The sequence below is a fragment of the Callospermophilus lateralis genome, chromosome 6, assembly GCF_048772815.1.
Source record: "Callospermophilus lateralis isolate mCalLat2 chromosome 6, mCalLat2.hap1, whole genome shotgun sequence".
NCBI classification, from domain to species: Eukaryota; Metazoa; Chordata; class Mammalia; order Rodentia; family Sciuridae; genus Callospermophilus; species Callospermophilus lateralis.
Window position 1 is genome coordinate 143977403 of NC_135310.1, and position 144179 is coordinate 144121581.

The window sequence follows — 144179 nt, forward strand, 5'->3', positions numbered from 1 at the left end:
ATTTCACAAAGTGACAACAGTAGTGACCTCCAGGTACTGAGATTACTAGTGATGATTTTTTCCCCTTTCTTCCAACTTCCTGGTCCCACAGGGGAGTTGGCCTGCATGTCTCAATGGTTCTTCATGTGGATGTGTAACCGATGTGATTCTGCAACTTGTATTTGGGGTAAAAATGGGAGTTCATAACCCACTTGAATCAAATATATGGAAGATGATATGTCATGAGCTTTGTAATGTTTTGAACAACCAATTAAAAAAAACAATTAAAATATATTACTTTAACAATGAGAAGCAAAAAGAAAAATGAGAAACTGGGCTTTGCTTTTGAAAAAGATGACAACACTTTGTTAATTTCTTGAGAATGTTGAGGGAAAGCCCTTGCTTTACCTTACTTGTGATAGCCCCTGAGTCTAGGAGTCCCGCAGTCCAAGATGAGCTTGTTGGGACCCACTATCCTCTGGATTTCATTCTTTCAATCTAAAATATCTTACTGAGTCCTTAGCATGTGCTAGGCACTGGGCATAGAAGAAAAAGCAGAAAAGAAAAACAAGGAAGAGAAAGACTCCCTGCTATACTATGGAGAAGTCTGACTTAGTTTGTTGTTACTGTAATAATGCATGAGACTGGGCAATTTGTTAAAAAAAAAAAAAAAAAAAAAAAAAAAAAGTTGGTTTATTTCTTACAGTTCTGGAAGCTAGGAAGGCTAAGAACATGGTGCCAATCGGGGGGTGGGGAGGGCTTTCTTCTTAGCATGGCACAGCATAACGTGGCAGAGGGCATCACATAGTGACACAGTGCAAGGCTGCTTTATAACAAAGCCACCACCTTATATTATATGAATCCATAAATGGACCATTTGATTCACGAGAGGCTTCAGGACCCAATCACCTTCCAGTGGTCCCTACTCCAAATACCATTATCCTATTTCTTGGGGGATTAAGTTTCTAATACACGAATCCTTAGGGACAAACATTCAAAACATAGCAGTGACCCCCAACTGAATGATCGATCAGGAGCAATGCTGTGAGGAGGTAGGGTCCCAAGCTGAAATTAGGGGGTGGTTCCCAGACACAGCAGAGCAGCTGTCTCTGGGAAGCAAGAATGAAACCCGGCCCTTGTGGAAGTGTCAGCATTATGACCCAGGAGTGGCTCTGAGCATCCCCCGTCTGGGACAGGAGAAAACAGGCCGGCAAGACTGGAGTGCTGAGTCAGAAGCTGGAGAGGGAGGGCCAGATCTCCAATGGCCTGACAGGCACATTCAGGGGATCCCACTGGTGGGCATTGGTAGGACATCCCTCAGCAGATTCACAGTCCAACAGGATAACGCTGAGTGTGGGCTGGAGAATGGAATTCAGAGGGGCCATATCGGAGGCCAGGAGACCGTGAGGACCCCTGTTTGGGGAGCCAGCAGCGGGCTGCCCACACACACAGGTGGAAAGAGAGATCCTCACTCAATCAACTTCCCTTTAATTGTAATTTGGGAGACACAAATTATTTTCAGTGACTTCATCTTTGACTCCCCTAATGAGAAGTCTCCAATGTTGCACTTCAACTGCTGAAACAGGGGCAAGAAGTGACAACTTGGAGCTGGGGACTTTAAAAAAAAAAAAACAATGAAGTTCCAGGGGAGTGGAGAGGTCACAGCCATGAAAAGCACCAGTGTTTTGTCCTCGTTATTCTCCGATAACCTTACAGCTGGGACGGACACATTCATGATGCAAAGGAAGAGCTCAATAGCTAAATATTAAGCAGTTTACCATGAACTATCCGACCCTCTGCTTCACCAGTGCCCAGTGGAGATTGGAAAAAGGTGCCATTTATTGGCTTCTTCATGGGCTGGTCATGTCGTCCTACCCTCCAAGGATTCTCTCTTCTCTTTCAGAGCCCAGTTTTCCATCGCCATTTTGCAATTCTCATGAGAAGATACTTAGGCATCGTCTAGAGGCCCATTCACTTAGCCACAATGTCCACAACCCAGCATTAGCTGATGACCACAGTCTGCAAACTAGAGGACTGAGACACTTCAGGCCTCAAGGCAGCTACCACTATCTGGTTCCATCTAAAAATAAAAATATTAATACAGTTTTCATTTATTGATTACTATGGACCTTTCCATAGATAAGTGAATTTATATTCAGGGAGATCATGAGACCAGCCAATTACACAGAGTCGAGCCAAGATTTAGCCCAGACCTATCTGACCACCAAGCCCATTTCCTGAGCAACACTACAATTTGTCCACTCCATCTGATGGACTGAAGCCTAGGTCAAGCCTGCTCCTTGCAGCTACATGGGCCAAGTCCCAATAGTGACCAAGAAGGGGCATAATTTGCTTTGATATCACCAGGGGGGAAGATAAGCAAGCCACAATAAGCAAATTGTAAAGAGGACACTTCTCCGAGGTCAAGAACTTGGGCTCTGGAATCTATATGTCCAACCAATGATCCCACCACATGTATGATCTTGGATAATTTACTAGCTACCTCAGTTTCCTCAACCAGAGAATGACGATTACCACACAAAAGGTCCAGAATCCCTAAAATGTTATCTTTGGGTTTCAGAAATTAGGATTTCTTAATTTCTTGATTTTAGAGAGGTAATAGAGTCTGCATTTCATCCCACCACCATCGTGTCTGGTACAGGTCCCAATACATACTAATCAACCCCGTGAATATTTTTGCAGTGAAACAAATTAAGGTTCACCTAGGTGGGATATCTTAAAACTAGAAAAATTATCATCCGTCTAGATGGCATTTTCTTCATCAAAAGAATTAACTTAAAAGAAAACCTTTTCTCTTTCAGGGCTTTGGGATTTCAGAGTTGCAGAAAAAGTAGTGTGGGAGGAGTGATTTATGGAGCTGTATCCACCTTATGAGGTTGCTGTTGTGGGGATTAATTGTGTAAGGGAGTGTGTGTGTGTGTGTGTGTGTGTGTGTACACATTTAAAGAATGGCTGGCACATAAATGGGCTTGGTACATTTTGGCTATTCTTATACATGACCAAAGAGAAAAAAAAATACAGGCTACTTTGAAGATTATTATTTATTGTGTCAAAATTACTGTGGGTTAGGTTTACTACTCCAGGGACTAGAAAGCTCTCCACGAGACCTTTTCAGAAGAATTCTAGGGGGATTCAGCAGCCACCACCAGAAGAGGTCAAGAAAATCCGCAGAGGTTATGGGGTGCAGCTCTCTGGCAGAGCACCTGCTTACCACGTTCAAACTCCTGGCCACCATCTACAGCTCAAAGAGAGGGGCAGGGAGAGGGAGGTAGGAGGGAAGGAGGAAGAAAGGAAAGAAGGAAGGACAGAATCCCAAGCATCTGATCCAAAGGATAAGTTCTTTGATTCCAACCTTCCAACCTGTCTGTCCAGCAGAACGTGCTCTCCAATAATCTGGCTCAAATGTGGCTGGTGCTGACTTCACAGTGACAATTGGAAATTCTAGAGCACCTGGAGTTGGAGATGCACACCAAAGCCAGGGCCTGGGGTCTAGCTCTAAGGATCAAGCTCCTTCTTCATACCACATGAAAAATGAAGTAATTCTTCCCATTGGGGGCTACATGTCTGGTTTCACCCCTAATGCTTTTCTTCAGTGTATTGAAATCACTTCCACTTCATCCAAATGGAATCTTGAACACAATCTCAATTGGAGCCGCAGGATTTTCGCTGTAAGTAGTCAATGTGTCCCATGCTGTAGAGGATTTTTATACAGTGAGCATCAGCCCTTTCAGATTATGCCTGGGTCATGGTTTAGATACGCGGTGTCACCCCAAAACTCATGTATTAAACAATGAAAGAATGTTCAAAGGTGAAGTGATTGAGTGACAAGAGCCTTGATCTAATCAGTGGATGAATCCACTGATGCGGATTAACTGTAGACAAGTAGGATGTGCTGGAGGAGATCATGTCACTGGGATATGACTTTGGGGTTCATATTTTGCCTCTGGAGGGCAAAGCGCTCTCTCTCTCTCTCTGTCTCTCTCTATCTCTCTCTCTCTCCTTGCTTCCTTATTGCCGTGTCCTGAGCTGTTTTCCTCCACGATGCCTTACCACCTCAGGCCCAGAGCGATAAAGTTGGCCATCTATGGACTGAGACCTCTGAAACCATGAGCCCCAGATAAATTTTTTCTCCTCAATATTGTTCTTGTCATTTCTTTTGGTCACAGCGAAGAAAGAGCTGACTAAAACAACCTCTCTTCCCTGAACTCAGAGCAATTTCTTCTACTTTGATCAGCTATTGCAATTTTTTTGCCCTTTAAGTCATTGGAAAATTGACCAGACTGATCTATAGTGGGCCCACCTCTTCCTGGCCTGGCAAACGTGCTCCTCGAACAGCAATCATTTCTGTTTGTTGTTTATCATAGAATTTATAGACCCACTGAGGAGCCAAATGCTCTGTATATAATGTCCCTGAAATAATTAAACATGAATAATGATAACAAATGGACTAACAACAAGAAAATGGGGAGAGAGTAGCGTATCAGATAAGCCTGCCACAGTTTGTTGATGGGAGAAAACAACGTTGGAAAATTCTGATGAGCTACTGGTCTGGGGTTAAAAAAAAAAAAAAATTTAAGTTTATTGCCTGTAAGCAAGAGTCTGTTGAAAATATTTCAGTAAACTCAGTCCAATTTTCTGTGTGGAATACAAACAATTTTTCAGCCAGCAAAGTCTCTTTTCTTTTATTAAACAATTGTGCTAAACAAATTTGTTTATTGATGTTGCCTCCCGTAGAAGGAAAGCTCTGTAAAAATGAGGACTTGGTTTTGGTGAGTTCCTGGGGCTTGGGATTGTAGCTGCTTAATATTTGTCAAATAAATAATTGAATGGATTTGAGGCAAGTCAGCAAACAGATGACTTTTTCCCCCACTTGTAGAGAAAGCAGGTGGCTGTTCTCTGCACATTTCTCAGACACACACATGGGATAGGTGACGTCAATTGCCCAGGGGACTTCGCGGGCATCTTGCACTTTCCATGGGTGAATTCCCAGGGGTCTGAGAGGCTGTGGGAGAGACTCTGAGGAAAGGTTCAGGAGGACAAGATCTTAACAGTTCTACAAGATCTTACCAGAGCCCACATAATAGAAGGCGTGGAGACAACTGTCACATCAGCAGGCACCCGAGAGGGCTGCTAAACTGTGTGTGTCACGGGAGGTAGCCTCCTTTCCTCAGAGACAGTCACAGGGCAAAGGAGCCAAGGAGAAACTGTTGCCTACCACAGAGTCCCCTACGTTGGGGACATGATGAGAAACTTGTCGTGAGTGACTTAGTCGTGGTGTGAATACCACAGAGCGCACTTACACAGACCTAGACGGCATTGAAGGTTCGCTCTGGCAAGTAAACCTCTTCCACCCTCGGCTAACCTGGAATTCTTAGTCCAAAATTCTTCAGCAGCCTCCACATGAGCACTCCCAGACCCACAGCTCATTCAGTGAGGATCCCTGAATCATCGAAACCAGCAGTAGATTCAAAACTCATCCCCGAGTTCAGCCTTCTATTTAGACATTGAAAACAACCTTTTTGCTTTGGCCATGATTGTAGTGGTGCCAACAGGGATGCGCTCCTGTGTCTGGTCATCAATCCATGGTAGTGCTAGAAGCTTCTCTGCCTCTGGTACAGGGCCCTCTTGCAGTTTTGTTGGCCGACGGCCTGCAGGGAAGCACAACCTTCCACAGTTCCTGACACTTTGTTCTAGTTTTTCAAGATCTTAGCTATGTGGGGATGGGGAGCCCCTGACTGGTGAGCAAGAACGTGACATCCGTGACTCTCCCCCTCAGGGTCCTTTACCAGTTTTAATTTCATTTCCAGGTCGGTCGCTCAAGATGGCCTCTTACTGGTGCATTAGCCACGGATTTCGTCTGCTTAGGGGCCATGATGGACAGAAGGGCCTGGGGAGAAACCAAGCACAAGACAAAATGATGCCATCAGGAGACGTGTTGAGAGGCGTGAGGCTGCTGCTGCCCACCATCCCGTGAGCAGTCTGTGTGGACGGAAACACTATTGTGCAGCGCCCGACGGCACACACACCCGAGGGGGATGAGCGGAGGACGGCCACAGCGGAACACAGATAACAGTGAAGGCACAATTGCCCGTGGAGGCAAAGAGCTCTATGATCAATGCTTGGTGTTGAAGGCAGCCGGCTACCTGCCCTCTGCTGGCCTGAACCTCCTTCCACGTCCTGGGGAAGTCTGACGCCCCCTGAGGTCAATCACTTTCCCGAGGGGGCTGTATTTTCAGAACCCTGTGTCGCACATCACACTAATGCAAACCTGAACATCTTCCCTTTACACACACATGCACACACACACACACACACACACAGAATCCCCAGGGGCGTAATTCTCAGACAGCTGTCACGCTGCGTATTACACAGCAAACAATTTAGAATCTGTTCTTCAAACACCTTTGCTTCGTCCTACCTGCAGACAACCTTTGACAACTCCCTTCCCCCTTCTTCCCTCCACTCCTTACTTTTCTCTCTCTCCCTCTGTAACACTCTACTTCTTCATGTGGGGAAGGCTCATCCTTAGGCACCTTCATGGTGGGACTCCTGCTGTGAGTCACACCTTTCACCCTCCAAGTCTCTCCAACACGAGAGTCTCTTCTGAAGGACGCTTTCAGCAACAGCCTTTCTGTTAACGCTCTTATTCTGCAAGAAAAGAAAGACACCATCACCAACCTGACTTCCATGGGAAAAGCCCAGCCTGAGATGCAGGAAGGGGATGGTCCACGTAGAAGATGGATCGGGTGAGACCAGGGACACAGCTTCTTTAGCCACAACTTGCGAAGGCATCAGCAGTCGACGTCAGAGCCTGATGATTTATTTGGTTTCCATTTACATAGACATGTCCATATTTTACATAACTATCATAAATGGATTCTAATTTTACTCATAGTTAGGGAACAAGACATTCTCAAAGAATTTTTTGTTGTGTTTGTAAAGCTTCTGGTTGAAGAACTTGAGATATCATTAGGAATTGATTCCTGAAAATGGGCCATACCTAGGGATTTCAGTCAAACCCTGGTTCTCGGAAAACAGAACCAATAAATCGAATTCCTTAGAAAAAAAAATGGCTTACTCTTTTTTTTTTCCTGTGAATGTGCTACATGCTATCTAAACTTACAGCTATAATATAACAAAATGATCTTTTATTAAGAAGATTTTTTTAAATCATACATTTTCAATGGAATCTTACTCAGCCATTAAAAAAAGAACGGGATTCCACCATTTGCAGCAGCCTGGAAGGACCTGGAGGACATTGTGTTAAGTGAAATAAGCCAGGTGCAGAATAATAAGTACCACATGTTCTAACTCATATGCAGAAGCTAAAAAGCTGATCTTACATAAATAGAGAGTAGATGAATAGTTACCAGAACATGGGAGGGGTTGGGGGACAGAGAGAGGATGGCTCACATGTCCAGGGCACGGTGGATAGGAGGAACAACTCCCATGCTCTACAGCACAGTAGGATAATGGATGGTTGACATCAATTAGTTGTATTTTTCTGTAAAATAGCTAGTAGGGAGGATTCTGAACATTCCCAGCACAAAGTGATAAATGTCTGAGGTGATGGACGTGCAAATTACCCTGATCTCATCATTACATAGTGTATACATGTGCTGACATGGCACACGGTACCCCCAAAGCTATATATATAATTATTGCATCAATTAAAAATAACATATTTAAAAATAGAATAAAGTATATATACATGGATGGATGGATGGATGGATAGATATATAGATAGATAGAACATTCTATAACAGATCAAGTCCTATAACCCAAAGCGAAGTGTTCTCCGGGTGCAGCCCCAGACCAGCAACACCAGATCAGCACCAGGGAACATTTTTAGGAACACATGTGCTTAGGCCCGTCCTCAGACCTGCTGCATCAGAAGCTCTGGAGCAGGGAAAGCGGTTGGTATGTTAATAGGCCCTGCGGCTGACATTGATGCTTGCTTATGTCTGAGAACACGGTTCCACTGGGTCTCTGAATGGCCATATTGAACATTTCTGAATTCCAGTCCCTGGGATTAGATTCTTTTCAGTGTGGAGTCTGCTGGTTAATAAAAATCTATGGCCCTGTCCTCAGATTACATGCTTTCTACAGTGTTGGCTAGAATTCTACCCCAAGGTGATGGGATTGTGTGAGGAGATGGGCCTGTGGGGAGGTGGTTAGGTCCTGAGGGTAGAGACCTCATGATGGGGTCAACACCATTATAAAAGAGACCCTAGAGAGACCCCTGACTGCTCTACTCTGAGAGGAGAAGGCGCTATCTAAATTAGGAAGTGGGTCCTCACCAGACACCATGGCTGGTGCCCCCAGAACTGTGAGAAGTGAATGTTCCTGTTTAAGCCATCTAGTCTATGGTCCTTCATTGTGGTGTCAGGATAGACTAAGGCAGCATCCCTGCCCCTGCTGCCCACAGCTTTCAATCAGGATGTTACTCCCCACCCTACACTCCAGGGCCCTTCCACTGGGATTGGTCATGCCATAATCTACCAGAAAGGAAGATCTTATCCTTAATTGCTCTCCTAATTTACATGCTCAGAGCTAACTCAACAATTCCTAGAACCTTCAGTTATCCCTTCTGGACCTACTGTGGATACAACACTTCCACAAAGGCCCATGGCTAGATGCTCACTTCCTGAGATCTTGCTCAGAGCACTGCTGACCGCCCCTCACTGGGACTATGTGGAGTGTATTAGACCTTTTTCCATAATTGTAACAAAATAACTGAGGCCCTTGGTAAGTTATAAGTAAAAAGGTTTATTTAACTTATAGTTTTGGAGGCCACAAATCCAAAAAACACAGTACTGGCTCTGGTAAGGGCCCCCTAGGCGACATAATAGCATGGTGAGTGGCATCATGGCAGGAGCACATGCAAGAAGGAGCGATCATATGGTGAAGTAAAAGCTAGAGGGAAAGACCAGGGAAGGTTCTGCTTCCTCTTTTAGGAGAACCCTCTCTGGAGAGTGAACCAGGGTCCCATGAAAACTAATTGATTCCTTTGGAGGGCAGTGGCCTCCTTGACCTAATTACTTCCCACTAAGCCCCACCTCTTAGTGGCCCCATACCACCTCCCCACATCACCACACTGAAGACCAAGCTCCCAAGGGTTAATCATGAAGATTTGGGGGAAACACTAAATCACAGCGTGGGGCTAGCCTGTTTCCTTCTAGAACAACTGACCACCTCTCCTTGGGACTCAGCTTTCTCCTTGGGTTCTGTCAAAGCCAGGTTTTACCTAAACTTGAACCTGCATCAGACCTTCCCGGAGCACTGGGCCCTCCCAGAATGCTGGGCCCAGCCCACAGTTTCCCACTCAGCGTGTCTTACGTGGAGTCCGGGACGTGCTCTTCTAACAAGCGCCCAAGGAAGCCAATGCTGTTGTCTCCCCAGACCACTTTGAGGACCACTGTTGAAAACCACCATCACTGAACTTATTTGCACACAGGTACCTCTTTTAAAATATCAGTCCAGGCTTGTCCCTTCCCCAAATAACTACTCTTTAATATCTCCCTAAAAATCCAAGTAATCACCAATAAGTTCAATATGTTTGTTTTTCTTCATTGGTGATTAAATCTCCACATACTACCAAAAGCAGTTGTGGGGGAGGATTTTGTTGTTGTTTGTTTTGTTTTGTTTTGGTACCATGACTGAACTCAGGGGCACCCAACCCCTGAGCCACATCTCCAGCCCTTATTTATTTAGAGGGTCTTTACTGAGTTGCTAAATGTCTCCTTTTTGCTGAGGCTGGCTTTGAACTCACGATCCTCCTGCCTCAGCCTCCCAAGCCACTGGGATTACAGGTGTGTGCCACCGTGCCTGACCAAAAGCAGTTTTAAGGTGACTTTAGTTCTTATTTTGCCACTGGAAGAAACAGTCGACTTTCCTAGCGCACTAGAAGAAATGCCTGCCCTCCCTGGGGAAAGAGTGTCCTCTGTTGCTCCGGACTTCTTCGGGCCTTGCCCCTTGCCCCCTGTCTCTCTTAAACGAAGGTGGAGCTGGGCATGGTGGCATCAAGGTTGAAGAACTTTGCTATACGGGCAGGGTAACAGAGGTATATGGAGGAAGGATAAGATGATCTTGGCTTTGAAAAGAGAGCAGGATGTCTATCACATTAATGATCCCAACAAGGACCAGCCAATTAAGCCAGACTTAGAAGGAACACCCAGCATCCCCACCCTGCAGGTTCCCCCCACCAGGCCAAACTCATAAACAGCACAGCACTGACTTTCCCCCCACTGCTGCTCCCAAAGCAAGGTCCTATTTTCTTCAACTGGACAATGGAGTGCTGAGATCCTAACCCCCAACAATGGAGCCAAAAGCAAAATGCCAGTTAGGCAAAGCCTCATTCCAAATTCCAGATATCAGTCTGCAGCCCTCAAAATGCCAAGTGCTCCCTGCTGGTCCCAGCCAGATCCCGGGCCCGATCCTCCAGAGGCTGGGAGCTCCTGATGGGAAACACGTGGAGGCCGGTGTTTATCTTTCCTGGGTTTACAACTCCACCTGGGGCTGGGGACGCTAAGGAGGGCTGTTTTGAAGGGCCCCAGGCACAATGTCAGGCATCCCTTGCTGGTCTGCTCCCTGAGAAAGCAGAAAGTCAACATCCACTGGATGCCAGACCCAGACCAGCCTCATCCTGACCACCCAAGTGCCCGTGGCCCCCGGGGAACGGACTTCACCTCCTGCTCTCACAGTGCAGTCTCAGGAGCCTGAGATTTGAGAAGTGAAACCCAACAGGCCTCTCCCTTGGTCAGAGGAGAGGAAGAGCCTCTGGGGCCCTTTTATTGGGCCTGTTGGTTTTCTGTTGGTCCCACACACAGGCCCTCGCCATGAACGGTCTCACGGCTGCCCTCCTGGTCTGGACTCTGATTTCTCCCAGCGGCGGAGGCCACCGGGGCGGAGGGGAAATTTGGCCCACACACGTGGCCTGCAGGAACGAGGGCTTGGAGGTGTTCTACCAGAGCTGCGGTGAGTTCTTTCAAATGTCCACCTGTGTTTACGGGGAGATCAAGCCTCCAGCTGTGGGCTGTTTAAGGGCTCAGTGGCTGTGGGGTGAAGGGAGAGGGGACCAGCCACTTTCTCCAGCTGCAGTGAGTCTGCAGGGGCGACTGGGAGCCCATGGGAGAGGGAGGGGTGGAGGGAAGAGAGCCTGGTGAGAGTAACCCAGAGTGACGAGGAGAAACCAAGCATCGAGATGCAGCAGTTCACCAGCAAGACCCAGGAGCCCCCAAAGAACAAAATGACCAATGGGTCTTCCAAATCGTGGAACCTCACCCCCCGAAAATTAGGAAAAGATGCCTCCAAGAGGCTGTCCCCCGCCAGGTTGTGCACCTGGGCTCATCTTTCAGTATGTTTAGTTTGCAAGTTACCCCAAGATCCCCATCTGCCTTCTAGAACTTCCAGAGCTGCCCCCTGGGCAGTACCATCCATCATCAATCTTAATCAGCAAGCCCTGTGAGAGAAGCTGTGGACGCAGGGTTTTCTCTAGTGCCAAGGATCACGACAGGGAGCGCCATGGCTTGAAGGGGCCTTGCAGACGTCGTGTGTTGGAAACTTCTTCCCCGGGGCAGCTGTGTAGGGAGACAGGACACAATGAGAGATGACGCTGCCAGGTTCTGACCCACTGAATCACAGAAGTGGATCAGCGTCATTATCCAGGAACCCAGAAGTAGGGGAGTGACAGAAGAATAGATCTGGTCTGCCCCACCCCTTTGTCCCTCTGCTCCGTTATGACACAGCAAGAAGCCCCCTAGACCCTGGACCTTGGGCTTCCCAGACTCCAGAACAATAAGCCAAGAATCTCTTGTCTTACAAATGGCCCAGTGTGTGCTGTTCTGTTACGGCAGCACAGACAGGAGAGGGAGACTGGGCGTTCCCCCAATGGCCAAACCAGCCCGCCCACAGGAAGGTCACGGTCCAATGAGTAAAATGTCTGAACCACCCCACTGGGGTGTGTCTCAGTCCCCAAGGCTGCAAAGTATCACACACTTAGTGATTTTAGCATCAGGACACCATTGCCTCAGAGTTCTGCGGGCTGCAGGTATGAGGTGAAGGTGTGGGCAGGGTTGGTTTCTCCTGAGGCCTCTCCCCTGCCTTGCAGACAGCTGTCCACTCCCTGTGTCTGTCTACATGTGGGCTTCCCTCCACGTGCACTTGTGTCCTGATCCTCTCCTCTTATAGGGACACCAGTCAGATTGGACTCGCTTTATTTAAACTGAACCACCTCTTTAAAGACCCCTCAGTCACATTCTGAGGACGGGGAGTTAGGACCCCAGCACATGAATCAGAGCAGACACAATTCATGGTGCAGGTGCATGGTCCAGTCACTCTTGTTTCCACTGCCCTTGGTATCCTGTCCGTGTAAGATGTAGAATAATAGCAAGACTGGAGATGCCCGGAGCGGTCAGAATGTGTCTTCTGAATGTGTCATCATCATATAAAAAGCTGCCGGGGCTGGTCTGTCTCCATACTTACCTTTCAGACTATAGCCACTACTGCCAAATCACTGTCACCAGAGGCATGAGGACTGGGGACATCAGGGAAAGAACTAGGCCTTATAGTCTGAAGATCTGGGGTGTGATTCCCCCTGGGGAGGGGACCTACTCCGGAGCCATTAAACCTCAGGTACAAGCCCTGCTCTTGGCTCTGGGAATAAAGGAATGGAGGTGTCAGGAGTGTGCTGTGTCATTAACATAGATGAAACACCTTGTGTCTTTTCACAATGTCGGAATCTATTGAATAATAAATTCACAGGCTACACCACTTTCATCTCTGACAGACGAATACTTGTGGGTCACCTGGTTGTCACAAGCCAGGCAAACACAAGGTTTTCTTTTTATTATTCCCATCTTAATTTCTAATGTCTAAACACTCAAGTCACATACACTTTCATGATGATATATAATAGGTCACAGAAAGACTAAGAAAGGGTTAAAGTGGCTGCTGGCTTACAGGATGCAATGGAGTCAAAAGCCCACTCTAGGTGGTCAGATAGGGATTTTAACCAATTCCTCAGAATTGTCCAAGCAGAGGGTCCAGATGGACGGCAGTTTCCGTTGAGTGACAAGTGTCCCTGAGGTGTCAGCTTGGAGCCGGCTCTGTGTGGTCTTTGCAAGCAGGAGAAACCACACTTAGCTGAAGCCCAGTAGGGACAGGAAATTGGAGGTCCCTCATGGTGGCAATCTTTTTGGACAAGGCTTATGATGAGTGACCAGGTGACAGGGTCAAGGAGCTACCATGCTCAGTCTCGGGGTGGAGGACTCCTCCTTTTATGTCTTGAGTGAAGGGTGCTCATCTGGTGGGTTTGATAAATTCCCATGTCCGATGTGACTGCTGTGATTTGGATGCCCACATGTCTGGGTACTCCTTGGTTCAGTGTGGTCAGTTGGCACGTATACATTATCTATCAATTTGTGCCTCAGGGTGGTGCAGGGCAGATGGTGGTTGTTGACTTGCACAAACAAGGTGTGGAATCATTCGACCTTGGCACTTGTACTCCAAATGGAGTAGCTCATGGCAAATTACTGCTTTAGAAAATGAGGTGACTCAGGTTTAGGCACAGCCTGAAAACAGATGTTCTATGCGTCAAAGAGTCATTCAGAGCAGGACACAACCTGATCTCACAGGGGGACATGCAGTCCTCATCCAGGAGCCATGGGACCATCAGACAATGAATCCTTGGTATGAAGGGCTGCCGCAGAGGCAGGCGTGGTGTACCAGGGGACAGGGTGTTCAGAAGAGTGTAAGGTTGGTGCTGTCCAGGAAGAAATCATTAAACTTAAGTTGAAATTTAGCAAATGAAAAAATATAACAGTGGCAACATCTCCTTTTCATTGGAGGTTTGCTTATATGCATCAGGGACCCTGGTAAGTGCTTTGTAGGCATCCTTCTCATAGACACGGAAACTGAGGTTCCGAGATGTCAGCCAGCTTTTCTGAGGCCACACAGCTAAGAGTGGTGGAATCACACCCCTAGGGGAACAGAGAAGACAAGAAATTGAACAAATATTTGTGGAATTAAAACAAATGCATCCCCCAGCCTCTCTGACTCCAGAGCCTGTTCTCTGAATGCCCCTGCTGGTTAGAGCTTGTCCAGTGGACAAGACGGAACAGAGAGGGGACGGGGAGGAGAACTTGGTCTCACAGAACAGCACGTAGGAAGGCAGGGAGACAAGGACTTGAACTTGTTTAACATTCAGAACGCTGAGGAGGGGCTGTAGGCACAGGCAGGGGTGAGAAATGAGGCAGGAAATGTGGGCAGAGCCCCTGACCAGGGTGGGTGTGGGTTCCCTCCCGTGGGCAATGAGGAGGTTGAATTTTGGAAAGATCCTTTGGGGACTGAATAGGAGCATCGATATTGAAACAGAAGCTATTTGTGGCGAGAAATAGGGTGTGTGGCCAGGAAGAATGATAATTCTGGAAAGACAGCATGAGAGTGTGAGTTAACATCATTTCCACAGCCTGAATATCAGGGGAGCTCTTTGGTACACTTTTGGATCAGTCGAAGGGCAAGCTATGTTCTGGAACCTTCTGTGGGGTCGGGTATACCTGACAGCCATTTTGGTTCAGGCCTGAGTGGTTACATCTCCCTGCCCAGAAGGAGATGGTCTGTCGCTCTGTTGCTGCCCTCAAGGAGGCAGTACCCCGAGCCCTGTGCATGGATGTCCCGGGGCAAAGGCCACACGTCTGTGAAGTCTACTGGAGACTTCTAGATCTCACGGTGCACCCAGAAGTGGGGGGGCTCTCTGACAAAACAAAGGAGCCATTGTTTCCTAGGATTCGGGCTGCTCTTTTCATCCTGTGACTTCCGTGTGCCAGGAGCCGGGAGGAGACCTGAAGACAGGGGCTGTTCTGAACACTACAAAAATCCTTGAGAAAGAAGGAGCCTTGTGGGCAGTTTCCGGGCTCTCGATACCAATCAGGAAGTGAGCAAAATTTTTCTGAAAAAGCAGAAGGAAGTCAAAAAGTCACTGTCTCCATCAGAAAACAAAAGCATTTTCTTTGTTTAATTGTCAAATAATACAACAAGCCCAGGGACAAATGCCCACCAGTATATCTACTTCTCCACGGCCTCTGGGCCACCAAGATGTGAATGGCTGAAATACATAAGATTAGAAGAGGAAATTGGCAGCCCTGGGAGACGCAGGGTGTGGGGAAGAGTAAGGGAAGGTGCTAGGGACGGAATGCTTGTGTCTCCCCACAATTCCTGTTAAACCCTAACCCCCCAGGTGATAGCATTAGGAGTCAAGATCTGGGGGAGATGATTAGGTCACAAAGCTGCAGGAATGGGATTAGTGCCCTTTTAATAGGCACCATAAGTACAAGAAAACTGTCGGATTCCTTTCAGAGAATCATTGCCATAATAATCTCTCTCTTCCAAACGTCAGTTTAAAATTTAACAAACTCCCTCCCTTTGTAAGCCTCAGTTTAACCCTTATGAACAGCCCTTTGAGGTAAGCAGGATGTTTATCTCCATGTTCTGGCTGTAGAAACTGAGGCATATGCCTAGTGAGTATGGAAATAAAGAGGCCGAACCGAGCCCTAACATTAAACCTACGAGTTCTGACTCCGTGCCCAGCGATTCAGGGCTGGGCGGGTTGGCTCCTCCTTCTCCAGCATCCCCTGGGAGCCTGCAGCAGCTGCAGGGCAGGAACCGCCCCCCCCCCCAGCTCTTTTTAGCCACATGGACCAAGTTCTCTTCTGCTGTCAGGTGGTATCTGGAAATGCCATCTCCCAATTCAAAGAGTCAAACGAAGGGCCATTCTCTAATTATTGAAAACAGTGTTTACCGCAGTCAGAGCGCTCTGCGCGGTTGGCATGTTTATTTTGTATGGAAGCCCATTTCCCACAACCAGCAATGGCTTCCTCTGTGCAGTAGTTGGTGAGCGGGGAGCAGAGGGGAACCTGTTGTGGGTGAACCCTATGGGACCTGGCCAGCCCCTGGGAGTTTCCAGAGTCAGGTTACCATGGCTTCTGGTGGTCATCATGCTTCAAATAGCCATTGACACCTGCTCTCCTGTCTTTGAAAGTAATCAACTTGGTCCACCCTGCCTGCCTAGGCTTTCTGTGTCACTGAAGGTTGCTACAGGGGTCTACCTGACCTTCAAAAAGTCCCTTAATTACAAAGTCTATATGAGGTCACTTGGACCTGAGTAATCGATCCATCCAGGTTGGCAATCAGGACAACTGATCAGACTTGAAGAATGCAAAACAATGCTGGCAACATTTCCTCCAAAATAGAGAGTCATCTGCAAAGGACCTGACCAAAAAAAAAAAAAAAAAAAAAAAAACAATGAACAAGGCATATTGATAAAATGCTCATAGAAAAAAATCTTAAACCATTTTTCCTAAGAACCTAATAATTCTGAAGTAAATGGAGCAAAGAAACAACATTAAAAAAAAATCACAGGCTATGTAGTCATGCCTTCAAATACTGCACGCGGAAAGCAATTTCTCTCTTATTTTCCCAGATTAATGGGGCTATAAAACTGTACAATTAAGGAAAAATAGACACATAGCCACAGAGACAGAGATGCAGTTGCAAAGCGATAGCTTTGGGTATGCAGGACTAAACGGTAGGCTGCTTCGAGCGGGACAAGATTTTGGGTTCAAATTTAAAGACAGGAAGTTGATAAAGAAATACAAGGTGTCAACATTGATATCCAGATATTTTAAATGCTAGTTGAAAGTGAATTGCTGTAGGTGTGTGTTGGTGGGGCCCAGTCACCTGGATGGATACTCCTGGTCTCCATTTGGTGGTGACCATTTTGCAGCCAAACCACTAAAGCAGTGTTAACTCTCCTAAGCACTTTTTAAAGGAGAGGCTGAGTAATCTGGAGAACAGAGACCTAAAGAGAAGAAAAAGACCAAAAGTCGGTGGTTCTAGAGAGACCTCTTGGCCAGGCAGGAACTATCTTCTGAAATGCTGTTCGTACCCTTTCCAGTCTCCAGCTGAAACCCCTGTGGGCTCTGTTCATTGGTTAGGAGGAGACTCTTTGGAGAGGGAAGGAAGAGGGAGGGCTGTCCTCCAGACCGGCAGCTCTTTTTGTAAAAGCTACAACACAGACAGCACAATCCCAAGCAGCAGCCAGTGTTGGTAATCCTGGGCACTGCTCAGACCCAAGCCTGCAGGAGGAGGATGCAAGAGGGCCATCGAGGACCAGGTGAGCAAAGGTGAAAGAGTCCACACTGTCCAGATGGGGCTTGTGCAACTTGAGCACCTGGCAGAGTCCAGCAGGCACTGGGAGCCCAGTGACCAAGGAGCACGCAGTTGGCAGAGGTCATCTGTACTGTAGACAACAGCCGGAAGACACAGCAGAGGGGCCGTGCCCTGCTCCTTCCAACACCAAGCAACAGGAGGGAGTTTACATTGAAAGAAAAGGGAGACGGGCTCAGAAACAACACACCATGTAGGCTGGGGTTGTTCTTTTTCTGGGACACCCTGTGAGTGACTATTCCAGGTCCCTGACCAATAGCTTTGTTCTGGGGTGCTGGGGAAAGCAAGTGGGCAGCGGAAGAAGTACACCAGGGTCCACCAGGAAGCATTAGCCCGTGTGAGGCTAACGGGTGATTTATGGGCAGCAGGCAGCATGCATGTCAGCCCTTGGCAGCGCCTGTGTGGTATCCAGGAAAGCGTCATTATGTGGCCCTCCTTGAAATTCCTAGCCAGTGAGCCCTCCAGGGCCTCTCTGTCTTTAGAACAGTGAGTGGTAACCAACCCAACTGCGAGGAGGGCCAAGGAAAGGATTGCCAGCCCAGAAATCCCTGGTCTTCTTTCCAAGCACAATTCGTAGTTCTAAGATTCACACTGGCTGCCTGGTCACCCAGGGAGCTATCAAAGGGCTCCCTTATTTGAAACCTGACATCTATCTCCCTTCTCACAGGGGGCTACCAACAGCCCAAGCCTCGGTAAGAAATCCAAAATCAAGCCATCAGGACTCCCTTTGCCTCTTAACCATTAGAATCCTTTCCCACGGCAGGGCTCTTTCTTATTCGAAGGGTTTCTGTCTGTTTCAGTACTCAATTTATTCTTCTGATACTGTATTTTAAATTCATCCCTTTAAACAATTAAATGCCACCTACTACAACCAAACTTTTTTTAATTCAACAAAGTATGTACTTTTTGCAGATGGGTAACTTGACCACGGATTCGGTAACTGAATTATCTTAAGCATTAACCTAATGCAGCATATTTTTCTTAAATGCTTTCAAATCTTCAATAGTAAAGTATACAAAGCTATCACACAATCATTCCACTTATATTTTTCTCAACTTTGCTTCAAAAAATATTGATTCCAGTCATTCACATTAATTTGCTTGGCATATTTATGTTGATATTTATACTTACCTATAACTTTTATACCTTCTTAAAGATGTGGTAACATTTATTTCAGCATTTTACTGAATGGCTAAAGATAAAGATTAATCGCCTCAGATCAAGCTAGGATGAGGGTTTTGAGTGACCCTCAGTTAATTCTGGGCTTGGTGATCAGTCAGCAAATTGAGATCTCTTTCCTTAAATGCTGCCTACTATATTCTTAAGACCCTTCCTTCTACAAAGCTCCCCCACTGCGGTGCTTTTCCCTCAAAACCTATATTCTATGTTTTTCCAACACGTTCATGCCTAAGATATAAGGTTCTCTCTGTTGTGCTGGGTCACTGTCTTGTAGCTCATTGCCCCCCTGTTATTTCTCCTTGGTCTGCAAACATGCTTGGATTTATGCCTGTCATGATCCCCATCAACATATAATCAGAAGCATCACTTAGAGAGGATGGATCTCATCTGCATGATCAAGGCTCATCTTTACAATTTTTCACTAACTCCACCTTAGGACGCAGTACTGACCTGTCTTTCCACTTGGACGTTCTATGTGATTTCTGGTCTCGATCTGACTGTGGTCCGGCTCTCTACTGAGGTTTTTCTGTGGGACCACCTGTGCTGATGGGTCCTTCAGTTCTGTCCTTCCCAAGACTGTTGGGTTCCTTCACAACTCTTTGTCCTTACTCCTACTTACTGACAAAGAGAAAAACCACAGAGTTCTCTCTGGTCTATCCACATGGATGAAAACATCCTGAATGTCCAAGTAACTAAGAAGGAGGCTTCATCCTAAGGATCTCGTACTTAAGACGTGACCCAGTTCCCTTCCGTCAGCACCTGGACACACCTGCTAAGTAATTCTTAGAGACAGAGTCACAGGGGATGAGGTCTTTGAGAACTCAGAAAATCAGACACTGTCTTTCTTCCCGTTCCCAGCAACTGTCTTGTATGGCTAGTGCCGTCACCCCGTCAGCGGAGGATGGGGTGATAGAGTGCATCCTACCAGTCCACCCTCCTGTCACAGATGGAGGGTACAGGTCACACAGGACTGCCTGTTGGCCACACCATGGCCACTGTAGACTGGAGAACTGTGGTTGGTTCTGTTACAGTTCTCAGCGGCTCTGGAGGAGAAGGAAGCCTGCACCAGCATGGGGTGAGGGGCCCAGGGCAGCTGCTGGGTCTTGGCTTGATGTCCCATGAGACAGACTGAGTGTGTCTGTGTCCTCTGGTGAAACACTCAGGTATGAGGAGAAGCTGCTGTCTGGTGACTCATCTCCCCACAAGCCTGGCGTTCTGCAGGAGGGGTCAGCACTCCGCCAGGCCCTTCCCTCGGGCAGCCTAGGGGTTCTCTTAGAGAAGTGAAGAATGTTCAGGCCAGAGGGAGCCTCAGGGCTTCAACCCAAGTGCCCCCCTTGTTCAGAAGAGAAAACTCTGAGCTAAAGAGGCTGTGTGTCCTAACCGTGGTTGCAAAGCCAGCCAATGGCAGGGCCCCAGAGGACCTTCCCAGGCAAGCTCTGCTTCCTCTTCAAGCATAAAAACCACCGTGAGAACTCATCCAGTTTTCGGTCAAGGATACCACTTAAACTAAAACCAGGCCCCCTTCTTTATACCCACATCTCCAAAGTGCAAAGGATCTTTTTAGGCAGTCCTTCTTTTGAGGTGTTTTACTCACATCCCCCTCTTGCCCAGGACCCTATAAGATGTTTTTGTGTGTGTGTGTGTGTGTGTGTGTGTATACAAAAGATCCATGGGGCTCGATTATAATTTTGAGGTCCAACAATTCCATAAGATTGCTATTAATACAGATTTCAAGTGGAATTGACATGTAGCAGTTCCCCTCTTATCCAAATTCCAAGACTCTCAGGGGATGCCTAAAATGGTAGGCTGTATCAAAACCTATATTCTACGTTTTTCCAACATATTCATGCCTAAGATAAGGTTTAATTTATAAATCAGGCACAGTAAGAGATTAGCAACAATACTCTAACAATACTAATAAGGTAGAATAAAAAAAATGTGCTGCCACATAAAATTACCAGCATTGCTACTTTTGTGGTTTGGACCCTTTAATAAGTCAAATAAGAGTAATTTGAACAAAAGCACTGGAGTACTGCCTCAGTTGATCTGATAACTAAGACAACTTCTGAGTGACTAATAGGTGGGTAGTATATACAGCATGGATACTCTGGACAAACTGATGATTCGTGTCTCAGGTGGGGTAGAGGAGGATGGCATGAGATTTGCTCATGCTACTCAGAATGGCTGAAAATGTAGAAATTACAAATTGTTTATTTCTGAAATTTTTCATTTAATAATTTTGGACTGTGGTGGTAACTAAAACTGTAGAAAGTGAAACCACAGATAAAGACTACTGCATTTTCATGAAGCATTGAAAGTTCAAACACTTGTTTAGAGTAAAGGCTGCCGCATTCTGTGATATGAGCTTCATTAAGGATGCTAACAGCCTTTAGGAAACAGAAGAACATGGCAGGGGACAGTTGATGAAAGTATTACAGGTGACCTAAAGCTTGAAAGCTTGATACGGACCTGATTCTTCTGGTCTTTTCTGCATATGTGAAAAAGCTTGCTACATCCAACTTCCACCATCAGAGAAATGTCAGAATCCTCCCTCCCTCTCCACTAGGATCATCTGCCTCAGGTCTGCATCACTGGACGGACGGGATTCCCAAGGGGAAGTGCTGGGAGCTTCAAGGCTTCAGAGACTGACTTCTAGCCCTGACCTCCACTGAACTGCTTGGAGCCCAAATAGATTCCTGAGTGGACAGAAAGGTCATTTTTCTAGAGTTTTCCCCACCTCACCCTTGGCTTCAGTTTTGACTAAGTTAAAAGACAACTTGTATGTAAATGAGTGTTCAGATTTTCAAAATACACCCAAGGAGAAAACGGCCAGTCACTCTTGGTTTGCTCGAACCAGAGCTTAAACCAAGCACGGGCTTGCATCCACTGTCCCAACAGAAACCCATCTGAGGCTTTAGAGTCAGTCACCACGTGGTGAACAGGAGGTGCCTGTGCATGCTGCCTGATCTCAGCCTCCTGGGAATTCGACCTTCAGAATTCTAGAAAACAACAGCAGAAGAATGAGCAAGAGAGAGAAGCCACAGATACTTTTCTGCAAAACAACATCCACCACGTTTCAAAGGCACCAATGCCATTTATAAGGGTGCAAAATGAATGCACATTCAGTAAAAACTGCACTTTGAATTTTGAGTCTGGATCTTTTCTCGGGCTGGCAAGCTGAGATGTGTAACTCCCTCGTGAGGCTGGCGGTGGCAGTGAGCCATGGCTCCCGTCAGATGCCCTGCTGTTTGCTAAGCTGTGACTTCGATAGGTGAGGGACATTATATAGATTTTCAGCTTACGATACTTTCAACTTACAATGTGTTTATTGGGACATAGCCCCATCACGAATCAAGGAGCATTTGTAACGAATGAAGAGGATCGGTTTCAACTTAACAAAATAAAATGTTGGGGACAACAACATTCACCTCCTCTTTAGAGGAAGTCTGTTGTTCAACTCCATGGAATTTCCACGTGTGATAGGGGGTCAGCCATGCCCCATGTCCTAATTGTTTAAAAGAAGCCTAGAGTTCCTAATCTACCAGCGCAGCTTCCCGATTTACATGTGTGGCAACTAGTCTAAGTGTTTTTAAACATTGTTCAGACCAACAAAGTAGATCTGAAAGCCAGGCTCAACACTCGGGTCACCAACTGGCAGTCTCTCCTACAGAGGAGGGGGCAGTGCCATTGGCTAACACCTTTCTGTGCTACCCCCACTCTACCCCTTCTCACCTTGATACAAATCTCCAAGAAACATCTCACTGTCAGTTTTACCATCAACGTCCTTAGTATCAAAGTATCACCACAAGAATCTCCAAGAGTGCTAAGTACCTAAGCTATGTATCCACTTGTGCTATTTTGGAATACTATATAGTATACTATATACTATTTGGAATGTTCGCACCAAATCCAAAGTCAGGTACTCAGGTATGTCTAGATCATGCCAACCTCAAGACCCTCTGGATGCCTGGAGTTCTGACCCAAATCTGTTCAAATGGTTCTTGACACCACAAAAGCAAAAAAACTTTGTCTATATTATGGTGGAGGCGAAGCCATAGCTGCATACTGTGCTAACAGTATGCAGAATTCATATTCCGTATAAATTAGAGGAACTGATTTAAATATTAAGTTCAAGGTTTCCTTAGAAAGGAGAGTGAAGAAGAGACACGGGGAAGAAAAGTGAGCGAATCCAGGTAATCACCCAGGGAACCAAGGCTCAGTCCTTCTGGGGACCTTGGCTAACCACTGTGGAATAGGCCTCAAAGACGTCCCATTGGAAGGAGAGAGAAACCAGAGTATTATTTGGTGAGAGCTGTTCTTAGGAGGCCCTGACTCAGCAACTCTGGTTCAACTGCATTAATGGGGCAAACTGACTCCTACATCTGGAGAGAGCCCTCAAGCAGAAATTCATAGTATTCACCGGAGAAATCTCTGGTGAGAATAAATGCCATGTGTCCCAATCCATTCAGGCTACTGTGACAGAATACCTTAGATCAGGAAACTTATAAACAACAGAAGGTTGTTGCTCACAGTTCTAGAGGCTGGGAAGTTCCAAGATCAAGGCACTAGAGGATTCCGCATCCTGATGAAGGCTCACTCTCTGCTTCCAGGATGGTACCTTCTAGATGTGTCCTTACATGGTGGAAAGGACAGAAAAGCTCCCTCAGACTATTATAAAGTCACCAACACCATTTATAAGGGTGTCACCTTTGTGGTCTAATCACCTCCTCAAGTCCTCACCTCTCCTTTCTTGTTGTTGCTGTTGGTTGTTATGGTTACCAGGGATTGACCCCAGGAACACTTAACCACTGAGCCACATCCCCAGCCCTTTTTATTTATTTATTTATTTTTATTTTGAGACGGTCTCGCTAAGTTACTCAGGGCCTTACTAAATTGCTGAGGTTGACTTTGAACTTGCAATCCTCCTGCCTCAGCCTCTCCAGCCTCTGGGATTATAGGGCAGTGCCCCAGAGCCCAGCTCAAGCCATGACCTTCTGAGAGTTATAGCCATGCAGTTTTTTTTTATCCCCAGATAGATAAGAAAAAAAATACACTCTTAGGCAAACTCTGCCTGGTCTCTAGGGAAAATAAATTTTTTTTTAAGAATTAGTCTCCAGATATGATATCATATAAGTTTGTTATAATATATAGTATGTGTAAATGTGCAAATACTATCTTCATGATTTAAGAAATACAAAGCCTACCAATTAAAGTGAGGGTTTTTTTAATTAGAACATCTGGGGCATATTTGCATAAAGTTCCTCCTCTGGAGGAACTCACACCTTTAATTCATATTTCACAGGATTTCTAAAGATTCAACCATGAACTCACAATCCAAAATTTAAAACAATGCAATGAGGGAGAATTAGCAGAAAATCCAAACAGTAGAACTATGCCCCTAAAAATATCAGACTTTGACAATATAGATACAGAATATAAAATAAGAATGTATAACTTTTTTAAAGAAATAAAAGTGGAAATTCACCGGGCACAGTGGTGCACGCCTGTAATCCCAGTGGCTCGGGAGGCTGAGGCAGGAGGATCCTGAGTTCAAAGCCAGCCTCAGCAATGGAGAGGTACTAAACAACTCACTGAGACCCTGTCTTTCAACAAAATACAAAATAGGGTTGAGAACATGTCTCAGTAGTCAAGTGCCCCTGAGTTCAATCCCTGGTACCAAAAAAAAAAAAAAAATGTGGAAATTCAAAACATGAGAGAAGAAAAATATAATATAAAAAAATCAGGAATAAAATAAAATCTCTTAAAATAAAATGTTTCATTGTTGAAATTAAAAAAAAAAAAAAACAGCTAAAACCCAGATTTCAAAATAACTAAAAAGGGTGAACTGGGTGAACAGTCTGGGCCTATTATTCAAACTGTATCACAGAGAAATGATGCAATGGAAAATTTTAGCTACAACTACAGGAGAAAACTAGATAGGGGCAATTTCTGAAGAAAAATGTTGGAAATTTTCCAAAACTGTGTAAGATATGAATCTTCAGGTTCAGTAAACAGAGCAACTCCCATGCAGATTTATAAAAGGAATTCTACACCAGATCAATCAAAATAATACCACAAATCACCAGAGGGGGAAAAATATAGTTTAGGAGCAAGAGAAATTATATAACAAAAATTTTATTTAGACTGAGAGTGGTTTGATAGAGAGCAAGAACAATATCCTCAGAGAAAAATAACAATCAACCTAGAATTGTATATATGGCTAAATGTCATCCAATAATGAGAGTAAATTAAAGACCTTGGCCAAACAAAATATATAGAGTGTTTACCACCAAAAGACACTCACTAAAGGAACTTCAAGGATATTTCAGAAAGAAATGAAATGATCCCAGAGGTGGGTTCTGAGATCCAAGCCAGAATGGCAAATCGAACAAGAATGGACACAAAGAGGGTAATATCTAGTTTGGAATGGGAAAGTATCCGTTTTCTATTGCTGCATAACAAATCACCCTTAATACAGGAGCTTAAAACAACAAATATTATCATCTCAGTTTTTTAACTGGGGGCAGGCAGGAATGTGGGCGTGGTTTAGTTGGATATCTCTGACACCTGGTGACCCAGGTGGGCTACCGTCATCTGCTAGCTTGACTGATGGGCAGGGAGGATGCTTCAGAACTCAGTGAGTGCACGGCCCCAGGCAGGCCTCAGAAGATCCCCTCCCAAGCTCACTGATGAGGCTGTCAGCCAGGTTCGGGTTTTCTGCAGCTGATGGCCAGAAATATCAGCCCTGGCCATGTGAACCTGTCCACCCGGCTACTCACATGGCAGCGTGCTTCCTGAGAGAGGGTAGGAGAGAGAAAGAAAGACGGATGTCACTGCGTTTTTGTAGCCTAATCTCATAAGCATCTTCTCAATACTTTTGTCATGCTCCACCACTTAGAAGTCACTGAGCCACTCGAGAGAAAGGGACTGCAAGGGTGCAAAGATCCCGAGCAGGGATCCGAGGGGGACCTTATCCAAGGCTGCCCAACACAAGGGAATAATGCAGTACAAAACCGAAGGATAACAATGGCAATTGGAACCGGTGATTGAACATGAAGGCTTGAACATAACTGCCCTGTCCTTGTCCTTACGTCTGTCAGGGAAGAGAGTGAAGGTGAATGTGCGGTTATGCAGGATGAAAAAGTTCTAGGGGTCTTTTGCACAACAAGGTGAACAGACTAATCTCTAAAGCACTGAAAAGAGGTATGATGGTCAATTTAAGGCCATGTGCTTTTACTGCACTATAAATAAACCAATGTATATATATACATACCCAGGGGAAACTGGTTTAAGATAAATATGAGCTTTAAGCTTCATTATGTAAAACATTCATGCTAAAATTAGAAGGGGAACTACTACAAGACTAGAAATTTATAACTTACAAACTAGTTTAAAAAATATTAAATACAAAAGCATGTTGAAAAGGAGCATAGAAAGATCATGAAAGAAAAACCCAAACTAAGCCAGGTGTGGTGGTACAAGCCTATAATCCCAGCTCCCAGCATCTTGGGAGGCTGAGGCAAGAGGATCACGAATTCAAAGCCAGCCTCAGTAAAAGTGAGGTGCTAAGCAACTCAGTGAGACTCTGTCTCTCAATAAAATACAAAATAGGGCTGGGGATGCAGCTCAGTGGTTGAGTGCTTCTGAGTTCAATCCCGGTTCTCTCCCCAAAAAGAAAACCCAAACTAAGATGAGCAATAGTTATAAAGATATTAGAAATCCTATTAAATAAAAAAAATGAGTGAATTAACCTGATTTAAAAACAAAATTAAAAATGCCAGATCAACAGTTAGCTATCTGCTCTCTAAAGAAATGCACCTATGATCAGAGCTACGGGTGAACATTATATTTAGTGGACAAACATTGGAATCATTTTAAAGTCTAGAATGAGGCAGTAAAGCCTATCATGACTTCTATTCAATATTGCACTGAAGGCTCAGATGGAAAAAAAATGTCTGAGCATTGAAGTAGGAAACAAAAACATTTTTATGTGATTTCAATGTGACTGCCTACATAGAAATACGTAACCCGCAATGTACTGAAATTAATTGCACTAACAATGTATTTGGGTACTGATTTATCCCATTATTCCAGGAGGTAGCTAGCATGCACTGCCTTAGTTTGTTTTCGTGGGCTGAGAGTCTGTCGTCAGAGGACCAGACTCCATCATATGACTAGGCTACGATTGTATCCCTCCTCCTCTGGATGAACATTCAGGTTCCTTCCAATTCTTTGTCCTTACAAGACTACTGTGAACATCTGTTATTTATGCCTCCTGTGTCAGAAATGTTTCCCAGTTCAGGACTTTGCTTTCTCCATCCTTAAAGTTCAAGCCCGGGCAAAGGTGTTTGGAATAACTGCTGTAGCATCCTCGGATCTGTCTGGTAATGTTTCCACACACACGAGCAGTTTTTAAATGTTATGTTCTGAAAACACACGAACAGATGGCAAGGAAAGGCTGAACAATATCCAAACAGTTACAGAGGTGGTGTTAGGAGAAGGGTGTAGTGTTGAGTCAGGTTTCTTGCAACTTTTCTGTGCAGCAGACGATGATGAACTCTGGCTTTGTGATGAACGTGGGGTTGGGGCAGCAGGAGCAGGAGGCAGTGGGTATTCAGCAGGTGCACGGATCTCATTTATTCATCTGAAGGTCACTTTCCCATCTTGGTGTTTACGTGGCTCCTTTCTATCTCTCAATACAATTCTCTTTATATTTTTAGCAAAACCATTTTTAATCCTCTAACGAAGAGGGGAATAATAAATACTAGGGAGGGCTGATTTAGGAGACAGAGAAATGAGTACTTTCCTTGATTAGGAATTTATTTTGCTGGCAATGGAGCCAAGCCAAGAACAGTTGCTTCCTTTCTCTTCCAGCATTGAGTTGCAAAAGCTTGTAATCCCAGGTTATTCATGCCCAAGAGATGCTACTCCCAAATATTCTGGGTTACAACATCTCTCTTTCCTGGAAAGGAGAGCTCTCTTGCTGAGCTGGGACATCCAGCAGACTCATCAATGAGATGTTAAGAGATGCAAGAAGAAATGGTGAACTGGCTTTGGGAATGAGGAGTTTTGATTTCCCAGGTTTGGGTCCAAGACATTCTGGAAGCCATTCCCATTGGACATCCACATTGCCTTCTCTGAAGCTTTGGGGAGCCTGGGATTTTGTGCTCAGGAGATATTGGGCCTCTGGTTCTCTGCAGAAGACCCAGTCTGTGACCTCTTGCTAGAGGCCCTCCTCTGCCCTTAAACCAGACAAGGCCACATTGGGAAGCAAAGTCGTCCTGGGCCCCCTGAGGCACACTAACATGGGAAAGAAGGCCCTTCGTGAGTCATCTCTGGCAGCAGGATTGCTTCCCAGGAAAAGTGGAAATTGGTGGGTTTTTTCCCCTCCTGGGGGTTGGCTGGGGCGTGGAGGCAGTGGTGGACAACTCGTTATGTGTCAGGAAGTGGAGGAGGAAAAATAATAAATTAAATTGATCTCCTTCAAGAAAGCCTTGTGGAGAGCTGGGGGCGGGTGCAGAATCTCAAGAACTAGCCATTGTTCCTTAGGCCTCTGAGTGTGGCGAGAATCACCTCAGAGGCCCTGAACGAAGCCTTGGGAAGGAAGGGACGTGGCTAATTAAAGACACCACTGTCCCAGGCTTCCAAGCTGTCCCCTCCCCTGCACAGCAGTAACAATTAGCCAAGGCTGCTTTGCTCCGGGTGGTACTGATTAGTTCACAGAGGGAGTCTTGCCAGAGCCCAGAGGGCTGAGAAGGTACCGCGGTTGCAGACCACACACTGGACAAGGCCCCTCTGACTTCTCCCTGGGGAACTGCCTGCCAGATCCCCCTCACATCTCACAGTCCCTGTGGGAAACAGTCAGGCGGTTTCTTATGAAATTAAATATACACTTACCACATGCCCCAGAAATCCCACATTTATGCATTTATCCTAGAAGAACGAAAACTGTGTCCATACAAAATCCTACCCATGGAGAGTCATGACAACTTTATTGGTTTTAGACAAAAACTGGTCAAATGTCCTGGCCTCGGCAGGATTTTTCTGAAGGGAACTCTGGGAACTTAAGATCTGTGCAGACCTAAGCAAACACCATTCATAAACTATAGCTCAGTACCAGGCACAGAGCTCCTCCCAAGTCCTGCAAGTGGCACGGGCCTCCTGAGGGTGCCCCAGGCCTCTCTGGTCCTGGCTCTCCCAGGCTCACCCCTCACTCAGATCTGCCAAAATTTTGCTGTTCTTTCACGTTCTTGGAGAAGAACTTTTTAGGATTTTTTTTTTTTTTTTTAGACAGATGTGCCTATATTTTAACCTCTGCCAGTTTCCACTAACCTTTGTTGTCTGTCCTTTTAGCGCTATCTTCTTGGTCCCTGGACACTCACCTCCAATTTTTCCAGGACCAGGATCATGTGCTCAGAAAGTGAAATAGAAAAAAGAAAAAAAAAAAAAAAAATCTGTTAGGGACTGTTGCAAGACCTGCAGCTAAGGAGAGCCCTGCCTTTCTAGAAAGAACCTTGAGGAGCCACTAGGGGAGCTGCTGAGGCCCTGGGGGAGCTGGGTGTGGTTCTAAGTCTCCAGCACTGAAACAAGGAAAAGCCTATTGCTTCTGTAGAGACAATAGGGAGAGGAGAGGCAGTGAGGGACCCCGAAACAGACATAAGCAAGTGATTGGGGGAGGGGGAGGGGGATGTAGCCCTGAAGTGCCCTAAATCATCATAAACTCTATAACATTTGTGGACTGGTTTGTAAAGACATTTATTAGGAAATCTATTAAAGGGTTACAATTTGAGCTTGAAGTGATGCATGGTAGATCCAGGAGCCCACCTATAAGATAGTATACCCAGGGAATTAGCAAAACACCTGTATGGATTATTGCAATGGTTTTCAAGTGAGGTGAGGCAATAAAATCACCCAGGGAGGGGTTAAAAATCTCAATTCTGAGGAAGCATTACATTGGAACAGTTGGAGGAAGACTCAGGCATTGATATTTTATACTACTCCTCAAGTGATTCCATCCGGCAGCTGTGTTTGAGAACTGGTAGCAAAGATCACCCCTAACCACAGAAGCACGTCCAGGGCAACCCTATTTACAGTAGTCTCCTTTATCCCCAGGAATATGTTCCAAGCCCCACAGTGGATGTCTGAAACCACAGTGCTAAAACTCACAGACACTATAGATCATTCTTACTATAGATCTTAACAACCTCAGCATATGATTTGTTTTTTTTTTTCATTTAGTAAAAAAACTTTCATCTTTTTCACTTAGTGGAAGTACTTCACAGCTTCTCTTTGGTGTATCCAAATTGGTAGCATGATTAATCTTGTGCTTTGGGGCCATTATTAAGTCAAATCAGGGTTACTTGAATATAAGCACTGCAGAACTACCATAGTTGATCTGATAACCAAGAAAGTTACTAAGTCACTATTGGGTGGGTAGTGTATACAGTGTGGATACGCTAGACCAAAATGTGATTCACCTCCCAAGCAGGACGGCTCAAGATTTCATCACAGTACTCAGGATGTCACACAATTTGAAATTTGTGGATTGTTTATTTGGGGGAAATTTCTATTCAATATCTTTGAGCTGACCACAAATAACCACAGCAAGTAAAATATGCAGTTAAGAGGGAACTATTGTATTATGACACAAAAACTACTTCCCATGCTGATGGAGGCCAAACAGGTTATTTGGTGGGGGGCGGGGGTGGTATTCAGAGTCCAAAGGGACAGTGTGTGTTTCTACCCTCTTCTGTCAATAAAAAGGCTATTATTCATGAATTTTATTTCTTTGGTAGTTGGAAGCAGACAAATGAAGGATCCCAAATTTCAGTTCAGCAACTCAAATATACCTTCACACTAAAAAATTAATTCATCACAGTTACCAGGCAGCCTGCAGGGCTCTGGGGTTCCTAATCTTTCATTTTATAAATAGTAGATATTCCATGGTGATGGTGTTAATTCCATTTTTATTACATCTGCTATCAAGAACCATGTTTAGCCATCTACATATCTCAGATGAAAAGAAACCATCTCATATATACAACTTTGAATGTGCAAGGCAAGTCCCAGTGAAATCCTGGCAGAGCAGACTTGAATGGGAATTGAACTACTATTATTTGAAATAATGACCCATCAGGGCCATGCTGTGCCGTTCTATAAGTAATAAGATTTGACAAGTGGGAAAAAAAGATGAGGAAATAATAGGAAAACATGGATAGAATACTTTCACCATATTGTAAGTTATTTCCTTTCAGCAGAGAGAGGGAAGGGGACAGAAGGAGCGTAGTGGAATCAAAAAATGGAAGACGTGAAGGTTAGTTTTGTGACATGCTGGTAATGGATAGTCAGCCATGGAATTTCAAAAAGCATCGCCCTCTTTTAGAGATCCACAATGACCCCTGAATGTTATCCTATACACTCATACAAGAAAATTAAAATACCCGATCAAAACACAGCTGCCTGAGATGCAAACTTTCAGATCAATGCACAGCTAGATGGGACTCATGGCTTGAAGAGCAGCTTGCAGAATTGGTCATCCGCCAGCCTGCTCCCTCTGAGCCCAGCTGGCTCCTCCAACCCTGGAGACATCGATGTTGACAGAACAGACAGAAAGCAGGTCTAACAGTGAGGTCAAGGAAGAAATACTCAGAAAGAACAGCGCTTCCATTTCCCTAGGAAGTCTGACTTCCTTCCTCAGCTCATAAGCTGCTCTGCAATGAAGTGTCCATAAGAGGCGTTTGTTCCTGCTCTCGAAGCCCAGGAACCCTGACTCTCATTAAGTTTTCAATTTTATTGTTTTAGAAAATCCAAAGTCAGTTGATCAGATTTATATATATTTAAAGTCACTCGGGGCAAAGTCTCCCATGCCCAACCACTACTCATCCTGTATGAGAACTATTTAAAAATTATAACCTACTATGTCTTATTTTGGTAGGTGGTCCTGAAGCATTTTGAGTGAGGGGAGTTGATATATCTATGAGTAGAAACCAAGGATGCCGCTGAATATCCTATGATGCAGAACAGCCCCACAATAAAAGATTATCTAATACAAAACATCAATAGTGGTGGGGTTGAGAAACCCTGCTTTAGGGTTCTCAGTGAATTGAGAATAACCTTTTATTATTCACTGAGCAAATGATGGCTTGGGGCTTAGTGCCCTTAGGACACGATGCCCCTAGGCTGGGGAGTCTGATGAGAGTGATGAGGGAGGTATTCAAACAAATGTAACATGGCGCTCGCTAAGTGCCTAAGTGGAAATAGCAATAAATACCAGGAAGGACAGAGATTTAAGAGGGTGGGATTGGGGGATGGGAGGAACCCAGGTCACTTTTCCAAAACAGTCTGCAAACTGCATGCTTATACTAAATAAATAAATAAATAAATAAAAATCACTCATATATCAATTTGAAATAACTAGTAGGAAAGTTTACCAAATCCCCAAGTACTTTTTAAGCAATCCATCTTTGGGCTTCTATATGCATTTCCTCGGTGAAAAGCAACCTACTGTTTTCTTTGTGGTTTTGTTCCCTGTTATGATTGTTTTTCTAACAGTGTTTTTCTAATGCCATGGAAAAGCTTCATTTCCTTCTCCTGGCCTTAGTTTGTTCTATCTATACTTTAAAAATATTGATAAACATACCGTGGAATTCTGTAACTGCTAATTAACCAAACGATGCGTACTCAGCCTCTTCTATTTTGCCTCAGATGGCAACTTAAATTAATCAACAACCCTGAAGATGGACCTTCCTGAACATCTGTTAGCTGGCCTCCTTGTCTTTCAATATTGAGTGCCAAGTCTGTAGTAGAACACTGTCTCCATCCCCCTAGTCCTCTTTTATGAGCTGAAAGAAGCCCTGAGACAGCATGAAGATGCTTAGGAAGGAATCTAATGAGCCTAAGGAAAAAAAAAATGTTTTCCCCCAGGAAAAGTAGTGACCAGTCTAAAGGGGGTTTGATTGAAGGTGCAGCTGTGTTAAATTTGCAAGACTGAAATTGCCTACTGATCATTTCCAGGGCAGACACCATAGACACTGATGTGTCTTCCAGCTCAGCAATGCAGATGCTCAAACTGTCTGGAACACTATCGTTGGCAAATGGGAGCTCATAACTAAGCTGAAAGAGAAACCAGTTATAAACAAGAACTACCCGGTGCCATACGCCTCCACAGAAAATGTTCTGGGAAATCTTACAGATCCAATGGTTGACATACAGAGTGGAGGCTCTGCTTTTTGAGTATCACTGCACAATACTAGAATCAAATTGCTTCCTTGCTTGTTTTTAAGTCTGGGTTTGGATCTTGACACTTTCTAGTGCTGGGATGTGAGAAATTTAACACAACCTCTCTGAGTCTGTATTTCCCCACCAGAGAAATTAAGAAAATCAGACCCCCCACCCTCACCCTCTCCCTCCTGCCCACTTCTCTCTCAATTACTCTATTCTACCAATTTGGATCCTGTTGGGAAAATGGAGACCATATCAGTTATTTTAACAGAAGGAATTTAATATGGGGAATTGATTAATCAGTTGTCAGAAAATAAAAAGAGTAAAATAAGGACACTGGAGGAATAGCACCGCCCCCAGGGCTAGGAGAGCTAAGAGCAGATGTTGGGGTTATTGGAACCTGCGTGCTTGAAAGGACCTGTGGGGGGCTGAGACCAACAGCAGAGGAAGGGGCAGCCACTCTGAGGAAGAGTTATGGCAGAGGGTTGGGGACCCACAGAGATGATCCCCACTGATTCTGGAAAGTACAAAGGAGAGCTGGACACTGTAAACCCATGGTAACCAGTGGGTTCCTGTGGAGATGGGCCATCGCTGCTGACGCTTTCAACAAGTGCACCAGAAGCAAGTCCCCTTTCTGGCTCCAAGGTCCATCTCTCTCTGACACCTCAACCTGCAGGTGACAAAGGAGTAACAGGGTTGCAGAGAGGCCAGTTTCACAAAGCAAGTGCAGAGGAGTGGATTTGGAGCTGATGCACAGAGAGGTTAATAGATGCCATCCGTCCAATTATTATGCATATTAATGGAGTGATTATGGTGTGTAGACTGTGCCAGGTGCTGGGCAGTCTGGAGAATGAAGTGGAAACTCTCGCAAAGTGCCCAGCCCAGTGCTTAGTAGAGGGAGTCCTTGACTAAAATTTACTCTCTTCAAAGAGGAACTCTTAGATATTATTTGTGGGAATGAAATTGGTGTAACCATTATCAATAATGGTGCAGAGATTCCTCAACAAACTAATGACCCAGCCATCCCACTATTGGGTCTATACAAAGGAAATTAAACCAGTAGGTGGTTTTTGTATTTCCGTGTTTTCTGCAGTGCTAGACACAACAGCTACAATATGAAAACAACCTAGAGGTCCATCCATGGATGAATGGATAAAGAAAAATGTGTGATAGCACCACAGAATATGTTCAGCCATAAAAATAATGAAATTCTGTTATTTGCATCAAAGTGGATGAGCCTGTAGAAGGTTATGTAAGTGAAATGAATCAGGAACAAAAAGACAGATACCTCATGTACTCACTCATATGTAGAAGCTAAGAAAGTTGGTCTCCTAGAAGAGGTGGTTACCAGAGGCTGAGAAGGGGAGAGGGAAGATAGAAAGGGTTAGATAAGAAGATGGAGTATGGTGTTCTATAGCCCAGTGGGGTGACTACTGTTAACAATAATTTATTATATATTTCAAAATATCTAGAAGAAAGAACTTTGGATATTTCCAGCAAAAGAAATGATAAATGTTTGAGGTGATGGTTTTGCCAATTACCAACATTTGATTCCATTGCTCATTGTACAAACATTGTACAATTATGTGGTCAATTTTTCAAAAAAAAAGTAATGGGAAAATAAATTAGCTCTCCTCTATTAGATCCAGTGATAAACATAAAGGAAATGGAAAAAAAAAAATAGAACAAACCCACAAACCCAAACATGGGCCCCTCCTTTTGAGGATTCTCATGTGTAGATGAAGTGTTGTAAGGATCTGGTACATAGCAAGGCACAAAGTCCAAGATATGCACGCACTTTTTAAAAGCGTTTCAGACCTAACTGTTTTAAGAATTCAAAGAAATGAAAGGCTGTTTTCAGGACTATCAGGGAAGCCTTCACAAAAGATAGGAATGAACCAGAACTGAGTGTTTAGAGCAAAAAGACTAAGATCATCTGAGATGGGAGAGAGTTCACAAGCATGTCAGGTGTGCTGGGCATTGGCTGAGTGTGTACGTGGCCACCCCAGGCTCCAGGGATGCGTGAGACTGAGTCTCAAGGAATGGATTTGTGACGTGCAGTTTGGAAGCTGGAGCCAGTAGAACATTTGTGCACTTACTCTAAGACATAGATGAGCCATTGGAGCCTTTTGAATGAGCATAAGTTATGTTTAAATTACATTATCATCTTAGACTCTGTCATATCTAACACAAGACCCTGCACACAGTGGAATATTCGGGGAGGGGTATTATTATAGTGGATGGGAGTGGGTAGGATGGGGTGGGATGAAATGAAATCACAACAGCAGCTCTTAACTTTGATAATCTGCCCATTTTTCTCTCTGTTTCATTATAATCATCAATATTTTATGAAATGTTCTCTGCAATTAATGAACAATTTTAAAGCCAAAAGTTCAGGAGCCAAAAGAATTCAAGCAAGCTTTTTTTTTTTCCTTATTTCTTAAAAAAAAAAAGAATTTAAGCAGAGATAAAAATTCAGAAGATAAAGTTTGAATGACAAAATCATTCACCAGGCAAAGATGTAACCCAATGATCAAGATGCTATCCTAATTCTGTGGCTCAGGACCCTGTTGTCTATGTAAACAGAGCCTTGACCAGCTGAGGTAGACCAGCTCTAAGAGTGAACACAACACTGACTTTGGAGAGACCAGGAGTTGCTGGTGAAAATTTCATGGACTTATTTTTTTAAGTATTTTTGTAATATGCTTTTGAATAAATTTTAGTGAACTTGGGTTAGTTAACACAATTGTTAACTAACCGAGTATACAATATACACATGAATATTCTATTTTTTTCTTTTTTTCCTCTTGGCAGATTCTTTGCAGGATTTTGGCTTTTCTGTTGACCAGTGTTCCAAAAAATTACAACCGCATCTCAGCATTAGATTTGGCATCATTCTGAGTAAGTAGAAATTATGACCACAAAATAAAGCATGGCACAACTTCCTGCCCCACACACCAACTGACTCATATGAACAATAATGGCTGGCTAGCCCAGTAGTCCCCCACCATTCTCTGGAATTAACTCTGTTTCCACCTTCAATCCTCTTTCTGGGTAATATCCAAGTAAAGTATAACTCTCATTTAACGTTCCACTTTTCTACTAAGAAGACTCTATACACCTCTCTGGAAGGGATAAGCACCTGAAATCAGTATACCTAGCAAAAAAAAAAAAAAAAAAAGAAAGAAAATATTTTTTAAATATATTTTTCAGTTTTATGTGGACACAATATCTTTATTTTATTTTTATGTGGTGCTGAGGATCAAACCCAGTGCCTCATGCATGCCAGGCGAGCACGCTACCATTTGAGCCGCATCCCAAGCCCCAAGAAAATATTTTGATACTAAGTATTGCTGTCTCTTTAGGAGAGATCCTTTGCTTATGTGTCTCAGCCACAGACAAATCTATTCCCTTCCACAAGCAGCATGGTTTGTCATTCGCCTTATTTTGTGTCCTGAGCAGCTAATACAAGTTCTTAGAGCTTGACCCAGGCAAAGAGGAGACGTGCAGTCTTTCTTCACAACCCAATCAATGAGCCAGAGCAATTTCTGTTTTTTTTTAATTTGATCATGCCATTACAATCGGCTTATATGTTTGCTACAGTTACTAAATTATCTCCTTTCCTAAAACAGTTTTATCAAAACCAGAGCAGAAGGATTCCATCAACCTAGCGTGTGGGACCATCCAGAGAAACAGAGGAGATGTTCTCAGAGACCAAGAACCCACCCAAACTGTGTGTTTCTAGAACTTTGCACAATGTCAGGACTCCAGCAGCATCTCAAGAAATATTTTGTGGAGAGTATGAAAGAGAGAAAAGAGGAATAGGAGTAGGTAGAACATAAAAAGGAAGAGAGAGGAAAAGGCAGAGAGCTTGGGAAACCAGACCACGTGGGAAACCAGCCGCTGCTCCTGCCTAGCAACATCAGGGGGCCGGTGTGGGCTGACCACACCCCACCATGGCCACTAGGGATAAAGAGCACTGTGGAGCTGAGCAGTTCTGGAAGCCCCCTGCAGACACCTCGTTAAGGGGCCAGAGCACTGAAGAGGAGCCACCTTGCCCCAAAGAGGTGGCGTTTGAGAATGGGCCGGTGTTCATACCCAGGGTCATCACAGTGCCCTCCGTATGGTCTCAATGTGGAGTCCTAGTGATGGCACGCCTTCTCTTCTTTAGGGGAAGATATCCGGGAGCTGTTCCTGGATGTGCTCCTCCTCACAAAAGGCGCGTCTGTTCTGAGTCTCTCCTATCCTATCTGCGAGGACGATCTACCCAAGTTTTCTTTCTGTGGAAGAAGGAAAGGAGGTAAGTCATTGCCCGACCCAAGGCTTACATCCGAGGTCAGAACCCCAGGACAGAGCCCACTGTCCACCCCCTCTCCCCCATCCTGGGACAAGTTGAGCCTCACTCATCAGCACCTTTTAGAAACAAATCACAAGAAAGGCCTCCTCACAGGGATGTCATGAGCCTCAAAAACGAAACGTTGTATAGAAGATGGTCTCCAAACGGGATTGTTCCTGTGAATAGTGGCACCTTAAGAAAAAGGCTAGAAGAAGAAGGGCCCAATAGCTTCCCCAAAATCCATGAAAATTCAATGCTGTTCCCAGGTTCGATGATTGGTGCAGTCCTGTTGATAGAGCAATAGACTTTAAAAGAGGAAAGACAGTGAAACTTACCACATCTCACTGCTTTCCACTGTGGGCAGTTGATTGACAGGGCCTTCAGGTAGCTAGACGGGAAGCAGAGAAGCCGAAGCCTTATTACATTAGCTCCTTTCCTTCAGTTCACTAATCTGCTACCCCTCCTCCATACACAGCCAAGAGCAAGCCTGTCCCCACCCCTCCTGTCCTTGTCCTCACGTGCCAGTCAAACCAAGCCTCCTTGTCTGTTGGGACAAGTGCATTCATGGTGACTGAGTGGCAGGCCACTCCCCTCGTGCTAGGTGCATGAGCCGCAAACCGCTTACCCTGTAGGCACAGCCCTGGGCGTGAGGCTGCATGTTGCAATCCCTGTGCTTGCTCCATGGCCCGCTCCTCGATTGGTCACTGCAAGGACAGTTGGCAAGAAATTGTATTGGTGGCTGCCTGTCATCTGCTTAGCTACTGCCTGACTATATACACATGGTAACTGCGCAATGAAATCAGACCTGCTTCCTGCTTGGTCTCCGGAGGTCTTGAGTAGTGACCCCACAGCCACACTCTCCTCTACCCTGTTCTGTGGACCTCCTCAATGGACGAAAGAGAGCCCATGCACTTGTTTTATTAAAATGTGGGTCAGCTCTACGGCTGACCTTCTCTAGGAGTTGTTCTCCACTGGCTAGTCCCCCTCCCAGGGACTCCTTCCTATTCTCATTGGACAACGGGGAGCATAACCCAAACCCACACTCCAGAGTCATCCTCCTGTCTATTTCCCCTCTCAAGGCAGCTAGGGTTGTAAAACAGCAAGAATCCTTGCAAAATGCCCAATGTTCTTTTTTTGGGAGGGGTACCAGGTATTGAACTCAGGAGCACTCAGTCACTGAGCCACATCCCAAGCCCTTCTTTTATTTTAGTTAGAGACAAGGTCTCACTGAGTTGCTTAGCACCCCGCTATTGCTGAGGCTGGCTTTGAACTGTCAATGCTCCCACCTCAGCCTCCCGAGCCACTGGGATTCCAGGCGTGTGTTACATGCCCAGACCCAATTTTCCTTTCTAAGTGAAAGATCTAGAAGCAATTGGAGTCCTCTTCCTAGGCCCAGGGATACAGATAAAAGATGTTTGTGCAAGAAAAGAAATCAGGGAACTTAGAGGAGGGTTGACCAGAAAGACGTCTATAGAACTTCACTGTGATTTGCAAATGACAGTTCCCACAGCTCTGTTCCTCAGACTCCTTTCTCCCATAAGTGTGTGGCAGACAACTCATTTGCAGCACCCGCCACATGGTACTGTACCCGTTTACCCCTGTCTGTCATCCCCAGCCAACTATGGACTTCCCAGGTGTGAGCAGTATCACCTTGGTTACCCACTACAGTTGCCCATTGGTACCTGTGGAGGACTGGCTCCAGGACACCTGGTAATTACCAAAGTCTGTGGATGCTCCAGTCCCTTAGACAAATGGGGTGGTGTTTGCATAGAACCTATGCACATCCTCCCATATGTTTTAAATAATCTCTGTAATATCTAATACAATGTAGATGCTATGTAAACTGTTGTTATACCGTATCGTTTAGGGAATAATGACCAAAAATTTTGTGCATGCTCAATACAGATGCATTTTCTTCCAATTTTTTCCATCTGTGGTCAGTTGAATGTTGGGATAAAAAATTCAGGGATATGGAACTCACAGACACAGAGGGTGGACTGTATCTCAAATGTGCCTGAAATGTGGGGATCATTAACTATAAATACGTGTGTGTGTACATGCATGCACACACACACACACACACACACACACACACTGAAGTGGTAGCATGCCAGTTATGCTGATCTGATCATTATGCATTACATGCACATCTGGAATGCCACACTATGCCCCATATATAAATAAATATATAAATATATATATATATATATATATATATATATATATATATATATATATATATAAATTACCATGTCAATTAAACACATATACCTTAAAAATAACGATAAAAGAGAACATAGACCTGATTGTATAGAATGTTCTGGAGGAATTCAAATCATATTGAGCTGATGATTAAATAATTCCCACCCAGGAAAGGCTAACCACTTAATAGGCTGTCACCTGTGGCCAACATCCATTGTCCTATCTCAAGCCTTTTGATTATATTTCCAGTTTTTTTACCAAATAAGGGAGCTTGAACCCAAATGTGGAGATGGGTCACCTGGAAGTCCTACCAACTTAACAAGAAAGTAGACACTAGATGTCTTTCCAGTCCCTAGATCAAGTCTCTCTCCACCCCTGACACAGCTGCCAGCTAGCTCTTCTAGACAAAGCTCTAGAAATGTCACCTCCTGCCCAAAGGACTTCAAGAGTACCTTTTCCTGTAGAATAAAGACTGTCATTTTATCAATATTTTTAAAATACATTTTTTTCATCACATGATGATCCTACATATTTATGGGGTATACTGTGGCATTTCAATACAAGTACTCAATGTCTCATGATCAAGTCTGAGTAACTGACAGATCTATCACCCTCAGGTATAAACTAATGCTGGAAACTTTCAAAATCCTCTCTACAATCTATTTTGAAATAATCAATTAAGTGTCAATCATAGTTCTCCTACTATGCTGTAGAGCATTAGGACCCATTCTCCTATCCAGTAGTATCCTGAGCCCACTAACTCTCCTCTCTTCTTTTCTTACCCCACATTCTTTTCTGGCTCTAATAACTATTACTCTATTCTCTACATCTTTGAGATCGACATTTTAGCTTCCATTCATAAGTGAGAATAGTAACTATATTTCTGTGCATTATCTCTCTTTACATAGTGTCATCTACTTTTACCTATATTGCTGAAAATGGTAGAATTCCGTGCCTTTTCATGGCTGAGTAATATGTCAATATGTGAATATATGTGTGTATGTGTGTGTGTGTGTATATGTGTGTGTGTATCACATTTTCTTTATCCATTCATCTGTTGATGGCCACCTAGGTTTATTCCAAAGCCTGAGTTATTTTGATGACAAAAGTACATCATAAATTTGACTATCCTCTTCTCTAGCTACATTTCCCTCCATTCCCCATATGCACAATTAACAACCACCTCAACAAAATATCAGCATTTTCTGACCACAGCCTGAACGTTAACACTTGCAATATCGTTTAGGTGGGTCCCCTTAGCCTGTAAAGCCTGCTTCCCACTTTTCTTCTTCTGTCCAGATCTAACCCAAGAAGCCTCCTTCAAACCCAGCCAAATGAATTACTCCCTCTCACTTCTCCCAGAGCATCATGTTCTATTTCGGCCACAGACTTTATCTCAGCTGGAAGTGTATTTGTGAGTGTGTCCCCCATTAACCTTTCTGCAGACAAGGCATAGAGAGTGGACAGAAAAGATTTAATAAATACATGGATTGTATTTGCATAGGGACACACGACTGCTTTGAAAACAGACCTTGCCGCCCACCTCAAAATGACCATCTCATGATGCGTATGCACAGCACGAAGACACAAAGCAAACAGTAAATTTGCCAGGCCCCTCAAGCTTAAGAAAACCTTGTTTTTTTATTCCTCTATTCATGCCCTTAATAGAATTAATAAAACAGGAGAAGTACTGTTCCCTCAAACGATTTGGGGTGTCTAATTTGGTGTACCAGCTCAGAAGCTCGTGTTTACCTCATTTGGATGCTGGGCAGCTCCGCAGCCATTTATTTGCTTTATTGCTATGGGGATGACACTGCATAGGCAGCTGAGGAGCTGGCATTTGGGGACTTGCCAGGAAATTTCAGATAGTGCAAAACAATCAGAAGAGCAATACACAAATGTTGCATGCACAAATAATTATGTAAATTACATAAGCCAGAGAAGCTAACATTTTAAATTCAGAGGCTTCTCGAGTTATTAAATTGTTTTAACCACCCACAAATCCACCACAGGAATGATTCTGTTCCAGAGAAGTGACTGACACTAAGACGAGAAGGGGAAATGACACCAGAGACACAGGGAGAACTGAAGCCAGTCCAAACCCAAGCACAGGCTGCTGTGACATATCATGTATGAAACGGTCCCAGGGACCTGCAGGTTCTTCCTAGCAGAATGGTGAGAAAACTCAGTGTCCACTGTGGGCGGCACACTCCGGCGTCCACTGCGGTTGAGTGATTGGTATCATTGCCACCACATTTCTATGCCTTCCTCTGCAAACTGCATCCCACTGGCTGTCCTCCAAGGCAGATGAAAACTACAAAATTGGTCAGGCTTAGTGAGACTGCAAGTGTAAAATAATGTCTCCTTTTCCTCTGGGCTTCCCTTTGCTAGCTCTAAAGCAGGAAATATATTGGATCCAAAGACCAAATGATGCTCTTCTTCTAATGGGGTGATTGACAACTGGGGGGAAACAACCTATATGTCCAATAATAGGGGATTCATTAAGTAGGTCATTGTTTAGCCAAATCAAGGAGCCCACAATATGCTGTGATTTTAAATGATGCCATAGGGATTATTGAATAACATGAAAATATAAGAATATTATTAAGTAACAAAGAAGCAGAATATCTCTGTTGGATCCTGGTTTTTATTTAAATGTGTGCAATCATAAACACCAAAAGAACTCCGGATGTAAACATTTAGGAGAGAAGAGTAGTTCTTTCTAAATGGTAGAACTGAAGGCCTGTTTTTTACCTATTTTAGAAATCTTTGCTTTTATGATGAATTTGCAAGGTTATACTTTCAAATATTAGTTTATCATTGCAGAAAAGAATAGAGACAAATTCTCTTTCCCCCATAAAGTAAATCCAAGAGTTTTTAAAAGGGAATCGTAACCTATTTTATATTCAATGATATGTGCAGTTGAATACATGTACCTCATTTTATCGTACTTCACAGATACTGCATTTTTTACAAATTGGTGGATTCTGGCAACCTTGCATGGAGCAGGTCTATAGACACAGATGTGCCCACTCTGTATCTGTGTCTCACACTTTCTTGGCCACAAAGGTTTTTTGTTTGTTTGGTTTGGTTTTTGTTGTTGTTGTTTTTGTGGTGCTAGGGAGTGAACCCAGGGCCTTATGCATGCAAGGTAAGCACTCTACCAACTGAGCTATATCCCCAGCCCCACAAAATACTTTTTAATTAAGGTATTCACATTGTGTTTTTAGACATAACACTCTTGCACACTTGATAGACTGCAGTACAACATAAACATAACTTTAATATGCACCCGCCAGGAAGCAAAAAGAGTCATGTGTCACTTTATTGTGATATTTGCTTTATTGCTGTGGTCTGGAAGCCCAACATGCGGAAGGTAAATGCATAGAAAGTTCTGCATCAAAGACTAGAATAGAATGTCAGGGCAATCATGAAGTATCCACTCTGTACTCTTTCCCTACAATCCCCTTATCCAGGCACTGGGCTCATTGAGAAGGTGACAGAACAGGCAACATTATATCTTCTACTCTGGGAGCACTTTCTGAGGCCATCTTTCCTTTTATAGCATTGAATCATATGGATCCGTTCCACTTCACCTCCGTGTTGTACAACTATATCTATAAGCTTGGCCTCAATTTTAAGGCTAAAGTGAGATTAATTGAAAGTTTTTAATGACCACACCAAATTAGTAAACCTAAAGAAGGAAGTTATAGTAAATTCTCCTGATACTTAAGAACAGTCTAGCTGTAACTAGCTTAGGTCTGGTCCATAGCCACCAACTAGTTGTAGGGAATTTATTAAATAGGTCATTATTTAGCTAAACCAAGGGGCACACAATAAGCCATGCTTTTAAATGATATCATAGGAGATTATTGAATTACATGAAAATATAAGAATATTATTAGGTGACAACCAAGCATGTTCTAACAAACAGAACACTCCAGGGCCCTCACTACACTGGATCTCAATTGCATATTAGTTGGACCCATGCTATTCTCTGCAGGGACCACAAGCTATATGTGGCTCCTGACCCTCTGAAATATAACCACTCTGAATTGAAACATATCGTCAGTGTAACTACAACTCAGTTTTAAAGATGTAACATGAAAAGAAAAATGTAAAATGTCTTGATCATTGTTACATTGGTTATACATCTGCATTGATCCATTTCTGTTGCTATAACAAAACACCTGATATTCGGTAATTTTTTTTTAAGAATAGGAGCTTATTTGACTTGTGGTTCTGAAGGTTGGGAAATCTAGGAGGTTGGCACAAGCATCCACTCAGCATCTGGGGAGGGCCTTATAACATGGCACAGGGCGTCCCATGACAGAGCATGTGTGCTAGCTCAAGTCTCTCTTTTATGATAAAGGTACAAATTTCATCACTAGAGCCACATATCTGTGATCTCATCTAATCCTAATTATTTCCCAAAAGACTCACTTCCAAATACCATTAAGATATGACTTTGCAGTTTCAATAAATACTTGAAACATGGTAGACATATTCAAAACAGCTATGTTGAAATAATATTCTGGATATATTGAGTGGGCTAGATTTTTGTCACTGGGGCCAAAATGCCTGAGAAAATCAACTTACAATAAGGAAGGTTGGTTTTGGCTCCCAGTTTCAGAGGTTGATGTCCATGGTCTGTTGGCTCCATTGTTTGGGGGCCTGTGGGAGGCCCATTATGGTGGGAACATATGGGGAAACAAGGCTGCTCTCCCCATGGTAGCCAGGAAGTAAAAAGAAAGGAGAGGAGGCCAGAGTTCCAATGTCTCTTCCAAGGGCACACCCCCAATGACCTAACTTCCTCCCTCAAGGCCCCACCCCCAAGGTTCCACCATCTCCCCACAGGGCCATCAGCTGGGAATCATGCCTTTAATATACGGGCCTTTGGGAGACAGTGAATATTCAAACCATGAAATTGAGTGAAATAAAATATATCAACCTATTATTTATCAATAATAAAACACATTATTAACATATTATTAAAATTGCTTTCAGCTTTTAAAATGTGGTTACTTTAAAATATCAAATTATATATGTGACTTACTATATTTCTAATGGACAGTGTTTGCATTGTAAACTCCCTTTAAAATTTTGACGATCCCAACACCCAGACCAATTACACCCAAATCTCCAGGGTTGGATCCAAGCTAGTTAGGTCCAGTGTGTCCAGGCAAGGTTGATGAGCAATATCAGCCTTATCTAAGAAATGATCATAAAAATAAAATGTTGGTCCCCACCCAGACTTACTGAACAGTCACTCTGAGACCGGGGATTAGCAATCTGTCTTTTACAAACACTCCAGTCCACAGCTCAGCAAACTTGTTATTGGATAGAGAAAGTCAGTCAGATTTTCATCACGGTGACCAAAAACACCTGACCAGAACAACTTAAAGGAGGAAAAAACAAGGTATTTTGAGGTCCTAGTTTCAGAGGTTCAGTTGATGGTTGGACATTCCACCATGCTGGGTCCAAGGTGAGGCAGAACATCATGGTGGACGGGCGTGGCAGAGGAAAGCCAGTCACCTCCTGGCAGTTGGGAAGCACAGAGAGATGGGATAAAGCCAGGGAGACAAGATGTAACCTCCAAGGGCACAGTCCCAGGGACCCACCTCCTCGAGCCATGCCCCGTCTGCCTATAATGACCACCCAGCACGGTGGTCCTTTCAAGTTATTAATCCATCAAGTGGATTAATCCACTGATGAGTTTACAGGTCTGATAGTCTTATCATTTCACCTCTGAAGCAGTCCTCCATTGACACAGGAGCTTTGGGGGACACCTCTTATCCAAACCATAAGAAGATGAGAGTAAATATTTCAAGCTTCGCAGATCATATGGTCTCTGTGGCAGCTGCTCGACTCTGTACCTGCAGGTTGAAAGTCACCACAGACAAGATGAAAATGGATGGGCACAACTATCCAAAAAGACTAAGACGGTGGCGCTGCAATTGAAATATCAGGTGTTTCTCATACAATTAAATACTAGTTTTCTTTTGATTTTTTTTAACCATTTCAAAGTGCAAAGTAAAAATCCTTCTCAGCGTAGGGCTACTCGCAAACAGGTATGGGACAGGGTCTGGCCTACAGTCTGGAGCTTGCCAATCCCTTCAAACTCTGAGAACCACTACCATAAGGTGGGTCAGGATTCCAGACTTACCGTCAAACTCACTGGCCCTCTGGTGCTTATGATGGTACATATTTGACCCAAGGTTCAGCATAGATTGAGATCCAAGTTACTTAGGAAGATGTAACCCCTTCGCTTTTCATTCTTGACCAGTGCCCACAAATTAGATTCGATGCAAAGGAGACCTAACAGGAAGATAGTGAGAATGGTGGTCAGCAGGGAGAAGGAGCAGAGAGAGTGAGCCTGTCCTTTCCGCCCACAGCTGCCATCCACAGCCTGGGAACAGAAGCCCTTCTTTCTGGAAGGGCGTTTAACTTCAGGAACCTCCGCTCTTCAATGGGAGTAAACAGAATTCTTTCTTGAGCAAATGAAAACTAAATAAGAAAAGGTATGCGCGTGCCTGGTCCCCTGGAGGTCATGGCAACCAGTCTCTCTGGGCTTCCCCCCCATCTCAAGGACCTTCAGGTAGGGGATCAAATCATTTGAGGGACTCACAGGGCTGCTCAGAGTGGTTCTCCCACAGGAACAAGCTGGGTGTAGGGATTCTGGCTCGTGGAGAAGCCAGGGAGGCAGACAGCTTATCGCCTCTCACTCTGGTCGGCATCCCAGGATTTCCTGACCAGTGACTGTTCCTGCTCTGCTCCGTGCCTTGGGTTAAGGTCAGCAGCCTCTGAAGTTCTCGTTTTCTGCTGGGGACTTGACTTCCTCCCAGAATAAACACCCACGACAGTGTGACCCCATCCACAGAGGCCCACAACCACAACCCCACAAGACTCCCCCACCACGGTCTCTCCAAGGGAATTCCCCCAAAGTCTAGGTCCGCCATGACTACCCCACACCACAAGAGACCCCCACAGCCCTGTCCAGCCTGAAACTGAGTCACGGTCACGCCAGCCTCTTTCAGTGTTGGATTTATTAAGAGGTAAACCCACCTTGATGTCTGTTCTCAGTGGAGCTCCTTCTGTTCAACAAGTCTCTCAGAATGTCCCACCTCAGGACGATGAAAGCGAAGCAAGAAGTTAAGCAGAGGAAAAAAAAAAAAAAATCAAGTGTAGGATTCATTGTTGACCCTGAAACTAAAATGTTCACCTGTGACAGGCTCCACCTAAATTCTAAAAAAATGGCAAGAAATTATTCAAAATAAGTTGGTGGCTTGTGTTTTACTTGTCTAAAATATATTATGTAAGGCCAGGAACAAGATTCTCAGCTGGAAATGAACCTTCAGGTCTAAATGAAGGGCCAGATTGAGGCTGTAAAGTAAACAGAATGAACATGTGATTCTCAGTCATGCTGGTGAGACACGTCTACTGTTAAACCTGGTTCTGGCCAAACCTCTATGGATTATGACTAGGGCAGGACAACTTGGGTGAGGTGCTGTTGGTTTCACAGCACCATGTATGTAATCAACTTCCAAAAATAATTCACGTATCATTTTATGGCTGGACTTGTGGATATCAATTGTATCCAACTGCAATAGTTTGGATGTTGACTGTCCCGCAAAGCCACATTTATTACAGGCTTAGTCTTCAGGTTGATGCCATTGAACTTTTAGAAAGTAGGGTCATATAGGAGGTCCTTAGTTCATTGAAATTAGCCCTTAAGGGAGATTATGGGACCTTAGTCCCTTCCTCTCTCTCTCTGTTTCTCTTTTGCTATGTGGTCAGGAGGTGAAATGGTTTTCTCTACCACACCCTTCTGCCATGATGTGTTACCAAAACAATGAGTCAATGGATCGTGAACATGATCCTCCAAAACTATCAGCCAAAATAAACCTTTTCTCTTTATAAGCTGATTATCTCAGTTATTTGTTATAGTGATGCAAAACTGACTAACACACCAACCTATTGCCAAAACCAACTGAAAATAGAAGTCTTGGCAGAGCAAATTAAATAAATTCCTTGTGTGTGCATGTGGGTATACACTGAGCACAGGTGATCACAAACTAGGTATCTGTAGTTCAAGGATTCTTTTTTTGGAAATGTTAACACCTATAATTGGCATGGTGCAGTACAGTGAAATGCAGGCACAACTTAATGATGTCAGAATTCAGAGAGAGGCAGAAGTCAGTGATGCCCAGAGGAACTGCTGTCTCATACAGAAACAAATTGTATGAGCCAAATCTATTACAAAATATACACAACAAATATAGGCATTCCTCACCTTATATACTATGTAAGCAACAGGGGAAAATTGAGTTTGGACTTGACTTTAAATGCATTAATTTTAAAAGCTTGTAACTTAAAAAAAAATACTACAGTGACACCTCTTGCAAATGGAAGAATTCTTCAGTCTAGGAATTAATTGCTCCCTGGTTTATCTTTTGTGTAAATCTGAACTTTCCCACTTTAAGTGTTTTTCCAAAGTGGAGACTACGTCATAATTAAATTAATTTCAATATACAGCAGAGGAGAGCCCCTGGGAGCTATCTTTAAATTCTGGCATGATATTGCCCTTAAGGCAAATATTATCCCCTGATAGCCACTAAGGGATTTGACTCCAATAGGAACTGATTTAACAGTTCAATTAGTGACAGTTGTAACTACAGGGGCCACTCGTGTTGGCTTCCTGTCCTCCCTTTCTGTTAGCCAGGGTCTGCCCTTCTGGTCCAGATTTTTACTGCATCCCTGTACCTGATGATCCCCTGAGGGTCACTAATTGCAGAGCCTTCTCCATCTCATTGCCTGTAACTATTCAAAACTCAGTCTTAACAGTTCTTTTCTATCTAGATGACAACTCAGATTTCAACAGCTGGATTTCTGGGCTCTCTCTATTTCTGTGTCAATGGGTTCCTTTCCACAGGTCTATGAAGTGGATGGAACTTGGAAAAAGGGATGGAAATGCAATCTGTTGGTTGCCTTGATTTGGAAAATTTCCCATAAATACTTTCTGCAAAATGCCTTATATCCTGCACTACTATCGTAGAGGACAGGGTACAGCAACCTTCCAGGCAGGTGCTACCTTGAAAAGCACTGATTTATGCTGATGTCCTGACAACCCCCTTAAGGCATGCCCAGAGATATGGCACCACTACCCTACTTTGGGCCTCATTATTCAGTTGTTTAATGCTCACTACACACACATTAGCAAATGCAAGCCCTGGGAATTCAGCTATTGATTTCTGCCATACCAGAAGGGGATTAAGAGGCTTTATCTGAATCCTCGATTTTAAATACATCACCTCTTTCTATCTATTTGCTCATCTGTGATGTCTGGGCCATATTTTGGACCACCTGCTTCTGTAAACTCCTTTGCCACCTGCCTCTGCCCTGGTGGTCCCTTTCCTTTATTCTTGGTTTTTCCCAATCCCACCTCTGGGTTCTGTCATTCAGCAGCAACTGCACATAACCCAAATGACAAGGTATCTTGGTTCCTCCTCCCTTGAATGAACCTATGGCTCCCCGGAAGGAGTGGAGGTTCTCTGACATGTGGGACATCATTCCATCTCTCCTGTCATCATCATCCGCACTCTCATTTTATGGTTGCAAGGGGAATGTCACCAAAACCAATAGAATGGAAGGAATTTCTGCCCCCTGTCTCATCACACTTCAGTGTTGTCATTGGGTGGTAGGATCTTTAGTCCAAACCCCGTGATTCTCAAAACTGAGCACACATCAGCGTCACTGGGAAGATGTGCTCCACCGCACATTACTGGACCATGCCCAGAGTTTCCAACTCAGTACATCTGGACAGAAGCCGGAGAATCTGCATGTCTTCCAAGTCTCCAGGTGAAGTTGATGATGCAGGTCTGAGACCTCACTTTGAGAAACACCAGCCTAGTGGATAACACAAGAAGACAGAAGAAAGCTGGACCCAAACTGACAGTTAGCCACTTATATGACTTGAGGCAAATTACTTAACGGCTATGTGCCTCAGTGTCCTTGTTGTACAAAAATGAAAATATCTGCAACCTCATGGGAAAATAATGAGGTTAAAATTGGATAATGTACTTAAGCCCTTTGAACGGTGTTTGGCAGAATAAGCATTCAATAAGCGATCGATGGTCGCTACTTTGTGCAGCTAATGACAGATTTCTCCAGCGAAGACTTTGAGCCCCTCAAGTCATCATCAATCTCAGAGCGGAAGTGTGCATTTTAACGAGGCACCTGGAGAGGCAGGGGAGACTTTGAGGCTTAGACGTTGAAGAACTTTATCCTGGAGAGTACCAGAAAGAGGACTTTGGTCCAATCCTGCATATTCCCCTGTGGTCCACAATGTGAAGTCTTCCTGGCTTTCTTGCACCTCTGGGGAGACAGTCCCTTTTGCATTCCTCCTGGAATTGCAAATGTGAAGCAGCATCTCCCCACCTCCAGCCCTTTCTTGTCTTCATGTTTTATTCCTTTTCTGCAGACATCAAGCGGCTGCACATTTCCTGCTTGTGATTACCAGGCAACCACTGCTGTTGCAAATTCATGGAGAATCAACAAAAACAATGATTTGCTTATTGAATCAGCAGAAAACTCCAACTCTTGAACAGCAAAAGCCAGACCCAGACATAATGACCACCCTAGAGAGGACACCAGCAATGACCAAGTAAAAGAGGACTCTTTCTTAGAGCTAAACAGAATGAAAGAAAATATAGGGGCTCTTAAGGAATCCGACAGTTCTCCATTCTCAGTCAAGTGCATTTATAAATGAGCCAATAACGTTGAAATTGTCCTTTGTTGTTCTGTTGTTGAGTCTAGCTTATTAAGAGTAATGTTGACCTCAGCCCAGAAGCAATTTTAATTTTCTAATTCCAGCTTCTTTACAAGTTTTTAACTTGTTATGAAATTCCAGAAATCAAACCCAGGGACTCATATGCTTTCATGCAATCATCATTTAGGAAGCTAATTAAGAGAGACAACTCATAGCTCCCACATACAAGGTCCCACAATCTGACCTTGCAGTTCCTGGTATTTACATCTTAACAAACTAAACATCCCAAGAGCTCTGGTATGCATGGTCCTTCAGAGCCCCCCTGTCTGAGAAATGTGGTCCTCTGCCAAGCTTATTTAGCGAGCCCAATCACATTACTCTTTCCTTAGGCTTCCCCCTGGTTTCTGCAGATCAAGTCAAATCCTCCTCTTTCCTCCTATCACCATCTTCTTCATCTCCATGTCTGAGAATCCAATCAGCCCACCAATTTACAAATTGTATTTCGAGTGTCATATTAAGTGTTTGTTGGCAGAAATAGGTTGGTAGGAGGAAAGAACAACAACCTTGAATTTTCACTTACTGCCTGAAGTTATGTATCTCTCAGAGGAAACGCGGGCAACAAAAATAAACAGGTCTTGCAGGAAGAAGGAAATTGAAAACAAGTCATTTCACCTTCTCCACCCCTCATCTGTGACTTAATGATCGGCAGTGTCCAGTGCAGTAGGGGCTGGCCACCTGCGGCGGGGTTGAGCACTTGGGTCATATGATCCAAAGTGAGCTGTGCTCCACGTATAGAACAGACACTGGATTTTGAAGACTTGTATCAAAAAAGGAAAGGATGAAAAAAAAAACATAAATATCTCATTAATCCTTATATTAGTTCCATGCTGAAATGGTAGCTACTTAGTAATTCAATTAAACAAAATGCATCATCAAATTAATATCACTAGTCTTCTTTGCCTTTTTAAATATAACTATATATATATAGAAACTATATATATAGAAACTATACATATAGAAAATTTAAAAATTATATCTGTGGCTCATATTATATCTGTTAGTGTTGACCCAGACTGCTTCATCCAGGATGATAGCCACAAGTCACAGGTGGCTGTTTAAATAATTTATATTTAAGTTAAATTTAAAATTAGCTCATCTATCACACTATCTGTATTTCAAGCTCTTATTAGCCACATGTGGCTAGTGGCTACCATAACTGATGAGGCAGACACAGAACATTTCTATCCTTGTGGAATGTTCTATTGGACAGATCTGACGTAATAGTTTCATACTGTTCTAAATTACTTTTAACAGTCTACCCTGAACTCATTAATTGGAGTTTATATTGGAAATTTTACTCCCTGGCCCAACCCAAACCCCAGTACTTTCTTTTCTGCTCAACTCCTAGATTGTGTTTGTGTTGTGATTCTGAAGGGCCCTCTGTGGGAAGCACAAATTCAAACAAAGCAACCACTCATGGCCTCATTCTCAGGCTGATTGCCTGGACCCTCCTCTCTTAATTAGAGATCACTGTATTAGTTTCCTGTTGCTGCTGTAACAAGTTACCTCAAAGTTAGCAATTTACAATGTATAACACTAACATATTATCTTACAGTCTGGATGTCAGGAATCTAAAATCTAAAGCTGGAGGCTTCAGGGGAGAATCTGTTTCCTTGCCTCTTTTTGGTTTCTATGGGCTACCTGCACTCCTTGGCTCACAGCCACATCTCCCCACTGCTCTCATTTCCACGTGGCTTCTTCTTCGGATTCCCTGCATCCCTTTTATAGACCCCCTTTGATTATGCTGGTCTACCCAGGTAACCCAGGATAACCTCTCCCTCTCAAAATCCTTAATTTAATTATATCTACAAAGTCCCTGCTGCCATGTAAGTTGACACAATCACAGCTTTTGGGGATAAGGATGTGGACTTCTTTGGGGGACCATTTAATAGTGTGCATAACTCCCACCAGAAAACCAGCGCCCTTTATCTGACTTCTGCATGTCATGTGAAAAGGCCAAATAAGCGTGCATAACCCAAGGAAACCACAAACTCTGCGTGTTTTCCACTAAAATGCCCTCGCAGAAGTCAAACAACTCTGAGAACTTTGGATATAATACACTTGCTCATGTGCCTGAGGCAAGAAGATATGAGCCTTCAGGATAGGAGGTCGTACCACTGATTCACATCAGAGTTGAATCAAAGACTCACCTTGCTGGGTCATTATTGTCACTTTTTCCCCAGATTCCGGAAAGCTTCTGCCTGCTGTGTCCCTCACCCAGAGGAGAAATTATTTGGCTAGAAGTCAATGACATGACCCATGTGTTAGAACCATTCCTGGTTGAAAACCAGCTTATTAATAGGGGGAGAAAAGAGCACAGGCAACGAACACATCTCTGAATCACTGGAGAGGGAAAAATGGAGAAGCATAAACGAACCAACTCTGGGAAGATTCTCACTTGATAATTTTATAGACAATCCATTACAAGTTTGCAGTGCATGTTTTCAAGTTGTCAATACCATTAATGTCTCTAGGTAGTGAAATGCCATCAAGAAGATCTCACAAGCCCTGCTGAATGCACAGGGAAAGATATCAAAGTAGCATTGGCTCAGGCCGAGCTAAAATAATTCATGTAGAGGAAAGGTAACCCAAACCCTCATTATAGTTTTGTGCCTTAAAGTGTATTTGGGATCCCAAAAAGGATCACAGCAAGTATACCCAAAACACAATGACCCTACACCCAGCCAAAGGAGCCAAACAAAATGCTGAATCCAAGAAATATTTGGATGTAAAATTGAACACTTTCTTATTACTGAGCTCCCAGTAGCAACAGGAATTAACTTCCCAATACACTTGCCAAGGAATCGAAAAGTTTTCAAATCCAGTTTGTTGGAGTTCAGTTTATCCATTGTAAGTTATATCACACTGGGCCACTACTTAATGAGAGTAAAATTCCATCTAAAAGAATGAAAAACTGGACTCATTCCAATCACAAGGGAAAAATAAGAGACCCAGAATAACTAAAGCAATCCTTAGCAAGAAGAGTGAAGCAGGTGGCATTACTATACCAGACCTTAAACTGTACTACAGAGCAATAGTAATGAAAAGAGCATGGTATTGCCACCAAAATTGACTTGTAGACCAATGGTACAAAATAGAGGACACAGAGACTAACCCACATACAGTTAACTTCTATTTGACAAAGGCACCCAAAACATACATTGGAGAAAAGATAACCTCTTCAACAAATGGTGCTGGGAAAATTGGAAATCCATATGCAACTAAATGAAATTAAACCCCTGTCTCTCACCATGTACAAAATTCAGCTCAAAATAGATTAAGGACCTAGGAATTAAACCAGAGACACTGTGTCTATTAGAAGAAAAAGTAGGCCCAAATCTCCATCATGTTGGATTAGGCCCCAACTCTGATAGCATAAGAATTAATATCAAGAATCAATAAATGGGATGGATTCAAACTAAAAAGCTTCTTCTCAGCAAAAGAAAAAATCAGTGAGGTGAATGGAGAGCCTACTAATTCAGAACAAATTCTTACATCAGGTAGAGCACTAATCTCTAGAATTTATAAAGAACTCATAAATCTTAACACCAAAAAAATCGATAAATGGGCCAAGGAACTGAACAGACACTTCTCATAAGAAGATATACAATCAATCAACAAATATATGAAAACAATGTTCATCATCTCTAGCAATTAGAGAAATGCAAATCAAAACTACTCTAAGATTTCAACTCACTCCAGTCAGAATGGCAGCTATTACGAAGACAAACAACAATAAGTGTTGATGAGGATGTAGGTAAAAAGACACACTCATACACTGCTGGTGGGACTGCAAATTGGTGCCACCAATATGGAAAGCAGTATGAAGATTTCTTGTAAAACTGGGAATGGAACCACCATTTGTCCCAGCTATCCCACTACTTGGTCTGTATCCAAAGGACTTAAAAACAGCATACTACAGGGACACAGCCACATCAATGTTTATTGCAGCACAATTCACAATAGCTAAACTGTGTAACAAACCTAGATGCCCTTCAGTAGATGAATGGATAAAGAAAATGTGGTATATATACACAATGGAATATTATTCAGCATTTGAAGATTATAAAATCATGGCATTTTCAGGTAAATGGATGGAGCTGGAGAATATAATGCTAAGTGAAATTGGCCAGTCCCAAAAAAAAACAAATTCCAAATGATTTCTCTGATTTAAGGATGCTGATTTATAATATGCTGTGGGGGGTGGGTGGATTAAATGAACTCTAGATAGGACAAAGGGGAAAAGGGGAGGGAGAGAAAGGGAGGGGGAATAGGGGTAGGAAAGATGGTAGAATGTGATGATCATCATTACCCTAAGTACATGTATGAAGACACAAATGGTGTGACTCTACTTTTTGTACAACCAGAGACATGAAAAATTGGGCTCTATATGTGTAAGATGAATTGTAATGCATTCTGTTGTCATATATGACAAATTAAAATTAAAAACTAAAAGATGGCATGAGATTCTCTAGAAACGCAATTCTAAGAATCTTAAAATTATGTTCACTCTATTCTGTACCCAAAACTATAGTTCCTGTACAAAACATATATTTTGCTAAAAATTGTTGAGCTTCACATTGTAAGATTTTATACATATTTGCATAATTTGATGTTTTGTTTATTTGTTCAAGTCACTAGCAGGTTCACTTTACACAAAAACTACTATCATCTTTTGAAATGGTAAATATAATTATATTTTTAAATTATTTCTATTGAGACATAATGTTTGTTCATCTTTATGTGTTACCCTGTGGTAATGCAATACATGCATACAATGTGTAATAATCAAATCATCATAATAAATATTTTCATCTCTTAAAAAAAAAGAATGAAAAAGACACTCAGAGAGACTGACTTGCCCCTCCCCCTTCCTCTACTTCCTCTTTTCTTAAACTTTCTGGCTTCCTCTTCTGCCCCTAATTCTGTTCTTCTGTGCACAACTGTGGTCCACATCTTTACCATCACCCCCTCCCCCATTCAACCTCTGTATTTCCCCATAGTGTGAGTTTCACATAATTCACAGGGACCATCCAGGGCATGAAAAGTTCCTTCCTGAATTTTAGCACAAAAGTCAGGGAAGGAACAGGTTCCGTGGCATTCTGTGTAGTTTCTAGACTAGGTAGCGCAATTATCCAGAAAACGTCCAAATGTTTTAGCAGCTAAGTTTCTTGGGCCACCACTAGCTCATACATAGCCTTGGTACACATTAAGAAAAGAGGTACTGTCTTAGTTTGTTTTCTATTATTATAAATGAATACCTGACAGTAGGCAATTTATAAAGAAGAAATGGTTTATTTTAGCTAACAGTTCTGGATGCTGGGAAATCCAAGGCTGGGTGGTTCATCTGGTGAGGACTTCATGCTGCTTTATAACCTGGCAGAAAAGGGAAGGGAAAGGGCAAGAAGGTGCATACAGGGACAGGAGACAAAAGGCAAACGCCACTTTCATGATAACTAATCAAGTTCCTAGAGAGCAAGGACTCACTCCCATGAAATGGCATTAATTTCTTCATGAGGACAGAGGCTTCAGGATCCAAAACCTCTTAAAAGTTCCACTATCTCTCAAACCATGATACTGGTGACCAGGCCCCAACATGAGTTTTGGTGAAGACAGGCATTCCATATTCTAACGGTAACAGGCAGCTTCCTCCAGGAAGTGTTCTTCATTTGGGTTCTGCCACAGTCTGGCTGGGCACACAATAACCGGGAGGTCACGAGCCACTTGTAGGTTCAAAACAGGAACTACTTTATTGCCAGAACCCCACGGGAACTCTCCAGAATTCCACGGAAACGCCGCGAGAACCAACGTGTACTCCGCGAGAACTCAAAAATAGCGGGCACCCGAGGTAGCAGGAGCCACCTTATTGCCAAACAGCAGAGGTTTACATACAGAACTGAATACACAGCTTGCCTCAATTCAGCATCATCCAGTTACAGCAATCAGTCATTATCTTAATAATTATACACAACCCAACTCAATTATCATCATCTTAATGGCTCGCTGGCGTTACTTCTCAAACACTCCTCCCGGCAAAATGCCAGGCGCCATCCTGACCTGGCTGTGGCTCTCAACATCGTTCCTCGCCAAGCAAAGATGGAAACAAGGCCTTGGAGATGGGCCATGTCTTGGGACATGATGCCAGGAAGCAGGAATGAGGGGGAGCAGGAGGGAAAGCCAGGAGGGCTGCACCAATGTGGGGAGCTCAGGCTCCATACCACTGGGACCCTTGGGGCATTGCAGTGGGAACCTCAGAACTGTCCTTCTCAGGGTCAGAAGGCACCTATGTCAAGAACTTCCTGCAGGAGTTAATCTCCCTACACTTCCAGGTTGCTCTCCACAGCAGTTCTGAACAGAGGCAGGTGTAGAGATAACAGGCCTTTGACCTGAAGTAACATCAGAGGATACCCCCTGCCTCCCACCAAGCCACAGATATATACTGAAGGGATTTTCCCTGCAGATCTGTGGCCCAGGACGCCAAAACCACCTGCTGTGAGACCCAGCCCAGTCCTGGGTTGCAAAGAGGACCTGGCTTGGATTGCTGCCTGCCCCTCACCAGGCACTCTCTGTGAAACCATATAGGGAGGATCTGCAGGATCTCTGCTGAGAAAAGGCATAACTGCATCCAGTTATGCCCCAGTGAGATTTGGGGATGGGGGGACTTTTTCAGGTGGGACAAAATGGTCCAGAATTGCATGAGGCCCAAATCAAAACCAAAAAAAAAAAAAAGAAAAGAAAGAGGCCTGAAAGCTCACAAAGCTGCCAAATCAGGACACTAAATAAAATAATGAAAAATTACGAGTGAACTTGAGTTAAGCCTGGAGCTACCTGCCCACATGGCCCAGAATCCACTGAATCCCTGAGGAAGCCTCCAGTCTTTGGGGCCTGCTTGACCTATTGACAGCCTCATCCACAGAAGGCACTCTTGTAAGCCGGTCCCAGGCAAGTTCATCATTTTCTTAAATAGGTACCTGAACCAACAAGCTCTGCATCATCAGGAGACAGGAAACACCAGGCCCTGGAATGTCCAAGACTAAGAAAACAGAGGCGCAGCTCAGGGAGGAGAGCAGGATAACTATGCTGGGCCTGTGCCATTGTTCAGATTTCAGACTCAGGAAATACCCAGAGGCAGGGAGAGGAAAAGGATGATATTTAGAGCTCATTAAAATGAAGCAATACATTCCCTCCCTCCCACTCCAAAGAGGATGCACTTGGCCAGCCTGGAACATTCTCCTATTCCCTCTTCATCCCATCACCACCCTGTGGCCAGAGCTCGCTCCCACTGTGCTCCTGCAGGACGTGGCTGTGTCCTCCCAGCTCAACAGAACTCCCCAATGCAGGCACCTCTTCCAGATGGGATTTCTTGTCCTTTGACATACAGACCCGGAAGTGGGATGGCTGGATTATTTTTTGAGGCACATGGATACTGTCCTCCATGATGGTTGTACTAATTTACATCCCCACCAACAGTGTGCGACAGTTCCTTTTCCTCCAAAAGTTATCACTACACTCACGATGTGGGAGCCTCAACAGATGAATGGATAAAGACGATACAGGCTGTATACTCAGTGGAATACTACCACCCCTGTCACTGCAACAACTGGAATGAACATGGAGGACAGAATGCTAAGTGACGTGAGTCAGACATGGAAAGAAAAATACTGCAGGAATTCACTCACATGTGGAATCTTAAAAAAAAAAAAAAAAAAAAATCCCCAAATTTGTCAACTCAAGGTAGAAGGCTTTTCTAGGAATGAAGGAGTAAAGGAAAAGGGGAAGATGTTGGTTTTTCACTATAGGATCAATGTGGGGGTCTAATGCACAGCATGATAACTATAGTTAATAATATTGCATTGTTTGCTTGAAATTTGTTGACAGAGTAGATCCCAAATGTTCTCTCTCTCTCTCTCTCTCTCTCTCTCTCTCTCTCACACACACACACACACACACACACACACACACACACACACATTTTTAAATGTATAGTGAGGGAATGAATGTGTTTGTTAGCCCTGCTGTGTGCCTCAAGTACATCCATCACTCAATTTAGCAAGTGGCTGGTGGAGTTGGCCTCCCTGTTCATCACCCTTACTCTACTGGGTGGTAGGGAAAAAGTCCAAAATGCTGAGTAAATAAATAAATGAGAGTTTGGGGGTCAGAGGTTAGCGGTAGAGCATGTGCTTAGCAATGCCCAAGGTCCTGGGTTCTATATATATATCCAGAATATATTTGTTCTGGATAGACTAAATGACAGGGCATCATACATTGTTACTCTATGGATTTTTACATTGTTAATCTCCTAATAATGCTTGCATACTGGTGGTATCTTTATAATAAATGTGCAAGACTGGAGGACATTCCAGTAAGGTCCTAGGAAGAGCTGGGAGCGGGGAGAAGGCTGCCTGCAGAGCTGATGTACTCAGCAAACCCTTCCACACCAGCCTCTGCACTGGGGCCTTTTATTTCCAAAATTTAAAAATTAATGTTCAAGACTGGGGATGCAGTTCAGTGGTAGAGAATTCGTCCAGCACGTGCAAGGGCAGATTCTGTGCGCGCGCACACACACGCGCACACAAATGATGAACACGTTAATAAAGAAAGGAAATGAAAGAAAGTAAAATATACAAATCAACTTCCTATTTCCAAAAGAAAAAAAAAAAAGTTGATTTTTCAGAAATGCTTCCATGTGTTCAAAACCAGGGGGTTGAATTTCTTGCACATGAAAAACTGATAAGAGATTTCAAATGAAGGAAAGGAAGAAATGGGTGCAGATACACTGGGGACCTTTTTATAGTACTGGAGTGTGAGAATGTTAATTAAAGGAGTCTCAGAATCAGAGAGGATCTGAGAAAGGAAGGAGTGAAGACTTAATTTTAGGTGTTGTTTCATCAGGTTTAAGGAAAAAAAAAAAAAAGCAGTTCATGAGCTACTTGCAACTCTTCTCAGGAACTTCATGGGCCTCCAAAAAGCTCCATCCAGTTGAGACCAATTTAATAAAAATCTCTCACCCCAGTGAAGGACCTGTTAATAGTGAAGAGCACAAATTAGCAAATCCTGGGGCATTAAATGAGCAGTGCAGAACCTGAGATACCATTCAAATGGTGTTCTTCAAAGAGCCCTACTCAAACATTTTTCAAAACAGAAGATAAGAACTTAACTGTTGTGCACGCTGGTTGGACCAAGAAATTCCAAAACCTGGCCTCCCTGTGTATTTCAGCACCCACCAAGTGAATTAATAATAATTCAACTAATGACTTGTGTTCCTACCCTCAGCGGGGCATTCTGCTCAGAGGTTACATACCTGGTCTCCAGAGGTCTTCATGCCCTCCAGGGGGTCATTCCTATTTGTGTTTTGCAAATGCAGAAGCTGAGTACAGATGATTCAGCAAATTACCCACCTTACTTGGCTACTGAGTAGGAGAGCTGGCTCTTGACCCTCTGTCTGCTATCCTAGGTCAAGTTGCTTGCACTGTGTCACCAAAGAGCAGACAAAAGAGCAGAAGGTGAGCATAAAAGGAGCCCAAGGGAATCCAGCCAGACCAGTCCAGGACTAGCACACCCCGTCCTCATTCTGGACTCTGCTCTGGGCCACCCTGTGTCCCCAGCCCTGATGACCAGCAGGAGTGATTTCGAATGACCATAGAAGTCATACCCTCAGACTGAGGGCCACAGAGGCCCATTCAACTAAAACACAGGAGAAATTCTTGTAAGTATATCTAGGAATCACAGTATCTGTAAGTAAGCAGGAAGCCAACTGGTGAGTTGAAATAAAATGATCTCTCACCAGAACAGATTGGCAGGGGTCTCTTTGTCCCTCAGCTCCGATGGTCCTGGCATGGACCACCGTATCCATTAGGAAGAAGATAATTTTTTAAAAGAATTAACGTGCTGGTAGCTGAACTGGGCCACTATATTGCCCACCAGCTAGGGGCACTTGTGTGTGTACTCAGGTTATGCAAAGCACCAACATTACAAATGGATCCTAATAGGCAGCCCCCCCAGACCCTGTGCATGTAGGTACAATGCCCTTATATCTGGATGACTCTTCATACAATTAACTTTTTGTGTAACATGTTACTTCATCTTCCCCAATTACACTGGAAGGTCCTTACGGATAGCATCTGGAACTTTGACTGCAGTTTCCAAGAAAAGTCTTGCTTATATCCAGAACCAAATACAGCCATGTGTCACATAATGACATTTCAGTCAATGGTGGACTGCACCTACAACCGTGATCTACAAGATGATGTGACCTAGTGGTGTCATGGATGTCTTGTTTGTGTAGTACACTGTGATATTCATACACCAATGAAATCAGCAAACTATACGCTTCTCAGAATGTGCCTCTATTATTTAGCAACACATACCTGTAGAAGTTTTCTTTTAAAAATGACTAGATCTGGACATGCGGAGCAGTGAAATAGGACTGTCTGACACCTACCACACATGCATGCTCTACTTGCAAGTACCAGGAATTGCCAAGGGGAGGAAGGTATGTTGAGGACATGGGTATTTAATAGAAGCCAAAATCCATTCTAGGGAACAGGTTTGTTAGAAGTTGAGGTATCAGGTTGCCCTTCAGAGACATTTTTAAAGGGGTACTTGCCCTCATGTCCCCAATACCATTCAATTTGAGTCATGATGTACCAGCCATGATGCCTCTGGTCCAAAGGCCTTTGGAACAGGGACAGTTTGATCTGTTTCCAAGTATTTACTAAGCAGCTGTGAAAGCCAGGTTCTGTGACAGGCAGGAAGTCACTCTATCATGAAAAGAGTTTAGATCCTAACATCATTAATAACCCGATAAGTGCTTATTTACTCCCCCACCTGTCCCCCACTATCATCACCAGACTTGGGTGCCCTGAATGACTTATTCCCGAGTCCATTCCTCATGTGCCAGCCCCTCTCAGGACCTGATTCTCCCAACAGATAGGGAGTCACAGCAGAGGGAGCGAGAATGAAGTCGAGTGTCAGACCCATGTCCCAATTCTGGCTCTACTCATCAATAGCCTCATTTGATGACCACACACTGCAACTGCTGAGTGTCAGACACTGCAGAGCAGCAAGCCAGAATCCTAGTCTGACAGAGGGAAAAGCTCTGGGAACAAAGGTTCCAATCCTGGTGGCCAGTGGTTTAAACGGCTCCCATCCTGTTCTTGTCTACTGTTCTCCTAGCACCCTGCACAGTCCCGACCTATGTTGAATGGATGTTCAGTGGTGTCCATGAATAAGCAAACACGTTCATAGCAAGCGTTTCTTGAGGGCTTACTGTGCCAGGTGCTGTTAGGAAAGTCACGTGCATTAACTCATGCGATGCTCACAAGCACCTTTGGAGGGGACGTTGTGATAACCTACCTGCCTAACTTGTAGTCTGACCCCAGAGTCTGTGCAGTGAGCCATTATAATATGCTAAGTTCATACAGCCAGCAAATCACAGAGGAGGCAGTAATCCTTTGAGGACATGGGCAAGGTCTTGTCCTTCCTGCTGATTTCAATACTGACATGGATGTGACCACCCAGTGCTGTGATGTCTCCATTTCTTCACCTCCTTATCTCCAACAACCATTTCCAACTTCTGTCTCGACCATCAACCCTGGGTGTTGTCATAGTCTGCAAAAATGTTCCACTTCCAAACTCTCAGTGCAGGGCTCTGCCAGTCCTGGGACCTTATTGCAATAATGGAGATACCTCCCAACCACTCTGTTTTTACTATTAAGGGCCTCCTCCTGCCTTCATTACCTTCCCTACTCTCCTGAGATCCGTGGTCTGTTATTTTAATCTTTCCTTTGCATCTGTCCCCAATAGACTTGACTTTCTCTATCACTGTCATCCAGCCAATCTACAACTGTTTTTAAATTTTTTTGATACACAAATGGAGCACAACTTTTCATTCTCTGGTTGTATATGATGCAGTTACACCATTCATGCGTTAATACATGTACATAGAATAATAATGTCTGTCTCATTACACCATCTTTCTCACCCCTATGGCCCACTCCTCTCTGCCTAATCTAAAGTTTCTCCATTCTTCCCTTGTCACCCATCCATTATGGATCAGGATCTACATATCAGAGAAAACATTTGATATTTGTTTTGGGGGGATTTGCTTATTTCACTTAGCATGATATTCTCTGACTCCATCCATTTCCCTGCAAATGCCACAATTTCATTCTTCTTTAGGGTTGAATAATATTCTATTGTGTATATATACCACCGTTTCTTTATTCATTTATCTATTGAAGGGCATCTAGGTTGGTTCCACAGTTTAGCTGTCATGAATTGAGCTCCTATAAACATTGACGTGGTTGCATCATTATAGTGTGCTGATTTTTAAGTTCTTTGGGTATAGAAAGACTATCTATAGAGTGGGATAGTTGGGTCAAATGGTGGTTCCATTCCAAGTTTTCCGAGGAATCTCCATACTGCTTTCCAGAATGGTTGCACCAATTTGTGGTCCCACCAGCAATGTATGAGTGTACCTTTTTCCCCACATTCCCCCCCAACACTTATTGTTGTTTGTACTCTTAATAGCTGCCATTCTGACTGGAGTAAGATGAAATCTTAGTTTTGATTTGCATTTCTTTAATTGCTAGAGATGATGAACATTTTGTCATATATTAGTTGGTCTATTATATATCTTCTTCTGTGAAGTGTCTGCCCAGTTCCTTAGCCCATGGATTGACTGGGTTATTGTGTGTGTGTGTGTGTGTGTGTGTGTGTGTGTGTGAAGTTTTTTGAGTTCTTTATATATCCTGGAGATTAGTGCTCTATCTGATGAGCATGTGGTAAAGATTTTCTCCCATTCTGTAGGCTGTCTCTTCACGTTATTGATTGGTCAAACTACAATACAACCATCGACTACATCAGAATCGTTGAATATTTCTGAGAAAAAATATACATCTGGGATGACAGGGGTAGCTGAATTCATGGCCACAGACCTCAAAAAAAAAAAAAAGGCACTCAACAACACTAACGCTGCCTCAAGCCATTTTCTTCCCCACTGTCCATAATGGATAGTATAAACCCTCTTTTGCTCCTCAACACACCACAGACCCCCACCCTCCACTTCCCCCTATCTGTCTGCACATGATCTTCACCAAAAATGAAAGGAATCAGACAGGAGCCCGCCTGCCCGTGGCCTAGTGGCTGACCCCACTATGGGGTCTACCTATGCCCGACCCCATTCTGCTCCCTTTCCCTCCTACACTATGGGAGCAACTTTGTGCTTCTCTCAAAAGCAAATCCTTCCTTTTCCGCTTTCTTAAACCCTCACTCCTCCATTTACTCCCTCTCTTCTGTGTGTTCAGTCTTCTTTCAACATGATTCTTCCCTTTACAAGAGGAGTGTGGTGCCGCCGCTGCACACGTCATGAATAAGGAACCAGGCACCCCACACACATCCTCCCTGAGAGCTCTCATTTCCCCCCGTTTTCCTGTACTGCAAAACTCCAACTCCCTCACCTCCATCCCTCTCTAAACCCACCCCACCTGGGCATTCTATCTCCCCCCTTCAGTGCTTTTGTCAATGTCACCAAATGATGTCCAGGTTGCCAAAGCCAGTGCACAATTCTGTCCTCACTTTACTCAAACTCTGAGCAGTGGCATCCAACACAGTTGGTCTTACCCTTCTGTTTGAAAAACACTCACCTTCTGGCTTCTTTGATGACCTTCCCTTCCATCGCGGGTCCCTTGGTCTCTTTGATCAACTTCTACACTCAACCTCTGAGAGTCGAAGGGCTTCTGGAGTGCTTCTAGCCTTTCCCCTTCTCTGCCTGTTGATCTTGTCCCCTGGAGCTAGGGTCTTATCCCATCCCACGGCTTTATCCCCACTACACATAAATGACTCCAGTATCTATAGTTCCATTCCTACCACTTCCCCAGACTCCTGATACATACATCCAACTGCTTTCAAAGACCCTTTATTGACCATTACACACACGTGAGCATGCGCACACACACACGCGTGCACACGTACACATACACACATGGCTTTTCCTCCCCATGTTCCTCCATATCAATAAATGGCACCCCCACCAGCCCCAAGTCCCCCCGACCCTCACTCTTCCTGTCCACTCATCAGTGAGTCCTGTCTCTGAGTGTGGCCACAATTCTCTAGTGTTTCCTGGCCTCCACCACCTGCACTTCCACCCTTCACAAACTTTCCCTCCTCTTGTCCACGGAGGGGCCTCCCTTTCTGCCTCTCCCCTCCATTCTCCATACGGCAAAACACAAAGAAAGTGTTTTCATTTGATTTTTAATTCTTTTCCCACTGCCTCTGGAGTGAAATCCAAACTTCCTTCTGCATCCTCAACACGCTGAAATATCTGTCTCCCTCTGGTTTTCCAGGGTCTTTTCAACATGGTCCCTCTTTTTCACTGTGCTCCAGCAAATCTGTCTCCCAATTTCCCACATCAGGACCTTCATCCTTATTCTATTCCCCTAAAATTCTCTTCTCCCAGCTCTGTAAGTTGGTTATTAGCCTCCTCTTGGTTTCTTTTGTTTATTTGTTGTCTTGCTTTTTTGGTGCTGGGGATCAAACATAGGGCCTCACATACGCTAGGCAAGGGCTCTGACACTGAGGTGGAGGCCCAATGGGAAGGCCCATAGCTCAAGTGTCACCTCCATAGAGATGGCTTCCTTGACCAGTCACAGCCTATCAAACACAGAATCTCCCGGTTCCTAGTTCTTGCAAATATGTACCAAGGATTTTAATTCCTCCTAACCTTATGAAGTGGTCTCTTTTATTCACATTATCAGTCCAGTCTTAAAACAAGAAAACTGAGTCTGCCCAGTGTGGTGGCACAAACCTTGAATCCCAAAGGCTCCAGAGGCAGGAGGATCGCAAGTTCAAAGCCAGGCTCAGCAACTTAGCAAGGCCCTAAGCAACTTAGTGAGAACCTGTCCCTAAATAAAATATAAAAACAGGGTGGGGAGGTGGCTCCGTGGTGGAGCACCCTTGGATTCAATTCTCAGTTCAAAAACAACAAAACAAAATCTGAGTCCAAAGAAAAAAATGACTATCACAGGCCAAACAGAAAGACAGGAGATGGTCTCAGTCTGGAACCCCTCACAGTCCACTCCAGGGGCCTCTTCACCCCGCCTTTCACATCACCTGCATGTTGCTTTTCAACACTTTTAATAGTATGGATATCATCTTGTTCAGTTATTTCTGCAATGTCAGCCTCCTCATTAGAATATAAGCAACATGAGGACAGAGACCATCACTGGATCCCCAGGGTCTCCCACATGGTAGGCACTTGACAAATAGTTGGTGCATAAATGAATAACTAAATCAAGAGCAGGGTTTGGATCAGAAACTTAAAATGCTTACGTCGATGGCTGCCCTGATTGTCGCACCTACCACGGTCCACATCTGTGTGACCACTAAGGATGAGCAGATCATTCTCGTGTCGAGGGGTTGAATAATGTTACCTGTGCTGTGTCTATTTTTCAGAGCAAGTTTACTATGCGGGTCCTGTTGATAATTCTAGTTTTGATGTTCCTGAGGTAAGTCTGAGTTTTCTGTCTAATGTTGTTACTTAATTATTGTATTGAACATTTCGTGAAGATGGAGACAGAAGAGGGGGGAGAAAGGATGAGGAGGAGGAGGAAAAGCAAGGAATTAAATAGTTTGAGACTTTTCCATAGGCAATCACTAAGAAAACCCTTTCTCAATAAAGCTGTGACTCTATAGTGGACACTTAGAAGTGTTCAATGCATGGCTTTGCCCTTTTGGATGTTCATTTGATGTGTCATTGAAACTTTAGGGATCTTCCAGGCACAAATCCCACTAAGAAGGATGCTGGAGTCTTGTGCACAGGATTGCCAAGGTCTATGGGGCTCCATATGGCTACACTGATTGGGGTGTGGGGGAGGCACCACGCACAGACTGGCAGTTCAGAGAAAGGAAGATGCATAAAACCACAAAGGCTTAAATATCCCCCTTGTAACTATTATCCATGGGCTGTGTCTTCGTTCATTTTCTGTTGCTATAACTGAATGCCACAGACTGGGTAATTCATAAAGATTAAAGGTTTATTCCGACCATGGAGACTGAGAGGTCTCTAAGAAGAGGCTGCATCTGGTGAGGTCCTTCTTGCTGGTGGGGACTCTCTGCAGGGTCCCAGTGTAGCCCAGAGCATCACATACTACACAGAAAAGACAGAGATAAACTGCTTTTTATAACAGACCCACTCTACAGACTACCCATTAATCTATTAAGAATGGATTAATCCATTTATGAGGGTATACCCCTCACAAGCTAATCAATCTTGGTCCCACCTGATCTCACCTGTTTACTGGGGATTAAATTCAACACAGGTTTCGGTGGGAACATTCGAACCATACATAGCAGGCTAACTAACTAAAGTGCTCATGTCCTGGACCTTCACTGGCAAGACTCACAACTAACATTAGAATTTTATATTTATTCCTTAAAAGTTAAAACTCCAAATAATGTGATTTATGGAATGTCTGAATTCGAGCCGCTCTGGCATAAGCAATATATTTTCAATATGCTACTCCTTCAAGAATCTTACGGAAGAGCACGAAAACAATTGTGGAAATGTGATCATTTAATTTCTTGGTTTTGTTTTGAACTTCATTTTACCAGCCATCCCAAACCTGAAAGAGCCACAAGAGACGAGACTCATCCATAAGGAATCTCCTCCACTTAGCTTCATTTCTGGGTTTGCTTCCTTTCTGCCCAGCCTCTGGGTTTCTGTCCCACAGCAGCGTCTGGAGAGGCCACCTTGGGTTTTCACTGCCCTTGTTCTCACAGCTGGGGTGGAAACCCCAGCTTTCTCTCCTGGAATCTGCAGAGTTTTCTCCTTAGGTGTTTCAGTATAATTTAGAAAATTTTCAAAAAAGGAAAACTCATCCTCTCTTCACTTCTAGGATCCAGGGCCAAAAATCTTCCAGATAGCTTTTTTTTTCTCCTTAAATCTTTGCTATTTGAATTTTTTTGGTCTCATTTTCCTTCTGATACCCCACAGGAGACTGACATAAAAGTTGCTAACCATTGATTTTCATTTTGCATAATTGGCTTTTTCTTTAACTAGCTGCCCTTAGCAATCGCTGTGAAATAGAAAAGGACTTTTTAAAGTCATAGAACCCTTCTGAAAGAAAACTCACCAGAGGTGTAAAAAGCTTTACAGGTGTTCCTTGATTTACAAGGGGGCTACATCCTGGTAAACCTATTGTAAGTTGAAAATAACATTAAATCAAAAATGCATGTAATGCACCTAACCTACCAAGCATCCTAGCTTAGCCTCAAGTACATTGTAAACTGTTGGCTGCTATCGTTTGGGATTGTGTGGCTAATGGGAAGAAGCCTCAGCTCTCTCTTGGTGCCCAGGATCAAGAGAGGATCATACTGCATGTCACTATCTTGAGAGGAGATCCAAATTCAAAATATCTTTTCTACTGGATGCATATCACTCTCAAGTCATCCTAAGTTGAACCACTGTGACTCAGGGACCAAACCTATTGCAGTCATTTGCTATGCTTAGAAGAAAAGTAGTACCTTCCTTCCTTAACCCAGAGCAGTGCTAAAGAAGGCATGGCCTGATGTGAGGGCAAAGCCACGGTCAGGTCTCCTGAGCCTGGGCCTGGGCCTCCTCCCCTTCTGAGGCTCATGCCTGGGACAATGGCAGTCCCTGCTTGGTCAAAAATGTGGCTCAATGTTAAGTGCCTTGGTATTACTTTGCATTTATTTTTTAGGTAGAGAAATAGACAAATACTATTTTTAGTTGGCATGTAATAATTATACGTATTTGTAACATATACTGTGATATTTCAATGTTTGTATACAATGTACAGTCATAAAATTGGTATGTCTATCACCTCAACATTTATCCTGTGTTGGAAACATTCCAAACCATCCCAAATAGCTTATTTTCCATCTAACACACCCAATTATTTAGCCTAAATTGAAGTCTTGCATGCAATATTATATCTGTTTATGCCTTCTGTCTTCTTAATTAGAATTTAGAGATCCTTTGGCTTCCCAAAGCATATGGACAACAAAGTATAGGTACATTCTTAGCTATGTATTACCAAGGAAGCAAATACACATTCCAAACTCACAAATCCAGAGTCCTCCTCAAGAGCACAAAGACTACAGCCATCTGTCCACCTGTCCCCAGATTGTCACAGTTGCCTAAAGACTATTACCAGAGTATGTGTGTCTTGTAATGCATCATCTAGAGCACCTTTCTCCAAATACTCCATTTTCTTTTCGACTCATAAAGCAATAATGAAAAACTCATTTGGTTTTCAACAATTTTGTAGATTGTGGGCTTACCTGCACTTGGAGAGTTAAAAGACAAGTAGAGAATAAGGATGATGATGATTATGGTGATAATGGTGGTGGTGGTGGTGGTGATGATGAAGAAACACCATCAGATAAATTTCAACTGGCCTTTACTCATAATTAATTCTCCAATTTTTACACTGTTTCGGTGAAATTCCTAACACTGCTTCTAATATCAGAGTTGCTTGGCATTTGACCTGCAGAATTACAGAATCCTCAAGCTGAATCACCTAATCAGTCCTCACACCCAAAGAATCACCCAGAGCATAGCCTGCTTCTCTCAAATGCAATTTCCACCTGAGCCTTTGCTAATTGCTAGAAAGTTGCCCTCTGCTACCAAAAGCAGCCGATCTTGCAACTTCTATCCAGTGGTCTGATTTATTCCTTCCCTCTGGCTTGATAAAGATTAAACTCCTTCCCTCCTTTGGGTGACAGGCAGTTCAAAGATGTGCCAGGCATTTCTTATGCATCCTTCTCTCTTGACTTTTCTGCTCTGCTTGCCACTACCTCTCACCTCTCTGAGTTTTCTTCTCCAGACTAGTGAGTCTACAGACATGCTACCACAGTGTGCAGAGAACAAGACAGATGCATGTCAACCCCTGGGATAATCCCACAATTCCTCATGTAGCATGGCTCTCATGGCCTCTTCTAAGTGGTTATATGCCACCTGCAAATGAAGAGTACTGTTGCTAGAAAGGAATCCTGAAAGATGGCACCCTTCTTCATGATAGAGCATTTTGGTTCTATGCTGGGAAATTTTGCCCTCACAGGGATTTCCTCCATTTCAACAAATGATACTTTATCCTCCCAATTGCCCAGGCCAGAAGGCTTGAATCCATCTCTTGCCTCTCACTCACTTGGGTTTCCTCAGCAATCATAATGGTTCTCCTTTCCAAATCTATCCCAAACCCAGCCCCTTCTCCCTATCTCCACCAAGTCATGCTCACCTCTCACCTGGATGACTGCAGTCTTCTCCTACCTAATCATGAGGCTTCACCCTTTCCCACTACAGCCTCTTTTCAACATGGCAGCCAGAGAAATTCTATTCACACATAAGTCAAATGCAACCACTCTTCTGGAGAAAACGGTCATAACCTGAGACCCTTTTAGACCCTTTTAGACTGGAAGCCAACATCCCCACCCTGACCTGTGAGGTCCTAAGGTTCTGGATTCCTGTGGACTCCCACTCTCCCCTCCTCTCCTTTCTCTCCTGGCAGCCCCGCTGGCCTCCTCAAACACTGAGCCATCAGCCCCAGAGCAGCATGGCGCCCCCCTGCACCTTCTTCAGGTCTTTTCCTAAAGGCCCTTCTCTCAGTAGATCCTCTCTTAACCACTGTCCTCAAAATTGCAAACCAGTTGAGGATACAGGGGTAAAGGTGCATTCATACATTGTTGGTGGGACTGCATACTAGAACAACCACTTTGGAAAGCAGTATGGAGATTTCTCAAAAGCAAAGAAATGGAACTACCATATGACCCAGATGTCCCACTCCTTGATATTTATCCAAAAGAACTAAAATCAGCATACTATAAGGATGCAGGCACTTCAATATTTATAGCAGCTCAATTCACAATAGCCAAGTTATGGAACCAACCTAGGTGTCCTTCAACAGATGAATGGATAAAGAAAATGTGGCCCAGACACACAATAGAGTTTTACTCAGCCATAATGAATTAAATTATAGCATTTTCTGGTAAGTGGGTGGAACTGGAAAACATCATGCTAAATGAAATAAGCCAGACTCAGAAAGTCAAGGGGCAAGTGCTCTCTCTCATGTGCAGAAGCTAGAACAAAATAAAGGGGGGAAGCCAGGTGGAGGGTATTCCACGAAAATAGAAGGGAAATCAGTGGAGTAGAGGAAGGGGACATAGGTGGAAGGAAGTGGGATGGGATGAAATGTGGAGTGAAATTTACCAAATTCTGCTGTGTATGTATATGAATATTCCACGGTGAATTTTACCAATTCAAAAAACAATAAATAAATGCAAGGAAGATCAGTAGAGTATAGAAAGGGAAACAGGGAGAGGAAGGAGGGGAGAGAAACAGAAAGGACTGAGGACTGACATAGAGCAAATTATATCCATGCATGTATGATTATGTCAAAATGAAGCCTGCTATTTTGCATAATGATGATGCACTCATAAATACATTTTGAAAACTGCAAACCAACATTATTCCCACCCTCCCCAGCTCTCCCACCCACTCCTTCCTGCCCTGTTCTCCTTAGCATCAGTATTTAACAAGCTCTCCATGGTCCCTCATGTGTGGCTTGTTCATCTCTCCCAGAAAGACAGAGCCCTACAGGGCAAGGAGTTGGTTTGTCTTCTTCTACTTCATCCCCAGTGTCTGGAATCAGGCCTTATACATAAGAGATGCTCAATAAATACAGCCCATCTGGGGGGTTTGTTCCAGGATCCCCTCAAACACCCAAATTCACAGATGCTCAAGTCCCTTAGATAAAATGGTGTAGGATTTGCATATGACCTATGCACATCATCTGCATATTTTAAACCATCTCTAGATTACTTAGAATATCTAATATAATATTTAATATAATATAAATGTTGTATAAATAGGCAGGATGTGGTGATGCATGTCTATAAACCCAGCAATTTAGGAGGTTGAGGCAGGAGGATACAACTTCAAACCCAGACTGAGCAACTTAAGGCCCAAGTTACTTAGTGAGACCCTGTCTCTACATAAAATATTAAAAAGGGCTGGGGATGTGGTTCAGTGGTAAAGTGCCCCTAGATTCAATCCCTGGTACCAAAATATATATATATATATATATATAACTATTTATGTAAAATATATATATATATATATATATATAAAACTATTTATGTAATATATATATATATATATATATAGTTTTTTTTTTACATAAATAGTTGTTATGGGAATAATGACCATGATAAGAGTCTGTAGCTGTTCAGTACAGATGCAACTCTTTTTCAAACATTTTCAGTCTGCAGTTGGTTGAAGCTGTGGTGTGAAAACCTCAGGCCCAGAAGGCTGGCTGCTGAATGATTGACTATAGTGTATGTCCCCTGCCTAATAATTCTCCCTGTGTCTCTTGCAGGGAGAATACCAGGTTTTGCTGAAACTGTATAATGAAAACCGTTCCACAGTGGCTTGTGCCAATGTCACTGTCATTGCCTCCTGACTGTGGCCTGCAGGCAAAAGCACAGTAAGCTCATTCTCATGGGAACTCCAAGGTCCCCAGACTCAACCGGCTTTGTAAGAAGAACCAGTTGATGACAGAGAGATTCTGAAGAACTTCCTGGCAGTGCAGCGGCTAAGTTGAGCCCCAGGATCAGATGTCCCCATACTCCACAGATGGAATGAAACCCTGGAAATTATGTGCTTCTGGGGAGCCTCTCAGTAGTCACTAGGCAGTCTTCAGGGTCATTTCTTCCCTAATTAGTTACCCAGACTCACCTTCTTTTGGATTCCTTAGAAGATTTACCTCACCATTACCCAGAATAAAGAAAACTGGCTCACAACTCTTCAGCATGCATTTTTCAAAACATCTTAGTACAATACTGTCATTAAAAAGTCATTTTCTCCAGATACAGGTGTCACCTGCTGGCACAGCATAAGTTCTTCTAAGAAATTCAGAAGCATGATGCTCCATCTACAAGTAGAGAACTGTGAAAATGTGTGGAACCTCACAAAACGCTCCCCTTCATCCTCTGTGTCAGCCAGCTTTCCGTCACCACAATAAATACCAGGGACAATTGACCTATGAAGAGAAAAGGGTTACTTTGCCTCACAGTTTTGAAAGTTCTGTCCACAATCATTTGGCCCCTGCTGCTTTAATTTGTGGCTGCCAGCACATCATGGTGGGAGCATGTGGTAGAGCAAATCCACTCACCATATAAGCCAGGGAGCAAAGAGGAAGAAGAGGGATCAGGGTCCCACAGTCCTCTTTAAGGGCACACCCCAAATTTCCTAAAGACCTCCCACTAGACCCCACCTGCTAATGGCTCTCCCACTTGACAGTAGTGCCACCTCAGGGAATCAAGCCTTCAACACAGGCCTCTCAGGACATTCGAGATCCAAACTAGAGCATCCCCCAGAGCATGATTATACCTGATCTCAGCACATGATGTCACTCACTCCTACATTCATTCATTCATTCATCTAAGGAAAAAGTGCTCAACACCTAGCATATAAGGCACTGTGCTCCTAGGATACACTGAGAACAAAACCAGGTACTGCCCTTGTCTCCAAGAGGCAGTTCCTGAAATATTAAGAAGCCACATGACCAGCAGTGAACAAATTCATCTGCATCTTCAACTCCTCAATAAATGAGCAAGTTGCCCATCTTATTTCCAGAGCCAGCTCCGAAGCCCAACTTCTCATCTCCTGGAGTACAGATGGCATGGTAGGCTCTGCAGTCCCTTCAACACACTGTTCCCTCCTCCCTGCTCCTCTCCTTCCATTGTCCCTGGGCCCAGTCTCTGGCCCTCTTGCTCCTGCCACTGGTCTTCAGTAGGATGGGTGGGTTGACTTTGTCATCTAATCATCTTTTTTTTTTTGAAAGAGAGAGAGAGAGAGAGAATTTTTTAATATTTATTTTTCAGTTTTCGGTGGACACAACATCTTTATTTTATTTTTATGTGGTGCTAAGGATCGAACCCAACGCCCCGCGCATGCCAGGTGAGTGTGTTACCGCTTTAGCCACATCCCCAGCCCATCTAATCATCTTTTATATCACAAAAGTGCCACTATGTTAGAGATTAAAAGAGGAAAAATCCCATAGTTCAAAAAAGGCTTATTGTTATTAATTCCTACATGGAAATAATTAAACCACCTGGAATGGCCAGCCATAAGCTCCTGTTGCCAAACCAGCAGCTGAGATTTTCTGGGTAATAGAGAGACAAAATGATAGCAGCATCCCCATCTGGTCTGTAATCCTTCAGATAAGACATTTATGACTGCACCAGGCTCAGGAGCAAACCTCTGGACACAAACCCAGGGAATGGTGCTGTCATACACAAGAACAGCAAACAATTTCTGACCCTTCACCATTCCCTTCAGCTGGAGATATTTGCCCTGCTCTCTTCTCAGTAAACAGTCCTACAACTAGCAAAGGGCCCGAGGAGATTCTGTGTACTCACATATCCCAACAACTCAGGACAGCTGTTACAAGATTCCAAAGGCACACACAGAACTCAGCTGCTCCCTATCCTTTGCACTTCTCCTTTAATTTGACATTGGGGGTGGAGGAGATTCAGAAGCTGTTGGTTTGGATTAAATAGTGATTTCCATACATGGAGCTGACCCTTGGCATGGCTGAGTGACTGCACCAGCAGTTTTCCTAAGGATGTGACTTGAGAGAAAAAGAAAATGTTTCTCTATCCCCAAATATGCTTTTTCTTAATATCCTGTCATGGGCCTTGGAATAGGCACCCCAGGATACAGGAGGAGTGAGTACCACAAGCCAAGCTCAAGCCAGACCTCTGGGTGGTGGTCCAGGGGGTGGTAAAAGGGTCCAATCTATCCAATACCCTAAATTTACTTCTCTTCTCACAGAGTTTGCTGCTGTTTCAAAAATCACCATCAAAAACTACAAAGATTTGTTCACAATAGACTTGTGAAAGGGAAGTAGAGTTTGGTCCAGAATTAGTGGATGTCCCCAGAACCCAAGAACTCTTGTGGAAATCAACCAGCTCCAGTCATTCCGACACCTACCAGCCCTGCATTATATTTTGAGGGAAATTTCTACCCCTGTCTATAAAGCATATTTCAATATTTTTGAAGGAAGTTTCAGAACTCAACCTGGGTCAAACGTACTGAGACTTGGTTTGCTCCTGTGACCTCTGAGCCCTGAGGAGACCCAGGTAGCTGCCAGGGTTTGCTGTGGAGGCTCACGCTATCGCCAGCCCTTCCCCTCCATTTCTCTGCCCATCTTCCTTCTGCCTCTGGCCTCCCGGAATATTGGCTTCACCATCAGGCAGTCTTTCCTGGAACCACGCCATCTCAGCAGTTGCCAACCTCACACCCACTCTGTCCTCAAGGCTGAAGATGACAGCCCTGCTTTCTCCTGAAGCCCCGCCTTTCACTTCTGATTGGACTAGCTTGGGTCACATGACCACTCCTAACCAATCACTTGGGCCCTTCCCTGATTGGCTTGGCCTAAGTCACAGGCTCCACCCCTGCAGATGAATCAGTGTCAGTGCTAGAGGTGCCACGCATTTCCTCAGTGGATGTGCAGGGGGGAGTCCAAAGAAGGTAAAGGGAAAAGATGCTAGAAATTGAGAACAAATATAGAATCAGGCCAGTTTTTGAGTTATGATCCTTCCCCAGCTGATCACTGAACAAGTAACATGTTTTCTAAGCCTCCATTTCCTCACCTCTGAGTTCCAACTGTAATAACCTTATAGAGAAACTGTGAGAACTAAATGCGAGAATGCATATAGAGCACTTAGTACAGTGCTGGGCATCTTATTCAATAAAAGTAAGTTATTGGTGCATTAGGGTGGGTGCTCACCTGTGCAGATAGAGCACTGGGTTGCCTAGTTTCCTTCTCCTGCCCTCTTACATCAGGGGCAAATAATCATAGAAGCCCAGCCCTCGCTCATAAACCCACATTCCTTCCTAGGTCCTGAAACGGTTCCTAAGGGTAGCTAGCTTTCTCAGACCTGGGAGGAGGCATGTTCCCTGAGCTGTCTGCATGGACCATAACTCTGCAAAATATGTAATAGTAACATTTTATCCCAAAACAGAAAGAAAACAAGTTTTCCCAAAAACAGAAACACTATAACCAGGCCAAAAAAGGGTCTTTGAAATGTGTGTGTGTGTATATGTGTGTGTGTGCGTGTGTGTGTGTGTTTAATTAAACTTGTTTCCTGCAAATAAAGACACACAGCCAAGATGTGAAGAACTAAATGTAACATCTGCAAATTTAGCAATTACGTCTGCCTTCAGAAAAAAGAACAAAACCCCAAAATAGCTAGTGAGAGAATGGAAAGGGCCACATCCTGATTATAATCTGGACTTGTTGGAGGGGAGACAGTTTACCATCTCAGCAGTTTCATTTCAGATTTGAGTTGGCTGGATTCTTCTCAGTTGCCAAAACCAGTGCCCCTGTCTAATTTCCCAGTCGCTTGTCAGGCAAGTAAGGGTCCTGTAGGAGTCAAGAATGAGTTATTTTATCTCTAGTATTGTATATCTTCAGTTTTTCAATTTGGAACTGAAATCTTCAGCTGTCTTCAAATGTAACAGCCTGAATTTTTTTTTTTCCTGTAACACAGCTTTCCTTTAACACATGCCGTGGTTTGGAATAGTGTCACCCAAAAGCCCGTATGTCAAAGTCTTGGCCCCCAGACTGTGTTGCTTCCTAGGATGATGGAGCCTTTAAGAGGTGGGGCCTAGTGAGAGGTCCTTAGATCACTGTGGATGTGAGACCCCAGCCAGTTCTCTTTCCCTCTGCACCCTGGCTGATGGGTGAGTCATTTTGCTCTCCTACATGCCCCACTCCATTTGTGCTGTCCCACCACAGATCCAAAGCAATGGGGCCAATTGATCATGGAATAAAATCTCTAAAGCTGTGAGCCAAAATAAACCTTTTCTCTTTACAACTTGATTATCACAGTGATATCACAGTGACAGAAAGCTGACATACAGTATCTTGGTCTCTTCATTCCTTAGGAAAATAGTTTATACATCAACTCCTTTGGCCAAAAATAATGACTTCTTCCTCCAGGTGATTTTTTTTCCCCTGAAATCCAAACAAGGAGAGAAAGACAGAAAATATCCAGGCCTTTATCAATTTTATTGTGAATTTTCTCCTTTTCTTCTGCCTAGAAGTGGTGGAGGAGGGGCCGAAGAATACTATAAAAATAAATGAGAATAGATGCCACCAGGTTTCCACATAAAGATGGACTCAAGTGATTTTAAAAATGTGGGCGCAGAAAGACAACATCTGAGCAATAATACAATTAAAACATTTAAACATTTTTTCCTTTCTTTTCTTTTTGTTGGTGGGATAACCAGGGATTGAAACCAGGGACGCTTAATGACTGAGCCACATCCCCAGCATTTTTTTTTTTTTTTTTTGAGACAAGTTTTCACTAAGTTGCTTAGGACCTCACTAAGTTGCTAAGGTTGACTTCGAACTTGCAATCCTCCCGCCTCAGCCTCCTGAGTCGCTGGGATTACAGGTGTGTGCCACCCCTCCCTGCTAAAACACATTTTTAAAGACTAACAATAACTCAGGTGTTTTCTCTATGTCTGGCATTGTGCTAGGTATTTCACCTGCATCTTAATACTTAATCTCAATACTTAACAGCCTATGGGTGGCTAATACAAAGATACACATTACAGAAGACGAAGCTGGAACTTCGAGAAGTTTGGTAACTGTCCCAATGTACCCTGGGTTTGTAAGCTCAGTCACTCCCCTGGGACTCAACTCTGACTGAATCCACACTCTTTCTACTTGTTGTGTTATGCCAGATTCGTGGGACCCCAATAGACCTCCAGAGTCTTTATTACTAGCTCGAGCCTGGACTCACAACAGTTCCTGACACAGCAGTCCCAGGGAGTGAGTCCTGGTCCTTTGTTCAGTGACATTTTATAGATTTTGGGGGGATACTGTATGCGTCACAACATCACACAGCAAATCATTCCATACCGCGGGAAAGTCAAACAACAACTCTTAACATTGATTAGCACATTCACTGGCAGGAACAAGTTGGGTAGGGGTGATTGGTTAGTACAAGAGGGGGATTCCTTTGAACTGATTGGTTTAGGCCATGAGGGGTGTACGTGCTAAACTACATGGTTTCCCAACATGTTATCAACCACCATAAACTACTGGAAGGGTCATCTGGCATCCCAGGTATTTCCCTGTCTCACACTGATTGGAGGTTGCTAGGGGGGTTGCTATGGGTCCTCACGTAGCCTGACTGAGTCAGGGACACCTGGTGCCACAGCAGACCTCTCCTGTTATTTACAGACAAACAAGTCAGCAGGGTGGGTATGTGCTTAGGAATGCTCTGTGGGTTTTTTCAAGGACAAGGGTCATGCCCCCTCCTTGGACAGGCCTTGAGATAGAAGCTGCTCTTATTTATTTATTTTCAAAAATGGAGTCACACCAGTTTCTCAGTTGTTGTCTTGGTTGTTTGGTTAAAAGCACCCTATGGTTTTAGTTGTAGGCTTGCAGAATTTGCTGACCCAAGCAGAAAACAGGCTACCAACACGAGCAGACAAACAGTGAGACTAATCCATGGGCAAGGTACAGAAGGGAAAAAGACCATCATTGTTAGAGTCTGTAAACAAGTCAGGATGGCGCCTGGCAAAATGCCAGAGGGTGTGGTTTGTGAAGTAACAAAAGTGAGCCATTAAGTATGGAGATTCCTTATTGGTTGACTGCTGTATCTAGTTTATGCTAATTAAGATAAGCTGTGTGGAATGTATAAATACTGCTCCGGTCCTATAATAAACGGCTCCTACTCCTGCCGTATCAACGTACACAAGTTGCTCGTCACCCCCCGGTTAGTTTGCTGCAGCCGGGCTGCTGCACATCATGATGCTGAACTGCTGAGTTCTGTGTCTTGCAGGAACTCCCCTGTGCTCGTCAACAAAAACCTAAGGTCACTCACTGTCAGACCCACCTGGATGAACCAACCAGAAAATTCTGGCTCCTTCACTTTCTCCTCCCTCCTCTACTTCCCTCCATAAATATATATTCAGCACCTCTGACCCATTGAGCGCTGTATTAAGTACAATACATAGAATCTGAAAACAAATAATATATAATCCCTGGTCAAAGCCGGCTTATATTTAGAAAAGAGAAGAAGGAAAGAAAAAAAAAAACCTCTCGTGATGGAGACACCATGTCAATGGAGCACTTTGGCTGCAGGTGGAGAAGGACAGTGCTCTGATCATTGCTGGGAGCCTAGGAGCTGGATCTTGAAGTGTGAATGGGATGTCAGAGGTGCCCACAACAGGAAGCAGTCCCAGCTGTGCTGCCCTGGCCTGCAACCCTGGTGTTTCTGCTACCATTAGGCAATGAACACAATTTAGACGAAAGTATATAAAAGTAGATAATAAAGCTTTCCTCTTAATTCTTAGCTGTGATTCTTAATACTTGATGACTTGGCAAATATGTATTAAAGTCTACAGAGGACCCAGAGCTCCCAAACCCACTCTAAGCCTGTCCCCCGGCAATAGGCCCCTGTCATCCTCCTGAACAACTGTTATTCTCACGACCTCCTATGTCCTCCTTTCTTTTCATGTTTGACTCATGCTCCGAATCCATGGGAGAGTGCGGAGGGTGTGGGGCCGATCCAGTGAGCAGGAGCTTTGTGGAGAGTCCCCTGAGGACAGGGTCAGTTAGGCTGAGGAGGTTGTCAGAACACAAAGAGCATCAGAACTCGGAACAGAAGCTGCACGGAGGGAGCAGAGGTTGGAGAGTCAGAGAAGCAGGGACCAGAAGTAGCCATGTAAGGGGTGGTCTGCAGAGAGGAGGATCCAGGACATGGGCCTGATGCAAGAGGACAGGTCAGGGCCAGGTCGTGGCCATCTGGGACTCTGTTCTTCTGCTTTGGTCATGCATTCACTTTTCAGAATGTGCTGTGTTGCCCGTAAAAGATAAAACTCATGATCCACAACCTCACAGGAACCAGGGGAGTGGTCATTAGCACTTCTTCTCTTCTTTTCTCCTTTATTTTTTGCTTTTCCCACTTCATTTTGGGGCACAAAATGAAAGGAATTGAGAATCAGGCTAACTCCAAAACTCCCCTGCATGGACATCGGGGTAAAGCTCAACCTGGCCTGATTCTCTGTAGCTGAGGAAGGACTCTTTCTCCAACCCTGGAGGCAAATATCATGACATTTAGAAGAGTCATTTAGCAAAGTTATTTGGAGGGAAAGATACCTGTCACCCCTGCCTTTGTCCCAAGTCACGGTTTTTTATTACCATATATTGGATTTGCCCAGCCGCCTCTCAAGAGAGCAAACTCCTTGCCTGGGTCCATGTCCCTACCCCACAGTAGTCACACCCTGAAGGCCGTCGGTCTGAAATTGCTCCTTGTTTTGTTTATTTTTGTAACTGGATTTTATTGGTAGATGTTGTATGGCTTAGACTTCAGTAGTGCACTATCATGTTCTGATTTCCAGAATCTTGGAATCTGAAAGAAAGCACCAATACGGAGCTTAGTTGAACCTGTTCTTGGTCTCAGAAAGTTCAGAAGGGTACCTAGATAAGAGTTCTCAAAAGTAAATTATTTGGGGCTGGGGTTGTGGCTCAGCAGTAGAGCCCTCGCTTAGCACGCACGGGGTCCTGGGTTCAATCCTCAGCACCACAGAAAAATAAGTAAATAAAACAAAGTTATTGTGTCCAACTACAACTAAAAAAAATTAATAAATATAATAAATAAATTATTAAAAATAAGCACAACTTTTGAAGGAAACTGAGTCTCACCTTAGCAAAAGACACGGTGCCATCTCGTCTGGATATTTTCAAGGTGGAAGTGCTGATGTCAGCATCCTGAGGTGGGCAGACTCCTGGGGTCAGAGGAAGAACGGGAAGCACATGCTGGGGTCCCCGTGCCCAGCCCCCCAGATTTTCGATACCGCCATGAGGAGAGAGAAGCTGCACCTGGCTTCACAGGGGATCTGGAGAGCTGCCAGGGCAGCTGCAGCATCGCATGACAACCTGGTGACAAGATGGCGCAAGGGCCAGAGGATGGGACATAGCAAGGCTTGTTCCATGAAGCTGGAGAGCCCTGGCACAAAGGGGAGGGAGGCCAAGCCAGACCTGGGCCTTGGCGCCCCGCTGCCCCTCCCTGGTCCTCCCAGCAGCAGTGAGGACCTGTCTGCAAGGGACTTCATGATCCTGGACAAGAGGTGGGGGGGGAGGGGGGGAGGCTGCAACAGGAAAGGAGGGCTCTTCGGCTGCCATGAGGCTCCCAGTGACGACCAGGGTAGGACATGAGAAAAGCCTAAAGCGATTCTGCCACACGCCAGTGGGATTACAAGTCAGTGACATTTAATCAAGTTGTTATTGTTCCAGTGTCTTCATGGGACAGACAATTGGCACTCCAGCAATCGCAGAGTCGCTGGCGAACAGGATCTCCCTCCCCCAGAGCCACACCAGACCGGGGATCCCATCTCCTTCCCAAGCACTCCACCCCGGCTCCTTCTGTCCCCTCCTCCACGGCCATCTGGACGTCCACTTGGGTCTCCTCGTAACGCAGGCACTGTCCCCCACAGCATCGTTTCCCTCTGCTCTTGGAAAGACAGGGTGCAGCGCCCTGGTACAAACAGGGTCCCCCCTTCTCCCTCCCCCGATGATGAGCACTAGACCCTACCACCCGTGCACCTTCCAAGCTGAGCACACCCCCCACCGGCCCCATAGCTTATCCACTTACTCCAAAAGTGGAGTCTAGGGAAGCAGACACTCCAAACTCAGGGTGATTGACAAAGTATTAAACATTTGATCCCCTGACAGGAAGGAGACTTGTAAAGAACATGGTCCTAGAGATATAGGTATATTCATAACTAACATTTTTTAGTCAATTACTCAGTTTTGTTTATTACTCAAGACCCCATGACTCTCTACACTCCACAAAAACCTAGATGTGACTTTGACTTTGGGTGCATGAGCCAAAGCTATATAAAAGTTCAAGCCAGTAGTTGACAGGGAGATAGCAACTTGCTAATGAGATGGGACTACGATGAGCATCGCCATGCAGCCAGGAGCTAATTGTGCAACCAGGTCTCTTGGGCAGCCTTCCAACATGTAGCTGGCCTTTGTTCCAATGAGACAATGCTTGGTCATGCAGCTGGACCCTAAGTCTCACCAGCATAGATGGCACCTTTGTATATTCGAAAATGGTGGCCTTTGGGGGCAGAATGGGCGTTGGTGACTTACAACTAGGAAAGCAGATGGTCCTTTTGGACAAAGAAAAGAGGTAGATCAGGACACGTGGCCTGGGCATGTGGGTACATACTGGATTTCAGTCCTCACTCTCCCCTTGACTAGGGGTCTTTCTGCAGTCCACAACCTAGACAACTTAACCAGGAAGTCCAGTTCAAGCTTTGGAATCTTCTTCTGCCTCTTGTCAAATATTAAAGAAAAGAGCTAAATAAAGGGAATATTCTTCCTCTAGAAGACTTCAGTCTCTGCTTGTGATTGACACCCCCTGGTCTCATCATTATGCTCTCCTGCCTCGGCTCTCAGTCACCACCAATCATCACCCCTCAAACTTAATGAGGAAGCATCCCGGCTAAAAGTTATTCCAGAGGCAAAACCATTGAATGGAACCAACATGTGGCTTCCCCTCTAACTTTGTATGTTCCCCATTGGCTTTCGAATTTACTGGAACAGGACTTCTTCAAACAACAAAGAGTCATTATAATATGAGCCCTCCTTGGCTCCTGGAGCACCGTCACCTGGCCTTGACCATGGCATGACACTAGCCATATCCCACGGTTCTTGCTTGTCTACTTATTTGTCTCCTCTGCTGGGACAGAAGCAACCTGAGAAGTCAACCCAGAACAAGTGCCCACCATAGGGCCAACACCTTCAGGTGGGTATTTTTATTTAAGCTTCATAGTAATCCATGGGGTGGGGGGTAGTTTACCTTCAATTTTTTTTTTCTTTTTGGTATTTGGGGTTGAACCCAGGGGTGCTCAAGCACTGAGCTGTATCTCCAGCCATATATATATATACAAAATTTAGAAACAGCATTTTGCTAAGTTGCTTAGGGCCTAACAAGGTTGCTGAGGCTGGCTTTGAACTCACAATCCTCCTGCCTCAAGCCTCCTGAGCCGCTGGAATTACGGGTATGTACCACTGCGCCTGGCTTTTTCAATTTTTCATAGTCTTAGGAAACCGAGACTCAGGGATCACAGAGTAGTAACTTGTGGAACAGATCCAATGCCCAGGCACATAACTCCAGCACTGGATAGCTGGCACAGCATGGTGGGTACCAGCATGGACTTGGGGTTCAGACGGACCTCAAGGCAATCCTACCTTGCCACCTACAAGACATAAGTCCTCTGTCCCTCATCTGCTAAGTAGGGACGATGTCAGAGCCATGTTTTCATGTCCTTTGAGATGCAGTGCAAGTAATTACCACACAAGGAGTCGCACACAGGGTGACAAAGACTAGCAGATATCACACCACGGTATCACTCTACCTAGGGCCTCTGGGGCTGCACCAGAATGCAGCAAACCCAAGGCCTGAGTCTCCTCTCTGTCTCTGAGGAGGGTGACAAAGCACAGCCGTCCTCCGTGTCTGGAAGAGCCATCTGTGTCCTCCTCAGCCTCCCGCCCCCAGTCACTCTGCTCTGAAAACATTCAGAGCAAAACAGGAGTGTCCAGGGGCAGCTGCCCAGCCCAGACGCCTCCGGGCTGCAGCACTCTGTTGACACCAGCTCTCGGTACCCCGTCCCTCCTCATCTGTGTCCCTACTGCCACAATGTCACCAAGACCAGGGAAAATGGGCTGCTCTACCGTGACCACAAATCACAGAAATGCCTTAGTCAGAAGTCCTTTCAGGCAAAGAATGTCCTGCGCAGGAGAATGGCAACGGAGTCCTTGAGAATCCCTAAGAAGGTGAAATCCGTACTCTTTTAGGAAATATATTTTCAGCAAGTAGCAAAAGTACAGTTTTCAAGTCCAGATGGAACACAAGCCCTCCCTCTGACCTCCCTCCCTTCCTCCCTTCCTCCTCTGCCTCCCTCCCTTCACCCTTCCTTCCTTCCTTGTGCTAATGGTGATCAAAACTTGAGGGCGTGACGTCACCGAGGGCAGGCCGTCTCAGCTCTGCCACTTCCTGGCCGCAGGACCTTTGCCGAGCATCTTGATTTTTCTGTGTCTCATCTGTAGCCCAGGCTGACCACCCCTGCCTCACAGATTGTGTGTGAAACAGGTGACACACTGGGCCTTGGTAGGCACTCCATAAATATTATAATCTTCTTCCTTTAAGTTGTTTTTAAACAGATGCATTAAAACAAGCATGTGCTATTTATACAGAACATGACGACGATTTTTAACATAGTCAAGAAGAGAATATGGGCTCTACATTCACTGATGCAACTTGTGTCTTGAAAACTAGAAAGTTATTAAGTCTGGGAAGATGAGAAAGTTCTGGAAACGGATCACGGTGATGGTTACACAACACTACGGGGGTCTTAATGCCAGAGGAAAAGAGTTTGAAAGGCAAATTTTATGCTCTATTTATTTTATCAACATGTAAAATAGTTGACATATTTACATTAGAATGGTTTTGATTGGAAAAAATAGAAAGAATCTTATTCTGAGTTTATTTTTTGTAGTGGGCAAGGAAAAGAAAATGGATCCCTGACTGTTCCCCACCTGGCATGCCCTTCCCCATCACTTAACGTTTTTTTTACAACGCCTTTACCATCGGGTAAGTCTATTCAAATTTCTTTGATCCAGAAATGCTGGCAGACATTGACACTATAATAAAAACTCATTCAAAGGCATTCTTTAAATTTTTCAAAAATGCTTTGTTCTGTGTAAGGGTAACAGCCTCTTTAACGGAGGCCGGGAACAGTCTCCAACCTCTGAAACAGGAAAGAATCTCTTATCTAAGAAACGCAGAAGCAAGGTCTTGGCTTGGGAGTCCTCATAATACTGAGTAAGTCCTCTGTCTGCTGACCCCCCCTCTCTCTCTGTCTCTGTCTCCCCGAAACTCCCACAAAGGAAGGAAGCAGAAAGCCCTCATGCACAGCAAGTACGAATATTGGCTCAAATAAATATTCTAGAAAGAGTAAAAATGGGAGAAAATAACACCTGAGCGAATTCTTGACCCTGAATTTACCATAAGTGGTTTATTCCATTTACTCCATCCTCAAATGATTTATCACAGGCTTGCGATTAAGGGCCCTGGGCTAGGTACTTTCTCATAAATTAGTTGACTTAAGTCCTCACTACCCTGTAAAGAAATATTATCCCCATTTATAAAAAATTTTTTTCAAAGAAATGAGGCTGAAAGATGTTAAACAAATTGCCCACTTACCATGACCGAAATCAGTAACTGGTCAGTCATTGAAGGAGGTGTGTTCCTAACATGTTTTTGAGAATTATGGAGACCAGATGTGTGTTTCCAGGGAGGGGCCAGCCTCCCCCACACCACATACCCAGAGCTGCTGTCCCCAATCTGAAAGTAGCGCCTCACTCATTACCTGTGGATATTTAGGGGGCAGCATGGTGCCCATGCTCAAGCTGACTCACCTCTTGTCCCTTCTGTGCTGACACACAGAACAACCCAGACACTTGGAATTCCTCAGCAAGTATCCATTAAGCTTCTCCCATAAAGCCCTTGACAGAGGCTGAGGGTGAGGCATGAACAAGGCTAAGGATATGATGTGAGCAGTGTCTGATCTCAGTGCCTTTTCAGACTGATGGGAAATAATGAGTGCAAATTATGAACCCAGGACACTACATGTCTTAGCCTGTTTTCTGTCACTATAACAGAATACCTGAGACCTGGTGATTTATTTAAAAAAAAAAAAGTTTGTTTAGCTCATGGTACTGAAAGTTCAAAAACATGGTGCATCCTCTGCTTGACTTCTTGTGAGTTCTTCATGGTGGAAGGGCAGTAGGCACCTGAAGAAGAGGGAAAGGCAGGGGGCAAAATCCCACAAAAGCTAACCCATTCCCACAAGGAAAACATTTCTTATGACTTCTCTCTTAAAGGAACCACCTGCCACCCCCTTGACACAATTATATCAGGAACCAAACATCAGTATGAGTTTTCATGGGAACAAATCCTATTTAAACCATATCACTATGGTACCCAATTGTATCAACTACTCATCGCTGCTGTAACAAGTACCACAAATATAATGGCTTACACAACACACATTCATCATATTCAGTTCTGGAGGTCAGAAGGCTGAAATGGGTCTTGCTGAGTGAAAATCAGGGCATAAGCAGGATCACTTTATTATGAAGACTCTGGGGAGAATTCATTCCCTCTCCCTTTCCATGAGTCCCTTGGCTCATGGTCCCCTCTTCAACATGTTCCATCTCTCTGTGCCTTTCTCCATAATCATACCTTCCTCTGAATGTCCCCTCCTTCTCTTGTCCACCTCTAAACACTTATGATGACATTGGTCCCATTAGAAAATCCAGGATCCTCTTCACATTTGACGGTTCTTTGCTTGATCACACCTGCAGACTCTCTTTGCCAGGTAAGGTGATAGGTTCCAGGAAAGGGATATGGACTTTAGGCCAGGGGTCATCATTCCGACTTTCTCACCAATCCAAACTGGTGGACACAAGCCAGAGAAAGGGATGAACCCAGATGAGACCCAGTCTAGCTCTTTAGAAAAGGAAATGACTCCCTCATTAAATTAAAATATTCAAGCTCAGTGCTGTCGAGGAACAGCAAATCCTAGAGGCTCTTGACTTGTGCCTAATCAGTTCTGGACAGGTAATGGGTTTGTCTTAACTCTGTGCATGGTGTGGTGGTTCCTCAAAAAATTAAACAAAGAATTACTATGGGATCCAGCAATTTCACTTTTGGGTATAAACCCCCCAAAAAGGTGAAATCAGAGACAAGAACAGATATCTGTGCACCCACATGCATAGCAGCAGTATTCACAATAACCAAAAGGTGGAAACTGCCCAAGTACTCATCAGTGATGAATGAATACATAAAGTACAGTCTGTCTACACGATGGAATATTATCCAGCTCTAAAAGGGAGGCAGATTCTGACTCAGTCAGGAATATGAATGAATCTTGGAAACATGTGCTCAGTGAATTAAACCAGTCCACAAAAGGATATGCTATATGAATCTTCTTATGTGAGGCACTACTACAGTTTGGATATAAGGTGTCACCTAAAACCTTTAATGTTGGTACAGGAACACTCTAATCTAAATGATTAGTTTACGAGACATTACCTAATCTGTGGATTAATCCATTTGATAGATTAATAATTTGAATGGAGTGTGCGGTAACTGCAGGCAGGCAGGCTGTGACCGGAGGAAGTACTTCACTGGGGGTGAGCCTTTGGGTTTATATTTCTTGTTTGTTTCTTTGTGAGGCAGGTTACTGAGATTAAACTCAGGGGCACTTGACCACTGAGCCACACCCCCCAGCCCTATTTTGTATTTTATTTAGAGACAGGGGCTCGTGGAGTTGCTGTGCACCTTGCTTTTTGCTGAGGCTGACTTTGAACTCATGATCCTCTCGCCTCAGCCTCCCAGGCTGCTGAGATTACAGGCATGTGCCACCGCACCGGGAGGGATTTATGTTTTACCTGTGATGCTTTCTCTCTTCTTCCTCTGCCTTTTGGCTGTCATGAACTGACAACTTCCCTCCACCACCACCTTCCGCCATGATGTTCTGCTTTACCTGAGGCCCAGAGCAACGGAGTCAGCCAACCTCTAAAACCCGGAGCCAAAATAAACTTTTCCTCCTCTAAGTTGTTCTTGTGGGGCGTTTTGTTCCCAGAAATGAAAAGCTGACTAACACAGGTACCAAGAATAGTCAAATTCATAGAATCAGGTAGAATGATGGTTACCAGGCCCTGGGGAGGCGGGACGGAGGGTTGTCTAAGGGACAGAGTTTCCGATGTGCAGGACGGAGGAGTTATGGAGATGAATGGTCACACTGTGACCGCACTTCATACCACCAGCACATACCTGGTCAGAATGGTAGCTCTATATCATGCATTTTACCACAATCAAAAGGGCCTTTGTGGATTTTCTTTTCCTTGTGTCCACCTTTGACATAGAGATCCTGAAGAGATTTCTTGGATGAGGTGTTTGCTCTTTTAATCAGTTCCTGGTTTGTTTTTGATCCGTTCTTCTATTTCTCAAGTCTACGGTGGTCCAAATGGTCAGAGCAGGCAGAGGGGACAAAGAGGCTAGCCTGTCCTCGATGCAGAATCCAAGCCAGGATTTCTGTTCCTTTTCTCCTGTGGCTCTTCCTCCTGAGTCTCCCTGCAGCCCCAGGACAGCTCAGGGGCTCCACCCAGGTCTCTTGCTGTACTTTTCCACTCTCTGTCCACCTCCCTCACCAGGTGATTTGCCTGTCATTTATTCTCATGAAGGGACCACAGAGCCCCAGATCTCAAGGTTGAGGCCCTAAATCCTGAGCAGGCAGCTGCAGTTCTCTGGAGGATGTGTGTAACCCCAGGAAGAGTAAATTTCCCATGATCCCTTTCGATTTCTATTCCGCGCCTCCATTCTGCCCTTGCTCTTTGTAGAAAGCAAGCTTGAAGTCTCTCCAAAGTCACTCCCGGGCTGGCTCACAAGCCAACAAGGACATGAGTCCCTGGGAGGGCAAGCCCAGCTTGACAGAGCAGGGTGCTCTCCCAAGGGCCCCCAGGGTCCTCAGAGCCCTCCAAAGGCCCAGGGGTGTGGGTCCCGGGTGGCAGCCAGACAGCTCCGTACAGACACATAGAGGGCCACAGATAAGAGGAAAAGACCACATTCTGAGATGGAAACTAGTGTATACCCTAAGAGCCGATTTGTAAGTCCATGTGAAGAAAGTGGCAGAGCCTATGATGCGCTCAACACAACCCTTGACCCAGCCAAAGCTCAACAACAGAAACAATCACAATGATCTTCATTAGTGTGACTAAGCAACAGAAGACAAACTCAAATCCAGTCAAGGGTGTGTGTCGGCGTCTTAGTTTTCTGTTGCTATAACAAAATACCTGAGACTGAATACTTACAAAGAAAAGTTGTTTGTTTAGCTTGCAATTTTGAAGGCCCAAGAGAATTGCATCAGCCTTTGCCTGGCCTTAGTGAGTGTGGAAGAGGGCCTCGTGGTGACAGAAGGAAAGTGATCACCAAGTAAGATATGAAGGCAGAGAATGAGAAGTAAGTATGTCTCCTCTCCAACAACCTTCTCTGGGGAGGTAACCAGGAAGCTTCCAAAAGCTGTGCCTAATGACCCAGTGACCTCCCATTGGGTTCTTGAAGGTTCCACCACCTCCCAACACCAGCACACTAAGGACCAAGCTTCCAAGCCATGAATGACTGAGGGACACACTCAAGCCATATCCCTACCACGGCAATTAGGCTTAGCACGTACCTCAACACCAACACGGCTTCAGTGAGCATATTCTGACCCCAGGGCAGACCCAGTAGTATTTTTTCATGGAGCTCAGACAAACAGGAGTCAAAATTTGGGTCTGAAAAATGAGCCCCTGGAGAATGCCTTGCTTGGCAAGCAGAATTAAAGTCTCATGCTAATTCCACCTTCAGGAGGCAGCCTTCCAGCAGTGACTTGGCTTCTCTTGTGTGAGAAAAGGAGAAGGAATGAGACAGAGTCCTCAATTCTAGAGTCTGTGAACAAAATGGCACAGGATGGGGATCAATGTTTGAGTTCCAACCCTGCGATGGACAAGGTACCTAAATTTGAGGGTATTTTCATTTCTCTGGTCCCAGGTTCTTGGGCTAAAGTAGATCTGATTTCTCTTTGTGCATCTCTTACGTCCCTGGGAACACTCCAGTCCACCAGCCGTCACTTGTCTCACAACAACTAAAGGAACTCGGCATTCTTTTTTTTTTTTTTTTTTTATCAACCGACTCCTCCTAAGTTTGATTCTGATTATTCAGGTTGGGCTCCGTGGGGCGCAATTGTAATCCCAGCTAATTGGGAAGCTGAAACAGAGAGATCCTGAGTTTGAGGTCAGCCCGGGCAACTTAGTGAGACCCTGTCTCAAAATAAAATAGAAAGAGTTAGGGATGTATCTCAGAGGCAGGGCGCTGGCCTAGCATGTGCAGTGCCCTGGATTAAATCCCCAATAACGCCCCCTAAAAATTGTTTTTAATTTCTATATTTATTAGCTTGAGAACAAAGACCCACTTCATAGAGAGGCACACAACGGTTAGTCCTCATGTGCACAAGCTCCAGTCTCTTTTAAATCTGCAAAATAAAATTGAGGTCAAACTTCAGTTTACAAAAAAAAAAAAAAAGTGATCAAGTTAGAAAAAGAAAAAAAAAAACTTCATGAATTATACATTTGAGTCAAAGCAAATGCACTTGTTTATTTTATAGTCAACTCTCCTGTCTCTTTCTCTCCAATTTGTCACTAATTATTTCCCAAGATGAAAAGGGAAGAATTCTCCCTCTTTCTTCCACCCAGCACAGCAAGCTGTGTTACCAAGACAGGTCTCTTCTTTACACTAAGGTATGAGTTCTAAGATCTAAGACTCCCAGGCATCATTCTTGAAATACCAAATAGAAGCTAAAAATAGGAGAATATGTTTTCTTTTCTCCACATTCTATTGTCAGGCTGTACAACCAATTTTGAATGTCAAAATTTCTCTATTATTCAGATTAGATCACTTCTATTCATCTACCTTCAAGTTCACTTATTCTTCCTCTGTCATTTTCCAATGAACCCATCTAGTTGGTTTTTAAATTTTTGATTACTGTATTTTTCACTTCTAAAATTTCAATATTTTTTTCTATTAAATATCTTTCATTTGTTCACTGAGACTTTCTAACGTTCTATTCATTTCAACAGGATTTGCCCTTACTGCTTGGAGCATTTTTGTAAAACCACCTTAAAATATTTGTCAAACAATTTCAACACCTGTGACATTCTTACTTTAGCATTTTGGGTTTTTCCCCACTAGGAAATTTGAAATGTTCCTTTTTTATTATTATTATTGCTAATTTTAGATGGTTTCCTGAGTGTTCTGGATATTATGTCTTAAGGCTCTGGATCTTATTTAAACTCTATGGAAAATGTTGATATTTTCATTTAGGCAGGCAAACTGGTTTGTTCAGCTGACTTTGTTGGTTATAGGTTGCAAGTTCTGGCTTGAACTTGTCAATGTGATTCCGATACCAGTTCTAGATCCCAAAGTATTTCAGTGCTACTTAGAAGGGACCCACATGGGTCACCAGTGATAAGTCTGTACCTGGGGCTGTTGTCTACCCCATAGTTCAACTCTCCACGTCTATAATACTATGTTCAGGGTCCTCTCCATGCATTAGAGCTCGGGATGCGTCCATAAGTTCATAGACAGTTTTATCTTCCTGAGCTCCTCCTCTCCTCTCTTCCCTAACCCTTTCTGGGTCCCTGAGATTTCCCTTTTCAGTCTCCACCAGAAATTTGGGGGGTGCTCTAATCTCATTTTGCCACACATTTGCTGCATCTGAGCCCCCATCTGGTCCCAGGTTCTTGGGCCAAGCAATGGAGGGAAAATGTTTTAAAGTAACAAGGATTTAGTCCCCCGAGTTGAAGAAGTCTCCTCTCCTTCTGGCCCTGAGGCTTTTATAAGTGCCCTTGTTGCCACTGTCCCTGATGCTGTCTCAAGATTCCTTGGGGACTGGATGCAAGAGAATGGAGCCTCTCCTGGATCTCCCTCTGTGCCGAGAAGCCTTCCAGGTTTCTGGCTGTGTGGAGTCCAGGGAATACTGGAGGAAAAAAAGAACGTAAACACCATACTGGTTCAGCCCTACCTCAAATTCTAGTCCTCTTCCTCAGTCCACCTGCGACTATTACTTCTCGGGGTCCTCGAATAGCTGCTCCATGCGTTCTGTCCAGGTTTCACAGCTGATTTGAGGAGCAGATACAGGGTGGTGTGTATTTCATCCATCTCACCTGGCACCAGAGCCCCACGATGTAATCAGAGAGATCTAAAACACAAGCTAGGCATGGCTCCTGATTAAAGTCTGCACAGCCCCTCCTGCCCCTGCCCTTACGCCCCCATATGGGATGCCATCCCTCATGTCACCTGGCCTCACCTCCTCTCTCCAGCCTCCAGCCACCTCACAGTGTCCTCCGCAACAGCACCAAGCCACGTGTAGCTCCTGCACCCACAGGGCTCTCCAGACCTCCCAACCCTCCCATCTACGATGTGCGGCTCCTTCTTTCCTGGGCTCCTTTCCCACAGGTCTTAGTAGAGGCATGGCTTTCTGCAGGAAAAGTTGATTCCCCCCACCCCCACCCCACCCCCGTGATACTGGGGATTGAACGCAGGGCCCTGGCATGGCTAAGCAAGCACGCTGCACTGAGCTGCACCCCCAGTCCACCCAACAGTCCTGATGGGTAAATGCATGTTTTGAAAGTCATCAGAGAAGATAACTTCACCCTTCCAGAAAATACAACCCCCCTCCCCGTGCCACCACCAAAGAACTAGACTGGGTTGAATGAATGACAAGCCCAACAAAGGTAATATTTATTATGTTCTCAAGCTTGGAAAGCTTCAACACAGATGAGCTTAGGGAAAGCGTTTTCAGCAGATCTGATAGACATTCAAAACCCAGCTGGTTTCTCCTTGGTCTTTCATTCCACAAACTTTCTTAGCCTCGGGGGAGGGGGAGCCAATGTTCTGAGCCTGGCACCCAGTGAGGGGACTTCACTTGCTTTCTCAGGGGTTGCTTTCAAAGACCTCACCAGGATGAGAATCAGTGGCTTCTTCCTCTCTGTCCTTGGTAAGGAAGAGGGAAGGGACACCTCCTAGCAGCAGGGAGGGGAGACCAGCGGCCACCTCCACCACAGGGAGCCGGGTATCATCTTCCAGTCACAGTTCTGAGTAATTTTACTTTTCTTTTTACCATGATTTAGCAAATGAGAAACATTTGTTCCTTTAACCTTCAGACTTTCCAAATAAAATGTTAATTTTTTTTTTCAGAGTAACTTCTGATACGACAAAAAAATTAAAATGAAATCAAGCACTGGTTTATGCAAGTTGGACATTTATTTCTCTCTCCCGTGAACCTAGACAGTCTGGAAGGGAGGTGGGGGTGGGCATGATCACTGGGGATTGGATTTCTTTTATTTTCTGGCTTCCTCATTCTCCACACACAGCTTCTACTTCCTGATCCAAAATGGCAGCTCCAGATCCAGTGATCTCATCACACTCCAGCCAGCAAGAGAGGAAAAAGGGACAAGGGAGTGATAAATCTCTTTAGGAACTCTTTCTAGAAGTCAAATATATAACTTACCCATAGAATAGAAGAGAAGGCCATCTCAGATAACGAAGGTCTTTCCTGGCTTCCCTTCCAACATGGCAGCCAGCTTTATGGAAACAGAATTCAGCAAGGAAGAGAGCCACCCAAGCCTCCAGGGAGAATGAGAAATGGAACCTCTGCTCTGAGTGTCTGTGGTGACCATGAGATGATACCTTTCCGATGCCTAAGGATCTGAGGGCCCCAGCGGCTTCTCTGAAATCCCTCACCACAGCAGGGCAGGTGGCACACACCAGTTGTCCCAGCTGCTAGGGAGGCTAAGCAGAATGACTCTTGAGCCCAGAAGTTCTGAGCTACAGTGCTTTATGCTGATAGGTGACAACCAAGTTTGCCATCAAGAGCATGACCTCCTAAGGGACAGGGGACCAGGAGGTTGTATGTGCTGATCAGTAGTGTGATCGCACCTGGTGGAGGTGGCCGCTGGTCTCCCCTCCCTACTGCTAGGGCACTCCAGCTTGGGCAAGAAAGCAAGACTCCATTGAGAGAGAGAGAGAGAGAGAGAGAGAGGGGTGTTGAGAGCCACAGCCGAAGGGGCCCCAGCAAACTTTCAGACTGCCAGCTGATGATTGGCTCACAGTGACCCCAGCAACATCTAGCTGATTGGCTCCTCTGCGGTGAAGCTCATTGGGCTGTTTCCCTGCCCTTTCAGGTCACGGAGCTGCTCATTGGGGGACTTTTTGGCTCCGCCCATGTGACCCAGCCAATCCACCTCAAGAGCAAGAGGATTGTGGGAGGTGTGGAGGCTGGTGGTTGGGGAGTGCAGCTTGTGGGAAGCCGGTGGTGGCAGTTGGGCTCTGAGGGTTTTTTCCTGAGGAGCTGTTTTGTTTGGCGTGTGTGGTTCTAAAAATAAAGTTAGTTTCTTTTGACAAGTGGCTCCTGAATTGTGCCCAGCCAGACTGCGGCAGAGGGGAAAGAAGGAAGGGAGAGGGGAGGGAAGGAAGGGAAGGAGAAAGGGAGGAGAGACAGACAAAGGAGAAGGGAAGAGAGAGTGGGGAGGGGAGGGAGGGTATCCATCGCGGTATCTGCAATGAGCTCACACTGGGGCTGCTCCCAGCTGACTGAGCCCATCAGGAATACTAGGTCAGCGTGTCGCTGGAGGTCCTAAATCTTCCCCTGTGGGCGACAGCGTGGAAGTGACATGCCATCACTTCTGCCACTAGAAGCCAGCCACTCAAAGGGAAAGCGTGACACCAGGCACAGGCTGTCAGGAGGCAGGGATCATCAGGGGTCACCTTGGAAATTGGCCTTTTACAGGGGTGCTCCACGGTTCTGCCTAACTTCCCGGAACTCCTCTGTAGTCTGGGATGCTCCTGCCTGTCCAGCCCGCCTCTACCTCCTTCCCTCCATCTCTCCAGCCTTGGGGTCTGGGGCCTTCCTTGCCTTCCTCTAGACCCTCCCCCTCTCCTCTAACAGACGACCCCCCCCCCCCCAATGAATTCCCTTTAATCCCTTGGCAGCATCTGCTTCTCAAAGGACTCAGACTAACAGGGGGGACCCTAGAATCCGGGTCTCGGCAAGAGAAAGAAGAAGAGAAAAGGGTTCTGGGGCATCTATAAGTGTACCTAATGTGGTTCTGAAGTCACCCTCATATGGACCTCCACTCTCCCGAGATTAAAGATAAAATGCAAATTTTCCCAGAATAAATTTAAAATAGTGGGAAAAGCCTGTTGTTTTTTTAAGTCTGTCTGTGCAAGTGTGTCATATGTATGTACAATAATCCCTTACCTGGTGTGGAACTTACGTTTTTAGAGGTTAAGGCCCTGTATTTAAAACTAACATGACATTTTGATCTGTTCCATTACCCAAATTAAAGTGTGCCTAAGATTCTACAATTAGACATGGCAATTCTCACTTTTTAATCGATTAATTTTTACCCTGCTCATTTTAAAAATAATTCGTATATTTCCCTGAATTTGCTCACGAGATCTTAAAAATTCAGAATGGGCTCAATCAGAAGGTGGAATCAATCATGCTGAGGAATTCTTCACCCTCTAGCTTCAGATGAGCAAAGTTTGCTGTAGCTTTATTCTTCCACTTTGTGTCTGCTTTATCACCACGGGAACTAAGAAATATACTAATAATTGCTGTTTAAAAAAAAAAAAAGTTCTTGCATTTCCCTTTTGCACTATGGAGAGAATTTGTATTCAAGAGCCAGGGAGGGAAGAAAACGGTCCCATGCCGTGTAGTTCACAAGTTCAGCCAGCAGATGGCGGCACAAACCAACGACAAAAGTCCGGACTCGCTGCCGGAGTCCACTTCTCCTGGTCCGGAGGACACTTCCTGGACCTAATCGGATGCTTATGAAAATGATTTCCTTCTTTCAAAAACATCGGGTCCAAACAGAAACTAACCTCATCCGGCAGATAAAGAATGTTTGTGGCCTTTCGAGTTGTGAAACTCCCCCCCAGCTATCGCCAGACCTTTGATAAATATTTTCCCAGCAGCAAAACACTGTTTTGTATTCAAGGAAGCCCCGGGAGAAGCCCCGGGAGAAGCCCCGGGAGAAGCCCCGGCGCCCAGGCCCGCACACCATCCGACCTCCCCCGCGGCTGGTGGGAAGGGAGGAGCCAGGGGGAGACCGGTCCCAGCTCTGTGAAGTCTAAGCTGGGAGCCTCCTGCATCCCTAGGAGAAGAGGTGACAGTCACTCAACCCAGATGCTTTCCCAGCTGCAGCCAACTGCCTCTCTCATGCAAACGCAGGTCCTTCCGGAGAGACTTTGGTTAAAATGGAAATACTGCTGACTTTGAAACTGCATCACAAGGGAAGTCACAATGAGGTCTGCAGACCTAACCCTAAGAGCAACCAGAAAGGTCTTAAGCAGGGGAGCAACTGTCTAAGTGACTTAGAAGTGACCTTGAAAAGAAGACTGTTGGAAGGTCTCCAGGTGCAGGTTTTCTGTCTTTGAATCTCAGCCTCAAGCCACGTTTCCTGAATTCCTGAGAGTACTCCTTGAAGAATGTTACAGAAAAGTCTCGAATGTGCCCCTAGTCTCCTTTCTCTTCTGCAGGAGGGAAGCCCCCTCCGTGTCCCTGTGAACCCCAGGGAGATGCATGGTGGCAGAGCAGCTCAGGTGCCCTAACGTCAGAGGGACCCAGCTTCCGGATGTGGGTGAGCAGGGGGAAAACCCTGGAGCCACCACCTCCTTATGGGAAAGAGAGACAACAGGCCTCACCTGGGAATAGCTGTGACAATTAAGTGAGATCCTATGCATGTGTCAGTGCCCAGTAAGCAGTAGGGATCCCCGCAGGCAGAGACTGGCTGGGAAATGGTCAGAAGGCAGAGGAAACGCCCAGAAGATGCCAAGTGAGACGGAGGCTCATCATACCCACCAGCCTGCGCACCCCCCCAACACACACACGTGTACACACACACACACACACAAACACACTCTGGGAAGATGTCCTGGGGCTATTTTTTTCATCTGCTTGAAAACATTTCTCAAGGCCCCTTGAGAATCATCCACTTCCTACTCTGCACCCCTGACTCTGGCCCCCATGCCCGGCTCCCCTGAGCAGGCCTGTGCTTTCGTTGTGGTCAGAGAAAAAAACACCTGCTGATTTCAATAAGCGTCATGGAGAGTCCTTGGCTTCTGTGGCACCATACCCCACCATGTGAGGCAGAGGCTGGAGCTCCTGTTTGACTCCAGGGAAGGGAAGGTACCCTGCCAAGGGCAGGAACAAGGTGGGAACTCATGCAAAGCCACGACTAATAATACCCATTCCACACCTGTTAATCACTAAGAAGGAGCTCGCCCCAGCCCCGGGTGTCTTGCGAGGGAGTGTGAGTGCCATGTGCCTGTTGTTGGGGGCTCTCGGGGTGTAATGGCCTTGTCCCTGCCTGCAGTCTCATGGGAACCTGTGCTCTTTTCTAGGACTGAGGTGGAGCTCATCACTGTCCACCCAGACCAATTCTAAATGACTACCCAGGCCCCACCAGGCAGGAACAGAAGGACTGAGCTACCTGTGTGGAAATTTCCGAAGCTCTAAACAGGTCCGTGCATCGGGAAGGAGTCAGCTGCAAGGCCAGGACTGGATTCTCTTCACAAAGCCTGTGCAGGCCCTGCCCTCCAGGCTCCGACACGGCTCTGGGAGGTGTTTTGCCATCAAAATCATGAGGCTTATGGGGGCCGCATTTCCAGGACCATCTCAAAAGCCAGTGGACCCCACACTAGTCCTTGGGCAGAGATGGCAAAGCCTGGTACGTTTGAGGGAAGCAAGCGACCTTCAAGTTCCTAAAGAATCTACAAGGAGAACCAGGGAGAGAAGAGGAGAGGCAGAAACCCAATCAGATGGTGAAGGAGGAGTTAAGGAACTAGTTTAGGAGTTTACACCTCACTCTGAGGACAGTAGGGTTAGGGTTAGGGTGAGGGGTTCTTGGTTCAAGAGGCCAACAGGGCACTGAATCCCCAGTCAGGGAGCTCTCTTTTAGGTGTGGACTTTATTGAATGCAAATGTTTATAAACTTGGAGATCTCTGCACTCTGCTTTCTTGGAAATGCAATTTCCTCCAAGCCTAGAAACTGCTATCAGCCCAGACAGGGCTGTGGTCCACATGGCAGTGGCCGTACTGAGGGAATGGCACAGAATGAAAAGAATGACTCTCTTTTACGTGGGGCATTTGTTATCTGAAAAAGTGTGGCAGAAACCAAAGTCCACTGCCCTTCAGACAATATCGATTTCTCTTTATGCCCAGATAGGAGCCGCAGGAGACTTGACTCTTGTGGGAAGAAATTCAAGGCTGAAATATTTTTATGATATTATAGTGCTTTTCTAAAAGCAAAGATAGTATAAATAAATACACCTGCTGCACCAATGATAAAGTGAAAAACGCACTGTATATTTCAATATTTTCATTATTACAGCCATTGGACAAACTAGCAGAACTCAAAGGAGCAAAGGTGTCTAATCAAAAGTCAGTCAACATGGGAGCAAATAGGAAAGCCTTTTAATCTGAAATGTTTTCACAAAAGCCTTACCAGTTTGACACCATTAACTTTTTGTTCCTTGGATTGCATTTTTTTGTGGGGGACAGGGGTTAATTGAACTCAGGGGCACTCGACCACTGAGCCACATCCCCAGCCCTATTTTATGTTTTATTTAGAGACAGGGTCTCACTGGGTTGCCTAGCACCTCACTTATTGCTGAGACTGGCTTTTAACTCGAGATCCTCCTGCCTCAGCCTCCGGAGCTACTGGGATTACAGGCATGTGCCACCCACCGGCAGGGGCTAGATTGCTATTTTTATCATGCAAACATTTTTAATGCACTTACCTTTCATTTATTTAATTATCTTTTGCTCTAGACAATGGCAGGATCAACAAAAACCTTCCCACCCAAAATAAATTGAGAAATACAGCCTTACCCTACTGGAAGGTCCCCCCTCACATGCAAGTGAGTTTCTTAGCTAACCGAGAGAAACATGGGCAGGCTTCCACCAGATTTCAAAAATTGTTTAGTGGCAAGATGGCTCACGTGTTTTGCCACGAATGTATTAGAAACAGATTGACCACCATTGAAACGTAAGGCATAAAAATTACCATTTTGCGCTCTCTGGAACTCCGTCTGGGCTGGAGGCAGGATGGAGAAATGAAAGACGGAGAGAGGAGAAGCTCCATCCCGTCCCTGTACGCGTCCCTGTTCTCTCTCTCAGAACTTTTCTTTTGGATCCATGCAAAGAGCTCTTCTGGACCCACTTCTTCTCTTCTAGTCACTCCTCTGCATGGGCGAAAGGGAAAAGTCGGTAAATCGATGGATTCCGGCCGAGAACACTTTGACCTTCGGGAGCTGACCCTTGGAGTGACTCTTTGACTCGGGTCTTTTGCATCCAAGTCTTCCCTGACACTGCCCCCAGAGCTGTCCAGTGGTTTCTCAGGAGGCTGGGGGAGGCCCTCTTGCTTTGGAACGTGCTCCACGATGGTGGCAGGATTCCCTCTGAGCCTCTGAAGCCTGCTCTGGGATGTTGTCTTTGATGCTCCCAGAGACGCACCGACTAGGTCACAGGGCCGCCCGCCAAAGCGAGGCGAGTCCTGGAGGTGAGAGCCCTCCTAGCTCTCCCGATAGAATCAATGATATGAGGGCACTAGGCCTCACCCTGAGCGCCACTGTGTCATGCCTCTGCTCGTCCCTTGAAGCCCTCCAACCCGTACGTGTATTTATTTTCAACTTTTCATTATATTTTTCTTTCCACGTTTTTTATGGGTGCATTATAGTTGCACATAATGGTGGGACCTGAAGCCAATATAACCAAAAAATAAAATAAAATAAAATAGGCCAATATCACTCCCCCGCACTTACCCCTCCTTTCCCCTCCCCCTCCTGATTTCTTTCCTCTGTGGATCTTCCTCTTTGATTTTCCTGAGATCCCCACCCACCCCCACCTTACTTTTCCTTTTTCCTCTCCAGCATCCACATATAAGGGAAAATAGATCACCCTTAACCTTCTGAGTTTGGCTTATTTTGCTTAAAATAATGATTTCTAGATCCAACAATTTACCTGCAAAAAACATCATTTCATTTTTCTTTATGGCTGAATAAAACTCCATGTGTATATATACCCCATTCTTTTTTTTTTTTTGGTCTGTCATCCATTAGTGGACACCTTAGTTTGGCAATTTTGAGTTGTGCTGCTATAAACAAGCCAACTAGTGTGTGTGTGTGTGTGTGTGTGTGTGCGCGCGCGCACAAGAGAGAGAGAGAGAGAGATTTGTTGTAATATATTCATACATGCACACAATAAAACAGTATAATTTGATCAGTTTCATTACCTAGTACCTCCTCTTTCCCTCCTCCCTCCCCCTGGTCCCTTCTTCTATTCCTACTGGTCTTCCTTCTATATTTTTTTTTATTTATTCTGCTTAGTTATGTGTATGACAGTAGAAAGCGTTCTGATACATTGTCCACCAATGGAGCACAACTTCTCATTCCCCTGGCTGTACCTGGTGCAGACTCACACCACTAGTGTAAACACACATGTATATAGGGTTGTTTGCCTCATTCTACCATCCTTCCCATCCCCCCACACCCCATCCTCCACTCCCCTTCACACAATCCACAGTTCCTTCATTCTTCCCTATCCCCTCCCCTGTGGATCAGCATCTGCTTATCAGAGGAAAACATTCGGCTTTTGGTTGGGGGGCATTGGCTTATTTCATTTAGCATGATTTCCTCTAGTTCCATCCATTCACCTGCAAATGCCATAATTTCATTTTTCTTTAAGGCTGAGTAATATTCCATTGTGGACATGTACCACATTTTCTTTATCCATTCATCTCCAACGAGTATATTTACAGTTATCCAAAGATAACTTTTAGGAAAGGAGAGAAATCTGGCATCCATGATAAAAAATTAGGAGAAATAATGCATGAAGCCAAAAAATGAGAAGCCCATGATTTGGGGTTATTGTTGCTGTGGACTCTCCAGAGCACCCCTGGCTGGTGGGCAGGGTGAGTCAGCCAAGCTGAGAATGAGACACATAGGGTTAAGAAGCCTGGGAGGCTGGGCCATTATTGAACACCACCAAGTACATTGTGAGGCCCCCATTATTCCCATACTCCGTATGCAGTATGGAAACTCAGCGGATCTTCTTCAGCAAAAAAAAAAAAAAAAAAAAAAAAACCCTGAAGAAGAAAGACAAAGAAACAGCATTGAAACCTGCTCTTGTCTGTATTCCCCTGGAATTCACAGGTGGGGACCAATTCTCTTGAGGGTTATATTTTTCACCAGCACATACAAAGCATCAGCTTAACACTGAGGGTGATTTTTATTTTACTTCATCTTTTGTTGTGTTTTGTTTTGCTTTTGCATCCAACCACAAACAGTATTCTTTTTTTAAGAAAAGAATGCGAACATGACTCACATCTGTTGAGATGAGTCCAGTCCTGCCCTACGGTGTGCGTGGATGGAGTCTAAGGCTCCTCCTCCGCAGAGCAAGTACAGTCACGGGAAGACGGGCGATGAGGCAGTCCAGCTTGCTCTGAGGCTCCCCTGCCCCACCCTGTGCTTTCTTTGAGCATCACAGAGCTGCAACTCCCTCCTGCACCCAGGTGAAAAGCCCCAGTGCACAGCATACAGAGGCAAGCCTCTGCCTTCCAGGAAACACAGCAGACCTTCTTCCCAAGAGCTGGTTCCAGTAAAAGGTGGGGTCCAACCACACTGGGCAGGAGGCCCAAAGTGTAATCCCCAAATCAGCAAGACTGGCTGTAGGGCTTTACAGGCCGACTAATGATTTCACCTTGGTTTCCCATCTCCCCTCCCCACACTCCCACTTTGGTCCATGCAGGTTTGTGTCCCCTCTGCTGTCACATGATGGACACCGAGCCCTGGTCCTGAGAGGCCAGCGTCTTTTTTCCCCTCCTTTTCTCTTTCCCCGACCCAGGACTGGCTCCATAGTTTGCAGTCCCAGTGCCAAATGAACATGTGGTCCCTTGGTCATCTGCGTCTCCTTCACTCTTCCTCCCCACAGTACCCTGTCCCCTCTCTCTCCTATTTCAGAACCCCAATCCAACACCCTGGTCTTGGATCTGGCTGGACATAAAACTCCCTTTGCCTTAGATGGGGTTTACGCAAAATCAGAACAGGAAGCTTGTTGGGGGAGACCCTCAGGAAGCAGGAAGGAGAGGAGGGGAAGACTCCGTGCCTGGATGTGTCGCCAAGTCGGCCACCAAAGAACTGTTCAGCGAGAGTGCGGGAGTCGTCTGCCGGGGGAATGAGAGACAGGACCTTCTCCTACAGCGTGAGCAGAGCAGCCCTGAGTGTCGGGTGGGTCCTTGAGGGGACTCCTCCCAGGATCCAGGACAATTGCAGAAGGAAGCCAGAGGCAGCCCACGTTGGGGGGAAGAACTCTCAGCACAAAGTGTGGTGAGGCCAAGGCTAAGATGTGGGGTGAATCAGAGAAAAGGCTGGATCCGGGGTGTTCCCCAAGGCCCATGCGTTCAAAGCTTGGTCACCCACTGGGGCACTGTTTGGAGATGGTGGAACTGTTTGGAGGTGGGGAGTCGTGTCCTTGGGGGTGTGCCCTTGAACAGGATGTTGGACCCTGAGCCCCTCCAGGCTCTCTTTTCATTCTTGTTGACCACCATGAGGTGAGCAGCCTCTTCCACCATGTGCTCCCTCCATGATGTTCTGCCTCACCCCAGGCCCAAAAGCAACGAGGCCAAGGGACCACAGTCTGAAACCTCCAAATCTGTGAGCCGAAATGAACCTTTCCTCTTCCTAAGTTGTTTCTCTCGAGGATTTTGCCACAGTGAAGGAAAGGGGACTAACCACGTCAGGTCACAAAAGCTATCCAATATGCAGTCAGTGAATCTCCTTCTTTGCCCCTGCTGTTCTAAGACAGAATCTTTTCATGTGATGCCCAAAGAATTTGGACTAATGGAGTGTGGACATTTCACCCAAGCAGCTCCACAGAGTAAGGACCCAAAAGGCAGGACCCATGCACACTGGGAGGATTATCTTGGAATTGACAATTAAGAAGGAGCTTTTTAAAAAAAAAAAAACTTGTGTTTATACACCTAGATCATGAGTTTTGACTCATTATGGTCTAACACTGGTAAACATTTAGACACTCTAGACCCCAAGTAAAACCTTACTTTAGTAAATATTTTTATCTCTATTTTACAAAAATGGTGGAGCTCTTTCCTACCCTCTATTTTCCAGCCACTTCACCATTTTGAATTAAGTGTGATCCAGAGAGTGCCCCTTCAATGAGATGACTTGTGAAACGTGTGCCAAAGTCAAATGGAGTTGACAAATAGTGTATATCACTGCGTCTCCTTGATTCTATCACTCGCTTTTCCCCCGTCTTCAATGCTTCTGAAATCAGATTCACCTTAAAATCTGTGGGCCATGTTTCCTCACTGCCTATCACAGAGTGGACTGTGTCCACCCTCGAGACTCATATGTTGGCCTCCTAACCGCCAGGACCTCAGAATGAGCCTAAGATCCCGGGGTCTTTAAAGGTCCTGAGAGTCTTTAAAGAGGTGATTAAGTTAAAACCAGGCCGTGACGGTGGGCCCTAATCCAATCTGACTGGTGTCCTAAGAAGAAGAAATACAGACCAAGAGACACCAGGATGCTCACACACAGAGGAAAGGCCGTGGGGGACCGTAAGAAGGTGACTACCTGTAAGCCAAGGGGAGAGGCCTCTGGAGAAATCACCCCTGCGCCATCTTGATCTTGGATTTCCAGCTCCCAGAACCGGGAGGCAGTGAGTGTCTGTGGTCTGTGACACACGGTGTGAGCTACTCACTATGGAAGCCCTAGCAAGCAAAGGCACTGCGATAGTTTGGATAGGTGACCACCAAAGGCCCATGTCCTAAAGGTTTGGTGGCCATCCTATGGCATTATTGGGAGGCAGTGGAACCTTAAAGGGTTTGGGTCTAGTGGAAGGATAATAGGTCACTGGGTGGGGATGCCGTTGGAGGGGACTTGGGGTACCAACCCCTTTCTCTCTCTTTTTGCTTCCAAGCACCATGAAGTAAGCACCTTCCTTTTCCACATGCTTTCGTCATGATGTGCTGCCACAGACCCAAAAGCAATGGGCCCCACTGACCATGGACTGAAACCTCCAAAACTGTGAGCCCAAATAAACCTTTTCTCTTTATAAGTTGATAATCTCTGGTATTTTGTCATGGTGATGGAAAACCAACACAAACACCTTTTAAATGATAGTAATTCAGAATCTAAGAAACAGGGTAGGTCTCAGGGAAGCTCAAATAATGTATATTTGAGCTTCAATGGTCTATTTGAAGGCCTGCAACTTCTTTAACTCAAATGCTTGCTCTCCATGTTTACTCACTATGTAAAACCACATTCTGGGTGATGCTTCAGGAAAGTTTTTCTATAGAAAACGCCACGTAAACAAAATTTTCTCATTCATATCTTTTGAACAAGGAATTCAAAGAAGAGGATTAGGAATGCCATTTCTTGTAGGAATAAGGCTCTTTCACGTATGAACAACCTGATACCATTCATAAGAACTATAAATATCAGGTTAAGATTCATGGAAAACCTCAGTGATAATATATGTGACATCGATCAGACACACATCACATATGGAATGCTCAGGCTGAGGCACATTTCCCAAATTCATGAATTTCCATGACTTTGTGGTAACTAAAATTAATTAACATTGATCCCCAACCACAGGGTTCCAATTTCAGTTACCAGGGCACATTCACAGGAAGCAATTGTATAAACACCGCTGCTTGATCTTCAAACCCCAAATCACTCTACAAATGACACATGCACATCATGATCAGTGGCTAATCTTTAAAATCCATCACTGAGTGACTGGCCACTGTGCCTGTGTCTTCTGTTCATACACAGACAGCCAACAGTGTAGTTGTGCTACCTACTCGGCTCCCAGTGATTAAGCCATGTGACAGTTTACAAAAAGGGACAACCAAAAAGAGGGAATTTGCCAACAGAGACACAAAAATGTGGTAATTCATGCTGGAAGTAAAAGTTGAGTCAGGGCCGGGGATATAGCTTGGTTGGTCAAGTGTTTGCTTCGAATGCACAAGGCCCTGGGTTCAATCCTCAGCAACACACACACACACACACACACACACACAAAAAGTTGAATCAGTTGGGGATGGATTTAGAGAAGAAATCACCCCTGGGGGATTGTGGATGCTGCTGTCCTTTGAGAGATTCTGGATGTGTAGCCAAATTGACTTAGGATGAAGATGTTGTCAAAAACTTCATATTAAGGAACTCTTGGAGATACTTCATGGTATTGAAAGTATGAAGGATAAAATGCTGGAAAACTTACCCAAATTTAGAAACAAGTGCTACAGTTTGCCAAGTTATATAAAAGACACTCAGTCCCTGGCTGCTATTTTTTTTTTTTTTTTTGACAAGAAGCAGGCAAGCACTGTTCAATTCACTCTTGATAAGTTTTTTTTTTTTAAGCAAAGAAATATAACAGTACTGAAACACAGTTAGATGGAAAGAATAACTTCTGGTGTCCGAGAGCCCAGTGGAATGACTATAGTTCACAATAACCTATTTAACCTATTTTGCAGTCTATGAAGATCTAGAAGACAGGAACATAAAGGCTTCAAACACAGAGAAGTGACAAAGAGACAGAAATGCTAATTACCCTGCATGCTGTATGTTTGTGCTGACATTTCACACTGTAACCTATGAATATGTACAACTATTAAATGTCAATCAAAAAGAAAATAGAATTCTTCAAAGGGAATCCCAAGTTTTGTAAATTCTTATCAATAGGGGTTGAGAAGTAACTTACCTGTTGGGAAAATTTAGAAAAAAAATTCTAACAGAACACAGATGGCCCAATTCATTTCTTTCTCTATCATGCACCTGCCTATTCAGAGAGTAGGATGTATAACCAGCTCTTGTTCCATTTTTGAGGATATGTAGCCAGATCCCAGCTACACATTCTTGATTCAAGATATACATTATACCTGTTAGATTACAGACATGTGCTATACATTCCAGATTCTACACAAACGTACTTTCTAGATTCTAGATCTGGAGGCCAGTCCTCTCTGTCTCCCCAATGTGTCGAGTACGTTTGCATAAGGCAGCACCTTGGGGAATTGTCTGTGCTGCATTTCCAAGCATTCCACCAGGTATACCATCTAAGAGATGGAATTGAAAAGAAACATAGGGTCTTGGTTCAGTACCATAGCTAAGCTGCATTATCTAATATATTATTCTCAAAAATAAAGCTGACTTTTAACCTTAAAAATAAATGAAGTAGAACTATTCCTCAATATCTCTAATGTTTCAAATGACAACATGCTAAATAAATATTAGTTTTTGAGCTGGGTGCAGTGGTGCACACCTGTCATTCCAGCTACTTGGGAGGCTGAAGCAGGAGGATCTCAAGTTTGATGTCAGCCTGGGCAACTTAGCAAGACCCTGTTTTGAAATAACAAAAAGACCATATATGTATAATATGTCAGAATACACTCTACAGTCATGTATATTTAAAAACAATAAAAAGTTTTTAAAAATAATAAGCGCTGGGAATGTTGCTCCGTGGTAGAGCACTTGCCTAGCATGTGTGAGCCTCTGGGTTCAATCCCCAGTACTGCAAAATTAATAAATAAACAAATAAGTGTCAATGTTTCTTTAATTTCCTTATATCAACAGTAAGAAAGGTTTAATGTTTTATCAAAATTTTGAAAATTACCACAATTTTTATTTTATTCTTCATCAAGTTCATACATAATTTTCCTCATTGCTTTTTAAAGTTGCTTTATACAGTTTCAATTCCTATAGCCACTGCTACAGTCCCCCACTGTAAAGGCAAAAACTACACTGTGACATCATAAAGTAAACTCTATAATCCTTTGAAATGCTGTAGACCCTTCCATGACAGACTAGTGTAGGGGGTGCAACCCAAGGTTGAAGGAATCTTTTCCTGATGAGGCTTGCCATGGGCAAAGAGAGATGGCAAGATAATAATGATTAATGCCAGCAGTGACCCATGGCTTATCTATATGCTGGGTACTGTGCTAGCACCTTTCCAACAATGCCTCGTCTTCCAATAACCTAAGTGCAGGTGGAACATTAGGAAGGGAAGGACCAGCGAGGCCTTTGTAGATCAAGGAGACTGCGCCCTTGGACTCGGTTTCTACGCATGTGCAGGGCAGGAGCTTGTGCATGGGTTTAGGCGCTGCTCAGCATTCGTAGAACTGGGTCCATCCTTGCTTTCCATAATTGCAGGCTCCCAAGGAGGGCTGAATGTGAGGCTTAAAATGCACTTTTTATACAGCTGGCCCCAGTCATGAGAGCTTTTTGAGATGATGGCCACCTCTGCTTTCGCATTGCAAAATATCCAGACGTCTTGGGGATGCGTCTGGTGTGAATGGTGAGCAGATGTCCTCAATACCTTTTCCCTGCCTAATCTCATAAAGGCACATTTCAAGGGAGTGAGTCCTGCCAAGGACGGGCGTTCGGTTTTGGAAAACCCCTTGAACATGAAAACTATAAATGAATCATCTAAATTACCTTCATATTCCGGAAATCATCACAGCTAATATGATGTCTCTGTTGGGTCACTTGCCTCCAGGCAGTCCCTGGCAGCCCAGATTGCCTAAATACCACTTCCAAAAAAGATACCATTAGGCACTGTTTGCTTTGCTATAGGCAAAAATATTAATACATACCCATACATGCATGTATGTAGGCACGTGTGGGTACATGTGTATGGATACCTATGTGTATGTATTCAGGTGTAGATATGGATATGGGATTGGTTTCCCAGGGATGCTATCATGAAATAGCACAGCCTCGGTGGCTTCAGCAACAGATTTATTTCCTTACAGTTCTGAAATCTGAGACCAAGTTGTGGGTTTCTCCTGAGGCTCTCTCACCTTGGCTTGTACCTGGCCATCTTCTCCCTGGGTCTTCATAGAGTCTTTCTTCTGTGTCTGTCAAAACCTGCTCCTCTTACAAAGGACACCAGTCAGATTGCATTAGGGACCTCCCGAAAGACCCCATCTCCAATTATGGTCATATTCTGAAGTACAGGAAGGTTGGGCCCTCAACATATGAATTTGGGGGGAACATGCGATTCAGCCTGTAAGACATATACCACATAATGTATGTATGTGTGTGTGTATGTGCGTATGTGTGTGTGTGTTTATGTGCATGCATAGATACATATCCAACCAATGAACATGTCCTAAAGGTTTATTTACTAGTGATCCCTCAGAAGTCTCATCTCCAGTTTCCGCCTCTGAGAGGAGATGCTCCTGTGCACACCTTCAGCCCAAATCTCGCTGCTGAAGGTCATCATGACATTTGCTGTGTCAGACTGGACATTTTCTCCCAGGCATGCCAGGGCACCTTCCGTGCCCACCTCTGAGACAGAACTTACCCTCCTCTGGTGAATCGCTCCTTCCACCTGACTTTCTTGTCTCCCTTTCAGGCCCCACCCCGTTTCCAAACCTCACCCTTCTTCCTGGGAGCTGATTCCTTCTTCCTGGGCTCCTGATCCCGTCAGGAATGAGTCACAGGCCTCTGAAATGTCCTTCCCATCTGTCTGCACGTGGCATTCCCCTGCGCCCCTGCAGTTCTGCCTGAGGATCCCCAGCAGCTGCCCCCTGTGGTGGCCGGCACCTGGGCTCCCTCCACGCCAGTTCAGCCTGCCCCTGGCTTCCCTGTCTGGACATCTACTGCTCTTCACCATGCATCAGATGCAAACCTCGTATCCTGCACTTCTCAGGAACTGGTACCCTATCCTGCCAATTCTGTCCTTCCCAGATCACCCCAACCCAGCCAAAATCCTCATCAGCCTATCCCACCTCGGCACTACCTTAAAAAGCTCTTCCTAGGATACTTTATCCATAAAGCTGGCAGAAATTGCTGGAGAAACTTATCTTGCAATACTGTGTGTGTGTGTATGAAGATGTAACAACAAAGCCCATCATCACGCACAACTATAATGCACCAATATGAAAAATATGAGAAGAGAGAAAAATAAAAGAAAGGAATTGCTGACCAGTGGGGTGTAAGCAAACCCTTTCTTACCCCTTTCTCTCCCTCCTTCCTTCCTTCCCCTTACTACACACACACACACACACACACACACACACACACACACAATAATAACAACAACAACTACTACTACTACTACCTCTTGAAATACAGAAGGGCCTTTATATAAAATAATTCAAAGAAATTGAGGTCATGAAGACATCCTACAAGGAGGAAAGAGAAGCATGAGAAAAACATCCAAATCTCAATTTTTAACCAAGTGTCTATTCCCTACTGAGGAAGGCATCCGTGATCCAGACTCTTCTTCTGCAGGAAGGATCAGGGCTAGGAAAAGAGATTTTCCGGAGACTGTTGAAGACAAGCCAGATATTTTTTTCAAGGTCAACAGACATTAGACACAGAAAGCGTGTAGGCCCCAAGATTATAGAAATTCCCTTTCCTTGACACTAAAGAGTTAAACAGGGAAATGTGTGTGTGAATAGCAAATTGTGGGGGAAGGGGGCAGGAAAGAGTAGATAGTCCATTTCCTCCCTTGATCAAAAGAAAAATATTGAAATAAAACAATAAGATGGTGTTGTTATCAGATTCCGTGTGCTCGGCGCATGCAGGCCAGCGGGTGAACTATTAATACCACCCAGCGCAGCCTGGGGCCTCCCTGGCCATGGAAACACTCCTGGGCTCTTTGCAACACCGCTGGTAGGAACCCCACTAAAATCACCGGGGTGCACCTGTGTGTGCATGAGTGCTCACGGCTATTGCATGTGTGTCTGTGAACATTTGTCTTCAGACCCCAACCCAGACTCCTCTGAGGAGAATCTACTTACGTTGTACCCAGAACTTCCCGGGGTTAGTCTGGTTTGTGGAGAGAGCAAAAGAGAAAGGAGCAGACAGAAATTTCCCTTCCCCTCTGTCTTCACTCTGTGCCTAAAGTCAGGTAAGTCAGGACCGAACACCGTGACGGAGTAGTACTTCCTAGCCTTCACTCAGTTGACGGGGACCAGTGACCCTGGGGGCCCTTGGAGATGTACAGGCCTTGTCCCTCATCTCCCAGAACAGCAGCCCCTCCACTGCCCACCCCACCACCCCAACCCTCTGTCTCCACACACAACTAACTCCCTCCTCCTTCACCATGGTTACCAAAGCCTCCACCCTTCACTTCCCTCAATCAAAAACTGGCAAAGAACCCAAGGAAATGAATGTCGTCCTGTGAACTGGGGTTCTGCTTCGCACTGTTTGGATAAGCCCGTCCTAACAGAATACCTGGAAGTCACAGAGAATACTCATTAACAGAGCTGCCAGTTAGTGAAACGGCCCTGGAAATGCCTCGGGGCTCCCAACAAAGAGCGTTCTGGAGACAGAGGGCCGGACTCCTACCTAGCTTGGGAATAAGATTCCATTTCAGAGACCACTTGCTCTCCTGTCTTGAGAATGTGTCAGGGGCTGAGTCACTGCCCCCACAAAGGACAAATGTCACTGTGAAGAGTGCCCTGTGCCTGGAAAGGGGAGTGGCACCCATTTGCCACCCGCCATCCTCAGTGGAACTCACACTCGGGCATTGTCTCATGCAATCCGGTGGCTTCCGCACAGTCTGCCCGAATTCCACCATTTGATAAGGACTCCAGTCACCCTGGAGGAGGAGCCGCCCCGATGACCTCATCTTCACTAGGTCAAATCTGCGAAGACTCTGTTCTAAACAAAGTCCCATTCTCAGGCACGGGGGCTAGGACTTCAACGGACCGACCATCTTTGGGGGACACAATTCAACCTACAATTGTCCTTACCCAAAGGAACCTTTGACATTTGCTCAGGTGACTGATTACTTTGGCGGAAGGAAAAGACCCAACCATTCAAAGGCTCCTGGACACAAAGTCTAAGTTGACATCGACACAAGGGCACCCAATGTGACACTATGCTCTCACTCATTAGAATGGAGCCCCCCGCCTCAGGGCCAGGAAAAATGGAGTCCTGGATAATGCCCAAGTCACAGTTGGGATGGTGACACTCGGTGGACATTTCCCTGTGTCCTAACAGCACAATTGGAATTAATATACTGATAGTTGGATGAGAGCTTCAACACCCGGTCCCTGGCCCACAATATAAGACCTATTATAGAGAACACCAAATAGAAAGCTCTGGAAATATCCCCATCCCTCGTGGAAGTGAATAATGAGCAATATTGCATTCTGGGGAAGACACTAGATATTTGTGCCACCGTTAAAGGTCTCAAGGATACAGGGTGAAAACAGCGATCATATCTCCACTTGAGTTCACCAGTCTGGCCCCTGCAGAAATTGGATAAACCCTGGAGAATGATTATCGTCTACACAAAGATTAAAAATGTGGTAGCCCTGACTGCATATGAGTTGACATGGTATCTGTGCTAGAACGGATTCACAAGGCCCTGAGCACATGGTGTGTAGCCATTGACCCAGAAGATGCAGCTTTTCAATTAAAAGAGGATGAGAGACGTTTTGCATCCACGGGGGACGGAACACAATTTTCCGTCAGAGTGTCACCTCAGGGCTACATGAACTCTAGTGCCTTCTGTCATCAAGGAGCCTGGAGAGTGGTGGGTCACAGAAACTAGAAACCCTTTTCTTCAAAGCCAACCATAAAAACCTAAAAATACGACCCTAAGTTTCCCCGACTTTTCTAAATAATCACTAGTCATGGAGAAAAGTTTCTATCTGCCTCATTTCATTTGTGGTCATAAGACATTATCCCAGAAAAGGTCCTGCCTTCTACCAAGAGAAAAATGCCAAGAAGAATCTGAACCGATAGACTCTATTGGACTTCTCCCACAGTCTGTTCCTATTATGTCATCTCCTTTTTGGTCCCATAATGCCTCTGTGTGGCTGTCCACGGTTCACGAACCTGAGCATAAAAAAATGGATACTTCACCCTGGGTCTCTGAGTCTTCAGCCGGAAGGCTCCTGTGTCACACAAAATCATGACTAAATAAATTGTTATGCTTCTTCTTAACCTGTCTTTTGTTATAGGGACGTTAATCATGACCCTTTAAGGTGGACAGGAAAGGACTCATCCTTTTTTCCTGCTCCTATGATGGCTGTTACTAAGGAAGCACAGCAGCGGCTTTGAGAGAGACAAGGGAAGCCAGTAGCCCAGACACACACAGGACAAGACAGCCGCGTGCGGGATGAGGTCACCACCGTTAAATATCTGGTATTAGGAAGCTGCAGAGGCAAGAAGACCTGTGTGGTTTCAACACAAACAAGTACGAAAGAGCCACAGCACCGTGAGTAATGGTCATGCTGCATGAGAGACATACAATTAACCAGGATTATTAACAATGAAGACCTTGAAAAGATGGTTCCTGGACATGACCAGGAAAAGGAGGTAGGGATTTGGTAAATATGGAAAAAAAAAATAAATAAATAAATATATATATATATATATATATATATATATATATATATATATATATATATATATATAAAGAGAAAGAAAAAAATATTGAGTCTCAAAGGAAATACCCTTGACCCATTGGAATGCAAAAACCACCCATGAACCTTTGCAACTCCAGAGCAATCCAGCCTACACCCTTGGCCCATGCCCTTGCCTACAAAAAGTCACCCTGGGAAATGCACAAGTGCTAGAAAAACTGGTATAAGATTGCACTACTCCACCCTGGCTCCACCTCCAGTCCAAACCCTGACTACTGCCCTCCATAATAATGGAGCTCTAAGCCAAGCAGGGGCTTCTCACTCTCAGGTTTTTCCGTCTTCCCCCTTGAATGTGTCTCTGCTCACCTAAATAAACCTTTGTCTGGGTCTCTGACTGGCACGTGCTGAAATTCTTTTCCACTTGTCCTGAGTCGAAGTCTCCTCTACAGGAACTTGGGTAACAGGACCTGGTCATGTAGGTCGACACGTCCCTGGGGATATACCCCGGAAAGGTTTTTCTACTTTCTAGTATTTTCCTCTCTCTTTTCCTTCCCCTTCTCCTCTTCCCCTTCTCCTCTTCTTCCTCTCCCTCCTCCTCCTCCTCCTCCGCCTTCTCTCTGACTCTCCTACTCCCCACTTCCGGCTGCCATGAGCTGCGCAGTCTTGCTCCACCACGCCCATCCACCATGATGCCCTGTCTCCCTCAGGCCCAGAGCAATGGAGCCGACCGACCATGGATGGAAACCCCTGTAACTGAAAGCCAAAGCAAATATTTTCTCCTTTAAGTTGGTATTTTGGGGCACAGAACCCAAAAGCTGACTAGCACAGATGCAAACAAGAATCAAGCACAAAAGGCACTGACCATAACTCTCTGTCTAAACTTGCAGCAATCACAAGGTCACAGAGGTCAACAAGGAGTTCTGTGACAGAGACACAGGAGTGATGGAGGAGCACACGGTGATGGCCCTGCCGGAGGCTCCCAGTGGGACTCATGGCAAAGGTGACCGACCACAAGGACAGCACCAACTCCTTTGATGGCCTCGTTTAATGAGACTTTTCAGCTGCCCTCCAAATCCAAGTTTCTTCTTCTCTTTGATCAGCTCTTTATCGATCGAAGATTCCATAAGCTGCCCATGGGGAGACAGAAGAGACCCCTGAGTCGGACTGGCCCAACCGTGGACTGTGAAGTCAGCAAAATGACACAAGAGAGAAGAACGGAACAGTCAGCCACCTCCTCCCTTGATGCCTGGTCTAGTTCAGAATCTGAATTCAGAAAAGAAAAAAAAAAAGTTTTTATCCAAGAATTCTCCCAACCACACCTCCTCGGTCACAGTGAACTAGACCAAGGCCTTCCAAGGAGAATCGTGAAGGGGAGAGACGAAAGCAACGGGTTTTCCTGGCCGTGATATTTGGTCCTGGTCAGAATCAGCAAGGCGTCCTCACTAACATGGCTTTTCCAGCCCATCTGTCATCCTGGGTCACTCGATCCCCAAGGTTCCCACCATCAGGCAAGATGTGGGGACCACTGAGCTCCAGGGCTGGTGAGCAACATTGAGCGCCCATTTTTTTTACATCGAGAATTGCCTACAGACTGGTGGGCACAGGAGAGATTGAGCGTGATAAGCACTGGGTCCCGGAGCCCGGTCTGGAGTGGATTTGGCTCAGATACCCCACAGCTCCAGGTGGCCCTTCCTGGGGACACACACCACAGCAAGGAGCCTCACTTGTAGGCCTCAGCGACCTCCTGTGCTCTGCAGCCCTGCAGGCAGGTCCTCCCGTCCCCCGTAGGGTCCCCTTAGTCATGCTCACTGCTGTAGTTTGAATAAACATCCCTCAAAAGGTCCCTGTGTTGAGGACTTGGTCCCCACCCATGGCACTATTGGGAGGTGGTGGAATCTTCAGGAAGTGGGGCCTGATGAAGAAATTTAGGGCAATTGTGAAGTGCCCTTGAAGGATATTGAGATCTTGACCCCTTCTCTCTCTCTCTCTTTACTTCCCTGTCACCACCAGCCATTCCCCACCATGATGTGCTGCTTGGTCACAGGCTCAAAGGCAATGGGGTTAAGGCATCGGGTTAACCATGGACTGAAACCTCTGAAACCCTGAGCCAAAGTAAACCTTTCTTCCTTATAAGTTGATTATCTCAGGTATCTTGTTACAGTAACAGAGATCTGGCTAACACATAAAGATAAACCCTGTGTATTTGTAGGGAGGCACCAAGGATGTAGGCTTGCATCAAAACAGCAGTGCCAGGAAGATAAAATCCATGTGTCTGCCCAGGCCAAGAGCAAGCCCAGAGCTCAACTTTTTTCTTCCACATGCTGGGGATCAGACCCAGGGCTCACACATGCTGGGCAAACATTCTATCACTGAGCAGCACCAGCCCCTCGTCCTCAACTCTCCAACCACAATCACTGCCTTCTGACGCTGCAATGGGACCCTCCTCATCGCTTAACCCAGGCTCACCCAGAGGCCCTGCAGAAGAGCATGACATGAGACCAAAGAGAGGAAGGGAGAGCAAGACTCAAACACATGGACTGAGCCCGGGGAGGGGAAGGAGGGAGGTGAGCTGGTAGCTTGAGAGGGAAGCCAAGCTACTGTGACAGGTTTGCTCTTTTAGGGAAGAGAAGACAAAAAGTCCAATTTTGAAAAATTCTTTGGTGAAAGAATGAATGTAGAAAGAGGGAGCGTCAACAAGGGCATCGGGCCAGAGGAGAGGGGCAGGGAGGGACACACACCCAGGGAGAGAGCGCGGGCAGCCGTGGGAAGATGTTTCTTTCCTAAGAGGAGGAGAGAAGGAGAGAGGGGAAAGAATTTTCGAGGGTGGGGGTGGGAGCACAGGAATCAGAGAGCAGATGGCCTCAATCTTCTAAGTGAGAGAGCCAAGACAGGGCTGCAGAGGTCCTGACGGCCCCCGGGTCTGGGATGGGGCGTCCTGGGCTGAGCCACAGCTGGACCCACCCTTGGGGCTGATGGGCTGTGGGGACAGGAACAGAGGCCAGGGAGGGTGCAGAAGCAGGGGGCCTGGGGGTGAGCTGGAATCCCAGAGTCGGACTCGGAGGGAGTGGAGTGTCCACCGAGCTTCCCTCCTCAAGCCTGGTGCACACCAGGAGATCAAGTGCATCTTCCTGGGCTGTGTTCTGTATGTGCAGTTAGGAGGGAGTCAGATTCATAATGCAGTAGACACAGTCCACTGATTCACATGGATGGGGCAGTCTTTAGAAAGGACTTCCCAGGATTTTTTTTATTTTCCTTTCCCAGGATTCCCGCCCCTCTGTTGTGAAACCAGCTTGGGTGAAAGAGTTGGAAGAAACACTTTCTTTTAAAAATGCAAATAGTTAGCCGGGTGCAGTGGTACATGCCAGTAATCCCCCCCAGGAGAACACTCCAGAGGCTGAGACAGGAGGATCGCCAGCCTCAGCAACAGCGAGGTGCTAAGCAACTTGGTGAGACCCCTTTCTAAATAAAATACAAAATGGGGCTGGGGATGTGGCTCCGTGATCAAGTGCCCCTGAGTTCAGTCCCTTGTTCCCCCTCCAAAAAAAAAAAATATATACAAATACAAATAGCCAGGCACACACCTGCCATCCCAGCCATTGGAAGGCTGAGACAGGAGGATCAAAAGTTTAAAACTAGCCTCAGCAACTTAGTAAGGTCCTAAGCAACTTGGGGAGACCCTGTCTCAAAGTTAAAAATAAAAAGGGCTGGGGGTGTGGCTCAGTGGTTAAGCGCCCCCAGACTCAATCCCCAGTATCCAAAAAAAAAAAAAGGAAATACAAATAAACACAGATGCTCCAAGACTGGCACTGAGGAAGGAGCTCTTGGTGGGGATGGTGGACAGATTCTGAAACCTCATGAAATCACTATTTGACCATGTCAATGATCACATCATGTGATTCACCCAGATCTTAGATCCTCATCCTCCTACCTCCTCCACCCTGTGACCTCCAGGGGGTGCTGCTCCACCTCCTAAACTCCCAGAGGGCAAAGGGCAACATGCCGTCTCCCTGAGGCCCAAGTCAGTCAGAGTTGGCCTAAAGAGGCCTATTTACAAAGCAAGTAGCCATGGAGAGAAAGGTTCCCAAGGGCATAGCCCCTTGTCCCCTAACAGGTGACCCCAGCAGCAGCAGCAGCACCTGGGAGCTTGTGCAATCCCTGCCCCACCAGACCCGAAACAAACTTGGCCTCTTCAGGCTCCCCAGGCCAGTGCAGTCAGCAGGAAGGTGTTGCTGGCCACTTCCTTCCCACCCCAGCAAATTGGGCCCTGCCTACCTAACAGCCACCCCCCAGGAGAACACTCTTAGACCCACCCCACTTCAAAATGTCCTTCCCAGGAACGTGTCCCTGTTCAAAAGAGCCACCTCTTTCTCTCAAGAAGTGTATCAGTCATCTTTGCTGTGTAACAAGTGACTCCAAAACTGGGTGGTTTAAAACAAGAAATATTTATGATCTCGTGGTTTCTGTGGATCAGGAATCCACCTGGGAACTCTGACACAGGCTGAATCAGATCTTCAGCAGTCATCCCAAAGCTTCACTGCAGGGACATTTCACATCCTAAGGAACTCACCTGGGAATCCGCAGGCCTCAGCTCCTCACTACCACACAGGTCATCAAGCCTCCACCACTGGGCTGCTCACAACTGGAAGCCTGTCTCCCTCGGAGCAAGAGCTCTGGAAGGGGAGGGAAACAGGGAAGAGACGGGCAGGGCAGGACACAAGTGACAGGCTCTGTACACCAATCTCAGAAGTGACTCTCCATCCCTTCTGCCTTGTGCTACTAGCTAGAGGTGAGCCACTAGGTGCTGCCCAGGCTTGTGGGGATGAAGGCCCTGAATACCAGGAATCGGGGATGACAGGGGACCTTCTTCAAGGTCACCAAGCTCAGGGAGTGATCTTGAAGCTAAGGGCCATGCCTCATAGAGCAGCCAGCCCAGAGGGCAAGAAAATAGCCCCCACGGCCGTATGGCAAAGAGGTCCCCCGTCCAATGACAGGAGATGTACTCTCTTCTAGGAGTGGCTTCCAGAGTGACCCCACATTAACATCACATGGGAAACAGGAAGATACCGATGCTCCAGGCTCCATCCAAGGCCAGTTAAATCAGAATCTCCAGGCATGGATTAATTAGTTGATTAATTAATTTTTTAAATTTCCCTTTCCGTTTCCCACCTGATCCCATGACCTAGGCATAGTTGAGAATTATGGCCCCAAATGAAATGTTTCAAGAGCTGGGTGCTGGGTCTGGGGTGAAGGTCATCGTGGAGAAAAAGGGGTGGGGCTTGGCAGTGGGCACTTCTGAGGAACGGCCAGTTCTGGGCAGGAGAAGGAGCCAGAGGGCCTAGGTAGGCTTTACGGAGTTCCGGACCATGATGGAGGGAACCGGGTCAGACGCAGAAGAGCTGAGCGACATGGTCACAAGGGCCTGCCTTGACAGAACAACCACCAACTATGGAGATAGGGAAAAAAAGTCAGTGGTCACCAAGGAGGGGAGGGAGGAGGGATGATGAGTGGGTGGAGCAGAGGATAGTTAGGGCAGTGTCGCAGCCTGATTCTGGAATGTTCCCCAAAGACTCGTGTGTGGAAGGCCTGGTGCCCAGCGCAGCAGTGATCAGAGGAGGGGCCATCCCTGAGTTCCTAACTGAAGGGAGGAGCCGGGAGTCGGTGGAAACTTCAGCAGGTGGGTCCTAGTGGGAGGAAGCAGGTCACTGGGGGTGTGCCCTGGAAGGCTACCTCTTGTCCCCAGCCTCCGGACAGAGAGCGTGAGCCAAAATCAACCTTCCTGCTCTAAGCGGTTTTTCTCAGGCTTCATGGTTGATACATAGCCTGATACGTTTGCCCAAGCCCATAGAATGCACAAAACCAAGAGAGAACCCCAGTTGTAAACCAAGACCTCGGGGTGCTGATGAAGCCTCCGTGCAGGTGTTCTAACAAAGGTGCCGCTCTAATGCAGGCGTTGACCACGAGGGAGGGTCATGCCCGTACAGGGGCAGAGGTCACGTGGGAAATCGCTGTGTCTTCTCTCCCGGTGAACCTACAGCTGCTCTGAAACATTAAAGTCTTCATTTTTATCAAATCCACTCATTTTTCTTGTCCTCAACTCCAGCTGATGCCTTCAGGGAAACAGAACACCAAGAAGATTCCGGCGGTGAACGTGCCTTGTGACCTTTTAGGCTACAGTCTGTGGACCCAGAGGGCCAGGACTGGAGCGGCCCCTGTAGATGGCCTCACCAACGCCCTTGTTTTACGGATGAGGAAATGCAGGCGCACAGAGGTCACATTGTGGGGCCTTTGCTGGGATGACAGTTTGCCTCAAGCTGAGCCCCGGGGCTCTGACAACAGCCTTCCCACCTACAGAACCTCTGGGTCCCTGGGCAGGGTTTCCTCTTTTTTCCTTCTTTGTAGAATTAGCCAAGGGAAATAAAAAGTGCATGCTCTCGGGGGTCACAGTGGCCTTTCACATCAACATTTCAACCAGCGCGGGCCCGTAGAAGTTTAGCGGTACGTGATCCAAACTGAGACAGTTGGTTTACTCGGTCTGATGGGAACTCGTCAAGGGTTGGACCCAAGAAGCTCCCCACTGGAGCTGCAGCTGGTGTTGGGGAGGAGCGTGAGGTGGACCACACACAGCCCCTGGCTGCAGCCACTCTGCCCACAACCATCAAAGGACCCCATTCTTCAGCCAGCTTCGACCTTGACCTCCCCTCCATGTCCCTCGCCTGCCTGATGTGTCTCTGAGCCAGTCTTCTCATTCCCAGGCCCTGGGTCTCTCCCGTCCTGTTACCATGGCCACCAGCCTCACCCAAAGCATACCAAGCTGTGGTGTGCCCGGATCCTTGGCCCACGTCCAGGCAGATGCAGAGCAGTTGGGTGGAAAAAAAAAAATGTCCTCTAAAGGTTGGCCCAAGGCTGTTTGGTTAGCCCCCTTCTCTGCTGTCAGCTTGAGTCTTTCAGCGCTGCCCACTTGGCCGCCCAGCTGTGGACGAGCGGGGCTTGCTAATTTGTCTCCCATGCACCAGTTTCTTGGGAGCCTCCAACCCAAAACTGAAACAAAGAGCTAAAGAAGGCTGTTCCCAGAGCTCCGGATGCTGGCGGTTTACCAAACACTGAAGATTTTTACCAGTTGCCACCAGCTCCGAACCTCTAAGCTCTTCAGCTCAGGAATGTCACCCTGAGAGCTCCGGGCTGGCCCATTCAACAGTCCCGGTCCTGTGAGGTAAGGGTTTGCTCAGACAGAAGGAAGCCACAGACGGAGGCAGTGAAGAAGCTCAGGGCCTGGGAACAGAGGTGTCCTCTCCCTAAAAACCAACAAGGACAACCTTTCGCAAAATTCTTGAAATTCACAGCAATTATTAAAAAGGACGGAGAATCAGAAGAAATCGCCCGTGAATATCAGCACCAGCGCTAGCATCTGTCCTCGGTGGGGGACAACCTGTTCTGTCCTCTCTGGGATTCCACGGGGAACCCTCAAATGAGGAAACCCACACAGAAGCCCCCCTTAGGCACGACAGCCGCCCACCAATGGCGAGTTTGGGTCAGGCTTTCTGCCCACTGGCCCTCTGTGCACAGAAGCCAGGAGGACGCTGACCCCTGCCCTGGGGCATGTGTGTCCTCGCTGTCGTGGAGCAGCCCTGGGAAAGGAGAGTGTCCTCACATGAGACTGGGGGTGCCGGGCCCTTCTGTCACCCCAAAACAACAGATCCAACCACCTTCTGGTGTCGGTGGCCCCCGAGCTGCATCGCAGGCTTCAGTTTTTGATGTTGATCTTTCCTAGAGAGTCTTTGCCGACGGCTGCCTCATCTTTGGTAAGGAGCAAAAAAAAAAAAAAAAAAAAAACAAGTAACATCTATTCATCTGTCTCTTCTAAGTTCCTAGGAATCCCTCTTCTACCTTCAAGGAAACTTTTTTATTTGTTTATTTTTCTCAGTTTCCACGCATGAGAAAGAACACGCGATGCTTGCTTTCCTGTGTCTGCCTTATTTCATTTGACATGACATCCTCTAGTTCCATCCATTTTGCTGCAAATAACAGGACTCCATCCTTCTTCGTGACTTAATAATATTCCGTTGCATTTATATACCATCGTTTCTGTATCTGTCCATCTGTTGATGGACACCCAGGCTGATTCCATGTCTTGGCTATTGTGAATAATGACACAATAAACATGGGTGTGCAGGTCTGTGTTTTGTAGCTGACTTCATTTTCTTTGGATAAATATCCAGGAGTCGGACCCCTGGATTCATGGTAGTTCTGTTCTTAATTTTTTGAGGAAACTTCATACTGTTTTCTGTGATAGCTGCACTAATTTTTATTCCCACCAAGAGAGTATAAGTGTTCCTTTTTCTCTGCATCCTCCCCAGCATTTGTTATTTTATGTTTCTTTGACGATAGCCATTCTAACTGGGATGTGATGAAATCTCGCTGTAGTCTTGGTTCGCATTTCCCTAGTCACTGATAGTGAGCATTGTTTTCAAATATCTGTTGGCAATTTGTATTTTTACTTTGGAAAGTATCTATTCAGGATTATTTCCCAACTTTTTAAATTAAGTTACTTGTATTTTGTTAAGTTTATAAGTCTTTTATACATTCTGGATACTAACCCTCTATATGCATATCTGGCAAATATTTTCTCTCATTCCAAGAATGAGATATTTAGCTGCCTGGGAGGAAAGTATATCATTTTTCTTTAAAAGTCATATAGAGCCCAGTGTGGCGGTCCACACCTGTAATCCCAGCAGCTGGGGAGGCTGAGGCAGGAGGATTGTGAGTTCAAAGCCAGCCTCAGCAAAAACCAGGTGCTCAGCAACTCAGTGAAACCCTGTCTCTAAGTAAAATACAAACCAAGCCTGGGAATGTGGCTCAGGGGTCGAGTGCCCCTGAGTTCAATCCTCAGTAACCGCCCCCCCACACACACACACAAAAGTAATATAGAAAGTTATCAGAAAAGACTATGATCAGAAGTTAATAACTTCAAAATTAATGAGAAAGATGCCAAATGATGCAGTAGTTTTAATCCCTTTATCATTTGGGGGCTCATTTGAAGTAATTTATTTAGCTTACTACAAGAGTTCAAATATTTTCAAAAATAGTTGATTTGATTTTAAATTTGAAGGACAGTAATGTTTACAACTTGAGCTGGAAAAGGAAGCGTCAAATATAAGCCTTAGTCTTCAGACCTCCTGGCCAGGCCCAGGTTACCGTCATTACCTTGAACTTCCCGCCCTCTGAGAGCCAGAGAGAAGATCCTAGGTGCTAGGGCTGAAGACACAGATATTCCCAAGGGCGCAGCCATCTTAGTTCTCAGTACTGAGACCCCGAAACTGACACAGACACCCAACAATTTACCTCGAAGCCTCTGTCCCGAGACACAATGTCGCTGGAAAGCCTAGGTCAGGGGACAATGTCCCTTGTGCATGGGAATGAGCCCTCCCTCCCTCCCTCCGTGGCACATTTGCTGTCTCTCCATCTCTGGCGCTCACACTCACACACTCACACACACACTCACACACACTCACACACACTCACACACACACTCTCACACACACTCACACACACTCACACACACTCACACACACACACTCACACACTCACACACAGTGCTCTGCCTCACCCATGTCCCCGAGGGACAGCTGCTCCAAGACCCACCCTGCAGCCAAGTGGCAAGATGAGCAGCATTTTCCACTGTGAGCTGGAGACGGAGCTGAAGTCGCATGTGAGTGAGTCACCAGGGCCTGAACAGAGAGAGAAGACGTCCCACATGCCCACCTCCCCAAAAGGGCAGGCCCACGAGGACCCCGCCATTTTCCAAACAGGACAAAGGGAAATTCAAGGATTTTTTTTGTTTTGTTTTGTTTTTCTAGTTTTGTTTTTCATTGAGTTCAACTCTTTGGAAGTCTGACATGCAACTGGCAGCTTCCTGAGCCTTAAGAAAACAAAATGTGTCTTCGCGGAGCCGGCTGGGAGTGACATGGATGGGGTTCTGCCACTTAGGAACTGTGTTGCCCTGTAAGTCCCTTCTCCTTCCTGGCCAAGGGTATGGCTTCTGCAGGCCCCACGTGGGGCGGAAAGGCAAGAATGTCCCCAACAGGCAGGGACGGAATCTGCCCCGAGTCAGCGAAGACATTTTCTGTGGCTGTCAAACAGCAATCACTCGAGCCCTGTTGACCGGGTCCCTTTTCTTTCCCAGATGAAAACAAAGTTCGTTTCTGAAGATGGAGTCTCCACCAAGTGCCAGGTACCACCTCCTGGAGGGCCAGGCCATACCTGCGGGGTCGTGAGGGGGCACCTGTGGACAGCTCCCTGCCCGGCTTCTGTCACCTGCCAGGTGCCCAGTTGTGTGGGTACTGATCACAGGACCCTCCTCGCTCATCCTGAGCCTCTGTTCTCTCGACTTGAAAACGAGACCACCCACCAGACCCATGCCCGTTAGTCACTTTCTGGCACCAAAGTCCTTTCTTCACAAGAAATCTAACACAGAACCAGACTCAAAGAAAAGATTTCAGGACAGGGGGCCAAAACCCCAGCCCGGGTCTGCTCAGGGCCCTAGCCCACCTGTTCTTCCAGGTCAAATGAAAGGTACCCCCAGACACGCTCTAGGGTTCCTTAGAGCACAGTTAGGGAACCACAGGACTAGATTCTCTCCAAACCTCCTTCCAGACCTGATACGGTGTGACCCTAAGGGTGTGCAGAGTAACTGGGGCACATTTTGGAGCCTGAGTAAATCAGCTCAAGGGTGATGTGTAACACATATCAGAAAGAAATAAAACTGAGATTCTCGTTGACGCCCAGCTCCTCAGACCTGCGGGCTGGGCAAAAGTCACTTGGCAGGAAGATCTTTCTGACTGGTTTCAGCCAGAATCTCAGCAACTGTGACCCTAGAGCGCTGAGGCATTGGGAAGCAGGAGTATGGTGGAAATCATACCAAAAAAAAAAAAAAAAAAAAAAGTGTAATCTTATCCTCAAGAGACTATCCACGAACATAAACCAATCAGAGGGGACTGTGGTAATCGAACCTGCAATAAATTAGAGTAAACAATAGGTGTGCAGACAGGTCGCTGGGCAAGGAAGCAGGACCTAGTCCAGGATCAGCATTCATGGCCCGACCTTGAGCAAAGCTCACCCGCGTCTCAATTGCCTCCACGGTAGGAGGAAAGCAGGTCACCTCTAAGGGATGTTTGCAGCCATAAACTTCTGTGATTCTAAGAATTGCGGGCACTTAAGAATGTCGACAGCAATATTATCAAACTGTCGGTAGCATTTCTCAGCTACTCGTGTTCATTCTCCCTGAATCCTCCCAACTGTGACATTAGTGAGCATCCAGGGCCATAGGTCAGGTCTTAACCCAACAGCTCCTAGGTTCTCCTCTGAGGAAAGGGGGTGGCTTTGAGTCTGTAAAGTCAGCAATATCCGCGGAGGCCTTGGTACCATGATTAAAGCAGCCCGGGTGGGCACTTAGCAAACCCAGGAAAGGTGAATAAACATTCGCAGCCTGGAAGAATTGCCTGTAAGATTTCTTTTCTTGCCATGGCCCTATAGTTGGGCTAATAGTTTCTGAGGTCCACAGTTTGCTATTATTTTTTCACCACTTAAACAAAATGACCCTGAGGTTGAAAGCATAAGGAATTTACACAGAGGGACATTGAGACACAGAAAATTAACTCAACTCTGGGCGTGATCAGGTGACCATTACAAAGTAATTCATTTACCTAAACAAGTCGTGCATGTCAGCAAAGGAGACGATCAAGAACCTGAAGAGAGAGCTATGGAACGGGAGGAAATCTTTGCTACCTGCACCTCAGATAAAGCATTAATCTCCAGGATATATAAATAACTCAAAAAACTTAACACACACCTACACACACACACACACACACAAAAAAAAAAAAAACCAAATAACTCAATAAAGGGGCTAAGGAACTGAACAGGCACTTCACAGAAGAGGTAATATGATCAGTCAACAAATATGTGAAAAAAATGTTCATCATCTCTAGTAATTAGAGAAATGAGATTCCATCTCATTCCAGTCAGAATGGCAATTATCAAGAATACAAATAACAATAAATATTGGTCAGGATGTAGTGAAAAAGGTAGACTCACACATTGCTGGTGGGACTGCAAATTGGTGCAACCACTATGGAAAGCAGTTTGGAGATTCCTCAGAAAACTTGGAATGGAACTACCATTTGGCCCAGTTATCCCACTCCTTGGTATATACTCAAAGGACTTAAAATAAGCATACTACAGTGACACAGCCACATCAATGTTTATAGCAGCTCAATTCACAATAGCTAAACTATGGAATCAACCTAGATTCCCTTCAACAGATGAATGGACAAAAGAAATTTGGTTCATATACACAATGGAGTATTACTCAGCCATAAAGAAGAATTAAATTATGGCATTTGCAGGTAAATGGATGGGAGCTGGAGAATATCATGTTAAAGGAAATAAGCCAATCTCAAAGAACCAAAGGCCAATTGTTCTTTCTGACATGTGGATGCTAACTCACAATAAGGGCAGTGGGGAGGGAAGAATAGAAGTTCACTGGATTAGACAAAGGGGAATGAAGGGAAGGGAGGGGAATGAAAAATAGGAAAGAGGGTAGAATGAATTGGACATAATTTTCCTGTGTTCCTATATTAATACACGACCAGTGTAACTCCACATCATGTACAACCACAGGAATGGAAGTTACACTCCATGTATGTATGATATGTCAAAATACACTACTGTCATATACAACTAAAAAGAAAAAATTAGAAAAAGAAGAAGTGCGTGTAAATACAGCATCTTTATGGAGGGAATTTTGGCTCGATAATGGTTTGGAATGGCATTCATCTGGAATCCAATTGCAAAGTTTGATTTCCAACATGGCCCCTGAGTCTTCTCAGCTTTTGAGTTCCAAAGTCTTCTCAGGACTAAGAGGCCCTCAGAGTTAAGTGGCCACCTTTGTCAAAAGCACAGGACGGTGACCTGCAGACAGGCAAGGGTCAAGGAGGTACATTAGTATGGCATTCACTTATTATAGACAAATCGTCCTCCCGAATACACTGGAAAGCTTTCTACTGTAACTAACAGAATACTGAGCTTGACCCAGCCTTAAAAACGACGATATTTTCATCTCAGATGATAGGAAGCCTGGTTAGGTCCCAGGAGATTAAAGCCAATGGTTCAGCCAGGTCATCAGGATACCCAGTTCCTCCCAACCCCTGGCTCTTCCATCCTGAGGACACTGCTTTTAGCCACAGGCAGCTTATCTCGTGGTTTCAAGACCCCTCAGCAGGGACTTGCTACACAGGTGATGCATGGGCCCCCGTGCCCAGAAGGGTCTCGCCCTTGGTGTGTGATATTCTGCTGCTGCCACCTTGCCATTCTCAATAATATTATTTTTAAATTTAGGGCTTTGTAGGGAAGTCCTATAGGAGCACGCACTTGAGCAGAGAAGCTCTATACCCTATGGGGGTCCACTCTTCCCTGCTGACCCATTCACATGAACTCGGTGCTGCCCCTGGAGTGCAGAATCCCACAGAGGACCCAAAACACATGGGAGTCCAGCTGGACTCAGAGCAAGCCCAGGGTGAGCATGTGAAGTCCCTGGCTGGGCATTGGAGGCACCATCCAAATCAGGATTTTCTCAAACATGGAAAGACAATGGTTTACTTCACTGTGTTGGCCAACTACTCTGAAAATAACGACGCAGGAGGAAGTACGTAAGTCATGGATGGATACAGCTTAGTGAACTATTCCAGAAGAAAGCTCAATACGAGTCCAGCCTGTAACTCCAAACTTCCGATTCTTGCCCTGTTGCTACCCCTCTGTGGGTTTGTTTGTTTGTTTGTTTTGGAGTGTTGTTATTGTTGTTGTTGTTGTTGTTGTTTGTGGTGGTGGTGGTTGGTTGTCATGTTTTTCCTTCTAGTTTTCTAAATGAAGCAGCCAGGCAACTACCCAAGTTGTGTGCGATCATTTATTTCCCTTGTCTTCCTGACCCCATCCAGCCTCTGGACAGGGACCCTGTTTTTTTCCTAAGATGTCACATAGAAAACCTCACTTTGGGGTATGCTCCCCTAAATCATCGACTCTTCAACTTCTCCAGTTCCCCCCAAGACCAAGTGGTTAATAAGATAAGGATCTTCTGCTCCTGAGATAGGAGGAGGACTTATTTCTTTCTCTTAATATTTATGTTACTTCTTTCTTTTAATATTTATATTACTTACCATGTGCATGGATTACCTATGCAAGCCTTATAAGGATTTAATACGTATATTCATTAAATCACCTACTCTACCCGTTTCTGAAACCAAAAATGAATTTAAAAAAAAACAAAAAAACATCAACTTCTTTCCGATTACAAACAGAAATTCAGCTTCTGGAGTTATACTAATAAGACAAATCATCGCGAGCTAGAATTCACCCCAGAAAAATGGATAGATCTTTTCAAAGAGGGATATCAAAATATCGGAGGCCAGTCCCCATTTCTTTCTTGAGGGTACAGTTTTTTCCTTGGCACCCTCAGGAGATTGGATTCAGGCACCCACAGATCCCCCAGGAGACCAAAATCCATGATGTTCAAGTCTCTCACCCAAAAAATGGCATAACATTTACATATAAGTAGAACTATATATATATACATGTATATATGCATATATATAGTGTGCGTATATACGTGTATATACGTACATATGCACACACACAATGGAAATGCTATGTAAATACTTATCACACTGTTTTTTTTGTTGATGTTGTTGTTTTTTACAAGGGAAAAACCACCCATGTTCAGTACAGTGCTGTGTTGTTCTGGATACTCTCAGTCTCCCGTGGGTCGGACCTGGGAGGGCAGAACCGTGGACACCGAGGGCTGCCTGCGCTCCCAGGTCACAGCTCACCCCAGACCTCATTTTGAAAACATGCCACAGGGCTCCCTCTGCCCAGCCCGTCCTCACATAACCAGGGCCTCACCCTCGCTGGAGCGTGGCGCTCAGCCCTGGCTGGCCTTCCTGGCGGCCAGACCTCGTCCTTTCTCAACAGCTGGCTCTCAAGCCCACACAGATGAGGGGCAGTGGGCCACACAGTGAGCACATGGGGAGTGGAAGGGCAGAAGGGCCAGGGTGGTTGGTCCTTCCTTGTTCCTCTATGATTTTGTTGTGCTTTATTAGCTCTCTGGGCTGATTCATGCGTGGACTTGTTCTAGGGTCAGCTCTCCTGCACCCAGCAGTGGGGTGTGAAGAGGTCCCAGTTCCTCCCCCAGAGGACAGCAACTTTCCCAAGACCCCAGCAAGCTGGCATGGGAGCCTGGGCCCCGTGCTACGGCCATGTCGAATCCTCTCTTTCAGCACCAAGACCTTATTTCCCAGAGTGGCCCCTCACGATGGGACCAACACCAATTTTTGTACAGAAACAAGACAATGATTTTGTTTTTATTTCCACACAGAAATTCATAAAATTCAAAGCAGAACAGTACTGTAAGAATCAGCCTCCCTCCGTGGAGCAAACCGGGTAAGTTCTTTTTGTTCCTCAAATGAAGTTGGAGAGTGTCGTGGAAACACGTTGTCGTCTAAGCCGGGGGTCGGTTCCCAACACCTGCACTCCTGGGACACTTGGGGCAGAATCATCCTTGGCCCTGGGGCTGACCTATGCATTATAGGATGTGTAGCAGTGTCCCTGGCCTTCACCCTCTAGATGCTGGTAGCCTTTGGTCCCCTCAGATTGTGACAGTGGAAAGTGTCTCTTGACATTGCCAAATGTTCCTGAAGAGCAAGATTATCCTGGGTTAAAAATCACTGATCTTAAGGAAACTGGATTATTTCATTGTCCTTAGAAAACATTCATAAAGAAAAAAAAAAACCAATATTCATGGGAGGAATTTGTAGCTAAATCCTATGGAACTGAGTCCAGCACTTTCCTCTGCGCAGGCTTAGTGCTCCCACATGGCCTACCTGAACCCCCACAGTGGACAGAGCCCACAACTCACAGAAATAATGTTTTGCCAGCTATCTGGGCACCTCTAATCCAGTCAAGTTGGCACATAAAATTCACCATCAGAAGTCCTTTCAGATTTCCTTTACCATGTGTCATGTTCCAGAAGGTCCAGACAGAACTTCAGGTGAGGGATCTCAGGGAGACCAACTGGTCATCTGGGTGCTGCCAAGGTTCATCTGGGTGCATAGAGCCCCCAGCTCATTTCCAGTTACTTTTACCAGGCTCACGAGATGGCAGTTGCTGGGCCTGAAGTTTCTGGAGCAGAGTTTCTGTCACTACAGGAGGTACTGCAGGCCATCAGGAAGGGTTTTCTTGGGAATCAGCTGTCTTCCTGTCAGACAGGGAGTTCCCTCTCACTTTGGAGGTCTGAGTACTAGAGTGATGACAGATTTGGGAACAGTTCAGTGGGCAGCAGCAAAGACTGTCTTAGGCTAGCAATTTGCATTAGAGTCGTACACAGTGGTGGGATTTGTCGTTACTTATGCATTCCATGCACACAATATAAAATGCAATTTGACCGATATCATTGCCCAGCTGTCATGAGGCCTCTGTCCATAGCAGAATGGTGCACAGTCCCCACAGCATATTGGCTATCCGTGAACACTGGGTCTCTTATCTCACGCTAGTGTGGAAGCTCAGGCGAGGGCCATCGGTTCAAACACTTGGGTCAAATTAACCTCAGGTATGGATTGGAACTCAGTGGGGCGATGTCAATCTGATCATTGAAATTTCTCATTTTTAGCTTGAAGTAAGCACCATTGAAACTTCTCACTTGTAACTCAAGGGGAGAACCAGCCACAGAATATAAATTGAGGGCCTCGGAGAGCCGTTTTAGGGGTGTCCTGGTGTGGAAGGGCTAGAGATGGCCTGGTGTTGAAGCAGTCCTGAGGTCGACCCTCAAAGGAGAGGGAGGGAGGGTGGCTGAATTGAGATTTTGGGAGCCACAGATGGTGGTGCAAGAGGGAGGCAGTGGTGTGATTTTGCAGGAGACGAGTGTGGGAACGGGTGCTGGGTATTTTCTAGTGAGCAGCAGGCTCTGAGCTTCATGGAGTGAGTGTACAGATGGAGTGGATTACTCCTACCAAGCCAGCAGTGGCTGGGACTCATCGGACATCAGCGTGAACTCTTAGGAGGAGGAAAATCCACGATGGTGTTGATTCTGCAGAGAATGAGCTCTCCCTTTCACAGGAGATAGCTTGCCCCTGGGGTCGCAACTTGAGGACCCCATCACTGCACCTTGGTTTTAGCGAACTGATGTCCCCTGTGGGCAAATGCACGGAGTAAATAGCAGGTGGTGATAAATGAGCTGCCAAGATCGGACGTGCACAGAAAAATATCATCTATACACTGAACGAGTACAGAGTTGCCCAGGAAGGTTAGATCTCTCAGGTCTGCATTTGGGGTCCTAGAGAAAAGTCAGTAGGGACCTCAGTAAACCCCTGAGGCATGATGATCCAAGTGCATGGCTGACCTATCCATGGGAAGGCAAAGGGGTATTGTGCCTGGGAGTTGGAGTGTTTGCTAAGAGAAGCCCAGCATGGGTGGTTGATGACTGCAGGAGGGGTGGACAGAGGCCAGATGGCGTGGAGGTCCTCCACAGGTGGAGGACACCTGGGATTGACTATTTTGTTTATTGCTCACAAGTCTTGGATTAATTGGCCACCCATTTGGCTTCTTTCTTCAGAGGATGAGATTATCACAGGAACTAAAGATGGGAGCTAAGAGCTCGTGACAAGGAGGCCTTGAATTACAGGCTGAATACTTCAGAGGATCCTTGCTCTAGAGGATATTATGGTAATGTTGGGAGTGGCACAGAAAGTTCTATTTCCACACCGAGAGGTTCAGCCTACCAGACTGAGCCTGTGTCCGTGGAGTGAGCATCTCAAGAGGAATCATGAATGTCTAAATGCTGATATCACAGGACTGGGTTTGTTATCTTGTGACTGATACAAAGGTTGAGTTCAGCCTCAGTTCCTCTCTCTGTGTCTTTAGCCAGATACATGCAGCAGAAAGGCCCTTACCAGATGCCAACATCATTCTCTTGAGCTTCATGAGTCACCTAATCAAGACCCAAATAAACTTCTTTTGCTTATAATTTACCAAGTCTCTGGTATTATATTATAGTAACAGAAAACAGACGAAGACAGTAACAGAAACAAAGTAGCTCAGTCACCAAGAGCCAAGACCAGAGTCACTCTACCTAATATCCTCTAATCCACATCTACAGTTAGAGGCAGATTTCTCTCTTTGTGGACTGAAATCCCATGCCTTTGCCCAATCAGTTTTTGAAAGGAAACAGAGGGAATGGATTCCAAAGTCTTTCCTCTAAGGTTTTAGTCTATAAGCATCAGGGATGTCCTGCTTTCTTTGAAAGTCTTCATGAAGAGTGACCTATTGAAATATAAAATGGTATGTCTGGTGCACAGACAGCTGTAAAAGTTGGTATAAATCAGAAAGCCCAGGAGAACAGCCTGGAGGACCAGACTGAATTCATGACTAAACACGTCCCTATTTTCTGTGTCGGGAAAGTCTTGACAATCCCATGTAAATCTGAGTGAGTCCTTGTGCAGGTGGGCACTCAGGAGCTGACCTTCCTGCATCAAGGGTCTGGAGGTGGGAGCAGGGAACTTTAACAGAAACAGAGAAAGGGAAGGAGAAGGAGAGGGGGCTGAAAGAGAAATCTGATGAGTGACAGTCGGCAGGGGAAGCACCAAAGTGGGGCCCAGGGACGCTTCTGGGAGGAGAGGGCTCTGGGTTTTATAGGAGATGGAGGAGGAAGTGGAGGAGAGGCTGGTGGTAAGAGAGACCGTCCTTAAGGGAATGGACAGTTTGAACTTCTTGTACCAAGCAAAATGAGCTGACCATTGACGGGGTCTTCAAGTTCCCAGATCTTTCCAACTTATTTTGAGACAGAGTCTTGCTAAATTGCCCAGGCTGGCCTTGAACTTGTGATTGTTGTGCCTCAGTCTCCAGGTAGGGTGGGGGTGAGGGGGATTCTAAGCAGTCTCCAGGAGGCAGAGAACTGGAGACACAAATGAGTAAGGGGATTTTTTTTTTCCAGAAGTTTCCACCATGTTGATCCACATGACACCCAAACTTTCACCCTTCACGTCCTTGGAGACTTTGTCAGTAAACTTACAGGATGCTGTTCAAGAAGTCTGGAGTGTGAATTGGGTTCACGTCCAGCCCTTGCTGAGAAAGGTCTGGAAACAGGGAGAGGGGAAGGCTTGCTTCATTCCTGGCGCCAGGCCCCAGCAGAGTCTCTCACCTGCCAGGGAGGTGGGCAGAGGGCTCCCTCCTCCTGTGAGGACCCCTTCTGCCTCCCCCCAACTGCCCTCTTTACACGGGGCCTGGGTTTATCTACCTGTAATGCCCAGATCCCTCTGAGCGCTTTTACAAACCAGTCACATAGAGATCCATCGAGACCTTTTTCTGTGGGATTGCATTTTCGAGTTGCACCACCACCTCTGGAGGAAGGGCGTGGTAATTCTTGGGCTCCCCCGTGTCCTAACCAGGGGGAGCTGCATGGTCCTCTGAACTCTGCTGGGCCTGTGATAAATGTCCCAGTGTTGAAAGAGGAAGGCAAACCAGCGGCTTTCCTAGTGGAGGGGGAAGGTGAAGGGTGGGGAGGCTGCTCTGTGCCTCTCTAGAGCCTGTGAGGGAAGGGGGGCTCCCAGGAGCTGGCAGAGAGCCCCCCCCCCCCCCCCCCGCAGAGGGAGTCTCCTGGGTCCCCAGGCCCAACCTCATCAGCACATGCCCTTCCCCCTCCTCCCAAGCAGCCACGCTCTCAGGGCCTGAATTTAGTCCCTACGTGTGGAAATCTGTCAGGAACAGAGATAAGTGCCAAGGAAGGAGGGCAGAGGGCGAGGGCAGCCGGGTAGGGTGACAGAGGACACTGCAGCCCCCGCCCCTCCCCCCTTACATCTGGCGCTCAGGCTTTCCACGGCCACACTTCTGGGCTGGGGGGGTGGGGGGAGGAGAGGACACTCAGAGAATTGCCACAGAAGGACAGAGAGGCCCGCGCCAGCGCCTGAGTGTGTTTTCTTTTCGGGAGATGATGTGAGGCGTGCAAAAGTGAGCAGTGATGGTTTGCAGGAGCCGCGGCCCGCGCCAGGGCTCAGCAGACGCCATTCCAAAAGGGGGTGGGAGGTGGCGGCGGGGCGGGGCGCTGGCTGCAGCCCTGGACGCTGCGCAGATTGGATTTTATGTCCCTGGCTTCACACTCAGTCCTCAAACATAGACAAGCTGCAAGATGGATGGTTTTAAGATCCGTTCGCGTGTCATTAAAGCCCCCCCCCCACCCCGGCCTGTCTTCCTAGAAGTTTCTGGGCTCCCAAAGTTTTGAAGCTGTGTTAGGAAAAAAAAATTCCAGAAAAATAAGTGCAGTTAGAACATCAGGTTTTCTTTGTGCCCACTAAAAAATGGCTTTTGCACCCTCGGCCATAACGCGGAATCAGCTCTCAGAATCAAAACACAAGTAACAGGGACCCAGGATGGTGCAGAAAGAGCCAGATGTGGTTCCCAGATGACATGCTTGGCCTCAGTTCCACGCCAGGAGCACACGGCCCTCCTACAGCCACTGGAGGAGCCCAGTGTCCCGTGGAGAAGCTGGGCCAAATGGGCTCCGAAATGGTTTCATGAAAGCATCTGTAATGTTCACCCCCGTCCAAAAACGTTTTCGTTAAGATCCAGCTAATGCGATGTGCTGGATCAGTAAACACGCCTGCAGAACTGGGCCCTGGGCGCTTCCTCCCCGTGGACCGCGGTGTTTGCACGAGGGGGTCTGCACCGTCCTGGCGTCTGACCAGGCCACGTTGCACAGCAGGACACCCCGCGGTCCAGCTGCAGGAGCTGCCTGCGTGGGGTGGGGGGGTCCACCTCGGCTGCACGGCAGCAGGGAAGCCTCCTCTGCTTCTCACTTCACGGCCCTGCTGAGCTGAGCCGAGCCGCAGAGGCCGATGCGCAGCCGCCCCCTCCTCACGCAGCGCGGGGCTGCGGCTGAGCTGAGAGCCAGGAGCCTGGGAGACTCCACAGCGCCCTCCCGAGTGATCTGGAGAAACCCACTGCACCTTGAAACAGATCCTTCAATTCTGGGCTTTGTCTAACGTAAAAGGGCATTGAATATATTGCTTTATAAGTAAAATAATGACAAGAGCAGGAAGCCGAAAGGAAACCAGTTTTTTCAAGCTACCCCTCAGCTCCCTGAAGACGCAGCTCTCCCCATCAACAAAGGACTTCATCCGTAATTTGTTGATGTAGGGAACAGTCCCTGGGCTTGGACCAGTCCGCTCTGGGGACAGGTCCACCCCATGAACACACTCAGTGGCTGCTGTAGTTGTCACCTCGTATCCAGCTCCTACTATGACCAAGGGTGTGTGCCCACTGCTGGAGGACACAGAGGAGACCATCCAGCTTCAGGTCAGGTGCAGGGTGCGCTCCCTGTTTTCTAAGAGAAGTCTCTGGTTCTCAGTTTTCAGGCACCCGACTTTCCACTTCAAGGGCCGAGACTGTTGTCTGGGGGGCGGTGAAGCAGATACCCAGCACACCCAGTGGAGCAAGGCAGATCCATCTCCCGCAACAGCCTGGGAAAACCAGGGGGCACAAGGGGAGAAGGGCCCCGGCTGCCCCCCGGATCAGAGTGCTGGGAATGCCCACGTGCCTCTCAGTCCTTGACAGCTGTACATCTTTGGGGGCCAGAAGTCTGGCTCTCAGCCCAGGATTAGGCAGACCAAGTGGAGTCTCAGCCAACCGTGGCAGCCCACAGCTTCTCCTCTAGTCTCATGTCCCAAGAGCTCCCACCTCCTCCCCAACTCTTGTCTTTCACGTGTCCTAATGACAAAATGGATGGTGCCTGTTTGAGTTCTGTTTGCTCATCCCCTGTTAAGTCAACGAATGGCAAACACACACACACACACACACACACACACACACACACACACAAAAATGGGCAAAAATAAGCCCCAGTCCCCAAATAGATTACAAGCCGAGAAGTGAATAAATGATCGCCTAAGGTTTGCCAACTAAGGAGTCTCTCCATGTGTGTGAAATCTGTGTCAGTGCAGGCTGCAGGACTCGGAATCAGCAGAAACGTGCAGAAAGGGACCCTTCTCCCTGTAGAGGTTGGACATTACTGTTATCAAGAAGGGCCCAGAGGTCACCGATTCAGGAAGTCCCAGGAGTGTGGGACACAGGAAAAGGAAGGTTTTTTTTTTTTTTTTTGCAGGGAGTCCCAAGGCTACACCCAAGGAGCAAGGGTGTCACCCCATTTCCAAGGTGGAGTGAATCCACCCACAAATAAATTCAGGAACGCAGAATGGGTCTGGATAGGAGAAAGGAGGGAGGTGACACTACCAGCCAAGGAGGCCAAGGGTCAGCAGAGAACAACTATAAAACAATTGGGTGGTTTAACAATGAAACGAAGAACAAAGGTCAGCTTCTGGCTCCAGCTTCTCTGTGCAGTTCATTTATTCTTCAATCACTCATTCCCTGGCCAGTGTCTTTCCACGTCCATATCTACTGGGGATAAAAAGAGACCCTCTGGAGACTAAGGAGAAGGCACCACAGTCCTTGTACCTTTAAGCTGTGGCTTCTGCTCAGCGTAAAGTACTTTTTACTGACTGATGAGACTTTCAGGAACTGTTCAGGGTCCTCTCGTGGTTGTGTAAGAAACCCGATCTCATTGCAAGATGCTCCCCTCTGACACCCCGTGCTTTGAAGACCTCCTCCACTGCTGGCCGAGTGTCAGCTGCAGAATTCTTGCTGGGTTCAGCATTTCCTTTGTCTCTTGGGTCCGACCTCAGGTTCTGACAAGTGTATGAATTTTCCCTAAATTTTCATGAAACACAAAAGAAACTCTTGTGTGGAGGAACATCATAGGGGGTGGGGGTGGTTTCTGGATTGTGGCTTGTGTCCTGACATTTATATTCCTCTGCTGAGCTGTGCTGGAGGAAGGATGGGGAATACCTGCTACCCTCCCATCTGTGATGCTGGGGATTCCCTAGGACCCAGCTCAAGAGCCCTGTGTGCCAGCATCTGTCCTCCTACCAACCAACTCTTGGTGCCTCATTTCTGCTACTTGGCGGGGGGTGGGGGGGGGGGGAGGATAAAAGAGTTAGATAGTCTTCCATTACTGTTAACAACACCTGAGATAATCAGTTTATAAAGACAAAAGGTTTATTTGAACTTACAGTTTTAGAGGTTTCAGTCCATGATTGGATGGTCCTATTTCTTTGGGACAGCACATCATGGTGGGGAGTGTGTGGTGTTACAAGTTGCTCACCCTTCAGCAACCAGGAGGCAAAAAAAGAAAGGTGAAGAGGGTCCAGCCATCCCTCCCAAGGGCACACCTCCAATGAGCTAAATTCCTCCCGCTAAGCCCCACCTTCTAAATGTTCTTCCAACTCCCCAACAGTGCCACAGGCTGGGGACCAAACCTTTAACAAATAGGCCTTTGGAGAATGCTTATCCAAACCACACCATTAGGGGATAGAGAAAGAGAGAGCTTGGCCTAAACCAGGTCTCTCAAACTTGGCACTACCAGTACCTTGGAACAGAGAATTCTTTGTTGTGGGGCCTGTGCCTCATAAGATGTTTAGCAACAACTCCAGCCTCTACCCATGAGCTGCCAGTAGTACCCCTCTCAGCGTAACTATTAAAAATGCCTGCAGACATTGCTACATGCCCCTGGACAGAGGAGCCTGCCCAGAAGAGATCCCTAGTGTAGTCCTGTGCAGTAATCCACAGCCATAGGTGGCCACTGAGCACATGGCTAGTTCAAATTGAGATGAGCTAAGGATAAAATATACCCTGGATTTCAAATATCTAAATGAAAAAAATGAAACAAAGCAAACTATCTCACGGATATTTTTATATTAATATATTTTTAGATTCTTGGTACTTCATATTGATTACATGCTGCAATGACACAGTTTTAATACATTAGTAAAATAAAATATAAAAATTCACTTTGACTCTTTTTTTTTTTACTTCTTATAATGTAGTTACTTTTTTTTTGGGGGGGGGGGTATGGATACAGGTATTGGACTCAGGGGCATTCAACCACTGAGCCACATCCCTAGGCCTTTTTTTTTGTATTTTTATTTTAGAGACAGGTCTCACTGTGTTGCTTAGTGCCTCGCTTTTGCTGAGGCTGGCTTTGAACTCCTGATCCTCCTGCCTCAGCCTCCCAAGCTGCTGAGATTACAGGCATGTCCCATTGCACCTGGCTATAATGTAGTTACTTTTTTAATATTTATTTTTTAGTTGTAGTTGGACACAATAGCTTTATTTTATTTATTTTTATTTTAGGTGATGCTGAGGATCAAACCCAGGGCATCACACGGGCTAGGCAAGTGCTCTACTGCTGAGCCACAATCCCAGCCCCATGTAGTCACTTTTTAAAAACTTGAAATGATACATGTGGCTCACATTGTCCTGCACTGTGACTGTCAAAGATCTCCACTGATCCTGACCCAGCTGGACACAGGCAAGTTCAAATTTCCTGTAACTGACTGACTCTGACAGACGCAAAGAAACCACTTTCTATCACTCTCCGCAGACAGCCAAAGCATAAAGGTGTGGACCCAGAATCTGCTCAGAAAATCTCCATTGCTCTCCCTGGGGAGCATTTGAATCTCTCTCCCCCTTGATAAACTAAGGTCGCTGTGAAGAGGCCCCGCCCAGCCCATCCCACACAGGAAGCAACCCCAACCGTCAACATCCTGCTCTGGTGGATGCTGCAGGCCATGTCACTCCTTGCAGAAGCCCGAGGAAGCCCCTTTGCACCCAGGTCCTTAGGAAGGTCGGCCCCTCCTCCTTGCCCCATTCTGCTCACAGGGGACACCAAGCGGTCATTCCCTTTCAAGGCCTAATCACCTTCTGGACTCAGATTCCCAGGGCTCCCTCTGGAATCCCAAACTGCTGTGGTTTCCTTAAGTCCCTCAGAGGCCCCAGTGTTTACCTTCAGTCCCAGCCTAAAGCGCTGCTGGGAGTGGGTGGAGACCTTAGGAGGTGGGGCCTAGCGGGAGGAAGTTATGTTCCTGGGCCGGCCGTGCCCTTGATGGGGTGTTGGGACCCTGACCCCTCCTTCTCCCCCACCCCCTCTTTCTTGGTTATTAGGTGAGCAGCTTGGCTCCACCCTATCATCTTGTGCTGCCTCCCACAGGCCCTGGGCAATGGGATAAGCAGTCATGGATTCAAATTGCTGTTGCGTCCAAATAACTTTTCCTCTTTTTAAGTTAACTTATCACCAGTATTCGTCACAGTAACAGAAAGCTAGCAACCACTCCAACCCACTGACCCCTAGCCATGGGAGAGCACCCTGTCTTGCCTCTGCTGGGCATCTGGCTCCCCTCCCTGAAAACTAAGGCAAACCATAAGCACCAGCCTCCATTGTCACCCATGCATGTGCACACACAGGCGCATACACGCATGCACACATACACACACCCCATCCCTGCACACCCAATCTAGCAACATCTCCTGAATGACTGCCAGCTTTCAAAACAAAATCCACAGGGTGAATTTGGATTCAGACAAAATCTTCTTTCAGTCTGGAACCACAAACCAACAAAATGAGCCCAGAGGCCTGACAGCTTTCTGGGAATCTATGTATTTAAAAAAATGCATATAAAACACTTAAGCTTAAGATCTCTGTATATGTTACTGTTTCTACATGTCACCTTACGAGGTGAATTGCTCAGTGTCACATTTCTGCTACAAGTCAGAAGAGGGACTCATACCCAGGACCCCTGGCTTTGCCTTATTATACTCTCCCTATCCCACACTTGTCCTGAGATTCCAGAGAACATGGAAACAGACCTTCCCTTTCCACCATCATAGGCTGGCAGCCTTAGGGAGGGACAGTGAGACCGCCAGGCCCTCATTTCTATTCCTGGGCACTCCTTCCTCTGAGGAAATGATGGCTATTATGTGGTCACCACCCTCCAACAGACCACATTGGGACACACTTCCCTTACTGCCCTGAGCCTAGCTAGAACTCACTGGAACATTCCGCTGGGCCTCTTAGAGGTTAACACACAGCTAAACAGGATCATCTGAAACATATTTCTTTCTCAACAATCTACAAAAATGTTTTTTTTTAAGTATTGAATGTAATACATTCGGGTTTCAGCGGCTCTGCAAAAAGGTGATTCAACTGCATTTTTTTTTCCAATGGGGTGGTGGTGGATGGAGGGGTTCATTAGAATAGCCAGTTTAGAGGAGGCGTGGAAATGCAGGGTTATCTTATGGGATAAAGTGTTTATCGTCAAGATAACTGAACGGCTGATCCAAGTACTCTGTCGTAAAATTACAGAAGGAGTCTTAAAATTAGAAAGAATATTGCCATGTGAATAGGCCCAACTCGAGGACTCCAAAGGCATCTTCTCTCAGGTATCTGGACCTACGGAGTATGAAACTTACTAGAGCATTCAAAACAGAGCCCTGAGCCAGGTCCCCAGGGGGGACTAGAATCACAGAACTGGCATGGTTTCCACAGATGTGCTCAGCAGAGGTTTTGGTTGAACTTTTAAAAAGAAATGTTCTACTGCAGTCAATAATCTTACAAAATGCTGCCCTGCTGATAATGGGACTGGAACAATAAGAGGTACTGTGAAATACACAAGCAAAACCTGCGTAAACTGTAACTCCTTACAACACTAGATGCTTGTTAAAAATTATATCAATAGAGATGGGGATGTAATTCAGCGGTGGAGCACTTGTGGAGCATGCCTGAGGCCCTTGGTTCTATCTCCACGTGGCACACACACACACACACAAATACTATTTACACTAGTTGTGGAAATCCAGCATGGCTCTTCCTCAAAAAAATTAAAAATGAAATTGTCAGATGATCCAGCAATTCCATTTCTGGGTGTATGCCCCAAAGAATTGAAATCAGGGTTCCAAAGACACACTGATAAACCCTTGTTCATTGTTTCCAATAGCCAAAGGTGGAAGTTATTCGGGTGTCCACCAAAATATGAATGGAAAATTTAAAAATGATTATGAATATGCAATGTAATATTCACTAAGTCCTAAAAGGGAACATAGTACCACTTGGCTGAATCTTGAAGATCTTATGCTAAGTGACATAAGTCGGTCACAGCAGGACAAATACCATAGGATTCCTGATAGTGGACAACTCATAGAGACAGGCAATGGTGATTGCCAAGGGCTGGGAGAAGGGGAATGGGCACAGAGCTTGTTCTGGAAGACAAAGAATTTCTTATGGGGGTGATGGTTGTACTACAATGTGATGAACCATGTCTCTAAGCTGCACACTTGAAATGGTTAAAATATATGTTTTATATACGATAACACAATTTTATAATATTAGTGTGGGCTAGGGATATAGCTCAGTGGTAGACTACTTGCCTAACATGTGCAAGACCCTGGGCTCGATCTCCAATACTGAAAAAATTTTTTTTTCAAAAGAAAGCAGGGTTGGAAGGGGGAATAATACAGGCATACTAAACCCTAAAGCCCCATGTGAAATGAGAGCTGATGCCAGAGAAGGGAGGCCCCCTGGATGTTGGTAATGTACTGTTTCTTAATCAGTGTGTTAGTTGCATGAGCATTTTTTAATTTGCAAACATTGACCAAACTATACATCTAAGATGTGGCACTTTTCTGAATGTATGTTATGCTTATGCTTCAATTAAAAGTTTGAAAAAGAGCTAGGGATAGAGCTCAGTTGATAGAGAGCCCCTCTAGCATGCATGAGGCCCCCAGTTTGATTGCCAGCAATGCAAATAAATAAAGTTTGAGAAGTTAGGTGAATAAAAATTAAAACCTAACTAAATCAGAAAGTCCACAGGCTCGGGCTGGGGATGTGGCTCAAGCGGTAGCGTGCTCCCCTGGCATGCGTGCGGCCCAGGTTCGATCCTCAGCACCACATACAAGCAAAGATGTTGTGTCTGCCGAGAATTAAAAAATAAATACTGAAAAAAATTCCCTCTCTCTCTCTCTCTCCCCTTAAAAAGAACACATTTAGAACGTCCACAGGCTGAAAGGTAATCTCAAGTCTATAACAATATATGATAGACAATTCACTTGTGTTCTCATTTGCTCTGGGACAGCTTCTTTAGTTCTCACATTTATAAAACAATTCTGATTTTTGTTTTCATGGCCACTTCTGTTCATGGGCAAGATCAACACCCCCACCTCCCCGCTCCAAAAAAGTATGATTAAAAAAAAAAAAAAATTCCTGGGAATCCCTTCCCCCAAGGCTACTTGACACATCCAGGTTTCATCGAGCAGTTAGAGTAAAAAACAACTTGAGTATGTGGATTTCTCAGGGTGCAGCTTTGCCAGGATTAAGTAAATCACAGGTGCACCCTTACCTGGACCAGCCAACAGCTTATTCATTAATCAGGTGCTTAACCGGCTGTTGCTCTAAGTTCCTCTCTTGCCTGGCAGACTGGTGGCTTTGGATTGGTTCCCAGTTTGGGGCCCCTGCAGCTCCCCTTTTTCTCTTTTGGCCAGAACTTCTCTCTGCAGATTTCTGGGCCCTAAACCTGGCTTCTGCCAGACTTTGCTCTGAGCTGGATTCCCCAGCATCAGAGTTGGTATCTTCCGTTTTCTCCCATTTTCCTGGACCACGGCGGCTCCCCACACTACTCATTCAGCCGATCTGAGCTGTTTTCTCCACAAGAGGTCCTAGGTCTCCTTCCTTTCTGCCTCCTCATTTTCCAAAGCTTTTTTTTTTTTTTTTCCTACTTGACTCTAAATTCCTTCCCTCACCTGACTACAAGCCCAGATGAGGCCTAGAGCTCACAGAAACCAGTTCTACGTTCCACTACCATTCGGCCCTTTTAATCTTGGCTTTTAAAAATAACTTGGGACTGGAAGTGTACCTCAGTCGTAGAGTGCTCGCCTACCATGTCTGAGGCCCTGGGTTTGATCCCCAACACTGTTTTTTAAAAAAAATATATTTAAAAAAACAAAAAACCTGTGGATTCTTCACAATATATCAAGCCCTGAATTCATACAATCTAATGTTCACAGCTTCTTCATTTTAACAGGGAAGAAGCTGAAGCTCAGTGAAGCAGGAATTTGCAAAGCCAGGATGCAAGGTTTGCCTGGCTTTGGCACGCTACCTACCCTACCAGGTGTATTCGGGGCCTCGTGTACATTCTGCTGAGATCAAGTCTCCTGCTGGGTTCTGTTCTCCCAGGACATCGACATGTGGCTCTCCCTGTCTTTTTCTCGTCATAGAAGATCATTCACAGGAAATCATGAAATGTCAGGGACTTAAAGAATTCTCTGGAGTTCCAGCTGGAGATGACTCAGTGGTATATAATACTTGCCCAGCATGCACAAGGCCCTGGGTTCCATCCCCACACTACTAACCACTACTACTACTAAAAACAATGATAACAGTAACAATGGAGTCTCTAGATGTCTTCTGGTTACCCTCCTTTTATTCCCAGGAGCAGACTGAGCAGCTTGGCATGCACCCAGCCTTGGGGAAACACTTGTGGAAAGTGCTATGGCTGAACAAGATGGAAAACCATCACCCCAGATCACACCATGCCATCTTTTACTTGGGAGTAGAGGTTATAAAACAAACCAAATCTTAAGCTAGAACTTATACAACTTATTTCAGACCCAGCTCTGTCCCTTGGGGGAGCCAGTACCAAGAGCTAGCTTTACCCTTTACCACCAATCCCTTGCAGCTGGGGAGCAGGACCCTGTGGCCCTGTTAGGCCAGGACAGCACGTGCACAAGGGCCTCTATTGTTTTAGAAACCCACTCCATACAGTCTCGGGCTGCATATGCACCATCAGGCAGCCAAAGACAGACAAAGCCAAGATTTCAGGTCGGTTTTGTCAAAAAGAGAGAGAGAAAGAGAAAGAGGGCGGGGGGGACATTTTTAACTTTTTTTTATTTCCCAGAATTTGTTCAGGATTATCAGGGGGAAAAAAAAGAAATAAAAAAAATCATTCTTTAAGGTTGAGTGGGGCAAGGGGTAGGGAAAGATTCATTTCCCAATGACAGGCTTTTGCAACCAAAGTTCCAAATAAAATAAATTCTTCTTTTCCATTTCTACAAAGGGAAAAGGGAGGGTGGACTACTTGTATGTAAACCTCATGTGAAAATGATGCTCATTCACTCAACTATCAGCTCAGCCTCCTCCACTTCCTGGCCTCCACTGCCCCCCCCCACCAGGCAGAGGAGAGCAGTGGTTTGTGACCCCCAGCAACTCTTCCCACAGTATGACCTCGTCAATCTCCATGACCACTGGCCCTCAATTTCAGAAAAACTGAAGGAGGTCCACTCTGTACTCTATTTCATGCTTAGTTTTTTGTTTTTTTTTTTTCCAAAAAAACTTCACAACATGGGACAGTCTAAACTCAGGAGCACCCACTTTTGCCCTGTTCCCTGCCCAGCCATGGAGCGCGTTCATAGCACCATGCTCTACTTTGGCCAGATTTGAGCTTGCAGGAGGAAAATGGGTCTCTCTTTCAGCTTCTTCCCATCAAATCTGGTGACAAAGCTTCCCAGTTACCAAAACAGAAGCATGTCGCAGGCTTGCCTCCCACACCTCTGAACTTTGTTCCTTGATTAAGTGGGATTAGATTCCCCTCTAAACAGAACTGGACCGTTTCCAACCAGTGTCTTCAGGTTCTTCAAACATTAACCCAGCAGATGTTTTTTTCTAGAGGCTTGTGTTTGGCTTTGGAGTTGGCTCCCCCGGCGCCAAGTGGAAAGTCTGAGGGGTGGATCCACAGTGGCCACCCCCCCCCCACTCCTCCCCACCAGCAGGGCAGGAAAAGGAAGCCCCCCTTTGTGTGCACAAACCTGCTGACAGGCACCGCCTCTGCCAACACGCTGTGCAGCTGTCAGGAGCTGCAAGGGACGAGGAAAAGATGACCCTTCGGTTCCTAAACGGACGGGGGAGATGGGCCAAGAAACGCTGGGGTCAGGCAGAGAAGGGCTGGACCATTTTCCCCTCCTCCAGCCGCACCAGCACTGCCTGACTTCTGACATCTGTTGCCCACCAAGAGAAGCGACTGCTTCTTGGAGCAGCTGAAAGGGAAAAAGCTCACTGACCCACAAGGAAGGAAATTCACCCCCCAGACCCTCCAAGAGGCTGGCCTGCGAGTCTGTCCCCCGTCCAGCCTGGAAACGAACAAGGCAGGGGCCATTAGAGGGCAGCATGAGCCTGTCGCATAGCACAGATCCGGCTCTGGGTCAGCCCCCCACCCCGCCCTTCAATTACAGGGTGTCGCCAAAAGCACTGGGGCTCCAGCGTCAGCAGAAAAAACCAAGCTGGAGAGAACTCGGGGAAGGGGAAGGGGGAGCATCCTCCAAGCCCAAGAGCTGCCATAAGTCAGGCTGCAGCCCCGCGCCTGCCGGAAAGACCAAACCGCAGAGGTCCCGCACCCCCCGCCCCCGAGGCACCCCGGGGCCCGGGGCCCCTGTGAGCGCCAGGATCCGGTACCCAGAGAGCGGGGTGGGGAGCTCGGGCGCCAGGCCCTTTGTGTCACTTCGCTCCTGGAAGGCGAGGACAAAGGAGCGCCTTGGTGCGGCCAGCAGCTGGGGCACGGCTGGGTTTGACAAGGAAGGACTAAATCCGATCCCAGCAATCGGGACAGATCGTCGTCGCACGTCTTTGAGGTGACCCAGTTCTGAGACCAGCCGCTAGGCTCTGAACACATGTGTGTCACACTCCCCGATCGTGTCCCCAGCCCTCGCCCCGGCCTTGCCTGCGAGGTAAGAACGTGGCATCCCTTCACGGGACAATGCCAGTCAGGCGGTCCCCTGTCAGAGCAGCTGGGGGCTATGAAGGACCCCGGAGCAACCAGGATTGATCGGCCTCCGCCCCTTCTCCCACCAAGGCACCTCTTTCTGGTTTACCAAGAAGTCCATCCAAGGGAGGGCCTTGAAGATGCTGAACAGAAAGGTGGGGCCGGGTGGGGAGTGGGAGTACCTCAATGCAGGTCACCAGGGGCAGAAATCTTATCGTTCATTTCTTCTGGCAAGTTCCTTGGGACAGCCCTGATTCATAGCACCATCTGATTGGAAGATCTTTGCATAGTAGGCCCTGCAGCAAAAGATCTGGGCAGATGAAAGTGTCCAGCTGAAGGTGACAGGTGACAGAACACCAGCGTTGAAGTCTCAAGAGCCCAGAGCAGGAGCTGGAAGGGGTATGCACGTCTTTCCACTCCAAGTCTCATTTTATTTTATCTTCTCTCCTCCTAAGATCTCTCTGCCTTGACCAGGGAATGTAGCAGGTGACTTTGGCTAGATCAGGTGGAGGTGGTCAGTCTGTCTCCATGCCTGAAGCTTCTATGGAAAGCCGTTGCTGTTTGTTGAGCATCATTCCCAAGGGTTTCACCTGCGCTCAACATCCCAGGAGTGGGTCCTCTGAGCACCCTCAATTCTGTGCCTTCCCTCTTCCCCATTAGACCCAGACTCAGGGATCTTGGCTCCTCCCCGTTCAATTAAGTGGTTTCATTTGAAAAGGAGGCCTCTAAACTGAACGTAGCAATGGCACTCGCAAAATAGAATACAGTGACTTGAAATGGAAGGGTGCCTTCATGTCCTCGGGAGGGTTTTGGGTTCCCATTCATACTGTGCTATGTAGTCACAACTAAATTTCTTCATTCCATGATTGTGGACACATTCTTCACCTTCCTGAGCCCATTTTCTCACCCCCAAGATGGTAGTAATCATAGTAAGTATCTCATAGCATTATTGTATGGATTGAATTAGGTAGCTCAGATAAAGCATGGAGCACCATGTTCCCAACCAATAATAAGTGCTCAGTTAATGTTAGTTATTACATTGTTTACTATTAGTATGGACCATAAGAGGGTATGACTGACGCCTTGCTCAACCATATATCCAATGCTTGGATTCCTTTCAAAACACTGCACCAATCATTCCAACTTTTCCACCCAAAAGGGCATATTTCCCCATGAAGCATCTCAGTCTATCTTTGGTAATTTTGCCTACTGCAAAGAGCATCCTTGTGTGGAAAATGAAGTCCAACTCCAGTGAACTTGGTCCTCCTCCTTGGGACCATGGGTCTGACTTCTCTTCCTCGATATTTGAATAGTTATTGCATTCTTTTTCTTTTCCA

General features: G+C 45.6%; 1 protein-coding gene across 1 annotated transcript; it reads left to right on the forward strand.

The window, feature by feature from the left end:
- The first annotated feature begins 10820 nt into the window (after nucleotides 1-10820).
- On the forward strand, nucleotides 10821-71756 carry Ly86 (lymphocyte antigen 86). Its single transcript, XM_076857890.1, has 5 exons — nucleotides 10821-10977; nucleotides 35437-35523; nucleotides 36794-36922; nucleotides 65442-65494; nucleotides 71384-71756. The coding sequence occupies exons 1-5, from the start codon at nucleotides 10839-10841 to the stop codon at nucleotides 71465-71467; spliced, it is 492 nt and encodes a 163-aa protein (XP_076714005.1). The 5' UTR covers nucleotides 10821-10838; the 3' UTR covers nucleotides 71468-71756.
- The last annotated feature ends 72423 nt before the right edge of the window (nucleotides 71757-144179 follow it).

Excerpts from the sequence above, each read along its gene's own strand:
- Ly86 (XM_076857890.1), top strand. The coding sequence starts at position 10,839 with ATGAACGGTCTCACGGCTGCCCTCCTGGTCTGGACTCTGATTTCTCCC. Across the intron at positions 10,978-35,436 it reads GGTGTTCTACCAGAGCTGCG|ATTCTTTGCAGGATTTTGGC; the intron begins GTGAGTTCTTTC and ends TCCTCTTGGCAG. Across the intron at positions 35,524-36,793 it reads TAGATTTGGCATCATTCTGA|GGGAAGATATCCGGGAGCTG; the intron begins GTAAGTAGAAAT and ends TCTCTTCTTTAG.